The sequence below is a fragment of the Mus caroli genome, unplaced genomic scaffold (genome assembly GCF_978045245.1).
Source record: "Mus caroli unplaced genomic scaffold, Mus_caroli_1 scaffold_6, whole genome shotgun sequence".
Lineage (NCBI taxonomy): Eukaryota > Metazoa > Chordata > Mammalia > Rodentia > Muridae > Mus > Mus caroli.
This window is the reverse complement of record NW_028227261.1, coordinates 30,718,774-30,840,669: the sequence shown is the minus strand read 5'-3', so window position 1 is coordinate 30,840,669 and position 121,896 is coordinate 30,718,774. Positions and strand designations below refer to the sequence as shown.

The window sequence follows — 121,896 nt, the reverse complement described above, 5'->3', positions numbered from 1 at the left end:
TACCCTCCCCCCGCCCTGCTCCCCAACCCACCCACTCCCGTTTCCTGGCCCTGGCGTTCCCCTGTACTGGGGCATATGATCTTCGCAAGACTAAGGGTCTCTCTTCCCAAAGATGGCTGACTAGGCCATCCTCTGCTACATATGCAACTAGAGACACAGCTCTGGGGACCGGGGGGGGGGGGATACGGGGGGTACTGGTTAGTTCATATTATTGTTCCTCCTATAGGGCTGCAACACCCCTTTAGCTCCTTTTGTACTTCACATACATTAATAAAAAATATAAATGAAAGAAAACTTGCACCGGGCGTGGTGGTGCACGCCTTTAATCCCAGCACTCGGGAGGTAGAGGCAGGCGGATTTCTGAGTTCGAGGCCAGCCTGGTCTACAAAGTGAGTTCCAGGACAGCCAGGGCTACACAGAGAAACCCTGTCTCGAAAAACCAAAAAAAAAAAAAAAAAAAAAGAAAACTTGCTACTCCCCCCACCAAAAAAAAGGTAAAAGAAAAAGAAAGGCAAAAAAGTCCCCCAAAGCATAGTATGTGGAAGTTTGAATAAGAAGAATGCTACCCATAGGCTTATGTATTTAAATACTTGGTCCAAAGTTGGAATTATTTTGGATAGATTATAAGTGTATCAGTGGGGACAGACTCTGAGGTCTCAACAGCTCACAGCAGTCTCAGTGTCTCTTTGCCTCCTGCTTGTGGGCCAGATGTGAGCACAGAGCTACTGTGCCAAGTCTTGCCGAACACTTAACTCTGACATGCAGAAATGATCTGCAGATTACAACATTCTGCAAGATTTACAATGTTGAATATAAGGATTCACAGGCATTTGAAACCTTAGTATATATCAAGCAATTTATGTACATTATAAATTTAAAAATTGAGGGCCAGGTAGATGTCATAGTAGGTAAAGGTCCTTGTGGCCAAACCCAAAGACATAAGTTCTATCCTGAAACACACTATGTGGTGGATTGAAGTGACTCCACTCAGTTATCCTGTCCCTCAGATATGCATCAAAATAAAGGCATACATAAATACACACATACCACACCCATACATACATACATACATACATACCACACCCATACATACATACATACATAACTACACCCACCCATCCATACCCTTGGTTGCCTGTGAAAGACTTTGGGGTAAAGGTGCTTGCTGACCACAGAACACACTTGGTAATAGTGGTCCTTTGACTACCACATGCATTGTGGTTGCATGTGTAATGTACATACACAATGTTAATAGAAAGGGCTGATAAAATAAAGGTGCTTGCCACCAAGCCTGACAAGCAGGGTTGTCTCAGAACTCCGTGGTATGGAAGGAGAAGCAATTCAAACCAGATGTCCTCTGACTGCCAAACCACACTGTGGCAAGTGTGTGCACACATGAAATGGGTACAGTTTTTCAAAAGAGATTTCAAAGTTTTATTGGTTCTTTGTGAATGTCACATCATGTACCCCAATCCCACTCACCTCTCCAACCCCTCATACCCGCCCTCCACCCTTACAAGCACCCCTGTAACAAAGGAAAAAGCCATTGCTGGGAGCTGTAGTGTGTCAGTGTGTCCCACAGAATACCCTTTTATCCACACTTTTGCTTGCAAATGTTTTATTGCAATGACCCATGGGTCTGGTACAAGGCCCTGATGGCTTCTGTTACTTTGTCGATGCAGAACCTCACAGGGACTCCTCTCAGATATGGATATCCTGTTGTTGCCCTGTTTCATAGAGCGCCGGTAGTTTTGGATCTATGGAGCTGGCCCCTTCATGGACTCATTGGTGGGGTAGATGATGGGGTGGGACAACAGAAAGCCCTAAATCTGAGATGTATCAGAGATGGGCAGCTCTCCTGCTTTCAAGTCCTTTGGGCTGGCTCTAATCAGGGCCAGCTCTACCCTGCTGCCCAGGTGAGTTACAAGGCCTGCTCTCCTCCTGCGTGCTACAGCTGGTGAGGGATATGGCCAATTTTCCCACTCATAATCCTATCTATCACAGAGGGAGAGGAAGAGAGTCTCTCTCTCATCAGTGCCACTGCCCAGCAGACACCACCCTTGGGTGCAGCTCACCTTTATCCCCCACATCCAGGGACAGCTCTACTACCCTCAGACAAGGTGAAGGGCCTGCGCTCCTGCTCTCACTATCCCAGCACCAGCTCCCACTGGCCCTAGGTGTCAAGGGCTGAGGGCGGAAGACACTGCTGTATGGCAGACAAGAACTGTTCTCCCACACTAAAGCCTTCCAGGCCAGCTCACCCGATTCCCCACATCTAGGGCTAGCTCTACAGTGCTGCCCAGGTGAGGTGCAGGGTCTGCTGTCCTGCGTGCTGCATAACGAGCTCTCCCAGGATGCCTAGGTAGGATCAGTTCTGGACAGCCCTCAGGCATCAATGTCCCTAGGCAGCAGCCGGCACCTGGGAGTCCATTGGCCTTTGGTGAAAACAGATCCCTGCTGCTGCAGGGCCACAGACCCAGACATGACCCCGCACAGGCTAGGACCCCACCATGGTTCCAGGTAGCATCACCAGCTATTCACACATCAGGCTGTTCCCCACTACCCTGAGTCTCCAGCTCTGCCTCTCTTCGTTGTGCCCACATCCTTCTGTCTGTCTGCCCCTCTCTTCCATTTCTACACTACTCACTTGCTCCTCTTACTGGCTCCCAGGGTCTCCATGTGTCTGGGATCCTCTCAGGAGTGGTACCTCCACTCATGCTTTATGCTGCCACGAGGCAGGAGTCATCTCAACCCAGCTCCCTGTCTGGGCTCCATGGCACCAGCCTGGTGGTCATTTCAGGCTTGCTCCTGTACCAGCCCACCCAAGTGGCCATCTGTCTTGAGCTCACTCCTGCCTGGGACCTGTGGTCCTAGGTGGGGTTCTTCTAGTCTTGGGCTTGGGGTTCTTTCTAGTTCTGGGAGTCCATACAGGCCTGCCTGGCACCAGAGTGGTGGTCATCACAGGCTCACCTTTTCTCAGGGAATGTTAGGTACTAATCATTCAGAGATAGTCATGGGTCAGAACTCGGAGCAAAGACAGCCCCTCCCCTGCCACCTACTGACGCACATGTGAGACAGTAGCTCTGCCTACAGTGCTGGTGTCTCTGGGGGCAGGAGAGATGGGTAAGGGTTTAAGAGCCATCTTACATTTGAAAGCTACAATGTGCCATGCCTAACAACCAAGAAATTGTTACTGTTTCATTTCACAGAGGAGACAACTGAGCAGTTTCTCCCATTTACTTAGGGTTACATAGAGAGAGCAATCAGAAAGACCCCAGAGCCTGCAACTCTTCCAATGTCACAGTGCCTCACAATTAAAACATCTCAAGGACAGGACAAAGTATGGTGATGAACACTGGCAGTGCAGAGGAAGGCGGGGCACTGGTACCTCACTATCCCCTCATCTTTCAGACAGACACTAGGAAGGATTTTTGTATTCACGTGGAAACTGGACCTCCTTTACAGAAACATTTTACTTTCCATGTTTTGGGAAAAGAGTTTTATAAATGTAGGAATGTAGGGGAAACACAAATGGTCCATGCAGAGTTTGGTGGAGTACCCAGGACACCTGTACCCACTAAGAAAACGCACTCTTGAGTCCCACACCATCAGCGAGGCCCTCATGCACCCTGCTGAGTCTCTGACCTGGCAAACACTCTCAGTGACAGGACCTTGAAGAGGTCTGCCCAAAGGCTGTGTGCATGCCACCTGGCACGCTAGCTACTGGGACTTTTAATATGGTTAAAAGTTATCTAAAAATGGAAACAAGCCTTGACAGGAAGCAAGCAAGCCACAGGAAGACGGCAGTGAACAAAAGCCAAGGAACTTTTCTGAAAGCTGTTTTCTTTTTTTTTGCAATTTTACATCTCTTGGATCATACCAATAAGATCAAATAAAAAAATATATTTAAAGTTCTTTAAAGCAACAAAGGAAAAGAACTCACCCATCAAATACAAATATACTATTTTATTCTAAGGGAATAGTTCTGTGGTGCCTGCAAAGAGAAAATCCAGAGACAGAGACCAAGGACAGGGACAGGCGGAGCTCAGGCGCTAGTTGTTGGGCTTGTTCCTCACTCCCCCTAGAGGGAGGAAGGGGTAAGTATGGTTTTACACAATTTTAACAAAATAAAAAAAGCAAATGATTTGACACAGCAAACAGCTACACTCAGGAGGAATGACTGAGGATCAACCAGTTTTTAACATTAGTTTAGGGTCTGAAGCCCCTGCACTAACATGCAGCTGAAGCCCGACACAGTCAGTCGTTTATCTGGGTAGTGGTTGTTCTCTTAAATGATACATTTTTTTTTTCTTTTTGGTATTTTATAACAATTTATATACTAAGCTAACAGTATTTGTTTTTCATACAACTCTAGATGGGAAATGTTAGTGTTCACACAAATCAAAACTGATACAGCAGGACTGACACCTGGTGTTTTGGATGGTTTATTGGTGACTTATCAGACAGGCCAACTGCCTTCCCTCCAATCAATCGCGGTCTGGAAGGAAGAAGTTCCCGTCAGATTGACAGCACAGACGGAGTTAATCACACAGACTGGGGCAGGTTTACTTCGTTCACATAATTCTTAGTAACAAAAAGGATATTTGTTACAAGCAGAGGGACAGAACCACTAAGTACACAATGTCAAAGGCCCATTTTAAAGTTCTGTCGTATTTAAATGACCTTTATTTGTTTAAAACAAAACAACCAACTTGCTACTCCCACCTATAACATGGGACACACTGAAGTCTTAGGTGACACGTGGGAGAGGCTTATGACTTCTCTCAGGTCTGCTGTAAGCTCAAGTTAACGTCAATTAAAGAAGCTCAGGAATTATCCAACATTATTAAAAGCTTGATTCAAAATTTGTAGGAAAGAAACTGAGAATGGAGATGAGGGAGACACCTGGTAATGTCACACACACCTGCGCCTTGCGCTTCCCATAGACCTGTGCGAGCTAGAGTCTGGAATACAGCAGCAGAAAGACCTCGTGGGGTCAGTCACCTCGGACTCCAGCCCCACAATTCCTAACTTTCAAGTTCCCTGGGGCAATAAGGTCAACTTCCAAATGCTTTTACACAGGAACCTACTGTGACCTTCCCTACCGTAACTCGGACAGCTACATAATACTGTGTCTTTGTGGGGTCACCCACACATTTGTCAGAATTATGGAGACAGGTTATTCCTTTTGAAATGACAAGGGCCTCTAGAAGCTGGTACAAAGAACAAGCAGCATCATTTGGGACAGGAAAGTAAGACAGGGAAGAAAGGATGCCATGGGGAAAACTGGACACAAAGGGAGGCCCCACTTCTGTGCAACCAGCTGAGGCCAGGAGACAGCAGCACCCAGAGAAGCGGGCATTTTAATGGGCTTTCTATAAATACTTAAAGACACCAGGGTCTAATGAGCTCCACAGATTTTCTGTGTACATAGTTATTTTCTGAAATATCATCCTTTTTACCTTAAATCACCCATAGCTGAGAAGGCAAGACCCTAAATGAAAAGGGGCTCACTAACAGTGATGAAGGGCGTGTCCTCTGATGTGAGGGGCCTTCAGTTAAAAGACTAAAGGCTTCTATCCTTCACATAAGTAGGTTGGCAGTGAAAATCAATCCAGACCACTATCTTTTTTATAAAAACTTGAGTATTTTTATTGGATCTTCCAGGTTGAGTCTCCCTGTCCTCATCTGATGCCACTCTCAGCTGTGCAGTGACCTCTCCTGACTTTCATGGACAGCTTGCTCAAGTAGCCTACTGCAGCCAGGGTCTCACTGCAAAGCTACCCCTTCTAACTAAGGTTACTATGGTAGAATTTTATACAACAGTTTTCCTTAAAAATATTCCACAATTTCTTATTCCCGAAGAAAATAAGATTATGCACCACTCAGGAACTGGTTAGTCTTTCGAAGATGTCTACGAACGCTCCTCTCCCTCCCAATCCACTCACCCTTCTCCCTTCAGGTTACATTTGCAGCCCACTACGGCTCAGAAGCCACCGTTTTTCCCACCAAACAAGCAAGTCAAGAGGACTTGCATTTCAACATCTTTCCAACAGCTGAGTGCATCCCAGCTTGGTGCATACCAGTGCATACCAGTGCATACCAGTGTGCATGAAAACGGGAGCTTTCCTTCATGTTAATCTGATAATTCAGCATCAGAGTCTTCAGATTTGGCTTTGGCAAGTTCTTCATGTACCTCCCTCACCATGAGAATGCGCGTCAACATGGTGTCCAGGGTTCCAGGGTCTATGGGGAATGTGGAGTACCACATGGGACTGTTAGGAACACAGGAGCGCTCCGGCTGAAGGTAGAACACATCACTCCTCTGCTTCACACTTTCAGAACTATCCGCAGGAGGAAACAAGCAAAAGAGAGAAAACAACGTTCAGATGGGAACACGGGAAATACACACCATTCTTTCTTAGGTAACACTTCTGAACTTCTTCCCATCCTGTCTCACGTTGTCAGTAACACCAGAACCACAGGCATAACAGGCATGTTCCTCCCAGGGCAGGCCAGAACCGAGCTGAAAGTGGTAGACTGTGATAAAGATAAAGCCCAGCCGGGTGTGGGGCAGATACCTGTAGTTCTAACCCTTGCAAGGTGGAGGGGTGAGGACTGGGAAGTTCAAGGTCATTCTAGGCTACAAATCAAGTTTGAGACCAGCCTGGGAAACATGAAACCCTGCCTCGAAAGAAAGTAAGAAAGGAAGGGAGGGAGGGAGGGAGGGAGGGAGGGAGGGAGAGAGAAGAGAGAGAGAGAAAGAGAGAGAGAGAGAGAGAGAGAAGAGAAGAGAAGAGAAGAGAAGAGAAGAGAAGAGAAGAGAAGAGAAGAGAAGAGAAGAGAAGAGAAGAGAAAGAAAGGAAGGAAAGCACAAATCATGTACTTCACTTCAAATGGGCCAATCTGCATAGGTCACTTGATGCTATTATTTCTTTGACCAAAAAAAGTGTACTTTTAGTGTGAGTCATACATTTCTTTAATTCAAAACTTTAAACTCTGGACTCAGACTGTTGGTGGCTAAGGGGAGAGTATATACTCCCAGCATAGGGATGGGCCTGTTTGGATGTTGGCTCTTTAACATACAAAACTCAAATTTCTTCAATGCTTTCTCCTCCTAGAAGGTTTTAGCCAAAAACCAGCCTCAGAATTTGTTTTCTACACAAAAAATAAATCACTATAGATAAGACTCCATCTATATAGCACACGCTTTTAATCCCAGCACTTGGGAGGCAGAGGCAGGCGGATTTCTGAGTTCAAGGCCAGCCTGGTCTACAGAGTTCCAGGACAGCCAGGGCTACACAGAGAAACCCTGTCTTGAAAAACCAAAAAAAAAAAAAAAACCAAAAACCAAAAACCAAAAACCAAAAACCAAAACCAAAAAGACTCTACATACAGGATGAACACCAGTGCATCAGAAGGTCAAATAAAATGTGATCCCCCTCCCCCCCTTGGAGAAATTTTAGGAGAAAAACTCTAAGATAACATGGCTGGCTTCTTAGTTCCAAATCCAGGCAGATAGAAGAATGGAGAAAACATGAACAGAGGCAGACTCTGGGTCACAGTCAGCTGTGCTTCCAGTCACTTGAATGAAGTGCCAGCTATGCTGGGTGACAAGCGCTCTGTGTGCAGAGCACAGAAAGGTCCCTTACCATTTTGACAGGTAAAACTCATAAAGCCGAACCGGGCACCTCAGCGGGTTGTCAGTGTTCTCTGCCATCTCCACTCCCACTGGGGCCTCGTCATCTTCATTTCGTTTCCTCTTGCCAATAGTTACCTTATCTTGAGGTAGGAAAAAAAAAAAATCAAAGATTTGTCTAAGTGTCAGCATACCTAATGAGCTTCTGCTTCCCAGCCAGACTCTAACTCTGCTCTTTCAAATATTCAACAATATTTGTTAAGCAACTATGCGCCAGGAGTTTTGTTTATACGCTAAACACTAGGCTCGTCCTGTAACACGTATGTATGTTCCTGTTAAACAAAGAGGAGTCGTGTGACAAAAGTGACCATTTGTCACGGATATGTCCTCATCTGGAGCTTGGCTTTCTCAGCAGAATGGATTAGGTATAGGGCTCATAAATCAAAGCATTTATATGGATGCCTCTCTCCTCTGGGGTACTGGACAGACTGAGTTCTTGCTCAAGTTCCCTGTACTGACGTAGTCTAAGGAACGGCATCAGAGTTATCATTTGATAGGACAGGACTCTATGGGGCTGGGCTATTAGACAGTGCATGGTGCAGGCACAAGAAGGAGGCTGCTGTGTCTCATCTGTCCATTCAGCAAACTAAACAGAACTCTGTATGTGGACATGAGAGCCCAAGCCACTCGTGTTTGTGCGTGCGTGCATGTGTGCACGCATGCACACTCATTCACTCACAACACTGTGTCAGGAAACAACTCTGTAGCAGCAACTCCTTCCTTCCAAGTTTTACACGGGTCCCAGAGATCACACTTAGGTCACCAGGGTTAAGAAGCAGTCACTGTTACCTGCTGAGCCATTGTATTCTTGAGACAGGTCTCTCACTGGCCTGAAGTTTAGTCATACCCTAACACTGGCTGGCCAGGAAGCTTAAGGGATCCACCCGTCTCAGCCCCCTAGGTACTGAGGTAGGAGATTACATCATCACTGCTACAAGGGAGCTGGGGATCTTTTCTTCCCACCACCACCCCCGGTTTTTTGTTTGTTTGTTTTTTGTTTTGGTTTTTTGAGACAGGTGTAGTCCTGGAACTCACTCTGTAGACCAGGCTGGCCTCAAACTCAGAGATCCGCCTGCCTCTGCCTCCCGAGTGCTGGGATTAAAGGCGTGCCCACCCCGCCGGTGGAGCTGGGGATCTTAATCTAGGTTGCAAGCATTTTAAGCACTTTCATCCACTGAGCCATCGCCTCATTCCGTTTTTTAAATGAAGTCTTTGTTTTTATTTGATGCGTGTGGGTGTTTCCCTTTGTAGGTCTGTGCACCACCTTCATGCAGAGCCCAGAGAGGCCAGAAGAAGGCATCAGATCCCTCTGGAAGCAGAGTTCCAAGCAGCTGTTAAGCTGCATGTGGGTGCTGGGAATAGAGGTCCTCTAAACCACAGAGCCTGTCAGGTCCCTGCAAAGCCCATTGTTAAAGTCACTCTTAAACAAATGGTTTAGGACTCTCTCTCCAGCCATTAGTATTATTGCTTTAAAATAACTCCAGTTTCCTATATAGAAATGCCTTACAAGTTACTTAAAAACAAGTTGAACTTTTTATCAACATTGTCAAGTACTCAATCAAATGTGGAAATAACTGACTGCCTCTCACTCCTTTGCTGATATTATCTAAGAGGATGAAGCAGACCTTCAGGAGGAGAACCAGGCCTGCAACCCCAGCCCTCAGAAAGCCAAGGAGGATGTGTGGCTCCATGACTGAGGCTAGTTTGGGAAATACAACTGAATCCTAGGGCAGCCTGGGATACAGAGTGAGATGTCTCAAAAAGCAAGAACCAAAACAAAACTATGAAGTGGCTCGCATAAGCACCACGCTATGGCCAGAGACAGACACCAGGGGAAAGGGCAAGATGACGGTAGTGTTTCTAAAGCTAAAGGAGCAACTGAAAACAAGCTAGTATGTATGGTGCACACATACCAACTATTCAGAGTTTAGATTTAGAAAATTTAACTCCTCACATTTCCACTATGTAACTTATTCTTAAAAGTGATAACGACTGGGAGAACTTACTATCGATGTAAATGAAGAACGTCTTTGTGTCACATGTGCACGATGTCAACAGAGCTGTAACTGCGACTCTCAGAAAGGCTGATTTAAGAGGACTGAGGTCAAGGATAGCCTGAGCTACTATATAGTAAGGCTTTAAAAAAACCAAAACCGCTGGGCGGTGGTGGCGCACGCCTTTAATCCCAGCATTTGGGAAGCAGAGGCAGGAGGATTTCTGAGTTCGAGGCCAGCCTGGTCTACAGAGTGAGTTCCAGGACAGCCAGGGCTACACAGAGAAACCCTGTTTCGAAAAACCAACCAACCAAACAAACAAAAAACCAAAACCAAACATAAACCAAAAGTTTAATTTCTAGTTCTAGAATAGCAGGATTTTTCAGACACTGAAGACCTGGCGTCACTTAGTCTCTTTCTGAAACACATGATCATAATCCACTTATTGAAGCCGCTACTGCTGACCCAGGCCTACAGTACTAATAGCGGCCTACTTTAGGTCGGCTTCTGAGTTATTTCAGAATTTTAGAACTGACTAAAAGATGCTAACCAAATCAAGATGCTCCTGTAAAAAACAAAAAGTCCAATAGATTAAAGCTAAGCATGTTTCTTTTAACTGTTAATTGTTGACTGATAGCTGGAAATAGTGAGCTTATCACCATGGTTACAAATTTAAATACTCTGGTAAGTTTTAAATGTACCTTAATTGGGGGGTGGGGAGGGGGAAACACTACACAATATTTTTTAAAAATTTTATTTATTTATTATATATACAATATTCTGTCTGCATGTATGCCTACACACCAGAAGAGGGTACCAGATCTCATTACGGATGGCTGTGAGCTACCATGTGGTTGTTGGGATTTGAACTCAGGACCTCTGGAAGAGCAGACAGTGCTCTGAACCCCTGAGCCATCTCGTCATCCCGGCACTATACAATTAAGTCAGCATTTCTAACTTAAGTTAATAAAATTACAATGAACCAAAGAGCCTCCTATTTTGAGAGCTTGTAACATACTCAGAAACAGAAAAATATTAAAATGTTACAAGAAGTTTCAGTGTGCCCTCCATGACCTTCAGTGATAACCATCTTTGCACTTCAAACAGAAACCTCATCTAACAACACCACACCTGGCTCTGACTCCGGCTTCTGTAAAGGCGGGAAGAACCTCAGATACGTCATCTTGGTGCTGTACTTCAGAGTCCTGGTCCGGCGCATCACGTGGGCAAAGGACAGCTTCAAGTGCTCAGTAACATTCTTCAGTTGGAAGTATTTGGTATTGAAAAAAAGGAGGGTGTTTAACAGGACGATGGGCGAGTAAGCGCCCAGCTGTTTGCACTCCCACAGATGTTCTTCTTCAATGCGGGAGAACATGTAACCTAGACAGGGTAGAGAGGAACAGAGAGCCATGTAACCCCCACTTCCACAAGGGGAGCACAGCAAGGTGCTGACTGCTCTCCCACCTCTTCTCTATGCAGGCAAACAGAAGCAGCACCAGGAAGAACAGCATTCCAACGAGACAGACCCAGCTCTACACTGTACTGTTTTATCTTTCCCAAAAAGGCCACTTTCTCTCAACAATAAGGCTTATTTATAGATATTTGAATTTCATGCAATTTTCATATCACAAAATATTTTTCTTTCAAGTTTCTAACCATTTAAAAATACGAAGATGGGGAAGTGAAAGGGAGGGAACAGGAGAGGAGGGAGATGTGATTAGGATGTAAATAAATAATTTTTTAAAAATTTTTAAAAATTTTTTTTATTTTTTATTTTTTTAGCTCAGACTACAGAACCAGGACAAAGTCAGCTTTGGTCCATGGGAAATGAAGCAGCTACTGCCCAGACCATCATGTTTACCTTTAGCAAGATGGACTCTCCCGCCCTCCCTCTCATTCTTATGCACCTCGGGACTGACTAGGATCTGTATTGAAAAGGTCAAGGTCTTAACAAACTGCACTGCTCCTTGGAGAGGATTCTTCACGTCCCTCATTCAGATCTAACCCAATGCTCTCTTTTTATCCTCTCTGTTGCTGCTTCTGTATTCTATTCTTGGAGATCATCCCTACATATGACTTTATTACTTCCAAATATATGTTGCCAGCCTCTCTCAAACAGCCTGTGGCTCAGGATGGTCCAAAGGTTCTCCAGAGCTCAAGAGAAAGGGCAGACACAGTCATGGCTATCACCCTCACTTCTCCAGTCGCAGCCCTCCTGAGAGCTGGGGTGAACCACAGACTTTTCTAACACCATTGGTTAAAAATTCAAGGATAAAACAAGCACAGATCACTAGCATTCTGAAAAGATCATCTGTGCGTGGAACGCATCTGAGTTGATCCATAGTGACCAGTATGTAGGTTCCATGATACTACCAGATAAAACATTCCTACAAATGTAACAATAATTGAATATATGTTTTGAGTTGTATATTAGTTTCATACACTGTTGACAGTTGCATTTTAGTAAAATGCTCAACAATAAGTCTAAGATTTTCTCCTTAAAAGCTGAACTGTATTACATCAAAACAGATTATATTGCAATATATGAAATACTTTAAAAAAATCAATTTATACAAGTATATCATAAAATAATTTAAAATAATACCCTTACCATTAGGAAGTATTGTAGGTTCCCATATTTTCAAGAGTTTGGTAAGTTCAATCATAAATCTGGAATAGGGCTCCGTAAAAATGTTATCTATTCTACCATTTTCAAATAGGTACTAAAAAATAAAAGAAAGAACACATACTGGTATAAAGAAAGTTCAAGTTTAGAACACATCTAAGAAATGGTTTTGTCCCTTAATGTCTGCCTTTTCTACTCCTGTCTGTCCTGCACAGCTTCTAAGCACTATACTGTAGGTTAAAATACAAAGGTTCAAGTGCAAGGCTTTTGCATGGATACTTGGCTCGGAATTTGCAAAATAAAGTTCTTTTTTTAAAAAAAGAATATGGGTGGTACAGAATAAATACTAAAACCAAGAACTGGATGCAGATAAGAGCATTTACTGCTCTTGTGATGACCCAGACTCTATCCACAGAGTCCACAACCATCTGTACTCTAGTCCCAGAGGATCCAAACCTCCTCCTCCATGGGCTCATGAACAAATACAGAACACACATACAACAAATAGACAAACGAACTTCCTAAAAAAGAATTCTCCACTCCTTTGCTAACCCTTGATCAATGCATTCTTCAGAACTCTCCTTCCTGATATGCACTATGTGTTTGCAATGTGCTCATAGAGCTTCTGTCTACCACACTACTTACACTAACTTTCTCCTGAAACAATGCAAACTCAGATTTAAGGGCTTGGGGGCACTGGGGTTGGAAGAGGCACTAGAGACTTGGCTTAAGTGGTTAAGGCACTGACTGCTCTCCCAGAAGACCTGTGTTTGATTTCTAGATCCCACATGGTGGTTCACAACTGTTGATAACTCAAGATCCAGGAAACCCAACACATTTTATCTTCCCTGGGTGCTACACATGTACATGGTGTACAGGCATCTATGTAGGCAAAACATCTGGACATATAAAATTAAAATAACAAATAATAATAAAATAAAATGAAAGCATATTAGGGGGTGGGAAGCTAGAGAGTTGACCTTGCAGAGAACCTGTCACCCACACAGTGGCTAGTAGCTATAACTCCAATTCCGGGAATGTGACACTCCTGTCCGGCCCTCACGGGCACTACATGCCTGTGGACCACAGTTACACATGCAAACAAAAAACCCGTATGTGGGGCTGGAGAGATGATGGCTCAGAGGTTAAGAGGGCTGGCTACCCTTCCAGAGGTCCTGAGTCCAATTCCTAGCAACCACATGGTGGCTCACAACAACAACCTATAATGGGATCTGATTGCACTCCTTTGACATGAAGATGTACATGCAGACAGGGCACTCACATACATAAAATAAATCTTCAAAACAAACAAAACTCATATGCATAAAAGTAGATAGATATTAAGAAGGAAAAAGAAACCTTACTTAGGACCTTCCAATCACAGCTCTCAACACCTGGAACAACATCTTGAATGATCCTTTTTTGGGGGTAGAGATGGGGTTTGGGAGAGACAAGGTCCCTCTATATAGCCCTGGCTATCCTAGAACTCAATATGTAGAATATATTGAGAACTCACAGAGCTCTATTCGCTTTTCAGTCCTACGATTAATGATGTGTACCAGTAATCCCAACCTGAAAATGTCAACTATTAGCAATATCACAGAATAAGAGATAGCCAGGTGGTGGTGGTGGAGTTCACATTTAATCCGAGCACTCAGGTGGAAGATGCAAGTGGATCTCTGTGAGTTCGAGGCCAGCCTGGTCCACAGAGTGAGTTCCAGGACAGCCAAATAAAACCATGTCTCAAAAATCCAACCAACCAACTAACCAAAAATCCAAAACCACTACCACAACAAAAAAACAAAACAAAAAAATGTTTGGATAATACACAGTTTAAGCTGTATTGAGGTTTGTAAGATATAAATTTATAAGATATAAATCAATTAACAAATATAATAAATGGTTACAGAACAATACAAGGTAGCATTTAGTTTTGTTTTTAAAGATTTATTTTATGTGTCTGTACACGTGTGCACATGTGAGTACAGATGTCTATGGAAGTCGAAAGGCATTGCTTCACATAGAGCTAGAGTCATCACAGGTGGAGAATGACCTAAGTGCTAGGAACTGAACTCAGGCCCTCTAAAAGAGCAGAAAGCATTTGCTGAGTCTATAGCTTGAGCCTTCAGTATTGTAAAGATATTATCTCACATCTATTACAGTGTCTTTCATCTCTGGCTATGTATAAGCTGGAGAAAATTATTTTCATTTATATTTATCCTAGTCAATAACAATTATCCATCACTATAATATCTATTTGAATGAGGCCTTTTCAGAAGCAACTTATGATCTTACTTGCCTAATTCGCCTTGTTATTAGATAGATAAGCACTGACCACTGGACTCAACCCCTAGCCTCTGTTTTTGTCCTTTTAACAAAGTCACTTTCACAAGTTTAAAAAGCAGAAGACAGACTTTAAAACTCAGCTAACAAAGCCAATTAATTACCAGTGAAATGTAGAAAATTTAGTCTTACCAAACACACATTTTAAAATCCACTGTTACATATGAAATGCATGGGTCTAAGGTCTCCATCCCTGTGAGGAATGAGAGCTGAACATCAGTCCTCGCCACGCCTATTCACCACTGTGTTGAAAGCCCTAACCACAACGATGCTGGCCAGAGAAAACTATAAACCCCTCCCAGAAGAAACCGAGTTGCACATTCCCTCCTCTCCTTTCAGATAACAGGCTCACACACATGCCCTTATGACATATAAATGGTCAGAGCCAACGTGGGAGCTCAGCAGGTTGTGGGAGATAGACAACAAATCCTTTTACAACCCAAGTAGGAAGTTAAAAAACAAACAAACAAAGGTCTGTTTATAAAAACATCATAAAGATTAAAGTACTTGGACTAGAGCCCGGCCCAGCATACACTGCTCTACAAAAGGACTGAGTCTGGTTTTGCCCCTCTACCGTGAGTCTGTGTGTGTGCATGCCACAAGGTATATATTATTTTAATATATTATTTAATATATATATACATATATATATATTTATTATTATTATTATATGTAAGTACACTGTAGCTGTCTTCAGACACTCCAGAAGAGGGAGTCAGATCCCATTACAGATGGTTGTGAGCCACCATGTGGTTGCTGGGATTTGAACTTCGGACATTCGGAAGAGCAGTCAGGTGCTCTTACCCACTGAGCCATCTCACCAGCCCTAAGATATATATTTAAAGCATACTTAATGTAACTTAACTATAGTAGTACAAATGGATCTAATCCTATATACTGCTGGCAAGGCAACAAATCCCTCTAGATCTAATAGGTGATCTCAAATATTACTATAAGGCTGAAGAGAGAGCTCAGCCCTCGCTGCTCTTGCAGAGGACCCAAGGTCAATTCCCAGTACCCACATGGCCATTCACAGCCACCTGAAACTCCATTTTGGGATGCCCTCATCATCCTGAACATCCAGATCAGATGTCAATGTTGGGCGGGTCTCCTCATTCAGTTTCTATCTTTTATTTTGTAAAAAAGAAGAGCTCTTATGGAATCTGAAACTCACTGATTATGTTAGGCAGGCTGGCAATTAGCTCTAGTGCTGGGAGGTACAGGCAGACACCATGCCAGCTTTACATGGGTTCTGAGAATCTAAATTCAGGTTTTCATGCTCATACCGCAGGCACTTTCATGACTCAGTCATCTCTCCAGCCTACTGTTAGTATTCTAAGTTCACTCCAACATTACCCACAACAACTGAAATATGAAGTCAACCAGTGTGTGTTAAATCTGAATGTGAAATTTTCCCGCTTGTGTTTGGAAACATGGTCAGCAGCTGATGGGTACTGCTTTGGGAGGTTGTAGACACTCTGGGACGTGTGTCTACCAAGCAGACCTTTGATGTTAGCAGCCTAGCTCAGCTTCTGGCCAGAGCTGTATAGTGGTCATGGTGAAAAGAAGCCCTACGCTCCCACTACCACAGCTTATCTATTACAGTGACTGCAGACTCTGAATGCCAATATAAACCTTCCTGCAAAGTTACTGCTGTCAGCTATGTTGTCAAAGTGATAAGAAAAGCTAACTAATATAATGCCCATAAACAGATGAAATAAAAGGTGGTACCCATATATAATGCAATACTATCCGCTTTTAAAAGAGTATGCAGTCATTTTAAGTAAAGAACATGGACAGGCTTGGAAAATACTATGCTAACTGAAATATGCTCAGTACAGAAAGACAAATACAAAATGGGTTCATTTTTGTGTCTTTCAAACTGTGGCTAGTCAGTGAGTTAGAAGCAAGACTATCTGGAGTGTTGTGACAGAGAAGGGGGATTTCAGGTGATAGTAATATGCTGTACATTTCAAAAGATGAAGAAACAGACAAACCAGGAAGATGGCTCAGGAGGTAAAGGCACTGGTTGTCAAACTGATGCCCTGAGTTCATCTACCAGGACCAGTACAGTAGGAGGGAACAGATCCCCACAAATAGTTCTCTGGTCTCTACAAAATGCACCATGGCACGCCTGCCCCAAAACAAATGAATAAATGTTCTTTTAAAAAGTGGGAAAAGGCCAGGCGTGGTGGCGCATGTCTTTAATTCCAGCACTCGGGAGGCAAAGGCAGGCAGATTTCTGAGTTCAAGGCCAGCCTGGTCTACAAAGTGAGTTCCAGGATAGCCAGGGCTATACAGAGAAACCCTGTCTAGAAAAACCAAAACCAAAACCAAAACAAAACAAAAAAAAGTGGGAAAAGAAAGAATTTTAACATTTGTACCATAAAAAAAATTATAAAGGCTCAAAGAGATAGATCTGTAATGTGAACTTGTAGATACTGCCATTTAGGTGCTGGGAACTGAATCCAGGTCTATTGCAAGAACATCAATTGCTCTTAACTGCTGAACCACCCCTCCAGCTCCTTGTTAAGTACTTTGGTTTGGTGTGTTTTTGGTGTGTCTATGCCTCTGTCTGTCTATCCAAGAGAAAATGGGAATAGACTGATACTGCATTAATATATAATTTTGATGTTTCCCCATTTAAAAAATAAATGTAGAGGACTGAGATGCTTTGTAAAGCATCTGCTATGCAAGCAATTCCTGAGGTTTGGTCCCTAGCAGCCCAGCAGGCTTCAAGCTAAATTATGTATACCAGGTTGGCCTCAAACTTCCCATGATCCTTTCTGCTTTCAAGAAAAGAAAAGAAAGGAAAGGAAAGGAAAGGAAAGGAAAGGAAAGGAAAGGAAAGGAAAGGAAAGGAAAGGAAAAAAGAAAGAGGTGAGAAAGGGAGGGGGAGAGGGGAAAGAAGGAGAAAGAGAAAGATGATATCCTTCACTGAAAGAAACAAGTTGTACAGACCCTATTGTTCTAAATAAGAACTAAGTGAAGCAGGGCTGGTGGGGGTTGGGGGTAGGAACAGGGTGGAAATAGTTCGGTGATAAAACACTTGCTGAACAAGCATAAGGACCCCAATTTGAATTCCCAGCACATCAGTCCAAGTCAGGCATGGCTAGGTGGGCCTGAAACCCTAGTACTGGAGTGTGGAGACCTGCAGAGCCCTGGAATTTGATGATAAGTCACGTTTCAGATTCTGTGAGATCCCCTGTCTCAGGGAATAAAACAGAGTAATACAGGGCATGTATGTGCACCCTCACACATGTATACACATGTACACACACATATCCCTCCCATTCTCTTTCAGATAGAAAGACAGAGGCATAGGTACACACATAGCAAAGCTGGAGAGATGGTTCAGCAGTTAAGCGCAATTGATATTCTTGCAATAGACCTGGATTCAGTTCCCAGCACCTAATGGCAGCTCACGACTGTCTATAACTCCAGTTCCAGGGGATTTATCAGACCTCTTCTTCTGATCCCTATGGGAAAAAGGCAAGCAACATGTGCCTAGGAAGAAACTGAGGACCTATGGAAGAACAATCAGTACTATTAACTGCTAAGCCATCTCTCCAGTCTGCTAGCTACTTATTTTTGTCATTTGTTTGTTTGTTTGTTTTTTGAGACAGGTCTGTGTAGAACTGACTGTCCTAGGGCTACATAGACAAGGTTGGTCTTGAACTCACAGAGATCCTCTTGCCTCTGCCTCCTGAGAGCTGGGCTAATAGCTGTGTGCTACCCAACTTGGCACTTACTTTTGTAATTAAAAAACAAAACAAATGAAAACACCTACCTTGTTTAAGAACAGTCAGATAAAACCACCCAGAGACAATTACCACTGCATACATTTTTATTTCATGTTATAAATTCATACCAATGTCACTATATAGTAATACATATAACTTATACTTTTGTTTACTGAATGTGTCACTAGACATTACTTTTTTTTAAATGGAGGCCTCACCATGTAGCCTAGGCTGTCCTTCAACTTGCAGTCATTCAGCGTCATCCTCTTAAGAAGGTGAGATTCCAGGCATATGCTACCATATCCACATTCTAATTTGTAAATAAACTTATGGTTTAAATGATATGCTCAATTTTATGATTACCCTCTATTTACTTAACTCTCACACTTGGTGAGCACTAACAATATCGGGTAACTTACAAACGTGTCAGAACTTAGCTGTAATGGGTGATTTTTGATTTATGACTATGTAATTGCTCCCAAACTTGTAATCCGACTGACTCAGCATCTCTAGTAACAGAATTCTATAATTCATCCTATAACTCATCCTATGAGCATGAACCAAACCTGTCCTAGCCATAAACAAATGTTGAAGAGATACTGAATAAAAATTAGGAAAAAGAGGAGAAAACCCTCATAAATCCTATGCTCAAGTTGCTGTAGAAAGCATGCACCGTCTCTAGCTGCTGAAACTCTTGTCGCACTCTTATGAACAATTGACTGTTGCAAATGTTAAGTATTCACATATCTATTATTTTATTTTGTACTTCAAAAGTGCAAATAAAGCATATATTCATGCAGACAGTCAGTCGTGTCTAGGTAGACTATTTACACGTTTTTTGTTTGTTTGGTTGGTTGGTTTGGTTTTTCGAGACAGGGTTTCTCTGTGTAGCCCTGGCTGTCCTGGAACTCAATCTGTAGACCAGGCTGGCCTTGAACTCAGAAATCCACCTGTCTCTGCCTCCCAAGTGCTGGGATTAAAGGCGTGCGCCACCAACGCCCGGCTATTTACACGTTTTTTTGTTTGTTTACCTGTAAAATACATGACCCCCACATCTCTTATTCTACCAACATTCTCAGTTTAATTTAGGAAGGGCTATATGTTAAGACTTTTAAATTGTAGCAGTTCACCCCCCCAAAAAAAAGTTTATAACAAAACTAAATGACAATATACATTCATTTTCAATTTAATTCATTAAGTATCTCAGATGATAAAACCAATCAAATGTGTTATTGAAATTGGTACCTGCTGAATTCCAAGGCACAGGTATAAGATACTGTCTGGGTCATACTTTTCACCATTTGGTCTCCGCACCTCTTGGATAAACTGGCATAAGCCCAAACTCAACTCAGAAAAAGTGCAGGACAGAATATCTTCCTTCAGTTTCACAGAGCGGGCTGTGGAAAGGCAGAAAACACATCTGAAACATTAACTTTAGAAAACACTGTATAACTACTATTTACTAAATCAACACAAGTACCATTGTGCCCTGAACACTGTATTGGATCACAAAGACATTGTAAACAGGAAAGCGCACCTGTAATCTGTGCTCTCAAGATGCTAAAGCAGGAGGATTCTGAGGTCTAGGCTAGCCTGGGCTACAAAGAAAAACCCTGTGCAGAATTAAAAAAACCAATCAAAGAACAGATCTGTTTTACCAGTAGACAAATAAAGATGGTTTACTGCATATGGTATAACAAGTACTATGTATGGCACAAGTTTTATTTAACTAGGACTCTATGAAAGTAAACAAAAAGAAGTTGGGCACAATGGTGTGTGCTTTTAATTCCAGCATGAGAGGAAGAAGCAGGCAGATAAATCTCTTTTGAGTTAGAGTCCAGCCTTGTGTACACAGCAAATTCTGGACAGCCAGGGCTACATAGTGAAGAGAGAGAGAGAGAGAGAGAGAGAGACATAGACAGAGAGAGTCAGACAGAGACAGACATACTGAGCAAATGCTCTCCCTGCTGCAGCACAGTCCTAGGCCTTGAAAATTGTTATTGAATGTTCTCTGGAGATCTTTTGCATCTTCAAATTGGTATTCTTTATCTGCCTGCCTTTTAAATCTTCATTCTTTGTGGTATAGCCCTGTGTTGCTTCCTTCAGACTCTTTTAACTGAACTCTTCCCTATTAGATTTCTCGCTCTCCTCTGCCTCTCTCTCTCTCTCTCTCTCTCTCTCTCTCTCTCTCTCTCTCTCTCTCTCTCTCTCTCTCCTCACCCCCCACCGCCTACCTTGAGGCCAGCTTCAGATATAGGAAATCTGGTTCTATATGGGAATTGGAGAAAACTGGGACTGGGTTTGTACTAAGACCAGGTCAATTTGAAAAACTCAATACTGTATTTACTTCTGAAGAATCAAGGAACTCCTGGGCCTATTGCTGTATTAAAGGCACTGGGAAGATCCACTGAGGAAGTGCTGCCTAACTTTCTCTTTCTCAGAACTTAGTGTAAGATTATTTCAAATAACACAGAATACCATCATGCTCCTAGAAATGTTAGAATGCAGTACTGCTGTTGCTAGGTCATTAAATGAACTGGTTCAGAGAAATTGGGGAAAGGGAAGAAAATATGAACAAATTCAGGCCAAGCACGAGTTTCATGTGTTAGACTAAGACTGTGAAGAAGTGAAAATCTCTGTTTCCAGCAGTAGAGTTACCCCGTGTACAGCTCCCACTGGAACACACTCATCTGGGCTATGCAGTATGAACCCCCATCACTGCTTTCATGCATGCCAACAGGCTTACACTTCCCAAAGATATGCCTGTGATTCTTCTATGTTGGCTCTGCACAAGGTAAGGGAGGATCCTAGGACCGTCCCTGTCCTCGGCGTATCTGGATATCTGGTGAATAACACATTCTACAGATTTTGTGGAAAAATGACAAGTAGAAATGACTGAACAGCTCCTGTGCCTATCAATCTGAAGACTTGGTAATCTAAAACAATATTACTAGTCTGTGTGTCTGTGTTCATTCCCCCGCCCCCTGTATGTCTCATTTTTTTTTTTTTTGAGATAGGGGTTTCTCTTTGTATCCCTGGCAGCTCTGTAGACCAGGCTGTTGTTAAACTCAGAGATCTGCCTGCCTCTCTCTGCCTCCCAAGTGCTGGGATTAAAGGTGTGCAGCACCACTGCCCAGCCACCAGACCACTTTCACTCCTACCATTTTCCACCCACATTTTGTTTTTAAGTTTGAGTCTAAGTTGTCAAGGCTAGTATTGAACTTATAAACTCAAATAATCTTAATTCCTGTGCCTCTAAACAGCTGAATATACAGGAATTACAGATATATTGCACCTGGCTCTCTCTGTTCTCTCAATGAAGAAAGCTACACAACAGGGAAATGGTTGCAGGCACGACTTCCCAATAGGAAAGCATTTACAGACCCTTTAGAGAACAAAGGCTAACACTTGATTTATAGAGACTGTGAGTCATCACAGAACAGAGTAGCAACCGCCTGCTCTGATCAGAACTTGGTGAGCTCCAAGGCCAGCAAACAGACTACTAGCAATAAAAGTCAAAACCTGATAATCACCTACTTGTAAGAGAAAATGTATAGTTGGAAAATCTCAAGCCCAACCCACAAAATATAAACAAACAAACAGCAACAAATGCAAGCTTATGCAAATTTGACTCCAGGGGGTCAAGCGGAATCCCAAGCAAACAACAGGACTTGGCAGTGTTGTTCATGTGGTCCTGGCTTTGGATCATAGAGAATACAGTAGTGAAGGTTGTGGTACCAATCTTCCTCTGCTGCTAAGGAGAGACACTTAGCTCCGGTGTGAGGCAGGGGGAGTCCCTTACTGGCGGACCAGAGAGGCCATTTTGTAAAGCTATGAAAGGAAAGTCAAGATTGCACTGGACAGGTCCCTAAATGTTCAAGATGCCGGAGCCATTAGAGCTACAGATAGGAAATGAAGTCAGCCCAGGAGAGAGAAGTGTGTTGTAGTCAACAAAGCTGGAAGAGTGGAGCCATCTGAACCATTTGACATCAGACATAGAACTATAGGATTTAAAGTTTGCTGTGCTGGGTTTTGGTCCTGCTTTGGTCCAGTATTTCCTCAGTATGCCCCTATTCCTTCCTTTCAAACATTAATACATATTCTGTGTCAATATACATTAGAAGTACACATTTGCTTTGATTTTGCAGGTTACAACTGTTATATTGTCTTGAGTCTCACAAGAGACTTTCAAACAATGTTGAGACTGAAAGACCATGGAGACTTTTCAAGTTGGACTGAATGCATTTTGCATTATGATATGGCTACAAGCCTATAGAGGTCAGGAAGTGGAATATGGTAGTTTGAATGAGAATGGTCCTTACAAGCCGGGCGTGGTGGCGCACGCCTTTAATCCCAGCACTCGGGAGGCAACAGCCAGGGCTATACAGAGAAACCCTGTCTCGAAAAACCAAAAAAAAAAAAAAAAAAAAGAGAGAGAATGGTCCTTACAAGTTATGTATTTGAATGCTTGGTCCCTATTTGGTGGTACTAGCTGGGAAGCATTAGAGGGTGCAGCCTTGTTGGACAAGGTATGTAACTGGGGACAGGCTTTCTAAATACTCATGCCTGCCTGCCACCATATTGTCTGCTGGGATGCTCATGGGCTCTAACCCTCTAAAATGGCAAGTGTCAAATTAAACTCTCTTTTATTAAAAAACAAACAAACCAACCTCACTTCATCCATTCTGACTCTACTGGTATACAACACAAAGTAATAAAAACAAAACACAAAAACAGTCTAGATCAGTAAATCAAATCAACAAAAAGTGGAAACTTATGGAAGTCTAAAAAAAGGTGTCATAGTACATGAGTGCTGTATTTGAATTATTTGAGTCTAAATGGCTAGATACTAAAATGAAACAAACATTAAAAGGCATTATGGATCTCGAGGCTAGAGAGATGGTTCAGAAGATAAGAGCGGGGGCTGGAGAGATGGCTCAGAGGTTAAGAGCACCAACTGTTCTTCCAGAGGTCCTGAGTTCAAATCCCAGCAACCACATGGTGGCTCACGGTAACCTGTAATGAGATCTGATGCCCTCTTCTGGTACGTCTGAAGACAGCTACAGTATGCTCATCATATATATAAAAAATAAAATCTAAAAAAAAAAAAAAAAAGGAAGATAAGAGCAACGAATGGTTGCTCTTGCAGAGGGCCTGGGTTTGCTTTCCAGCACCTCCATGGCAACTCACAGCCTCTGTAACTCTAGTTCCAGGGGAATCTCACCTTCTCTTCTGACCTCTTCAGCCACCAGGCATCTGTGTTATGCATATATGTAAATGCAGGCAAAACACGAATACACATAAAATATATCTTAAACATTTTCTAAAGCCATAGGGATCTCAATAGCGGGGAATATTTATACAGAAGCAGCAAGTCTTTTCTTGATTTTTTTTTAAATCCAAAATATCATAAAATCCTTACAGTTTAATATAGTTTATTATACATACACATTAGATTATTTTGAATTATTTATGTGCTTAAAAAGAAAATTAACTATACATGCTGTATAAACTCGGCACCAGCTGAGTACACAGTAACATCTTTACAACTGAGGATATGAAGTTAATTACTCTTAAGACTCTAAATCTTAACATTTAAAACTCAGCTCAGAGCCCTTCCTCTTTCTGGGAGCCTTGACCTCATTGTGCAGCTGAAAATTACCCTGAACTATTAATTCTCTTTTCTTTGCAGTGCCAAGACTAGCAAACCTAGCCACATCTGGTCAGTTTACAAAATTAAATCAACAATATTACTAGGGGCTGGAGAGATGGTTCAGTGGTTAAGAGCACTGATTGCTCTTCCAGCTGCCTGTAGCTCTATTTCTAGGGGATCCAATGCCCTCTTCTGGCTTCTGCATGCACCAGGCATGCACATATTCCACAGATATACATATAGGCAAAATACTCACTCACACACATAAAAACAATTTAAACTCCAATACTATAAGTAACCTACAGCAGAGAGACATTAGCAACTTTTACCTTTACAGCCTTGCTCTGAGGATTCTTGAGAGAGTGCATGGTCTTGAGCACTTCCTAAGGAGTCAGAACACGGACTAGCAGAGGCAAGATCACCTCCTAATGAGACAGGTAAATAACAATCAAGTGGGACTGTATAAAACCAAGCTCTAATCGTCTTTGAATATATTTATGACTTTGTTTCTAATTCGTAGATCCACACATCAAAATACAATGTCTACTTACCCCCACACTTCAGATCTCCTTGTTCGTCCTTGGCATTTTTCCACTGAACCCAGTTCTTCCAGGCATTTACCCCATACATATACTTCAGTGTCATTCCAGACACTGAGCACCCTTGCAAGGCTCCTTGAATAAGACTTCTGGGTTCCACAGGTACTACAGACTTCTTCCTCCCCTGTGAGAATTCCAAAAATTCAACCTATTAAACTTACTTTGAAATTTTAAAAGTCTAATTTCTCAGAGATGCAAAGAAAATAATCCTATTGAGTAAAAATAAAATTTATTTTTATATCATAAAGATTCAGAATTCAGGGCTGGATTTTTAGGTGTAGCGATGCAAAGCTGGCCCCGTGCTTGGGAAGTGGAGGTGGGAGGATGAGGAAGTACAAGGTCATTCTTAGTTCCATACAAAGTCCAGATGATAGAGGACCCGTTCTCAAAACTCCAAGAAAGTATTTAACCTAATTTATATGAAAAGAAATTGCTACAGTTCCTACCAACATTTAAGAAACTGATATATAACCATTGTCATGTGTTCTATTATCAGTTCACTTGAATAGGTTATATTCCAAGCTATAAAACAGGCCTCCATAAATCATTCACACAAGAAACAGACTTAAAGCCAATACTGGAAGACTGTCAAGAAATCTTCCCAAATCATAAATAGTATACCTATAAATAATGTATAGATCAAGGAAGAAATTACAGCTATAATTAGATGTTATAATTTTAAGTGAAAATCATAAAACCCTGTGAGGATATAATACAGATGCAGGGGCTGGCGAGATGGCTCAGGGTTAAGAGCGCCGACTGCTCTTCCAAAGGTCCAGAGTTCAAATCCCAGCAACCACATGGTGGCTCACAACCATCCATAACGAAATCTGATGCCCTATTCTGGAGTGTCTGAAGACAGCTACAGTGTACTTACATATAATAAATAAATAAATTTTAAAAAAAGATTACTTTCTAAATGCCGGGCGTGGTGGCGCACGCCTTTAATCCCAGCACTCGGGAGGCAGAGGCAGGCGGATTTCTGAGTTCGAGGCCAGCCTGGTCTACAAAGTGAGTTCCAGGACAGCCAGGGCTATACAGAGAAACCCTGTCTCGAAAAACCAAAAAAAAAAAAAAATAAATAAAATAATAATAATACAGATGCAGATGTTCAAAGTACTGACAAACTTTTGAAAAAGTGAAAAAACTCTGTCCTGCAACTCAGGCAGAACATGTGCCTAGCATGAGTGAAACTCAGGGTACTAGCTCCAGTAAAGTAGAAAGGGAGGGAGGGAGGGAGGGAGGGAGGGAGGGAGAGGATGAGAGGAAGGGAACTAAAATAAAAAGCCAAAGTAAGATCCACAATCTAAACATCTTAAAATGCTAAAGACTGGCCATGACACATGCCTGTAATCTCAGCGCTTGGAAGGAAGAGGCAGGTAAATTCTTGCAATTTTGAAGCCATCCTGATCTACTTAGCCAGGTGAAGTCAGCCATGGCTACACAGTGTTACTCTGTCTCCAAAAGGCCAAAGCAAAGGAGTGAGATGAAGAGAAAGGAGCTGAGGTAGGCCCACACCACATCATAAGTCTAAGTGTTGTTAACAATCTGTGAGTGAGGAAAGGTTGCTCCTGTAAGCAATTCTAATGAAACTCATCAGGTCACTAAGAAAACAAACAGGAAAGATATGAAAAGACAGAGGTTAGCTGAAAAGAGGAAGTGAACTATTGGGATGAGGACCAGAAAGGTTACTGGAAGTTGTGTGTGTGTGTGTGTGTGTGTGTGTGTGTGTGGGAATGTCATCTAAATACACCATGTGCTTATATGAAAATATCATAATGAAATTCACTGTTATATATAATTAATTTATACTAACAAAAACATTAAACAAGGAAATAAAAATGGGATAAAACAATGTGGTAAAAAAACCCAGATAAAATAGAAGTTGGCCCTTTTAAAATATGTAATTTTAAACAATGGTAATACCAAAATACCAAGAACACTGTCACTGAAGAGATAAAAAAGAATATCATTTATGACATCATTGCTGATTTTAACTTGTAAATTGATGCTTAAAATCTAAATAGAATCCTGGAAACTGGATTAATGGCTCAGCAGTTAAAAACACTGGATGCTCTTCTAAAGGACATAGCTGCAATTGCCAGTACCTACCCCGCAAATCACAACTACCTGTAACATCAGTTTCAAAGAACCCAATGCCCTTTTCTGGAATTTCTGAGTACCAAGCACACATGCAGTACAAATATAGAACACTTATATCAATAATTTGGTAAGTTATAGAAAAAAGCCTCAATACAGTGATGTACATGACAAGTACATGACTCAAAAGAATCTCAAATAAAAGTTTGGTTAATCGACAGCGTGAACTTAATGGCGGCCTGGGCAACTAATTGACAATCTGCCTCAAAACAAAGACAATTAAAAGGGCTGGGTGTATAGCTCAAGTGATAAAGCACTGGCTTTGTATGCATCCCTGAGTTCAACGTCCAGGGATGCATGTATATATACATTGTTAAAAATCTTATAATAGAGCCGGGCGTGGTGGCGCACGCCTTTAATCCCAGCACTCGGGAGGCAGAGGCAGGCGGATTTCTGAGTTCGAGGCCAGCCTGGTCTACAAAGTGAGTGCCAGGACAGCCAGGGCTACACAGAGAAACCCTGTCTCGAAAAACCAAAAAAAAAAAAAAAAAAAAAAATCTTATAATAGAAAAGATCAGAAGCCGGGCGTGGTGGTGCACGCCTTTAATCCCAGCACTCAGGAGGCAGAGGCAGGCATGGTCTGCCTCTGAGTTCGAGGCCAGCCTGGTCTACAAAGTGAGTTCCAGGACAGCCAGGGCTACACAGAGAAACCCTGTCTCAAAAAACAAAAAGAAAAGAAAAGAAAAGAAAAGAAAAGAAAAGAAAAGAAAAGAAAAGAAAAGAAAAGAAAAGAAAAGAAAAGAAAAAAGATCAGATAACCTATATCCAAAGACACCATCAGGTTTATAATTTAAAACCTTTTCACAAGGCAAGGTGTGGTGGCACATGTCCCAACATTTGAGGAGGCAGAGACAATAAAGAATTTAAAACCCTAACAAACCATTTGTCAAACTTAATCCAGCATTATATGAAAAATATATATATTAGGAAAAAGTAAGTCATTTAAAGAAAAATCAATGTATCTCACCAGTTTATATAGACTACAAAACGAACCAACAACAAAAACCAGATACTGTATCACTAGATACAAAAGTTCACCCAATAAAGTCCATTATCTAACCAGGGTCAAAATTTGAAGAAAACTCAGAAGAAAGCCTACAAGGAACACTAAATATAACGCTGCAGGCCACCCAGGTATATATTATACACTGGCACACAAAGTAAGTAAATAAACTGGGGAGATAGTACCTTAATAGACTAAACAGCACAATTACTAAAGATGTCAATTCTATGATCTATATGGATCTAGGATAACTCTGAGACTCAACTGTAAAGCTACAATTTTAAAAACTGGTATTAGAGGCTAGAGAGATAGCTCAGTGGTTAAGAGCAAGTAGCGCTCTGCAGAGACCTATACCACCCAGCTCACAATCACATGTAATTCCAGCTCCAGAGAGATCTAATATTTCTAGCTTCCTCAGAAAATTGCACACAAATGCATAGACATAGACAAAAATAATTTTAAAAAATAAAAATCTTTTTTAAAAAAGAAACATGTTAATGGTATAAAATATTTTTTAAAAAAAACTCAATATAACAGAATGGAGACTTCAAAACTAGACTTATATGATTAGCATTCTTTTAAAGAAAAGTGAAGCTGGAGTTTGATGAGGTAAAACCAATATTATCTATATGTGATGTGATAGCAACTGGATGGCCATGTGGGAAGAATTCAGCCTTGACATTCACTTGAACTCATGCAGAAAATTTAAGTCAAAATAGACCAGAAAAATCAAAGATAAAGCCATAATATTTGTAAAATAAAACATAAGAGATTATTTTAGACACCACTTGTGAGGTAATGACTTTTGGAAAGAATATTTTAAAGCATGAATTATCAAAGAGTCAAAACTAGAAAAGAAGAATTTCTCAAAATTAAAATGAGGTATTTTTGGGCTGGAGAGATGGCTTAGCAGTTATGAGCACTGACTGCTCTTCCAGAGGTCCTGTGTTCAATTCCCAGCAACCACATGGTGGCTCACAGCCATCTGTAATGAGAGCTGATGCCTTCTTCTGGTGTGTCTGAAGACAGAGATAGTGTGCTCATATAAATAAGTAAATCTTTTTTTTTTTTTAAATGTGTGTGCCTTGGGTTCAACTTCAAACTCTGCAATAAAATCAATGAAGGAATGAGTCACATGAGAAAATTCCTGATTAATAAAGAAATTATTCCCATATTAAAAAATATACTGGTTTATCATTGAGATTACACAAGTAATCTCAACTTTAGAAAGCAGAAGCAGAAATACTGTTGATTTCCAGGGCAACCTCCCAACAAAAGACACAATAAAATAATATCCCATTTTTAAACAACACACAAACAAAACCAACAAATACAAAAAAACAAAAGAGTACCAGTCACTAACAACCACCCCCCAGTCACCATGCATTCCACAAAGGATGTGCTCAAAGACTAAGATATCCTGCCAAACATGGTTCACAAAGATGCCTATAAAAACATGTTCACTAACCTTTTATCACCAGGAGCAGAACAAACAATCTCATAATCTACTAGACAGGCTAGTGTTAGCAAAAATCATGGCACTTATGGACTACATTACACTGCTTGTGGGAATGTAAAACAGAACACGCAAACAGTGTGGTAGCTTTTATAATGTTAAATATACTTAGCATAAAACCTAGTAATTTTATTTCTAAATATTATTCCTCAAGAAAAATGAAAGCATATGTTCATGTGAAAATTTACACTAGAGTAATCCTAACAACTGTCTAGATAGTCCAAAATTTGCATTACTTCTTAGGCAGTAACACAAATTTTGTCTGTTTTTACACTGCATGCTGCTCAGAAACAAAGAGGGTGGATGAACCTCAAAGGCTCTCTGCTGTCAGCAAAGCTAAACTAGGAAGACAATACTGTATGATACTACTAATCTGCAATTTCAGTAAAGGAAAAACAGTACCATTTCCATCAACTTATATAACAGACTGGCTGCTGTCAACATCTGGAGATAAGGCTGATTACAAAAGACTAGGAAATGTTCATAGAACTCAATGGTTCATGGTTAGCAGTGGTTACACAGTAATCATTTGTCAAAGCCCACAAAACTGTATTTAGCACTTATGAGCTCAAATACAACTAAAACTCAATTCTAAAAATGTAAGGCTATTTTTAAAAGGTTATTCTTTTTAAACTTAAGAGGCACAAGTGATGGATGATAAGGAAGCACGGTCTTGCAGACACAAGAGGACTAACATGAGCTCACAGACTATAACGCCCTCCACAATACCTGTATAGGTTCAAGCCAGATGGGGGTCCCAGCCCTGAGATGGACAAGTATACCCAGCGTCCCATCACTAAGAAGGTATTCTGCAATTGAAACCCATTGGCAAAGAAAAAAATCCATTTTCTCCATTGGAGTCTCCCTCGGTGTCAACCACACTTCAGGACAGGCTGTATGCTCAGGGGCATTTGGCCAGCACAGAACAAACTCAATAGTATTTTTGTAGACATTTAAAAATTTTTGCTGTGTTTATTTTTGGTCTTTTGCTTGTTTGTTTTAATTTTCCTTTTGTTGTCTTGTTTGTGAATGTTCATTCTGCTGTATTCTTGGGAGGTGGGGAGGATTCCATAAGCAGTAGGAGGAGAAACTACACCATGTGAAAATGGGGCTCAATAAAAAGGATGAACTAGTCTATTTTCTCTGTGTGTGTTCAGGATTACTGGTAACTGGAGAGGAAGAAGGACTGTCCTTGGGTTAGGGGTTAGGCAGCAAGTGCCTTAACTCACTGAGCCATCTCACTAGCTATTCCTCTTTTATTTTTTGGAAAACCTTTTTAACATGAAAAACTACGTATATGAATATAATTAGTAATCTTATCACATAAAAGTTAACTTTTTATTAGAACTTCCAAATTAGCCAAATCTAGACTTTAAACAGAAAATTTAGATTTTTCTTTAGTTTTTGTCTATTTTATTTTGAGACAGGGTTTCTCTGTGTAACCTTGGGTGTCTTGAAACTGGATTTGCAAACCAGGTTAGCCTTAAACTCAGAGATCCTCTTGCCTCTGCCTCCCAAGTGTTGAGACTAAAAACTTTGGATTACTTTTACTAATATGTATGTGTGGCTAAGTTCAGGTTTGTGATGGTGTTCCTAGAATCCAGACAAGTGTGTTGAATCTCCTGGGGTAGTAGGTTCTCTGCAAGAACAAAAGGAGCTCTTAACTGTTGCGTCATTTCTGTAGTCTCTGGATTATTAACTACCTTGAATTTATTTACTTTTTATTGTGTGTGTGTGCATGCACACATATGCAGGTGGGCAACTATCATCCTGGACATGCTAGGGTCTAATGTGTTTACAGGAGTCCTAGCTCTTCTTTCACTGTGAGTCCTAAGGCTCAAACTCAGTTATGAAGCTTGGGAACAAGCACCTTTACCCTCTAAAACCATCTCATGGGCCCATTAAATATTATAAAAAGTGCCCCCGCAATTTTTTTTTAATGTTTATGGGTATTCTGCCTGCATGTATGTTTATGCAATGCCTGTAGAGAGCGGAAGATGACACCCAGAAGCTCTGGGAGCTGGAGCAGCAGGCAGTTGTGAGCTGTCTGTCTGTCATGTAGGTGCTGGTTATCAAACCTTGGTTTTCTGTAAGAGCAACAAGCGCTCTTTAACCCTGATCTCTCTCTCTCAGGGCCCTATAAAAAGATTTCTAAAGTAATAAGTCAAAATCTGTAAGTTTAAATACCAAAGAAAACATCCTGATAGAAATAAATATGTAGTAAATGGTATTGTTGGTTTTCTTTCTTTCTTTCTTTCTTTATTTTCTTTCTTTCTTTCTTTCTTTTTTTTTTTTTTTTGGTTTTTCGAGACAGGGTTTCTCTGTAGCCCTGGCTGTCGTGGAACTCACTTTGTAGACCAGGCTGGCCTCAAACTCAGAAATCCGCCTGCCTCTGCCTCCCAAGTGCTGGGATTAAAGGCGTGCCCGCTACCACGCCCAGCTGGTTTTCTTTTTTTTTACACTAAGAAACAAAAGCAAAAAACCTTAAAAACTAAAACATTTAAAAAATAGTGAATGAAAATACTTAATTTGGGCTCCTACAAACCTTTTAGTCAGAAAATAAACAAAAGAACACAAACTCTAAACTTAAGATTCTGCTTACTCGCCGTCTGGGCTGGGGGAATCCATCTCTGTGTCTTCGTCTTGTTCGAGAACGTGCCTGGATTCCCTGTCCTTTATTAAGTGGGTCAAAAGATTCTGAAAAAAGCCAGCCGAAAGCACAGTGTGAGGTATGTAACACACAGACTTAAAGAAAACTCATAAAACTAGCATTAGTAATCATCAATCTAGTCTCTGTGATAGAAGAACTTCTCATATATTTAAGATACACAAAGGATTTTAACATATGAATGAAACAGTAGTTAGCAAGGAAACCATCCATAAATAGTCCATAAATACTGTTGAAAAGGTCTTTAAAAATTGCAAACAATAAAATTGCCACTTACAAGAACCTTGCAACAGATATTCACATTTATAAAGGCAGAAGACTCCCTAACCCTTCACACCGTTTAACACTGCAAACTTGGAGCTCTCCCAATCTTCTGAAAAAGATGCCCTTCAGTAGTCTATGAGGTACAAACCTGATGGAAAATCTGCCTCCAGATCCTGTTCTGTTTCCCCTTTTGAGAACTGTTTCAGTTCTGAATCAGCATCTTGCACAGCATTCGACTTTAATGTGTAATGATTCAGCTCTTCTTCCCAGCTGTGTGGAGTTGATACTGCTTCTGACTCAAGATCACCACTATATGTACTTCCTTGGTCTGAAAGTGAAGAAACCAAACATGCTCTCCTGACATATTTATAAACTCTCCTGAACTCCTACATCCTAAAAACCAAAATATGGTTAAAAGATAATTATTAGGACACAACTAATAAAGTAACTATGGTTGGAGAGAGAACCTCATCAGTAGAGTATTTCCTATGGAAGCAAGAGGACCTGAGATTGAGCCCCACAGCCTATTTCTAAAAAGAAAAAAAGAGAGGCATGATGTCAGGATGTAATCCCAGCACCTAAAACAGGTGAATTCCTGAAGCTGGACAGCCAGACTAGCCTACTTGGCCACTTGGCTAGTTCCAGGCCAGTGGAAAAAAAAAGTCTTTTTGTTTTTTTCAAGCAGATGGCACCTGAGGAAAGATACCCAAAGATGCCTTCTAACTTTAATATACATTGATCACATACATGTATAAACTACATTTACCTGTGCAGTTCTCTGATCCAGATGCTTCTGTGAGGAAGCAACACACACACACACACACACACACACACACACACACACGCACGCGCACACACACGCGCACGCAAGCGACAAAGAAGTAACTTCTTTAACAGCTTCACAGAATTAGATTCATATTCTTCGTAAACACTACAATACATTATCTCAAATATTAAAATATTTGAGATTTTATTATTTGCATTACAAATTGGCATGACAGTCAATTCATGTCCCTCACAAACTAGGTAAAATTATAAAATACTAAGCCCAAGGATACTCTTCTAAGTTCCTACTGTTAGCAGAGACTAGTATTTCTAAAAACTAAAATATATTAATAACTACAAACCTTTTTCAAATATCTTGGTGTCTAGAAAGAGTTCTTGTTCAGAAGTTTGAGATTCTAAAGAAAAAAAGCAAACAAAACAAATCTCACATGAAATGACTTCTCTACTCAATAGAGGCGACTAGGCAAACAGACTTCTCTACACAAGGCCTTCTTCATCAATATATTGAAACACTGTAAGAAAAGCAGCTGGCTCATTCACATCGCCAGCAATGCTCACACTTCTGGACATCATGAGAAGCCACAGTAAGAAGGGCTTTACTTTTCATGCTGTGTTTTGTTTTCATCGGAAATCCTTTCATATTGTTACATATTCATGCAAAAATGACAAACTCTCCCACTCAAATACGCCTTTTCTACTTGCCTCCGAAGGCCAACAGACTTAGAATAAATGTAATTGATACATGAGCATGAAGCCCACAGAGCTTCATGAAGTTGATGAAAACACAATTCAATGATAAATGAGATATTTGAAATGAAGTTCAGAAACTCAACATAGAAAAGGATGTTTTCTCAGCTTATTTAAGAAAAGCTTTTGTTCTTAGCTTTTGTTTTTTCATGAAATCAAAGAAAAATTAGTCCCAAATCCTTTTTCTCCTTCCCATCTGTATTAACCATTTCATTTTACCTACACTTATAGTAATTGCAAGTGTTTGTCTTGAAGCTAGCTTATTTTCTAAAGCTTTTCTGACTCAATGATGTACAAAGGCAAAGTTCTCCATCTGTAAGTGAAGAACCCGATGAATGTTAAATAGTAATGTGACAGAAAAGTCACCCCTATCTCCTGTTGGATACTAACTAGTTTTTGGTATTATATTACCAAAATATTACAGCTCAGACTGACTACATGAATCTCTTGCTTCACCCTCCCAAGTGTTAAAATAATGGGTATTTGCTACCACACCTGGCTACAAAAGGCCAATTTAAAATAAGGTTTGTTTTTTTAAAAAAAAATCATGAATTAAATTAAACGTTTAAATTAAATATACTGTTAGAAGTTAAAAATGGTCAAGCATAGAGATAATACTCATAATCTAAGACATTCATTAGCAAATGAGTTAGAACTATAAGATAATACATTCAAGAGAAAGTACATAAGAAATACTGATAATAAGATGACACTACGTACAAACTACAAACCTGTTGGTCAGTTAAGAGCACATTATGTTCTTGCAGATGATCTGAGGCTAGGAATTGATCCTAGCATCCCAACTAGGTAGCTCGCAAATACCTGTAACTCCACTTCCAGGGGATGCTCCTGACCTCCCCAGGCACTGGACTTAAGTGCTGCACAAACTAACACATAAGGCACAAACACACACACTTGCACTTAATTAAAACCAACACAAATCTTAAAACACCCATACATGATGGCAATGGAACAGCAAAGTTCACAATGTTTCTTGATATGCAATAATGGTGAGCGTTTTTTTCTATTACTTATTATGCAAAATCAAACCCTACCAGCAAGTTGGACATGCTGGTCCATGATGATAATCACAGCAATGGGGGGAGCGGGGATTAGAAGGATCAGCAGTTCAAGGCCAGTGTGGGCCACATGAGATACTACTTCTAACAACAAATAAAACCCTTGAAGCCTCACTAATTGTCAAAAATCTACCACTGACGAATAAAAGGGGGAAAAATTGGTATTTGGCTCAAAAACCACAAAGAACATTCTTAGTTCATTCATGATATAAGAAAGAGATTTTGTGCTTCACGTTCCAACAACTATATTTCTTCTACTTCTTCCTGTAATCACAAATTAAGAAGGTACAATCAAGGTTAGAAAGCGTCCTGGAATATAGATCAGTAAAGTTATGTTTAATTATGTGTTTGGGGGCCAAATGTTGCTTTTATCATTTCCTAGCTCTATAACCAGTACAAAACTAACATTTAATTTCAACATGAGAAATATAAGGTAACCGATACCCCTTCACAGGCTGGTTCTGAAGACTCAAAGCAGCAAACACACAATATACTAGGACTTTGTCTAGACTGCGAGACATACACATGAATAAACATCATCCATTACCAACATCCTTATTCCAAACCAACAGGATCAGACTTCTCTATAGGTAACTGAGACAACAGGTCTACTGTCCTATGCTTCTATTTAGCCAACATCAGTATGCAATTGATTATATATTAAGGATTCTTGTGCATGGAACATAGGTTTGAATGTAATGATAAAATACAAAAATAATATGAAACTTAATGTTACTTCTGATACAGATGCAGAATTGTAAGTGAGCTCAAAAAAAAAATTATTTTAAAGATTGCACCAACCTCCCTGGGATAAAGTTTTCTCCTTCTCTTCATCTTCTGCAATCATTTCTGCCATCTCAAGGAGATCTGCTTCAAACGGATGCGTGGCAAGCTTCTCTTTAATGTCTTCAATGCCCTCAGTTGCTTTCTCATCATTATCCATAGAGGATGGAATAAACATGGGAACAGGCATCTGATAGAACAAAGACCGAAGGTTTCTTAGGTTTCCCAAGTGTGTGTGGCCAGAGGTCCACAGCAGGTATCGTCTTCAGTTATTCACTATCTTATTTTTATGAGACAAGGTCTGCCACTGAACACAGAAACAGCACACTGGCTAGACTGGCTGGTCAGCAAGTTCCAGGAACCTTCCTGTCTCTGACTTTCAAACACTGTGAGTGTAGGTGTATGCATAGGGGCTATGCCTGGCTTTTACATCAATGCTGGACACTGAACTCAGCTGGATGTTTGCACAGCAAATACTATGCTGGGTATGCACTCTCCCCAACCTGAAGGTTTCTTATACAATAGATTTCTTGTCAAAATCTGTGTAATGATATAAGCATTAAAATAATGGGGGAGGAAGAAGATATTCTCATTGATAAGAATTATGAGTCTTGGTAGTTCATTTTTATTAGAATAGAATGACTAAAATAAAAATCTAAGTCAGGTGGTGGTGGTACACATCTTTAATACCAGCACATGAAAAGTAGAGACAGGTGGACCTCTCCGAGTTCAAGGCCAACCTGGTCTACAGAGAAAAGTTCTAGGACAGCCAGGGATACACAAAGAAACCCAGTCTCAAAAAACAAACAAACAACCAAGCAAACAATCTAGTAAGCAAGTTATACATGGTAGCACATGCCTTAAAATCAGCAGATGGAAGGAAGAGGCAGGTGGACCTCTGGGAGTTTGAAGCCAGTCTGGTCTACAGAGTACATTTTACATCTGCAACCAGCCAGAGCTACCTAGTAACACTGTCTGAAAACCTAAAATAATTATAAACAAAACAAAAAATATAAAACAACAACTACTAAGGACTTTTCTAGACACTTAACAAAGTGCTTCTAAAAGCCTTAAAAAGAATAATCCTACAACATAAAAATCAGTTTCATTTCAAAACTGTCAATATATTTAAAAGAAAGTAAGATATAACGACAGGAATCGTCTTTTACCTTTGCTACAGTTCAGCCATTATTATTAGTAGAAGTAGTATTACTATTATTAGTAGAGTTGTTATTATATGTTAATATGTAATGGATATATTTGCCATAATCAAAGGACAATGTATGGAGTCATTCTACCTTTATGTAGGTTCTAGGGATTGAATTCAGATTATCAAGCTAGTCATCTTGCTGGACCAGAATTCAGAATTATAACAGACACAGTTTTGATTTTTCTTTTCCATTTGAGTGATCCCAAAACTAACTTTTCCTTTTTTCCTTAGTTGCTTTCAGCCTTACTTTCTGTATATGAATGTTTTCCCTACATGTCTGTCTGTGTACCACACGTACGTCTGTGTACCACACGTGTGTCTGGTGACCACAGAGGTCAGAGGAAGGCATAGATCTCCTGGAAGTGGAGTTACAAATTTACAAATATGGGTGCTGTGACTCAAATCCAGGTCCTCTGACTCTCCAGCCCTTGTTTTTGTTATGTTGAGGCAGAGTCTCACTGCAGCCAAGACTGGCCTGGAGCACACTATATAGCCCAACCTGACCTTCAACTGGCCGAAATCCTCCTTCCTCAGCCTCTCAAGTACTGAGATTACAGGTGTGAGACACCATGCTACATTATAACAGTCTTACAGAAGATAAGGTATGAGTAAAGGACAATGTCTACATTCTCTGAAATAAGTAACAAAGGCAATATAACGGCAGTCAACCAAAATCAGGTATATTTTACCAAGAAGTATGACATTTATTACACAGCTGTAAAATGTTAAGTGAGGAAAACGCAGGCTAAATTAGATCTCGTCTCTCAATGATTACTCACAGGAACTGGAATCCCAAAGGGGACAGGAGTGTACTGGGTGTACAGATGAAGAGGTATGGGAACAAACACTGGCACAGGGACTGGTACCACCATAACCTGGGGCTCACTTGGAGTGTCTAATGAAAAAAGCACACACAGAAAAAAGTGGGTTAGAAACCATGTAGAATAATTCCATCTTAAAAGAGGAGAATCTGTGCCAAGCAGGGGTGATAAGTCTTTAATCCCAGCACTTGGGAAGCAGAGGCAAATGAATCTCCAGGTTTGAGGCAAGTCTAGTCTACAAAGTGATTTCAGGACTGACAGGGCTACACAAAGAAACCCTGTACCAAAACAACAACAACAACAAAAACAACAACAACAACAAAAACAAATTTGGGAGAAAAAAGAAAAAAAAAACAAGAAAAAAAATTTCAAAATGAATCAGAGATTTTAATGCAAGACAAGCAAAATAATTAAAGTAATGTAGATAATAAAAAAAAATTATTCAGTATACTATTCCGAGAAAAGGGTTTTATTTTAAAGGTATGACCCCAACAACAAAAACAACAAAATATAACTGGCCAGAGAAACTAAACCAAATTCAAAATGTTATATACAAAAGCAATCCGGAAAATAAGAGAAAAGTTACAGAATGGCAAAATATATTTGCAATCTATACATTTGACAAGGGATTCAAACAAGTAAACAGCAAAAAACAACCTAATTTATAAGTGGCCAACATGGTGTTGCTCGTGGATGGTAGAACCTTTAAGGGAGCTAAGGTCAAGGCGGTGAGAGACCATACTCTTATAAGAAAGTATAGGAAGTACAGGGTATGAGTTGATCTGTTCTTGGTAAAGAAGGAATCAATTGCTTGTTCCCAAAAATATTCACATCTATGTTACCCACACCACAGGGTAACAAGAGCCAAGAAATTGCATCCCCAAACATTGTGTGATAACTCCAAAATTAGGTGTTAAATAAACCATTTCTGTTTAAATTACCTGCCTTGGGCATTTCATTATAATGACAAACAGTGACTGCGCCAATAAAAAAATATTCAGTGTTAATAATGATCACCAGAGAAATGGTCAAAATTATAATGACAGGGCTAGACAGACAGCTCGGCAGATGAGTACACTGGCTGCTCCTACAACAGACCTGGGTTTAGTTCCCAGCACCTGTATCAGGGGGCTCCTAACTACCTGTAACTTGAGTTCCAGAGAACTCAATGCCTTCTTCTGGGTTCTGTTGGCATTTGCATGTCCCTGGTGCACACACAGGCAAGAAGGCACACAAATACATAAATAAAAATAAATTTTAAAAAATTAAAATAAAGTATCTCATATCTTTGAGAATGATTACTATCAAAAAGGAAGGTAAAAAAAAATCCTAATAAGCACAGAGAAAGGGGGACTCTCTTAACACTCCTGGTGGGCACCATGAATTAGTTTAGCCATTGTGGGAAATAATAAGGTTCTTTATGATGAGAGTTCCCAGGAGCCAACTGAGCTGTCCTCTGACCTCTATATGCTGGCCATGATACATGCATGCCCATACAGGTAAGACAAAAAAAATGAGGTTCTGCCAAAAGGAACCTCCTAAGTAGGTCTCAGTTAATTTGTGTGCATGTTACTCAGGATTAACAGCCTACAGGATGACAACTTTACATCTAGGAGTCTTTTCTAGTTTAAAAATTTTGGAACTTATGGTTGGCAGCAAAAGAAGCTATCTAAACACAAGCAAACAAACAAAGGAGATGAAGACTATAAGGGTAATTCTTAGGCAACTGCCTTGATTGTGAAAAATAAATAGAAATATTTCTTCAAAAACTGTATTAAAATTTCTACCAGCTTTAGCACTTAAGCTCAGCTTAGAACAACTTGAAAAAACTGCTCAATTCTGACTGGCTGGGTCAAACATGAATGGGCTTCTCTCTACTCTCAAGACCCAGTTAAAGCTTTTTAAAACTCACAAGGAGGGACTGGAGAACTGATTTAGTAGTTAAAAATACTTGCTGCTCAGATTCAAATCATAATACCCACATGCAAGATCACAAATGTCTCTAATTCCTTTCAGAGAGGATTCGAAGCCCTTCTGACTTCCATGCGCACCAGGAATAGGCACACAGTACATATATATACATGTAAGCAGGGTACTCATACACATAAAATAGTAAAACAAACATAAATTCCTAATGTATGTGGCCAAGAAGCAGCTTATGCTCCAATGATCCAATCAGCTTTCATTCACAAGATGGAGGTTGTACCCAAAAACAAACAGGCAAAGAACACTGGGACCCTAATCACTCTACCTGAGATAGCTTACAGAGCTGACCTCAGCCTCAAAGCTCTGTGTGCCTCCTCATGAACGCTAGGACTGAAGGTCTATAACACCAGCCTTAGTGCAACTGACTTTGGTTTTTTTTTTTTTTTGAGACAGTTTCTCTGTGTAGCCCAGGCTGTCCTGAATCTCACTCACTCTGTAGACCAGGAGGGCCTCAGACTCAGAGATCCACATGCCTCTGCTCCGAGTGCTGCAATTAAAAGTATGTACCACCACCACCACCACCAATGCAACTGACTTTTACCAATGCAATTGACTTTTTAAGACAGTAGGAGGGAACGGGGATAGGTGTTACATGCAAGAAGCACAAAGAGATTATATATATATATATATATATATATATATATACCGCTAAATGAACACATACACAAATGAGAAAATAAGATAATATTGATTTGTATAAACTTAATAGCACATTAAAAAACTAATGCATCTCTGAATTCAAATCCTGTCTATATTATTCTAAAGCTTACAGTAAACCTACAACATTAGTTATTAATGAAGAAGTTAGCAGTTTTCATAGTAAACTATGAATTGACTTTTATTTGAGCTACCTTAATGAGTCTCAGACAGATAAATACCTTATTCACAGGCAAAGTGTGCAAACTACACTGGGCAATCCATGTAAGCAGGAGACAGTGTACTCAAGGTAATCAGATGCTCCATTCCCTTGCCCTAAATAAAATAATACATGCCAAGAAACTTACCTGTCTGGCATTCTTTGTTTTGAGTATGTGGTTTACATGAGGTGGCTTTAGTCTGTGTAATGGGTTTGCACAATAAAGCTTTGTTCTTCAAAAGCCTTGGAGGTTGAGAAGGTGGAAGTTTCAGGGCATCTGTTTGAGTACTTGCCTAGTTAAAAGAAAAGAAAAAAGAAAATCAGAAACCAAAGGATTTTCAAAATGTTTTGAGTAATTATAAGAATTTCAACTTTAAAAGACGTATCACTGAAAATACAAAGGAGGACCAAAAGATAAATATGCTAATAAATAAACCAGATATATCACATACCTGAAATATTGATAGTAACCAAAGAATATTTTAATAACTATCAACTGACTCAATGTACTTACTATATTTGCTTATCAAGAAAAATACCACTGCTGGGCATGGTGGCACACGCCCAGCACTCGGGAGGCAAAGGCAGGCAGATTTCTGAGTTCGAAGCCAGCCTGGTCTACAGAGTGAGTTCCAAGACTATACAGAGAAACCCTGTCTCGAAAAACCAACCAACCAAACAAACAAACAAAAATACCAATAAGCTTACTGTAAAACACTGATAATCAGTACAATGGGGGAGTTTTAACTAAGAACTGTTATTTCCTGACTGACTTTGAGGATGTAACCAACATTAATGGAATCACTTGTGATCACTCAAAGAAACTTGAAGGGCTGAAACTACAGGTCTAGGGTATAGAGTTTGCCACCACAAAAAAATTAAAAAGTAACTCAAACATAAAACATTATCCCAGAGGCTAGGAACATTTTCAAGAAAGATCACTGTTTCATCATATGTTTTGTTCATTATTTCCTTTCTTTATTCTTCACTTAAGAGACAATGTAGATATTATGGGGTGGAAAAATATTATATACAGTATGACTAGCATGGAATGGGAGTGAGGAGGCCTAAGTGTGGGTATTAACAATACCCAGGGTTAGAGAGATGATGGCTCAGTAGTTAAGAGCACTGACTGCTCTTCCGAAGGTCCTGAGTTCAAATCCCAGCAACCACATGGTGGCTCACAACCATCTGTAATGAGATCTGATGCTCCCTTCGGGGGTGTCTTACAGTGTACTTACATAAAATAAATAAGTCTCTAAAAACAAACAACAAAAAAAAACCAATACCCAGAACAATCTCTAAGATCACACGACCAGCCTCAGTACATTTACTTTAATTATGCATAATTTTAAAAAACCTTCAGTAATTAATTACCTAACAAGCATTCAAAGAAATAAAGATATATAAAGACCTGATTAGATAATAGAAACTGTATTCATAAACAATTCTATACCTTGATAGAATATATTAGCTCAGACCTATATGTAATACATATAAATGAAAATATAATAAGACCAAATTAACTTACATCCCCAATGATTTTCGCTGTAACTGTTGGAACTGCACCTTAATAGAAATTGAAACATAAATTTAGGATCTTTAAATTTAAACATCAGCTCATAAACACTAGTCAGATGACATATATCTTTCCACTTAGTTCAGTAAAAGCACGCAGTAAACTTGAACGTTAAAAAAAAAAAAAAAGAAAAGAAAACAAAAAAAGATGGGGGACCTTGTGAAGATACCACGGTGCATATTAGTGGTGCTGCAAGCTGCCAGGAGCTACATACAGTTTGGTTTAGGACCCTGGGACAAGGAAAGTGTGTATTTTACATCTCAAAGCAGAACTGACCTCCAGGTTCTCTCAGCATCCTTCAGTCCCTACCTGGCGTATACCCTGCCCCAACCCTGAACTTTCCAGCCCAGGGGATGGGCTTTCTTTCCTCTAGAGGCTCTTCCCTATATAATCGAAACATTTTGGATCTCCTCCCCACTGCACGTGTGCCCTTTCTTTTTTCCCAACCCTCACCCCCATGGTGACTTCCTTAGCCTTGGTCCTTGGGAGTCAGTGAATTCACCTGAGAGCAGCTTCCCAATTGACCTGCCTTTCAAATATTCTAATCTGGTTTGAATTGGCTCATTTTACCAGTGGAGAAATAACCTACCATATACAATATTTAATTCAAGTACTAAGAAAGGCAGCCCAAATCAAGCTATACCTTGTAAGACGCTGTTGGTGTTTGCTGTGGGCTGAGCAGCAGGAGCACTTGCTAAAGATACCACATTAGCAATAACTGGAGTTGAATCTTTTCTGAGGGACGGGGGCCCTGCAGAAGCAGCTTGAACCATGGAAATACTTGCTGCTTAAAAGAGAAAGAAAGAAGAAAGTTAATATAATTTATTTGTTTTACATAGAAACAGCTCAAAGGAGACCAATGTTTCCAGGACTGAATAAGTTGCTACGGAGCAGAGAAACTTCAGAAATAATGGGGCTTGTTTTACCACTTCTTGGCCTTTTGGATAAGATCAAGTATAATGTCTTGTCTTTGCCACTTCAATTACTGCATTGTTTGCTAGTTTTTGATCAATGAAACTTCAAAGTCTCTCATGTACTTTACCTTTGTATGGAAATGTACCAATCTCACTTAAAACCAACAAAAATGTCCAAAGGCACAATTCCAATCAATGACAATCACAAAGTAGGTTTAATGAGAACATAAGACAAAGATGTTTCTGAAATCTTACCTTCGTATGTGAAGGACTTTGTAAGAAGCTTCTCAAGTACACCCTTGCTTCTCCTCACAAGGGTACTATGCTTAGACTCTGCTGGGTCTCAGAGCGGCACTAATTTGTGCTCCAAATCATAAACCTTCTAAGACATTTATGCCCTAAATATGAATACAGTTGGTTGTTGACTAACACAGGCCTCACTGTGTAACCCAGGCTGGCCTCAAACTCACTATATGGCTCATGCTCTCCTTGAAGTCTTGATCACCTCCCTTAGATAGGATTGTGTGTACGTATGTATGTAATAATATATAACTATATTATTATCTATATATATAGATGTGTGTGTGTGTTATATTTAAAGGTTCATTTGATTCGGTCTTCATTTCATTTGCTATAAGCAATCTGAAATCTTTCTTTATCAGAAAATGAGCAGGGCTCAGTCAGTATTCTGAGAGAAAGCTAAAATAAAATTTGTCTGCCAGGTGTGGCAGTGCAAGCCTTTAGTCCCAGAATTTAAGAGAGGCAGAGGCAAGTGCATTTCTATGAGTATTAAAGATCAACCTAGTCCAGGACAGCTAGGACCCTCTTACACAGATAAATCCTGTCTAGATAGATAGATAGATAGATAGATAGATAGATAGATAGATAGATAGATAGATAGATAAAATCATTTGCTTTCAGGTATTCAATAAATTATTTAAATCTTAATGGTATTTGTTTAGTTTTGTTGTTGTTGTGGCTGTTGTTGTTTTGAGACAGGGTCTCTCTATGCAATCCTAGCTGTCCTTGAACTAACAGAGATCTGCCTGCTTCTGTTTCCCAAGTACTAGGATTAAAGGCATGTGCTAACATGCCCAGCTTGTTAATATTATTTGAACATAGTAAGATTTGTATTTCATAGAATTACTGACCATTTATATATTCTAATCTGCAGAAGTAAAGGAGTCAGCTCCTAGTACAAGTAAGCGCAGGCCTTTAATCCCAGCACTCGGGAGGCAGAGGCAGGTGGATTTCTGAGTTCGAGGACAGCCTGGTCTACAGAGTAAGTTCCAGGACAGCCAGGGCTACAGAGAAACCCTGTCTCAAAAACAAACAAGCAAACAAACAAACAAACAAACAAAAAACCCCAAGAGTTCACTTACTCTTCACTGCATTTTACCTGCATTGTTTTGTAAAGGTGGGTCACATACAGTTTGCTGATGACAGAACATCAAGATGCAAAGCAGGTTACAAAAGTGTTTTATGTCACCCCGCCATTTCAATGACTCACTGAGTTTACCCTGTCTCTTGCAACCATCACATTTGGCCATCTGAAACAAATTAAAGAGAGCAAAGAAGAAACAAATTATCAGGGGCTACAGAGAGGGCTCAGCTGTCAGGAGCACTTGGCTGCTCTTCCAGATGACCTAGGTTCAATTTCCAGCTCCTACATGGTGGCTCCTAACAGTCTCCAGTTCAGGGGATCTGATACCCTCTTTTCTGGACTCTGAAGGCACCAGGCACAAACATGATGCATAGACATACATGCAGGCAGAAAAACCCATACACCCATAATAAAAATAAATGGTTAAAAAACAAACAAAATATCTCTAGTCTGATGGAATAAAATCAGGATAACAAGTAAAGAAATGAACTTTAGAACTTAACTTACAAATGTTTTAAATTTAAAATTAATATATTTGTTTATATATGTATTTATAAATAGACAAGATAGCATATCTGCTTTTATTTACAAGAACTTAAATCATCAAGTCAAAGGTGACTGTCCTAAAATGGAAAATATTCATACACTAATATTTAAAAAAGTTTGTGTCCCTTTGTGTCTAGTACTGTGCTTGAACATCTAAACAAACAAGGGGCAGCCGACATTGGCACAAGCAGGGGGTTCTTTCCTTAGTCACTCTCTATCTTACTCATTAAAGGAGTGTCTGTCAGTTTAAATCAAGCTTATCAACTGTACTCTAGCTGTCCAGCTTATTCTCTGGAGCATCCAAGCACTGGAATTACATGTGGAACTTTATGTCAGTGCTGAAGATCCAAAATCCAGTCCTCACACATGCACAGCAATCACTCTATCCACTTAGGCATCACACCAATTCTACCAATGACATCATAAAAAAAAAATCTTTTTTTAAAAAACCAACCCATATATGTAGAATACCCTAATAAGCAGCAATTGGGGCTGGGGAGATGGCTCAGCGGGTAAGAGTACCGACTGCTCTTCCAAAGGTCCTGAGTTCAAATCCCAGCAACCATATGGTGGCTCACAACCACCTATAATGAGCTCCAACGCTCTCTTCTGGTAGGTACATCTGAAGTCAGCTACAGTGTACTTATGTATAACAACAAATAAATCTTTGGGCCAGAGAAAGCAGGAACTGAGCAAGCAGAGTTGACTGGAGCGAGCAGGGACGACCGGAGTGAGTGGGGTTGATCAGAGCGAGCAGAGGTCCAAAAATTGAATTCCCAACAAACACATGAAGGCTTACAACCATCTGTACAGATACAGTGCACTCACATACATAAATCTTTAAAAAAAAAAAAAAAGTAGCAATTGAAAAACAAAGTTCTGGGCCTGTAAGAAGGCTCAGTAGTAAAGGCCCTTACGGCCAAGCCTGATAACCTGAGGTCGATCTTCTGACCCACACAGTGGAAAGAGAATCAATACCCACACAAGTTCTCATCTGAACTCTTTCCCACATAAGAGCCACGGCAAACATGCACCTACACTGACATGTATGTGCTACTGTACACAAAAAATAAATAAATTGGGCTGGTGAGATGGCTCAGTGGGTAAGAGCACCCGACTGCTCTTCCGAAGGTCCAGAGTTCAAATCCCAGCAACCACATGGTGGCTCACAACCATCTGTAAAGAGATCTGACTCCCACTTCTGGAGTGTCTGAGGACAGCTACAGTGTACTTACATATAATAAATAAAAAACAAAAATAAATAAATAAATAAATAAATAAATTTAACAAAATAAAAACAAAGATGTTTTTTAAAAATTTAAACAAATTTTTTCAGAATTCAGAAGACAGATTCATGTATTTAAATAAGTGAATAATAATTAAAATATTTTAATACCATAAGTCAACTGTATCTCTACAATAAGTTAAAAACAAAAGGAGTAAATTTAAATCCCCCAAATGTTGCACTAATTGTTAAGAAACAAAACATTTAATATTAAAGGAAATTTAATCATCAAATTATTATTCTTTGTACATAAATTAAGAAAAAGAACCTAATACTAACTCTCTCCAAACCCAGGAATATGAATAATATTTTTTTTACCTGATAAAACAAAACTGTATACTTAGACATGCATTCTTCACAACAGAAGTCTTCCACCTTTCCACCCAAATTATTCTGTATCAGTTTGGGAGATGTCTGTAAACAATAACTGCACATTTTACAATGAGTTCCCCAGCGTTTTCCCAAGTCATGTTTATAAAGCAATTTGCAACCTAAGAAATCAGAAAAGATAAAAATTAATATGGGGCCGGGGCCTAGCAAACACATAAGTATATGCTCACAGTCAGCTATTGGATGGATCACAGGGCCCCCAATGGAGGAGCTAGAGAAAGTATCCAAGGAGCTAAAGAGATATGCAACCCTGTAGGTGCAACAACATTATGAACTAACCAGTACCCTGGAGCTCTTGACTCTAGCTGCATATGTATCAAAAGATGGCCTAGTCGGCCATCACTGGAAAGAGAGGCCCATTGGACATGCAAACTTTATATGCCCCAGTACAGGGGAATACCAGAGCCAAAAAATGGGAATGGGTGGGTAGGGAAGTCGGGGGGGGGGGGGATGGGGGACTTTTGGGATAGCATTGGAAATGTAATTGAGGAAAATACATAATAAAAAAAAAGAAAAAAAATTAATATGGACTGAATAATAATTATGTTTTCACACATGGGACTTAACCAACTGACAGGTCAAGAAGTCAGTTATAGTATCAAAACTAGACAGCTGTGTGTATGCAGACTGAACTATATGTTATATATAGTAAATTTCATTGCATAAAGTTTTTGTTTCATTTAAAGTGTGAACATATCCTAGGTTTATAGTAGGATGTAATGTGAAATGTAATTAATTTGTATAATAGTTAAATAATTGAAAGCCACTGGTCAAGAAGGATAACAGTGCCATGTTAGAGTCAAGTAAAACATTCTTAAACATATATATTATCTAAAAAAGAGAAAATTAGCTTCACTTTGATATACTTATTCAGAAACACAAACCTAGGGTGCTACTAGAACTTAAAACCTTCCATCTAGAAATGAGGACAGGACCTAAAGGTCTTTGAGCTCTCCATCAAGCTAATGGAGTTAAATGTATCCTGTGTGCCACATTATATACTGTACTTTAGAAGATCTTTGACTTCATTTTAATATCTACATAAAATTAAAGACAAGATAGCAAATTATCTGTCAATAAATAAAATGATGTTGAGGGTCTGTACAAAGGATAAAATAGACTGGCATAGTAATCCCTTTAGTCAACAACTACGTTAGAAACCACCACCGCCACACTCAGTAAGATTACTATTTGTCAATTACCTTCACTACAAAATGACTTGTCAGCACCTGAGAACCTCACAGTCTCCTTTATAATTTTCTCAATTTTACAGTATTCACACATTGCCATTACATTATTGATTTTCTTATATTCATCACAACAATTCTTGCCACAGAACTGAAACATTTTACCCTGTAAAGAAACATTTAGTAATTAGATATTTGTGTTATATTATAGAAATTTTCATCCTTCTTACTTCAAAAATACATGGTAAGCAGTTGAGCACATGGAACGTCCTAATCTTAGCGCTCAGAAAGCAGAGACAGAAAAGACCTCTTTAAGTTCAAAACCAACCTGTCTATGGACTAAGTTCAAGGCCAGCCAGATTTACACAGTAAGCCCCTATCTCAAAAATGAAAAACCCAAATGGTGCAATTTTGAGACAGAAAAATCAAAAAGTACATTTACAGAGTGTATTTGAGTTTATATTCAAACTCTTATCATGGACCTATACTTTGCTGTTTTATTTCTTCTGTATTTTATAAAAAGAAGTTCTCACTGAGTAGCCACATTAATCTGAACTCACAATCCTGTGTGCATGCACTTGCACAGCAGCTAGGAGCCCACACTTACCTTGTAGTCAAGAAGCTCTGGCTTTGTGGCAAAAAGACGGTTACAGTGTTGACACCTAAGCTTCACCACACTTCGGGCAAACCCAACATGCTGGGACTGGGCAGCCAACCTCTGGAGCCCAGCAGCAGCGGAGCTGTTGATCGAGGTGGGGGACACAGCGGGTGTACTCCCTCCACCTGCAGATGCTGATGAACCTGTGGGGATGCTCACGATTACCTGGCCCTGAGACAAGGGCACTACTGAAGAATTCATTCCAGTTGGTTTGTTAAACAAATTCTGAAAAAAGTAAAACGATAAGAATAGGTCTATTTAATCACCTGTTCAAAGACTAGGAATTACGCCCCTCTGTATGCCAAGACAGATTCTAGTAATGCAGCAAGCTAGGCGCCTTGTCTTTGAGCCTTAAAACTGAATGAGGCAAGTCTCACTCATGTAGGAAAACCATCCAATAATCTTCAAAACTAGTATTCTCTCAATAGTGTTATTAAATCTCATGGATGACAGTTAAGTGACTGTACAGGCTAATCTAACAAGCTAAGCTGAAAAGCTGTCATAGAAACAATAATCCTGGCACAAGGAAACAGCAAGTTTGTATGACTACAGTAGGTGATTCACTGACTGAGGAAGAGGAAGATTCCCAAGGTCCTACCTGGAAAGCTACCACACAACTGTAGCTGCAGAAGTTGCGTATACTTCCATCTGACATGGCTAGATGATACTGAGGGATTGCTGAGGTTTTACAACTGTTACACTGAACTTGTACACCTTAGCAAATGAAAGTAAAAGCTAATGAGTCACACATAAACCTAGGAGGAATTAAGTATCAGACAAAAATTCAATTTTCAGGTTAAGCTATAGGAACTGAAGCTAAACCTCAATCATGCCACATCTATCATAAACTAACTGAACATTTAAAAAGCTTTAAAATTTTAAATAGGCATAATCTACCCTGAAATTATAAAATAAATGGATCTTGAAATATACTGGATGTGAATAAAGAAAATACATTAAGGAAGATTATTTGTAATCCATTCAGTAAGGGGATGCATAAATAGGCAAACAAGGAAATACGGTAACAGGAATAGTTTACAGCAAAAGTGTGAAATAGGTTTGTACTAAAAATCAATTAAATTTAGACAAAAAATTGGGCCAGCAAAAAAGTAGTAACTAATTTTCCAACGATTACATTTTATAGTTTATGAAAGCAGTATTACCTGCGGAAGTAACCATTTTAACTCTGTAAGCAGATAAGCAATTAACAGAACAGAAAAGTTCTGTCTTCCCCAAGCTATTGGTATTCTCAATCATTTCTGCTGAGGATCTCAATGATTTGCAAAGCGCACATGGTGTTATTTTGGCTGATTTCTATTAACAGAATAAAACAACATTCATTTTTACCAAATTCATAAAGCATAATTCTTTGAACTGTTTAACTTAACTCTGTTGAAATATTACTACTTTTTATGTGTGGTAGCAGGAATCAATCCCAGGGCCCTGCCTGGTACATTTTTCCCCTTACTCATGAAGTATTTTAACACAGATCAGTACAATCCTCAGAAAGATCCTTCGCAAAGGAAACTTGTATGTTATCTGAGATTCTGAGTATGCATATTGCATATGTATGCATACAAAAGTGAAAAGCGTTTCACCATGGAACCATGTGTTATACTTCTGTATTTCTATTGTATCTCATTAGAAAACAGTGTTAGCTATAACCTAGTAGTTAATTTAAGATCTAATAACTGATAAACATTGTTTTTAAAAAGTTGTTTTATACATAACACAACTGTCTCTCTTTTATATATTAGACAAAAGTGTAAAGAGCTTCCTATGAGAGATACTATTTAAAGCAGCGAAGTTCTAATTGAAGGAAATCAGTAAATTTAGAACCTCAGTATTAATCCTCTCCTTAACAAGGCGAATTGTAAGCATCAAGGTGAGAGCAGAAAACAGTGACTCTGACAGAGCAACTGTCACTCAACTAGGAACTCAACAGAAAATGAGGGCAAGGACTATTACCCTGTCACACACTTAAGAAAACACTGCTCAAGCTAGACCCAAAAGATTTTACAATCTTCCCTTTCTGTGATAAATTGTAAATGTGACACTAAAATTTGTGTATATTAGGATGTTCTGATCTGGAACATCTTCTAACTCCTAAGATCAGAACTATAAACCCGAACTTAACTTAAAAGACTTGAGTCAAAACTTATCCTTGTAAACTTGCTGACACATCTATCTAGTCCTACGAGCTATGCTTTGTTTGTGACACATAAAACCCCATAATACTCCTATCATACCATCTTTTCATTTATTTATATATCAGAAGTATGTCTTCCCACAAAACAGAAATTGGATTCAATGTTTGTTTGAATAAATTAAAATTAAAGGAAAGCAGAAGCAATACCATCCACAATGTGCCAGGCTGTGTATTAGTGCTTTTGCTCTTAGTTTACACAGCAGAGTTTTCACAACCATTAATAGGTAAAAAAGACAAAAACAAAAACCTAGAATAAATATATGTAGTGTTTTAACCCATGTAAAACTGTACGTGAACATACAGTACGTGAACATGTAGGTTGGTCTTAACATTCACTACATTAAAAATCTATAGTTTGGTCTTTAGTTGGTTGGGAGAAGGATTGTTTGGGTTTTTGCTTTGAAGCCAGAGTCTCACTATGTAGTTCTAAATGGCTTGACACTAGCTATGTAAACTGAACCAAGCTGGCCTCCAGCTCAGGGACCTGCTTTCCTCTAATTCCCAAATCCTTAGAAATGAAGATGTGCATCATCATGCCAGGCCCTTGTACTTCTGGAAGATGGAGAGTAGGGACCTGAGAAACATGTCCTTAACACAGCATATTTTAATACATGAAAAGTAAACTTTCAAAATTAAAATTAAAAACCCAATTTAAAATTATGTTTTATTTTATTTCTCTTTTTATGAAGCCTCAACTTTTAGTACCTGATAAAATATCAGGAAAAGAATAGCCTTTAAAAAATATTAAATTATTTTTCATTTGTGAGAAAAAACAAGTTATATTATGCGATAAGGCTAAACCCTTTCAAAAATTAGAAATCACCAATAATTTAAAAAATGCTGAATTTCTACAGTGAGTCCCAGGCCATCCAGTGCTACATGGTGATAGCCTAACTCTCAAAACAAAGCAAAAATACCCCTTCCCCAACAGCAAAATAATTGAATACAATAACAGTAAAACCTAAATGGCACTATTCACTGGTTTTAGTGGCCTATATACAAATTCACTATGTATTAAAAGAAAAAAAGTCAAATCAGCAAATGAAATAAAATAGGAAGCCACTGTAAAATATAAAAAGTATTTACCATCCCCTAGGACAGTGGTTCTTAGCCTTCCTAAGGCTGCAGCCCTTTAATACAGTTCCTCATGTTGTGGTGACTCCCAACCATAGCATTGCTTTGTTTGTTGGTCCCGATTTTCTTTTTTTTTATTTTTTATTTATTTTTAATTTTTTGAAAAAAAATTTTTTTTAATTTTTTCGAGACAGGGTTTCTCTGTATAGCCCTGGCTGGCCTGGAACTCACTCTGTAGACCAGGCTGGCCTCAAACTCAGAAACCCGCCTGCCTCTGCCTCCCAAGTGCTGGGATCAAAGGCGTGCCCACCACGCCTGGCAACATTGCTTTCATTCCTATTCAGAACTGTAATTTCATTACTGCTATGGATCATAATGTAAATATCTATGTTTTCCAATGGTATTAAACTACCCCTGTAACAGAGTTATTCGACCTACCAAATGGGTCATGCTACTTAGGCTGAGAACCACTTGTTTAGGGTAACCAATTATGAAACTAATATATAACCAAAATTTACTGGTGAGATGTGGACCAAAAAAACCAAATAGCATAGAAGATTCTTATCATAGAGTTTCTCCAGTTTATTCTCTGCAAATTTCTAATTCACAAAGTAATGAATAGCCCTCATTTCTTCTGGTTAAGGAAGAAAATTCTCTTCACTCTACTAAGATTTTTATTTTCTACAAGTGTAATTATGTGGTTCCATTTGCAAGAAAATATATGTCTGAGCATGTGTATGTATGTGTGTATGTGTGTGTATATATATATATATACACACACACACACACATGCACAGACATACATGAATCTGAACCTTTTTGCTGAAGAACAAATATAAAAACCAAACTATATTTGAAAGATCAGAAGTCTACACACTAAAAAGAATGGATATTCCTAGGAAATATAATTCTGCTGTATGTTTGGGTCACTTAAAAATTACTATTCAAAACCACAAATCACATCTGAAATAAAAGCCATGCCCTAACCAGGCATGACATTAAATGCAGATGACTGCTGCCCGTGGTAAGCAAAGGCAAGAGGGCTAGAAGTTCAAGATTAGCCTGGGTCATATGACAAATTCCAGGAAGACATGACTCCATAGTGAGACCCTGTCTCAACAAAACAAAGCCAAATCCTAAAAAGATGCATTTCTTACTAGTTTTGGGGGAAAGGGTTTCCCTGTGTAACTATGGCTGCCTCAAACAAACTTGCAGAGATCTGCCTCCCTTTGTCTCCTGTGTGCTGGGATAACAGTGTACACCACCACTATTCGGCTAAAAGATGCATTCCGTAATGCATGTACAGAAACTGGGACATATAGAACTCTATTTCAGAACATTTAATATATATGCATTTGACAAATGCCATATGCATATAAAAACTTAACCAAATACTTATCTCATTATTTTAAACTGCTTCAAAAATTATCCTACCCAAGGTTTCAACTCCCCTGAAATGAAGATAAATCAAGATTTAAAAGATCAAATACCTGCTTGTATGAGGTGACACACATTGAACTACAAAACTTCTTAGACTGCCCCTCAATTTGCAGCACATGGCACTGTCCAGAGCCACTATAACAGTAACCCCCACAGTTCTCACAACAGTTCATAGTGAGGTTGTTAGCAGAGCGAAACTTAGAGAAACAGGCATCACTGCAGAGCTTGTGAACCACGTTCTGGTAATTAACTTCATGTCGAATCTAAGAATTACAAAATACAATCAAAACATCAAACAAAGAATTAAGCATTGTTCTTTAAGCATAAGTATGAAACGTACTCATTCGTGTACAGTAAAAAGGTGACTTACAACAGCGTTCTTCTGGCACATGCTGCATTTGGTTGAAATGCTATTTGTGTTTATGGTAACAATGGGCTTTTTTTTCAGTTCATATGTTGACAAGCATGACTGACTGCAAAAATCCTTACTGGTGGTACTATTTTCAAACTGGGCACTGATCACATCCTTTGGATTTAAAATGTCTCTAAAATGGTAACAGAGATGAAATAAGTCACAGGATATTACATTTACCACCCTCTTGGTATATTAAAAGAACCAAATAAAACTAGGCTTATAATAAAGGGCACTGCAACTATTTAAAACATTTTTAATTTTATGTGTATGAGTACTTTGCATACATGAATGCCCGTGCACCACTTGGGTTTCTGGTGCAGAAAAGGAACAGAAGAAGGAGTTGAATCGCCTTGAAGTGGAATTAGATGGCTATAAGCTACTACAAGGGTCCTAGGAATCAAAGCTGGGTCCTCTGAAAGACTAATCAATGCTCTCAACCAGTAAATCTCTCCAGCCCCCAGGAGAGATTGCAACTTAAATTTGTTGGTGTGTGTACAGCTGTTTAAATTTGTGAGTGTACATGTGTACATGTATACATTTGTAGTGAGTATTGCAGTGGGGGGGGGGTGTTGTTCCTTCTGTCTTTTTTTCTATTTCATGTTTATTTATCTTGTATGTCTGTATGTCTGCATGTCAGAGGACAACTTGTGGCTTCCAGGAATGAATTCAGGTACTAAGTCTTTACTCACTGAATCATCTTACAAACCTCCAAGACAGGGTCTCCCTGAACCTGGAATTCAAAGAGTAAACAGTAGGTGCCCCCCTGACCTACAGGGATCTACTACTCTTTGCCTTCCCAGTGCTGAGCATCGAAACTTACGTCCTCAAAAGGCAATCATTTTTATAAATAAGCTAGTTACCTAGTCCTGTGTGATATGTATTTAAGCATCGCTATAAAAAAATCTAGATGTCCACATCTAAAAAATGTAATATGTAAGCATCAGTAATGAAGACAAAGAAGAATGAATCCCAGCCAGGCGGCGGTGGCGCCGCCCTTAATCCCAGCACTCTGGAGGCAGAGACAGGCGGATTTCTGAGTTCGAGGCCAGCCTGGTCTACAGAGTGAGTTCCAGGACAGCCAGGGCTACACAGAGAAAGGCTGTCTCGAAAAAGCCAAAAAAAGGAGGAGGAGGAAGAGAAAGAAGAGAAGGAGGAGGAGACATGCAAGTAAATAAACAGTGCTACCAAGTAACAGAAAGAGGGAAATGAAAAAGTAAAAAGAAAAAATGGACACAAGAATAAATGAATGAGGGGATAAAACAGTGAGAACAGGTGAAACTGGAAATCCTGATGGATGAGGGAAAAACACAAACATTGAATGTTAGGTATCCTTTTAAAGATTTATTTATAGGAACATCTGCTTCTGGGCACATATATGCTCTATATGCATGCCTGGTGCTGAGGAGGCTGATAGAAGGCACTGGATTCCCTGGAACTGAAGTTACAAATGGTTATGATACATGGTGTGGGTCCCTGGAACTACAGGCCTCTGAAAGAGCAAGTTAAGTACTCTTAACTGCCGAGTCACCATTCCAGCCCCTCAAACACTTATTTCTGACATGTATAGAAAAATAATGTGTGTTCAGATAACTCAGTAATAACCACCAAAGGACAAAAAAAATTTAAGAAAAATGCATAAAATTAATATATATGCAAAAATGTAATATATACTAATATATACACATACATACATGTGTGTGTATGTGTGTGTGTGTGTATATATATATATATATATATATATATCCATCCAAAAGGTGTAGCGGGGATAACAGTTCAGCCAATAAAGTATAACCTTGACAGCACAAGGAAGGACCTATGTTCAATCCCTAGAACCCAAATAAAGGCAACCAGGTATGGTGATAAGCACTTGTAATACCAATGCTAGAAAAGACCAGACAGGAGAATCCTTGAAACAGGAGGATACCTAAGAGAGACAGAAGGATCCCTAAGGCAAATCCCAGTCAGTCCAGAGTAAGTGCTAAGCTCTAAAGAAGGCATATAGCATTCCTGAGATTCCTGAGGATAAGGTTATCCCCTGTCTTTCATATTCGTGTGCATGTTATGTACATACACCTATATACATGTGCATACATAGTACTCACATGACCTCCCCTATCAGCATGCTATATATACATGAAATTCATGTATATACAGCATGAGTATATACATGAAAGGTGATACATTTCTGTACAATTATGTGAGCTTATATTGTTAAAAATGAGAAATCTTTATAGATGTATCTATGGTTCTCATGGGGAAAAAAGTATCACTGGTATCTTAGAAGTTCCTGATTCTTAAGATGGTTAAAGATGAACAAGTAGGGCTGGTGAGATGGCTCAGCGGGTAAGAGCACCCAACTGCTCTTCCGAAGGTCCGAAGTTCAAATCCCAGCAACCACATGGTGGTTCACAACCATCCGTAACGAGATCTGACTCCCTCTTCTGGAGTGTCTGAAGACAGCTACAGTGTACTTACATATAATAAAAATAAATAAATCTTTAAAAAAAAAAAGATGAACAAGTAAAGCTATTATATCAACCAACCAAACTATTTCATAATAAAACAGCAAACTAGAAAGCTAAAATAATCATAGTTTTCAATCTAACTCAAATCATAAAATAACCTAATAGTGCATGCACTAAAATATAAAAGCTTAGACAATACAGCTAAGTATTCATTTTTAAAATCACAAAACAGTAGAAATAAAGAACTCTGCTTTAGGTACATTAATTTAGCCAAAAAAGTATGGGAAAATCAATTTAATAGTCACCTTACCTAAGTCATAATACTAACAGCTATAATACTAATAGCTTTTCTCTAAATTTAAGGTCATTAAATAATTCAATAAATAATATTAGGTATCCACTAGACTACTAGTTGTAAACCCAACAAAGTATATACTGCTACGTTATTTTTGTTTAACACTGACAGGTAATACTGTATATTTACTTATATGATGCTTTAAAGTATATCTTCATGGTGAAATGGCTAAAGTTACTCAGTTGTCACTTTCACTATAATACTTTACATAAACTCAGAATTGGGTCGGTGGGTGGGGTTCCTTTGGTTTAGCTCTTTTTGTTTTCCTCAAGAAGGTTTCTCTGTGTAGCCCTGGCAGTCCTGGAACTCACTCTGTAGACCTCTACTCAAAAGATCCACTTGCCTCTGCTTCACAAGTGTTGGAATTAACAAGTGTGCATTTCCACTCCTGGCTTTTTTCTTTTTAAAGATTTATTTATTTATTTTGTGCACATGAGTACACTGTCGCTGTCTTCAGACACTCCAGAAGAGGGCATCAGATCTCATTACAGATGGTTGTGAATCACTATGTGGGTGCTGGGAATTGAACTCAGGACCTCTGGAAGAGCAGGGAGAGCTCTTAACCGCTGAGCCATCTCTCCAGTTCCACACACCTGGCTTTTGAACTTAGAATCTTTAAATATATTAGCTACAGGCACTCCACTTTTTAATAGATTGCTTGAAATCATTCCTCAAATTCTGAGTCACCAAAACACCAATATTATTATTAAATTAATTTTAACTTTGAACTAGATGAAATTTCCTAATCTAGTTCTTAATCAACATGCATGGCTCTATATCACTTTCAGCCACATACAGAAATTAAAAACACATTCACCAAATAAAATTTGAGTATCAGCAAGTTCACACACTAACTGTTCCAAACTGAACACACCCTTTCTTAAATCCATAGTACACCTGCTTCAACTTTCACTTTTTCCAGATTTTGGAATACACACACAGATTTTACTGATTAAGCATTCCTGATTTGAAAATCTTGGAATGCTCAAAATCACAAAATTTTCTGAGTATTATTACTAAAAATTTTTAGATGTTAGATTTTACTGTTTGAGATTCTCAAACTGGATAACCTTAAAAGTAAATCCCCAACAACAACAACAACAACAACAACAAATCTGTGGTGTTTCTCTTCTTTAAAGAAGCAGCAAGGTTACAAATGAAAAGCAGTCCTTCCAAAGGAAACTAAAGTCTAATCTTCACTGGGATCCACGAAATACAGTAACTTAAATTCTAATGGTACTTTATAATACAACCAAATTTAACTCTTTCAGTTATCCCAGAGAAATGAACACAAACAGGTGTGAATAAGGGGCTGGGGAGATAGCATAAAGGTTAAGAGCACTGGCTATTCTTCCTGAAGAACCTAATTTCAATTCCCAGCATCCATATGGCAGCTCACAATGGTCTGTTACTCAGTTATACCCTCTCTTCTGACCCCTGAAGGCACCAAGCTCACACATGGTACATACACACATGCAGAGCAGGATGGCCGTGGTGCACACCTTTAAACCCAGCACTCGGGAGGCAGACCCAGGCTCATCTAGATGAGTTCAAGGCCAGGCTGGTGTACACAGTGAATTCCTGAACAGCCAGTGTGCTACACAGAAAAATTCTTGAAAAAGTGCTTCAGTGCTAGACAAGTAGAATGTAAGAAATCTTAACTAAAAAATATGAAAGAATTGGTTTAAAAATCACTTGTTGAGCTAAAAGAGATTGAGTACTTCCCAGAAAAATGGAAAGCAGCAACATGGGGCACTAAATAATATGTTGTTTTTTTTTTTTTACTGTTGTTTTGTTTTGTTTTATAAGAAAAACCTACAGCAAAGTTGAAATGCAAATAATAATACACAGGTTAAGAAACAAGCAATAAAAGAAATAAAGAAACAAAAGATAATTTAGAACTCTGCTATACTTTGAGCAACTTGAACAAGTCTTCTTGGTGAGGGGAGGTGGTGGGCGGGCAGGTGGCACTGTGTATCCCGTGAGGCACAGGGTAGAGCAGAAAAGCTGAGTAGACCCTTTCCTCTGATAAGCAGTCTGCCCCTTCTGGAGGATTTTTTTACAACCAGAGCAAGAAACTCGAACAGCTGTGGCTGGAACTGAAGGAAGCATTTTATTCATGCCAGGTGATGCCAGAGAAGGCTGAAAGCCAGTAGTCAACTGTGGAGCTTTAAAAAAAAAAGAGAGAAAGAAAAGAACATTCAAAGCAAAAAATTTTACTTTTTAATCTTATATTTTATGCATCGGTACTTTCTCTTCTATAGCTACTTTGGAACCCAGTATTAATTATGGAATATACAACATAAAGGATTCTAAATGAACAGAGGACACCCTATTTTATTTACCCAAGTAGAAATGGCCTCTCATTGATGCTGGCCAGAATGAATACAATTCATTTATTCAGGTCTGATCCTTACCAAGAGGACTGCCACTGACTGAAAACACAGCACTAATTTTCAGTTCCCCCTCTTGAGTTTTTTGCTGTTGGCCATGACTATACTCCTTTAAAAAAGAAAAAATAAATACAGAGAAATTATCAAATTCTTCAAGAAACCAAGACATTTTATTATTGCTATATAGAGGTAGAAAATGTTTACAGTATTAACATTAATAAGAAATAATGAAATATAAAACAGTAAACAAACTAGACTTAACAATAAGGGCAAAATAAACTAGTATATGCTAGGAGGAAAGAAGAATAAAAGAAATGAGTGTTAGCTTCCAAAACAGCCTGGCGTGCTACCAGGTATTTCTAAGTTATTTCTGAAACTCTTCATTACTATTACAATATTTTAAATTTCTGTTTATTATAAAAGTAATACATAATCACAATAGAACATTTAAATAAGGAGAAATAAACAAAAATCTACCACCCCCTCTATCACCTCAAATGGGCCTCTGGGACTCCAGTATATTTCTTTCCAGTCTTTTCCTTTCTCCAGTCAAAGAAAAGTTAGTTTCTTTATAGTTAATTACTATAAACAAATTTTTCTTATGAATTCATGTTCTTCTCATTTCAATTTTTTTGTATTCCTTCATATTACTCCAAATAATATCTAGTGGCTAAATGCCAGCATGTATAAGACTTGAGTGCAAGAACCAGATGTCTGGGTAGTCTGAGAATTCCAAACAAACACTTGAAAAACTGTATTAAATGACTTACGAGGAAAAAAATTTAGATTTATTTATTTATATGAAAAAAATTTAGATTTATTTATTTATATATATGAGTTTTGCCTACTAAATGTGTGTGTGTAGCACATTCATGGCTGGTGCCCATGGAGATCAAAAGAGGATCCTGAATCCCTGGGAATTCAACTATGAATTCAGTAAGGATTACAAGCACCACTATATGTAGGTGCTGAGAAACAACCACAGGTCCTCTCAAGTATGCTCTTAACCACTGAGCCAACTCTCCAGCCTTAAATGAGTTTTAAATCCAAGTAAACATTTTAAGTCAGACACAGCCAACACACATCAGAGTTCCAGTACGTATTTTTCAGGGCTGTTCTTTATCTTTACAATTATATTGCTCAGTTATGAATTCAGTAAGTTTTTTTGTTGTTGTTGAGATATTTATCACAACAAAGCTTGTAAAATACTGGAGACCAATTATTCTTAGAATACTGGGTGTCTCAGACATACTTACTCCCTTTTGGTGGTGGAAATATTAATATACTATACAACCTTGAGCAATATTGATATTTATTATATATACATAGTGGCATATCAAATTAAGCAGCTGAAGCTGACATAACATATGTACCTAGACTTAGGTACAAAAGGAAAACTGCCTAAACCTTCTGCAATTATAAGTATTTTAACACAGTAATTTTCTTTCTTTGGTTTTTTTTTTTTTTTTTTTTTTTCTGTTTTTGAGACAGAGTTTCAATGTACAACCATAAATGGCCTGGTACTTGCCAAATAGATCAGACAAAGCCCAAACTCTGGAATCCTGCTGCCTCCAAAGTACTGGGATCACAGGTGAGTACTACTAATATGACTAATTTGAGTACTTTAAAAAGAAAATGTATGGAAAACTCGATGACTAACATAACACAGCTTCAAATAAAAGCAAAATAGGCATTATTTGTTTTTTTTTTCTACCTTTTGCCTCAGGCACTAACACATTCATGTGTGGCACTGCTGTAACAGTTATTTGCACATATTCAGTATACTCAGTGAAATGCCACCATGAATATCTTTAATTCTTAAAGTAGGATCACTAGATTACCAGATCCATTGTAAAGGTTTTTGAGATATGATGAAATTGGTTTTGTCGAAATAAAGCTGTAATTTATGTTTTGGTTTTCTTTTGGGTTTTCAAGACAGGGTTTCTCTGTGTAGCTCTGGCTGTCCTGGAACTCAATCTGTAGACCAGGCTGGCCTTGAACTCAGAAATCCACCTGGCTCTTCCCCCGAGTGCTGGCAATAACGGTGTATGGTACCATGCCCAGTTCTCAAACAAAACTATTCTCAATTAAAAGTGTTTTCCTAGTTGCTTTAACATGCACATATCTTTAATGTTCACATACAAGTGCAATATGATAACAATATTAACCTCAGTAGCAGTTATTAACATTTCTTTAGAGTTAGAATTTTTATGTACTAAGGTTTCCACTTATGCCAAAATTCTGACAATCTTTACCTTTGTGATTTCTTCTATCTCTTACAAAGTTTTACTTCCATAAAAAAAATAATAAGGAAGTGGTTTCACTGTTTATAATACAGTCCTTTAATCCAGGGATCAGCAAACTTTATCTGCAAAGGGCCAGATAGTAAATATTTTTGACTTGGGAAGCCATATGGTCTGATCTCTCTCACAACTGCCCAACTCTGCCCTGGTAGAGCAAAAGCACTCACAGACAACATGTAAATAAATGAACATGACCAAGTTCTAATAAAACTTTATTTGTAAGAGTAATGGTTGAACAACATAAACATAAGGTGGATGAGATTTGACCAGCCACTGATTAATTTGCTAGTGCTGGGTTAGATCCATTTGGGACTGGGAAACTTTCTTTCACTAAATAGAATTTTTTAAAATTCTTTTATTAGATATTTTTTCATTTACATTTCAAATGCTATCCCAAAAGTCCCCTAGAAATTTTTTTCTTCTTACCATGAATACACCAAATTGTGGGAAAATGTCTATCATGAGTTATATATTCTATATTATGATCATCCTGATTAATCTTGTACCACACTATTCTGATGAAGCTGTACAATGTTTAACCAAACTGTTTTCCACTGAACTTTTCTATATACGTTTAAAAGTATGTACATACAGTATGTGTGTATGTGTATACCTACTCCTCAAAATATCAGAACCAAATTACCATTATGTTCATCAAACCTGTATTTTACTTTAGGAATAGTTGATATTATTTTCACTCCTCACATTAAAAAGAGAGAGAGAGAGAGAGATCTCATCAATTCATTCAAGTTATCTTTTAATTTACAATTACTTTTTAGTTGCTACTGGGAATAGTGGCTCTCAAATGGGAAACTGACACAGCTAGTACTGTCATTTCTATGATTATTATTTTACCTACATTTCCACTCAATTATCACAAGCTTTATAATTCTCTAAAAAAGTGATTAATTTATTTCCCAACTGTATTACCTTATCTTCTTTATTTCCTATAAAATGAATTTGCATGTTTTTGGCCAAAAATCCAACAACAGTTACATACTGATGCTGTATTAGTAATAATGTAGTAATCTGTATTATGTTAGTAACTACATAAGGTTCCCAGAATTTTGTTTTCAAATTCAGAGTTTGGTCTAGCACTGCTATTTCTTTGACACAATGAACAGAGTATATGTAAGAAATGTATTGGGCTGGTGAGATGGCTCAGCAGGTAAGAGCACTGACTGCTCTTCCAGAGGTCCTGAGTTCAAATCCCAGCAACAACATGGTGGCTCACAACCATCCATAATGAGATCTGATGCCCTCTTCTGGGGTGTCTGAAGACAGCTACAGTGTACTTACATATAGTAAATAAATAAATCTTTAAGAAAAAATAAATGTATCATCAACTATGTGACATATCATGTGGAATCTGATAATAAAAGTAGCAGTGTTGGTGATACATACTCTTATTTTAAAGGCAGAATCTCACTGCATAGCCCTGGATGGGGTGGAACTTAATAAGTAAATCAGGCTGCCCTCTAACTCACAGAGATCTGCCTGACTTTATCTAAATGTTGGGATTAAAAGCATGCACTACCACACCTGGCATATCTCTAGTCTGCTTTTCTTATTCTGTGATACAATTCCCAAACTTAAGAGACTTAAGTCATTGGCATGTATTATTCGTGGTAGCAGGGAGAGGAGAGAAGTCTGTAAGTATTCTGCATAAAATGCTTACAACATCTTCAAGGCAGAAATGCTTGGTTTGTCTGTCTCCTACAATGACTCTTAAATCATGATTTATGAAAAATAAATACCTGACAACCCCACAGTTTTCAAAAACAAAACAAAATAAAACTAACCAAACACGAGAGGTCAGAATAAGCAGCACTTCAGATCTTTTCCTTGCTGAACACAAAGGAAGGCCTTATAAATACCACAGGGCAACGACATTGAAAGCAAACATCCTCTATGGCCAAATAAACAATAGAACTAAAGGTAAATCCAACATTTACGTGGCTACATTACTTTCAAAGAGTCTATGAATCATTACTAGACTAATTAGGCAATTTGCTTTCCCATTTTCATTCATTCCAATAGAAGACTACAAATTAGTTCTTTTTTTATTACTATGAGCAGAAAAGAAGAAAAAAAAAAGATTTCAACATTAGTGACATCTAACTTTCAGATTCTATGGAAAAGATAGAAAAAGAGGACTTTGTCTCTCCTAAAGAATTTCAATTTGAAAACCTTACCTAAACATTTAAAAAAAAATTAGTTACAGAAAGATAATCTAATGAAAATAAAACTAGATTATAAAATAGACTGATTCTTTCCTGGCCATATAGCCTTGAATAACTAAATTAATCTATGAAAGTTATATTACTTTAGACCACACACACACACACACCTGGTACGAGGATGAAACAATACAGTACATTAAAAACAGCATCAACTAGTTTTAAACTACAGAAAACACTATAGAAAAATGCAATGGAATTAGAATGAATGAAACTGAAAAACCAGAGAATGGTTTGACAGCTAACAGAAGCAAGGTGACTGACAAGTGACTAAAAGCAATGGATTAGCAGTGAGACACAGATGTAGGCATTTCAGCATCCTAGTGTTTTGGATGAAGACCATCTTAAACTGTAAAAAGCACACTGAAAGCAATACCTCAAAGTTAAGCACTGGGAGAAATCACTATTAACTGATGATCAGAGTCATGAGCTGTCAGTATTTTATGAGTACAGTTTGTTACATCAAGTAACTAAGACTTTGTAACTCTTACTATTGGTCTATGGAGAAAGAGTAAAATTAATAAACTGTTACATAGTACTGAAAAAGCAAGAAATCTAGATTTCTAGTGATCAGGGAGAGGTACAAAGAAGCATGGAGCAAGTAGGGAGTAGAATGTAGGAAGGAAGGGGAAGAAGAGAGGGAAAGGGAAAGAACCAGCCTCCTCCCTAGGAGGATTTCTAGAACTACCAAATGTTTGATTGCAGATAACAGGATCAGTATGACTGACAACAGAAATCTACCTGTAGCCACTCATGTGCTGGGGTTGCTCTCTTGTGTAGACAGAATGAAGACTGCTCTGTGATCCTGAATTTATACCAGGATCTGCCCACAGCACTGTCTACTCAGGAGACCCTGAATTCATACCAGGATCTGCCCACAGCACTGTCTACTCAGGAGATCCTGACACAGCACTGTCTACTCAGGAGACCAAACAAGTAAGTAGTATGCCTGAGGGAATTCTTCAGTAAGTATTATAAACTTGATATTTAGAATTTTATAACATATTTTGTAACTTTCAGTAAGTGTATAAAACACAGGCATTGCTATCCATTCCATCCTATCGATCTTCTCTAAACACTGAAAGTTCTGCTTAGAAAAAAAAAAAAAAAAAAACAATAGTAATAACTTTCCCAATGCTTTCTAAACCCCACTTACTTATTAGCTTTAGGCTTTATCAGGAGAAATATTCAATGGGTCATATAGGAAAGAAAGAGTACTCTACCAGCATAATGATTTCTTAGGAATTTTCTATGTTCATAGGGGGAGTATGGAGAGATAGAGATCTCCCCTGAACAAAGACACACATAATCATCACAGAAACACATGGCCACACGAATTTTCCCTGGAAATCAGGCCATTAAACTGAACTCAGATACCCAAGATTTCCACTTCTCTTCTTTCTACAAACTACACTTAATTTATCACCTCTGACATATTTTCATATTCCTTCTACTGTCTTTGTTGACACCCCACACACATATATGCTATGCTGAACTAAATCATATAGTATAAAACTTCCTGCTGCCCCATTAAAAGATATAAAAACCACAGATTTTCTTTTGTTGGGATATTTCTCTGAAGGTTCTTTTATCTAAATTTCCCCCTTTATCACATCATGGAAGCTATTTCTCTTACTCCTACTTTTAAGCTATCCTTCCTTAATGAAGCTCCTCTCCAGATTTTAAAGGAAGTCTTTCTTTTCCTTTAAGGCCCTATTATGCTGTTTCTGATATACTGTTTTTTTACTTTTGAATGTTTTCCAACCTTACATGGCTCCTGTGGTTACAATGCTCTCTCCCAATAAACACCATTTCTGAAAGGTAATTATGTGTCAGCTCATTTCACAAGCCACCTGCTTTTCTCTCTCTTACACTCTATAGTCACCTACTCTTCTCTCTTTCATCTAAACCAGTGGTTTTCTACAGTAAATGATTTTGGTCCCAGGAATACCTGGCAGTGTCTGAAGATATTTCTGACTGTTACAACTAGAGAAAGAGAGAGCTGCAACCAGAACCAAGTATAGTATAGAACCAAGGATGCTAAAGAGCCTGCGACTAGCAGAACACGGCCTCATAACAAAGAATGGTCTTGCTCTAAATATCAGTGGTACTGATGTTGAGAAACCCTGCTTGAAGATGGCTAAATAAAATTTCTCTTCCATACATGCCTCATTCACAAATTCCCTAGAATTAAAAAAAAAAAACAAGGAAAAGATAGGCTTCCTAAAATTAGATACTATTTCCTAGAAACAGCTAATTTGTGTTATTTTTATTTTTCACTCTCTAAATATGAACAAAATACAGACTACCTTTAAAAAATTACTATTATATATTCATTGTTTAAATCCCTTCCTACATTTCACAGTGACTACAGCGTGCAGCGCAGCTTCTTTCTTCCAATCCAAATACTCCAATGCCATCAACTGCCTGGTAACTTAACTGAGTGTAGGATTTCTGTTGCAGGGTTCCTAACTGACTTCCAGAGCAGCCCTGAAACAGCCCAGCCATACCCTTGATCTTACTACCAAAATATCTCAAACACAGAATCATGGATCACTCACCAAGGCCTCCTTTCTAATAAACTGATCAATTCTAACAAACTAATTCAATCAATTAACCCTTTTAAAGATAGTTATGTCCATTAGCCCTCCTGAAAGAGTTAAATGCACACCTAACCTGTACTTCATTACAAGTAACTGCAAAGGCTTAGTTGCATCTATGAACTAAGTCACCCTACAAGCCCAGGTGCCACCCTCCTAGCTCTTCAACTTCACCTGCTGAAACCTCAGAGGCTCAGCAGCCTCTCAAACCTGTTCTAAAATGCCCACAAAAGCCACACTGTGAAAAAGACAAGGATTATAAGCCTCTACTCCCCTTCAGAAACATTTTCATGTAATTTCTGCTACAGCCTTGCAAGACAATTCAAGTTGCTTCAATCACAGATTCTTCTCATCCTGTCAATAAACTATTTCACTTTAAGCACTTCCTGTCTCAAATAAGTAAACTCATTGTGAAACAGAAGGAGGCAGGAGGGGTGAGGTGTTTACTTGAGCATTGTCAGGTTCGTCTTTAACTCTGTCTAGTAGTCCCTGCTGAGGCGCCACTGCTTTGTCATACTCATCATCCAAAGGTTCTTCTTTAATTCTAATATTTGATGCAAACGAATTCCCCAGTTCCGAACCAATGGATTCTTTATTGGCAAATGGGTAGCTGGAGTCCTAAAACACAATATAAAGGATTAATAAATATTCAAATTTAAAAATTATTCCTCTTCAGGGTTAATACCCAAAGTAAAGCTCACTGGAAATGAACTCTGGATGGACATATGTTAGTGTCCCTGTGCCTAATAGCTCACGGTCTAAGTAATGCAAACAGAGAACCTAAGATCCGAGGGCTTCTTAGAATATCTCCAAGATGTCATTATGCAAATAATAGTTAAAAAAAAAATCAGTGCTCTGTCTAACACAAGCAGAATTTTGAAAAGTGACAGAAAGAAAACTTTTGACACTTGCCATAGTTAACAGCAATCTACATACACACTGAAAACTTACCCTAAAGTTTGTTTCTGGGTTTTGTGGTAAATGAGTATGTAATGTTTCTTCAACTTGATTAGCTATTGAAAGAAAACAAACAAACACATGTATATGAATAACAAGTCTCATAAAGAATGACCTAAAAGGCTAATTTGAAATCATCTCTCTATTCTAACAAAGATGTTCTAACTAGGTTCCAAAGAACCCAAAAAAGTTTCACTCAAAGTTCCTCACAACTTGGTCTCCCTTCCCATTCAGCCTTACTACACACCTTTCCTCACTCATAAAGAGTGCTGACTTGATCTACTATGCTCTGAAAACTGTTCTCATTTGCAGTTTTACTAAGTTCACCAGGTCTCTGCTGTCTATTCCAATATTTATAGTTTATAGACTCTGCTCAGTTCAAAACCCAGCTCTATAGAAAAGTATTCCTTGTTCACTAAGTCTCTCCCAAGAATTTCCTGTGAGGTAGGGGACGTGTCTAGCATGCACAAAGATCCAAAGTCTAATAGTAAGCACTCTGGAGGGTGAGGGGCATGGCAGAGTTAGGCTAGGTATGGTGGCTCACACCTGTTAGTTAAAACACTGAAGAGACAAGGCAGAAGTGCAGAGAACTCCAGGCCAGCTTGTCTCTCTCAAATGTGAAGAAAGCAATCACTTTAACACTTCAGTTACTTAAATATTACAGTGCCCCATGACAAACTCGTCTCACACTATCTGATCTTACACATTCAATCTTGGGCTAGTCAACTCATCAGCAGCACCTCTGCTCTCTGCCTTGTCTTGTCCCTTCTACTACTAGATACTATGTTCCTTTGGAAGACTCCTAACATTTCAATATCCATTAAAAGATATTAATTTATATATATACACATGTGTGTGTATATATATATGCACACACACACATATATAAATGATATATATAATAACATGTTAGAAATAAACTCTGCCCTTGCACAGCCTTGTATATAACACATACTCAACCGTTGCTCTTCTTCACTATACTGGTTCCCTCTTTCTAAAATACATTTTTCCTAGGATTTTCTGAAGAGAAATACATGGATTGACACAGTGCATCTGCTTTCCTAAACATCAATTTAACATTTGGGAGAGGATTACAATCTTATTGTAAAAGCCTAGGTCCCAAGAATACAAAGAAGAGTAAGATACAATCCGGCTGTCAAAAAATAGGAACAAAACAAGGCAACAAATACTATAAATAATAAGGCATAAAATAGAGTTCTGTGAAAATATAAGCAAGGAGAATATCCTTAGGAATAACTATAAAGTAGGAAAGATTTATGAATTATGCTTCATTGAATAAGAAATAATTTTACAAGTGTATATATGCACAGAGAAAAAATTGGCATACCAATGAAACAGCAAGAAAGGAAAGCACACAAGAAATGTGTGATATATTCAAGAACAGATCTGGAGCTAGAGGACAGGGTGTATCGTGTAAAGAGAATCAAAAGGAACTTAATGAACTCCTAAAACAGTGGGGTAATTCATTGCAACTCCCTGGTTTAGACTAACAGGTGGGATAGCAATTTAAACCAGTGCTTCCAGCACAAAGATGCTAATTCCAACTTCAGAGTCTGATGTTCAACCAAAGAAATGGAACAGGTGATGCAAGTATCTTGCCTTCTCATCAAAATACTGCAAGCCAAGAAGGGGGAAAATTATGACTTAGAGATATTTTTCAACCATTTATATAACAATGAAATGTTATGAGGAAAAATTCAATCACTTTGTAGAGTAAGAGAAAGTAAAACAGAGCTTACAAGGAGCTTAAAACTGTTCGTACTTAACTTAAGATCAATAAAAGCTCTATTACTGGTAATTTATTATGTTTTATAATTCTATTCCAACAATTATTACCTGCTTTATCAAAAAAACTGCTTTTCAACCTTGAATCCAAACCTTTATGGGGTTTATCCAACCGTTTTTCACGTTCATGATAAGTTAGGTCTCTATTTTTCTCCTTTCCAGAAAATGTCTCTTTGCTGTTTTCTCTCACTAAACAAAAATCTTTTCGTATTGATTTAAAGACAGAAACCTGATCAAACTGTTTAGGAAAGTCTTTTTTTAACTGATTTTGAATTTGTATTTCATTTTCATTGTCTGATTCCTGATGAGCAGCTCTTCTCTCTACTTCCAAACTACCATCAGTGTGAACTGAAGAAACACGGTTGTCCTGTGAACTACAATCCTGTTCATCCTCATTGTCACTACTAACGACTGGAATTCCTGCAAGATCCCCAGAGTTCAAAAAATAATCATCTTCATCCAGCAATGAATTTTCAGATCCTGTTTGATTCGGCATTCCATAAGACATGCTGGCAAGGGTGGGAGTTAAGTTGTGGTCTGTATCTTCAGACATTTCTGTATCCATGACACCACCTTAAAAAGTAAGAAACTGTTTAGACAAGTAACAGGGCTGAGGATGACCGCAGTTATAAGGTCTGTCTTCCATTTAATCATATGTATTTCCTTTGTCAAACAAAATATAGGCAATATTACAATAGTATTACTCATTTAACACCTCTGATGAGATTATCCCTATCTGACACTTACGGGAACAGGAGCCTAAATTTGAAAGACGACAAGATGATACAGAGAAAAGAGCACCAACTTCAGAATCAGACCTATCTGTGTTAAAACGACAAAGCACAAAACTCTTGGCTCTATATAAAAACAATCTAATACTCACCTTAGAAATTAATCTGTGGTGAGGCTTAGTGACAGTTATGTGTAAAGAGACACTCACAAATTAATAAACGCAAAGATTTATAAAAATTCTAATTATAACCTTCATAGTGTATGTGTTCTGCAGGGTTAAGACCAATACACTCACTATAATGTAATAGGTCTTTAGTCCCAGAATCCCAGTTTCTCTGCACTAACACTAACACAGATTTACTAAAGTTAAGGTTTTCTAGGCTAAATATGTAAACATCAAAATGACTTTAGCTATCCTGCTAGCCTTCATAACTACATGCTCAAATCTGTCCTATTATAAAACAAAGATTCACTTTTCCTTCACAAACTTGTTTTTAAAAAGCCTTGCCTACTTTGTTCTTCTTTAGTTATGCCCAAACCTTAACTTACTCTTTTCTTCCATGATAAGATTTAGTGGGGTTAGAGAGACAGCTCAGGTTAAGACTACTGACTTTTCTGTCACCCACACAGTAGTTAACAACCCTCTATAACTCTAGTTCCAAGGGGATCTGACATTCTCTTCTGAATGCACAGATATATATATGCAGGCAAAATCAAAACAAAACCCATACATATAAAATAAAAATAAATCCCAAGGTAGAGTTAGGTACCCACTTTCAATCCCTCCTTCCCTAAGAAACCCCACCGTAGTGTCTCTAAGCTCAAATTCATTTCCTCACTGCAGTTCCTATGTTTCCATCACTTGATTAAATGATTCACAAACTAACAATTATTAAAAAGAATTATTTCAACTCTCCCATAAGCTCTATCAACTATAATATTATTTCATCTCTCTAAAATCCATTTCTTCTATTCAGCACCTAATTCTAACTGTCCAAATCTCTACCTATACATTTCAGTGCCCAAAATCTACGTAACTACAAAGTAACTATATTCTAACAAATCCTATGCCTACACCACATTTAATTGGTTCAAGAGTAGGCCAATACTCATTAAAAACAAAGTATAGGAAAGACAGGAAATAGTAATAATATATTTGTTTAATCAGCTCAAAAAAGTTTCTGTGACTGGCTGTTTAACCTGGATCTATAATCTAATATTTATTTATTATCAAGACTTAACTATGTTGAGTCCAAATAAAAGTTTCCTTCAAGTTCCCCTCTCCAAAGACATCATTCTAAATTGTAAGTTATTCCATATCCTGTGAGACCTCCCACAGTCCCCAGTCTCTAAAGGAGAGATGCTTCCACAGCACAATCTATGATAAATAAGTATTACCCACTAGTTTATAATCACAAAATGGCGAAAACTCTGAAAATGACTGCTGTGACTTAGAGCTACAAAAGTGGTGGTGGTGGTGGTGGTGGTGGTGGTGGTGGTGGTGGTGGTGGTAGGGAAACAACCTACAAACAGTAAGAATAAAAAAATAATATTGGAGCTAATAATGAAGTCAAAACCAGGAAGGAGAAAAAGAACTTATATTTTTACATTAGTATTATGCTTGCTGATTAATGTGAAAAATAGAAAACTGGAAGGAAAATCCTCCTTGTATGCTTTCCAAAATAGTTCATGCAGGGCTAGAAAGACTGCTCACCAGTTAAGAGCACTCAATGCTCTGGCAGAGAGCATATGTCAGCTACCAGGACATATGTGATGACTCACACTCCACTTCCAGGATCTGATACTTCATTCTGGCCTCTGTAGGCACTAGGCAATCATATGCATGTAATACAAGAACCCATACACATAAAATTTTATAACTAAATCTTAGCGCCAGGAACTCAAGAGGCAGAGGCAGGAAGGATCTGGACGGTCAGCCTGGTACACATACAGTGTTCCAGTTTTGTTTTTTTTAAATAATAAAAAAAGTTTAAAATGAAATGACATAATACAAGGTAAAACATGCTAAAAAAAATCTTTTTTTTTTTTTAAGTTTCTCTTCTGGCTTTTTTTTTGGGGGGGGTTGCTTTATTTTGTTTTTTGAAGATAGGTTTTTTTTCCTGTGTGGACCTGGTTATCCCAGAACTAGTTCTGTAGACCAGGGTAACGTTGAACTCAAAAGATCTGCCTAGTCTCTGCCTCCCAAATGCTGAGGTTAAAGGCAAGCACCTGAATCAGATGCTGAAATCTTAGAGGAAATGCACACTTAAAGAGTGCACATGCCTACTTTCTCACGGTATATAGTAAAGACAGGAAGGGACTGAAAGACTGCACAAGACAAGCAACACTACAGACATTTCCAATTACTTAAAATTCATATTAAGAGATTTGGAAGGTACACAACATAGCATTCTACCAACCCATAAACAGCCTATAAGCCTAAGCATCTTCTCTGTTCAGCATTTAATCATTATTAACAAACCATGTACTGTCTACTTTGTAACTGTTCCATGTGTGAAATGTACATTATGATGTCACCAACTTAAGTTCTATAGTAGATAAGAAAGCAATACTAGCAAGAAATACTGCAAGCAACTTTTGTTATCTATTTACATTAACAGTCAAGGATTATGGTGGAAAGGAGCAGCCACTCAGAAAAACCTGACATACAACTCACATGGAAATAACTTCAGGTTATAATATCTAAGTTCAAACATTAAAAGAAAAGTAAGAGAACTCATGTTACAATTATTAAATCAAAAGGTAAAAACCAGTATTTTTAATGACAAAAAACTCAGTATAAAAATACAAAAAAAAAAAAAATCTAACTACACACACTAATAAAGAAAACCCAAACAAAGGACAAAGGGTCAGCTGGTTAAAATGTCTTCACCGCACTGTATCACAAAGGGCAACAAAGAAACAACCAAGTACATACAAAAGCAAGAATTTAACAAACATTCCACAGACAGGGAGAGACCAACAGTCAATAAAGGAAATATTAATTAGTGACACAATGAGCTACATACAGATTGGCAGTAAAACAAGAATGCTCACGACAAAGTTAGCAAACTATGACCCAAAGCCATGAAATATAGAGGTTTGTGGCAGAGATCATATATGGCTTTGGAAAGCCCAAAATATGTAATGTTTAATTCTCAGAAAGAATATTTTCCAACCATTATAGTTAAATACTGTGATAAGAATGAATGCAAAGCCGGGCGTGGTGGCGCACGCCTTTAATCCCAGCACTCGGGAGGCAGAGGCAGGCGGATTTCCGAGTTCGAGGCCAGCCTGGTCTACAAAGTGAGTTCCAGGACAGCCAGGGCTACACAGAGAAACCCTGTCTCGAAAAACCAAAAAAAAAAAAAAAAAAGAATGAATGCAAACTGAAAGTTAGTTTGAGGACAGAGTGAGGTACTTAATTCTCTGTCAATAAATGGGTGGGTGGATAGACATAATGTAGACAGTGTCTCTTTTCACCAGGGAAGCAAATTACAGTACTTATACCAAAAATAGACTATTACTAGCTATGTTAAAAATAAGGTGGATCTTTAAGCCCTTAGTAGGTGGATGTGTTTGGGTTTTAGGCCAGCCAAGGATATGAAGTGAACCTTTTCTTTTTCTTTCTCTCTCTCTCTTTTTTTCCTCCTCATTTTGGTTTTTCAAGATAGGGTTTCTTTATGTAGCCTAGGCTATCCTAGAACTCACTTTGTAGACCAGGTTAGCCTTGAACAGAGAGATCCGACTGCTTTTGCATTCCAAGTACTGGCATTTAGAAGATTGTGCCTCCACCATCCAGCTGAATAAACCTTTTTTATTTTTTAATAAAATAAATTCCCAACATATTTTTTAAATTCCCAAGTCCTATTGACAAAGGAAAAAAAAAGTTTGAATGCACAATCAGTAAAATTGTGTAATGGGTAAAGCACTTGCCCTACAAGCCTAAGTTTAATCACAGGAATCTACAACACAAGGTGAAAACACACTCCCAAAATTTGTCCTCTGACCTCCACATGCACAAAGAGGACCATGAACATCTATACTCACATACACACTGTCAGGTACAAAGCAAAAGCAGCCCCTGAAAATGGCATTGGTAGAAAAAAAAAAGAAAAAAAAAAAAAAAAGGCCTAAATAGAAGGATTACTGTTAACTTCAATAAGTCTTGGCCTCAGTTCAAACTAAAAGGTTAGTCCCAATGGCCAGAAAATGGCACACTTGATTTCCAAAGTCTCAGAATGTGACAATTTCTGCAACCACACAAGCAAATGATCTGAAAAATCCCTAACCGCTAATCTTTCTTTACTCTCCGCTTTCAAAACAACCTCTTTCTCTCTAAGCTCTCCGATCTCTCTAGTCCCTCCTGATCGCTGGATTCAGTCTTACAGAAATTCAAATGCCTTTTGGGTATGGATAGTATTAGGGAGACTGTCATGTGTTGTTCTACTCTTAAAAAAGCTGACTGTGAAGATGGAATTTGGCCTACCCACCAAATGCATATATAAGATATTCTCCAAAAAATGTCCTGGGTCAGGGTAGCCACCTGATACCATGGCAGGGAAAAAGAGAACAAAGCAGAAAGGCCCAGAAAAAAGACATTACATGCCTGAGAACAATTAAGAGGTAAACTCAGGACCTTCAGAAGAGCAGCCAATGCTCTTAACCACTGAACCATCTATCCAGCCCCCCCCCCTTTATTTCTTTGTCATTTCTTAAGATGGGGGGAGGGATCAAACAAAACGGGATAAATAATATTTCATTTTTATGTCTTTTTTCTATATCTTCAATTGGAGATATCAAGAAGGTAGATGAACACATTAGTCTATAACTAAAGATGAAATACTTGCCAAATAATAAGAAATTTGGGACTAACTACAACTAACTCCAAAAAATTTTGAAGAGATGATACTTTACAATTCAGGATACTAGATAAAGTTATCCAGTAAGTTTATTTATTACTGATTAAAAAGGAGAGATCCTGGGTTACTTCAACATTTACAATTCTGACATCAGAAAGAGCACCAAGATAAAACAGTTACAGGCTGGCTACGCTCAATTCCTAGTGTGGAAGTGTGGAAGATAGAATATATCCAATAAGAAAAGGAGAAAAATGACATAACAAATACCAATATAACTAATCAAATGAAGACTGAAAACTGGTTAACAATATTAGTATTAGAATATGCTTGGCCCAGGGAGTACCACTATTGGAGTTGGTGTGGCCTTATTGGAGGAAGTATGTCATTGTGGGAGTGAGCTTTGAGAGCCTTCTCCTAGCTGTCTGGAAGTCAGTCTCTTCTCTTGGCTGTCACTGGATCAAGATGTAGAGAACTCTCAGTATCTTCTACAGCATCACATCTGCCCAGATGCTCCCTGCCATGATTAATGAACTGAACCCCTGAATCTTTAAGCCAACTCCAATTAAATGTTTATCTTTTTTTTCTTTTCTTTTTTTTTTTTTTTTTTTTTTTTTTTGAGACAGAAACTCTCTGTGTGGCCCTGGCTGTCCTGAAACTCACTTTGTAGACCAGGCTGGCCTCAAACTCAGAAATCTGCCTGCCTCTGCCTCCCAAGTGCTGGGATTAAAGGTGTGCACCACACCGCCCGGCTATGTTTACCTTTATAAGAGTTGCCTTGGTCATGGTGTCTCTTCACACAATAAAGCCCAAACTAAGACAATTGGCAAAACTAAAAGTAACTACCTTAACAAAATATGTTATTACTGCAAAAATGAGTGCTGTAGCTAGTGATCCCCAAACAGACTAAAAGAAAGACCCTGAGAACTCTACAGATAACTCTTCAATGGAACTGTTCTCTAAATTAAGAAAGCCAGGCTCTAGATTCAACACATAAGAGACACTCACTGATTATTTTCATGAAAATTGTTTTTAGGCTTATCTGTATTTTCTATATAAGTGTTTTACCTGCACATGTACGCGCACTCACGCGCGCGCACACACACACATACACACCATGTAAGTGCCTGGTATCCAGAGGTCAAAAGGCATCAATTGATCCTCTGAAATTAAGAGTTATGGATGGCTGTAAGCCACAATGTAGGTGCTTGATGCCAAAGAGGTCAAAAGTGGGCATCAATCAGAACCCCTGGCACTAGAGTTAGATGGCTATGAGCCTTCTACCTTCAAGTCCCTGAAAAAGTACACACCAATTAACAGTAAAAATGTTCAGGATAACTGGGCGTGGTGGTGCACGCCTTTAATCCCAGCACTTGGGAGACAGAGGTAGGCGAATTTCTGAGTTCAAGGCCAGCCTGGTCTACAGAGTGAGTTCCAGGACAGCCAGGGCTACACAGAGAAACCCTGTCTCGAAAAACCAAAACCAAAACAAAACAAAACAAAACAAAAACAAAAAAACAAACAAAAAAAATGTGCAGGATGGGGGATGGAGAATTGGCTCAGTGGTTAACAGCACTGGCTGCTCTTTCAGAGGATCCAGGTTCAATTCCTAGAACCCACATGACAGCTTACAACTGTCAAGTTCAAGGAAATCTGATACCCTCATACACACAAACATCTAGACAAAACACCAATGCATATAAAATCTAAGTAAATAAATATGTAAATTGTTAGAAAAATTTATAAATACACAGGATGAATTCAATCATGTGAGACATGAAAGTAACAGCCCTTGGTGTTCAATCATATGGTGATAAATTCTTTAGTTGGTAGTGGCTCTTTGAAATGTTTCTTGGGTAGTATAACACTAAAGGACTAAGTACAAGCAAAAAGAGAAGTAAAAGATGACTCTCATCTGACTTCATTATAAATTATTATTATCAAATTCCTTAAAATCCTTTATTGGATAAAATTTTCTTCCTGATTTTATTAGTTATTTCCACTTTAGTGGATCATTCCCATAAGAATACTACAGAGCTGTAATCTGTTTAATCAAAAAAATTCTTATGAGATTAAAAGGTGGCTCTGCAGTTAAAAGAACTTATTGTTCTTTCAGAGGACCAGGATTCACTTCCCACCATGTACATGATGGCTTACAACCATCTGCAATTTTAGTTCCAGAGGATCTGGGGATGTCTATGGTCCCCCTGCAGGCATGAGGCACATACCCAGTACACCTACATGATATTTGGAAAACATTCATACATAGAACATAAAAATCAAAATCTTTAAAACAAAGTGTAATTTTCAGAAAAAAAAGTATAGCAATCATAACTTTAGCTTTAGAAGTTATGATTAATTAAGTTAACCTGTGCACATCTAACACCAGCACGAGGCAGACGAGCAGGGAGGCAGAGGCGGAGTCTGAGGGGAGGCAGAGGCATGCAGATCTTTCTGAGTTCAAGAACAGTCTGGTCTATAGAGTGAGTTCCAGAATAGCCAAGGCTACACAAAGAAACCTCACTGGGCAGTGGTGGCGCACACCTTTAATCCCAGCACTTGGGAGGCAGAGGCAGGCAGATTTCTGGTCTACAAAGTGAGTTCCAGGACAGCCAGGGCTACACAGAGAAACCCTGCCTCAAAAAACTCAAGGGGAAAAAAAAAAAAAGAAAGAAAACCTCTACATAGCAATAGAGACAATCCCAGTGAGAAGACAGACAACCGGAATCTGAGATTTCTGCTAATCATGTATATGAAAAGGAATAATATTCAGAATATATAAAGAATTTTTATTAAACCAAAAGACCCTAGATAATCTGACTATAACCCAGAGAAAGGACTTAAAGACTGAGATTTCTTCAAAGACTTGACAGTCAATCAAGGCAGATTAGGACATGTTTACCTAACAAGTAGGTTAGGGGAAGGAAGGAAAGAAGGAAGGAAGGAAGGAAGGAAGGAAGGAAGGAAGGAAGGAAGGCCCATTGGAAGATATTTCCCTGCTGCTACCTGAGATGCTAGCAATTTTTCTGACCTTTTAATTCTTTAACTGGCATAGAAAATGTACCCCAAGCCAGGCGTGGTGGCACACATCTTTAATCCCAGCACTAGGAAGGCAGAGGCAGGCAGATTTCTGAGTTCAAGGCCAGCCTGGTCTACAAAGTGAGTTCCAGGACAGCCAGGGCTATACAGAGAAACCCTGTCTCAAAAAACAAAAAAAAAAAAAAAAAAAAAAAAGGGAAAATAAAGTTGCCATATTATCCAAGAATACCACTTAAAGAATACATTTTTGAGAAGTGTCACATTCATCATCCAATTTATTGAACAGATAATGTGGTTTATGCTTTTTGTTTTGTTTTTGTTTGATTTTTACAGTTATTTCTATGTTTCCTAAATACTAACCTCTGTCTTATGGAGAGTTAGCAAATATCCATTCCCCTTACTTTCAATTTCATGGGAATCCTTGTCAAATCTTGGTATTGTAGCCGGGCTGACCTGGAACCAGACACTGTAGACCAGACTAACCTTGAGCTTGCATCTATCTCTTCTCAGTGCTGAGATCAAAGATGTATGTCACCACAGCCTAGCCTGTCCCTTTATCTTTAAATGTTTTTCCTATGCTTTTCTCTGGCAATTTCAAAGATTCTTAAACTCTTTAATCAATTCTTAATGTTGTGTAACATGGAAGACATGGATATTGCTTTATTCTTCTGTGTGTGGAAATCCAGTTTTCCCAGCACTAAGTTAGTAGGCTCTTTCCCAGTACACTTTTCTACAGCCTTTTCGAAGGGAAAGCAGGTGGTTACAGCACAATGGGTTTGTTTTCAGGGTCCTTAAGTGTGCTGCATGGTCTACATGTTTGTCTTTGTGCCAATACCATTCTGGTTTTCTCACTAGACTCTGGAATATGATTTGAGGACAGATACTATAATACCTCCAGCACTGTTCTTTCTTAGCTATTTATGGTCTTTATGTTTCAATATTAACTTTTTTTCTAATTCTGTGAAGAATACCACTAGGATTTTGATGGAGAGTACACTGAATTTGCAGAACACTTTGCTAATATAGACGTTTTTATATTACTCTTGCCAATTCATGGTATGTGAATCCTTTCCAAATCTAGTGTCTTCTCTGCCTTTTTTCAGTGTTCAAAGTTTTTTTGTTTTTGTTGTTTGTTTGACTTTGGAATTATTTATGTATAGGAGTACACTGTCACTCTCTTCAGACACACCAGAAGAGGGCATCAGATCCCATTACAGACGGTTGAGAGCCACCATTTGGTTGCTGAGAATTGAACTCAGGACCTCTGGAAGAGCAGTCAGTGTTCCTGACTGCTGAGCCATCTCTCCAACCCCACAGACTTTATTATAAAGGTCTTTCACTTCTTGCTTATGTTTATTCCTAGAGTTGGTCTGTTTCTGGTTTTGTTTTGAAATTATTATGGAAGAGATTTTTTTTCCTTTTTCTTTCTTGGCACGTTTATTGCTCATATATAAAAAGTTACTGATTTTTGTAAGTAAAGTTTGTGTTCTACAACACTGTCAAAAATGTTTCTCAAGTATTAGAGTTTTATGCTGGGATCCTTAGGATCTTTTAAGCACAGGATCATACCACCTGAAAATAGAAATTAATTTGATTCCTTTCTTTCCTATTTGTATTTCTTGTATTTGCTTTATCTTAGGCTCTACACTGACTGAGAGTGGCATCTTTGTATCATTCCAGACTTGGAGGAAGTCATCTCAGATTTTCCCAAAATGTTCAGTGTCCATTTGCTGTATGTAGTTTTTACTACATGGAAACTGTTACTTCACGTCCTAGTTACTTCAGGACTTTTTACCATAAAGGGATGCTGAACTTTTTCTGTCCTTTAGTCTATTTTTATGCTGAATTATACTTCCTGTCAGCAAGAAGCAGGGTTTCAGCACCTGAAAAATGAAAAAAAGAGATAAAAAAGGAGGACAAGGACTGCAGCTAGGTATGGTGGAGTCTCAAGAAAATGTATTGAAGATAAAGGGAGAGCACTGCCAGAGGTAGAGGCATCTGGGAGACTAAGCCAGGTGTGAGGAGGCGGGGAGAGGCAGAAGTAAGTCATGGACAAAAGGGCCAAGTGAGCAAACTACTGAACTATATAGGGAGGGGCCGCTGGGGAAGAGCAGCCTATCCTCAGAGCTGGAGAACTGTAGATGGGGGGTGGGGGGGGGCGAGTATGCCAGCCACACCCTGTAACAGTTAAGGACTGAGAGATGCTGAGAGAACCTGGAGGCCATGTCCACTATGGTATGTTAAATAGGCACCTCAGCTATTCATTTTTACGGGGTTTGAGACCCAGTAGTACACCTTTAATAAAATAAGATTGTTCATAACATATGAACTTCTTAATGTGTTCCTGAATCCAGTTTGCAAAAGGGTTTAGAGAATTTTGACTCTAACTAGAATAATTAATATATTATGGGGTGAGGGGTGTGTGTGTGTGTCCTGAACAGAATGAGTTTGTTGGTTTTCCATCTATTTCTATTATACATAACAGAGAAACACTGGTGTAAAGTGTTCGTTTAAGATTTGGTAAGGGCTGGAGAGATGGCTCAGTGGGTAAGAGCGCCCGACTGCTCTTCCAAAGGTCCGGAGTTCAAATCCCAGCAACCACATGGTGGCTCACAACCATTCGTAAAGAGATCTGACTCCCTCTTCTGGAGTGTCTGAAGACAGCTACAGTGTACTTACATATAATAATAAATAAATAAATCTTTAACAAAAAAAAAAAGATTTGGTAAGTTCCAGGACAGCCAGGGCTACACAGAAACCCTGTATGGAAAAACAAAACAAACAAAAAAAGATTTGGTAGAATCCAGAAGTGAGTGTGTCCAGTCTTGGGCTGAGCTTTACTAGGAGACAGTTTATTAACATTTCAATTTTGTTGATTGTTCTGGATCTGTGCCATTTCATTTGATAAGTAATATATGTCTAGGAATTCATCCATTTCCTCTCCAACATTTTCCAGTTTTGTTTTTTTGTTTTTTTTGAAACATAGATTTAAAGAGTACTTTCTAGTGAATCTCTTTTTCACTAGAATCTGTAATAACCCCTCCTTTTTCATCTTATTTTATTAATTTGGTACTTCTCACTCTTTTTACATTAGCACGGCTGGGGATTTCTCAATACCCATCTTTTTCTCTCAGAGAATCAATTCTGCTTATATGTAACATTCTTTTAATTTCTGTATCATTATGTTTTTGCTTTGATCTTTATTATTTAATGTTTACTACTTTAAGGTTTGGATTTCTCTCAAACCTTGAAGTGTATCATTAGGTTATTTGAGGTATTTCTGGGTTTTAGCTTTTAAGATTTTTTTATTTTATGTATATGAGTACACTGTAGCTGTCTTCAGACACACCAGAAGAGGGCATCAGATCCCATTACAGATGGTTGTGAGCCACCATGTGGTTGCCAGGAATTGAACTCAGGACCTCTGGAAGAACAGTCAGTGCTTTTAACCACTGAGCCATCTCTCCAGTCCCCTAAAAATAAATTTATTTATTTATTTATTCTTTTTTTTTTCAAGACAGGGTTTCTCTGTGTAGCTCTGGCTGTCCTGGAACTCACTCTGTAGACCAGGCTGGCCTCGAACTCAGAAATCCGCCTGTCTCTGTCTCCCAAGTGCTGGGATTAAAGGCGTGCACCACCACCTCATGGCTAAAAATTTATTTTTAATTATGTATTTTTCTATGTCTGTATAGTGTATAGATACATAAATACAATTGTCCTGAGGGGGGTCAGAAAAGGGCACTGGACTCCCCTGAAGCTGAAGTTACAGTGACTGTGAACTGTGCATGTAGATGTTAGGAATTGAACTATGAAAAAACAGTGCTCTGCAAGAACAATGTGTACTTTTAACTGTTGAGCCATCTCTCTAGCTCTCTATTTTTCTTTTAATGTATGCTATTTTACTAATGTATTGATGTGGTTTCTAGCATTTATCTTCTAGCTTTATTGTACTTTAATCTGAAAGGAAAGTTAGATTCTTTCATATAAGCAAACATTTATTTTGTATCTGAAAATGCATATTTAAAGAAAGTCCCATAGGCTAAGAATACATATAATACATATTCTGCTTCTATTGGATGAAATATTCTACAGATATCTACCAAGTCCTCTTGAACTGTAATATAGAATATACTGTTAATATAGAATATACTGTAATATAATAATATAACTGTTTAATATATTAAAACAACATTGAGAAATGTGTTGTCTTTCAAATAATAACATCTCAGTTTTCTACCAATATTATATCCCTAAATAAATTTAAAGCTTTAGTTTTACCATTTCCTTACACATACATACATATACACACACACACACTCTCACACACTACTATATGTTTTGTTTATTATTTTTTTGTGGCTTTTAAAAACATTTCAGGTCTGGTGAGATGGCTCAGTGGATGTCCTGTCATTTTTAGAATTTTCTAAATGAAAAAAAAATAGCTTATTAATTGAATTGGCTTGTTTGCTTGTTTTTAAGTACATATATATATATATATATATATATATGAAACTTTGTTTAGGGTCCCTTAATGTGTATTCTTTGTATTCTTCCAATGCTGTAATTGGAAGAATTTCATTCATAAAATGCTAAAACTAAGCAAGGTGTGGTAGTTCATGCTACTAAATATGGGAGGTAAAGACAGGGTGAACAATGTTTCAGGAATAGCCTCAGCTACATAGAGAATTTGGAAGTTGGTCTGGGCTACAAATGACCATGTCTCAAAAGAGCCAAGCACAAAAGGTATAATATGCCTGTAATTCTAGCACGAGAGAGATCAGAAGCCCAATGTCATAATGACCCAACACAAGGAAGAATAAAATTCAGGAAATAAATGATGAAGGGTTTAATAGGGATTGAAGCTTTAGATAAACACGCATTCAGACTGTCACTTAAAAGCTATACTGTAGGCAACAGAGAGACGGTCCATTGATTAAGAGAATGGGCTGTTCTTCCAGAGTGTTCTTTTCTAAGGACCTACATGGGAGCTCATATCATATGTAACTCTAGTAACAGGGAATCCGACGCCCTCTTCTGACCTCCAGGCACCAGGTACTGATATGGTACACATACGTACATGCAGGCAAATCACTCATATACATAAACTAATAAAATTTAAAAATAAAAAATAAATAAACCATATATCAAGCCTTAGCTTATTTTTTCTTGTAAGTAAAAATATAATCAGAGTATATTATCTTCAGGCAGGTGACCATTATAGGAAATAGCACACACCTAATGACAATTTCCTTCTGATCCTTACTAAAGAATCTTCACTTTCATTCGAAAGCAAAAACAGACTCAAGACTCAACAACGGAACTAGGATTTCCAGGTTTCTTTGAAGCTAGTTTGGCAAATAAGAGATAAGTAAGCATTCAGGGTGCACTTCCAGACTGATTAAATTGGGTGTGGTGGCACACACTTGTAATCCCTACACTAGGAGGCTATGTTGACTAACTTGACACAAAACATCAGAGAAGAGGGAGTTAAACTCTGGTTGCTATATTGTAGTATCTGACTGCTTTCCCGACCACCAATGATGAGTTCAAAGACAAGCAGAGAAATCAAGTTGGCCCCCAATCATCTTTCTATATTAACTTGCAATTTTAAATGAATACACACATATAAGAAAGCAAAAAGAAAACAGAACTATCTACTCTAGTATGTATAAATATTCTTTTATTGAAACTGACAATAGTATCAAATTAGTTTACAAAATGGTTTTCTGTTTGCTGACTGAACTATTCAAATTGAAAGGACTGTTCAATGTTTTGACGTAAGCTTCTTTTTCAATATATGATTTTTATCATACTGTCAAATAAAGCCAAGACAGAAACTTTTAAACACAATTATATAAAAAGGACAAACTTCGCCAGGCGTGGTGGCGTACGCCTTTAATTCCAACACTCAGGAGGCAGAGGCAGGAGGATTTCTGAGTTCAAGGCCGGCCTGGTCTACAGAGTAAGTTCCAGGACAGCCAGGGCTACACAGAGAAACCCTGTTTCGGAAAAAAAAAAAAAAGACAAACTTCCAGAGGATAGAATGCTCAGTGGTTAAAGCACTGGCTGCTCTTTGGACCTGTTTTGATTACACACACATGACACCTTACGACCATCTATAACTCTAGGGGATCCAACACATACCAGACATGGATGTAGTACACAGACATACATGCAGGCCAAATACCCATATACATAAAATAAAATCAAAAGAAATGAAGTCAATCAAGACTTTAGATAGCTTAGCAGTTAAGAGCATATACTGTTCCTGCAGAGAACATGATTTCACTTCCAGCACCCATGTTAGCCCATTTGTAAACACCAGCATCGTGAGGCTCTGATGCTTATAACCTCCTCCAAGACCTGTACTCACACACATAGACAAAGTCACACACAGACACAAGACCTGTACTCACACACATAGACAAAGTCACACACAGACACAAGACCTGTACTCACACACATAGACAAAGTCACACACAGACACAAGACCTGTACTCACACACATAGACAAAGTCACACACAGACACAAGACCTGTACTCACACACATAGACAGAGTCACACACAGACACAAGACCTGTACTCACACACATAGACAAAGTCACACACAGACACAAGACCTGTACTCACACACATAGACAAAGTCACACACAGACACAAGACCTGTACTCACACACATAGACAAAGTCACACACAGACACAAGACCTGTACTCACACACATAGACAAAGTCACACACAGACACAAGACCTGTACTCACACACATAGACAAAGTCACACACAGACACAAGACCTGTACTCACACACATAGACAAAGTCACACACAGACACAAGACCTGTACTCACACACATAGACAAAGTCACACACAGACACAAGACCTGTACTCACACACATAGACAAAGTCACACACAGACACAAGACCTGTACTCACACACATAGACAAAGTCACACACAGACACAAGACCTGTACTCACACACATAGACAAAGTCACACACAGACACAAGACCTGTACTCACACACATAGACAAAGTCACACACAGACACAAGACCTGTACTCACACACATAGACAAAGTCACACACAGACACAAAATTTAAAAAAAGGTTTTTTAAAGGTCAACCAAGGTAGGCATAGTGGTAAATATCTTTATTTCCAACACTCAGAAGGTAAAGACAAACAACTCTCTGAGTTCAAGGCCAGCCTTATCTACCTATACTGAGTTCCAAACAAGCTTGGACTACATAGTGAGGGCCCATCCATCTGAAAGTCCAAACAAAACTGCTTTCTGGAAGCACTACAAAGTCAAAAGACCTGTGATCTTTTGCTGAAGACTCTGAAATTTTGTTCTTTACTTCATCACTATTACTATGAAATACTTTGTTGTACATCTAAAATGTTTCTTCTGAGGATGGAGTCATTTGTTCAGGGACAGAACACTTGTTTAGTTTATACGAAGCCCTGAACTTAAACCACAGGACCAAAAATCAATCAATCAATGTATGTTTCTTCTAGCTAGACTCTACTGTTTGAAACAAGGACATAAAATTGCTAAATCCACTGAAGAATAGAAGAATTATTTATATTGTTATCATTCCAAAAAATGGGCCAGGCGGTGGTGGCGCACGCCTTTAATCCCAGCACTCGGGAGGCAGAGGCAGATGGATTTCTGAGTTCGAGGCCAGCCTGGTCTACAAAGTGAGTTCCAGGACAGCCAAGGCTATACAGAGAAACCCTGTCTCGAAGAAAAAAAAAGTTACCAAATTAATTACAAAGAGAAGAAGGGAAGAGACATACTTATAGATCTGTAAATGGAGAATGAATATAAAGTCAAAGAAACACATTTTAGATTGACAGCCAGGCAGTAGTGGCACACTCGCCTTTAATCCCATCGCTCAGGAGGCAGAGGCAGGCAGATCTCTCTGAGTTCAAGGCCACCCTGGTCTACAGAGCAAATTCCAGGAGAGCCAGGGATACACAGAGAAACCCTGTCTAGGAAAAAAAAAAATGAAAAAAAAAAAAAAAAAGATTTCTAGATGACAAAACTTACCATACTTATACAAGTATAGAAACATCCTGTAAAATTCATCAATTCTATTCTTAGTATTTATTTTACAAAAATATTTGAACAAGTAAACAATATATTTAGCAAAATATATTCACTGTTGTTTATAATGAAAAATTAAGATTCTTTCTATGTTTATAAAAGGGAAGCTGGTTACAGTATAGCCCTGTAATAAAATACCCAGTAGCAATAAAAAAAAAGACATACACTAGATCTTTTTTCACTGATGCAAAAAGATGTCTGCATATGTGACTTAAAAAGAATAGGAATAATATTCATGTGGTTCCTGAACATAAATCTCATATACTATATGTATGTATACATTTATAGAAAAAGTCTGGAAAGATATATTAAACTCTTAAAGCTCATTCAATCTTTTGAAAATTATAATAAAAATATTGACTTTCTACTTTATTCATTCTGTACTATAATTGAATGTATTACTTTTATAATCTATCTTACAGCATCTAAAAAGATGGAAAACTTAAAAAAAAAAAAAAGCCTGTAAAGGATGTTAAGTACAATCTCTACCATTCAGACTAATACAAAGTACTGCTATACTTTAATATAATAAAAACTGAAAGAATATTAAAAAAAAAAGGAATCTAAACCCCTCAACTTAATGACATTAAAGCTAAATCAAAGCAGAGCATCACAGAGTTCAATACTAAACAAACACTCTAATGGTCAGTAAGTGCTGCATCCAGACTTAACCTATCTGAAGACGTTTTTTCTCAAATAGTACTTACAGTTTTCTACAATTTCATCAAAAACTGCATCACTTTTCTGTTCAAACTGAAAAAGAGAGAGGGAAAAAAATAATATTACTCTCAAATATTTCAATCTTATTTTTGGGATCCCCTTCTACTCCTTCAGAAAAATTCGCACTGATCTTAAAATCAAAAGTCCATTGTGTTACAGTGATGACTCCTGTTGAATGTACAGGGCCTAAGACAGAAACAGAGCTAAGTCTGAGTAAATTCCAGACCTTTAAAACAGCAAGCAGAAATAAAGCAGAGGCTACTCCTGGAATTCATTATACTCTTCTTTGTTTCAGCCTTCCAAGTGTTAGAATTCCAAAAGCCACAACAGCTGGCAAGGATTTCCCAAAGACAGTTAGTGATAGAAGATTTTTAAAGATAACACTAACACAACGTAATTGTGTTAAAATCACATTAGGAAATGATACTAACTGATGTCCAGAGGCTCATCTTAGGGATTTCAATAAAGCCACTTTTTAATGCTAAATATATGTGCTACTTGACTATTCCTGGTTTTCACAAGTATTTTTCTATAAGTTTAACAAGTACATACAATACAACATATTTCATATGCTAGGATCTTCAAATTTAGTAAAAAATATTAAAGACAGGAAACATTTGGCTCTACCTGTCTCTTACTACTCAACTTTTCTTCCCATCATTAATCAGACACAGCACACCTACAATATACAGATGTTATCAAAACTCCAGAAACCCATTAACAACTGAAGTTGGCAAGTAACATCAATTATTTATCATCTAATTATTATTACCATGGTAATATTAATTATTATAAATGATTACCAAATTTGTCTTGTTTTTTTTGTTGTTGTTTTGGTTTTGGTTTTTTTTTTTTTTTTTTGATTTTTCAAGACAGGGTTTCTCTGTATAGCCCTGACTGTCCTGGAACTCACTCTGTAGACCAGGCTGGCCTTGAACTCAGAAATCTGCCTGCCTCTGCCTCCCGAGTGCTGGGATTAAAGGCTTGTGCCACCACCGCCCCAAAAATTTGTCTTGTTTTAAAACTACTAGTGGATACAATAAAACTAAAGAAGTATAAGGTGTAAGACAGGGAAAAGGAATCAAAGCATCCACATGTGCAGGTCAAAACTGTTGTCTTAACCAGAGTGAGGAAGGTATCAAGTTGTTGACAAGAGTTTAGGAAGAATAGGGAAGACAGAAACACATAGCATGTTTCTCTCACACAGAATCTAGATTTAACAATCTATAAATAGGAACATATGTGTGACATGAAAACAAAAACAAGACTAATGGGGGAAGGAAGGGCACAGCAAGGAGGGAAAAAACAAACAAAATTTTTTTAAAAATTAAAAAAATAACAATGATAATAACTTTTTTAAAACATGGGATTTCTGGTATGGGAGCTGTAGCTTAATGGCAGACCACTTGCCTAGGATATGTAAAGTCTTGAGTGCAAACCAAAGCACTGTGAAAAACAAAAACAGTAACAGATACAAAACTTTTCATTTCTTATCTTATTTTTGGTTAAGTTGGGTCTACTAAAGCATTTGTTTTATTTCTTCAAGACAGAGTTTCTGTCACTCTGACTATCCTGGAACTTACTCTGCAGACCAGGCTGGACTTGAACTCACAGAGCTCCATGCACCACCACTGCCCTGTTCCCTATTTTCATTTCTAATAAAGCAACTGTGCCTTTATTTTCCTTTTCTTTAATCCTTCAATAAGTCTAGTTAGAACTTTTTTCATGTTTACCTTAATTTTGCACAAGTCTTTTATCCAATGATTTAGCTGCTTTTTGTTGCTGTTTGAAACAGTCTCAGTCTGTAACCAGGGTGGTCTGCGCTCATGTAATGCTGCTGCCTTGGTCTTACAAGTGCTGGAACTACAGGGGTAAGCTACCACATGACTGTCTTGCAGGTTTATTTTTTCCTTCACTTCCTTTGGTTTACTAGACTTTATTTGCCTGGATTCCTTCGTTTCCTTTTAATTTATTAGGACAGGGTCCCATGAAGCCCAGTCTGGCCTGGGACCCTCCATGGCACAAGATCCACAACATCTTCACGATAGGTCTACATATTAATGTCAGATAAAGTAGACAAAAAGAGAAAGCTTTTGGCAGGCATACAACTATTTAGTATAATCATCGGTAAGACATAATTCTATAACATGAAGTTTTTAACACAACTTTAAAATTCATAAAAACATTAAAATGAAAATAAGCAAAATCTGCAACTATATTTACTAAATATATGGTATTTGCCAGCTGTTTGTTAGTACAAGACAAAAAAAATGAAGTCATATTTTTAAACAATTCTTTCAACAAACTTACCCTAGCTGATATTTGTAGAAACATTTCAAACAACTATAGATACATATTAAATCTATATAGAAAGAGCACCATGCTATATCACAAACTGGACCACATGTACAACATCAAATAATTAAGTTTAAACAGAATGTTTTATCTCATCTCAGAGGTATTAGGAATCACTAACAAGATAATCTTAATGCCAAACTTTGTTAAAAAATCCACAGGCCTTTAATCCCAGCACTCAGGAGGCAGAGGCAGGAGGATTTCTGAGTTCAGGGCCAGCCTGGTCTACAAAGTGAGTTCCAGAACAGCCAGGGCTACACAGAGTAACCCTGTCTCGAAAAAACAAAACAAAACAAAAAACAACAACAAAAAAAACCTACTAGAGCGACGAACCACATGGTGGCTCACAACCATCTGTAATGGGATCTGATGCCCTCTTCTGGTGTGTCTGAAGACAGCGACAGTGTACCCATATAAATAGTAAATCTTTAAAACAACAACAACATCAAAAACTTCTAAATAATCTTATTTCAAAAAAAAAAAAAAAAAGGAAGGAAGGGAGGGAGGGAGGGAGCTAGAGAGGGAGGGAGGGAGATACCTTGGAGAGTGGGGAGAAGCAAAATATTTTGAAGTAAACAAAACTTTCTACAAGTTTTGGTTATATTCAAAGCAGACCATAGAGAATGTTATATTCACACATGTACCTCCCCACTCACCCCACACACTAACACACACATACAATAAGTAGGGTTGAAAAGATTTGTCAGCTGTTAAAAAACACTTGCTGTTCTTGCAGAATATCTATGTTTAGTTCCCAGCACTCATGTGGCAGCTGACAACCGTCTGTAACTTCAGTTCTAGAAGATTCCATTACTTCTACTGGCCCCCAATTCCCTTTACTAATTTCTGTGGGTGGTAAACAGACTACACACATATATACATACATACATACATACATACATACATGGAAAATACTCAAGCACATAAAAAGTAAACATAAATAATATATGTAATTTAAAAAATTTAGGAGCCAGCAAGGTACTCAGTGGGTAAAAGGGCCTGCTGCCAAACCTGAGGATCTGAGTTCAATTTCCAAAACACACATAGGAGATAACACAAGTTAGTCTCTAAAGCCGGGCGTGGTGGCGTATGCCTTTAATCCCAGCACTCGGGAGGCAGAGGCAGGCGGATTTCTGAGTTCGAGGCCAGCCTGGTCTACAAAGTGAGTTCCAGGACAGCCATATAGAGAAACCCTATCTCGAAAAAAAACAAAAACAAAAACAAAAACAAGTTAGTCTCTAATCACATGTGGGACACGGTGCACACATAAGCACATGCACACTCACACAAATAAATTTTTATCTAAGTTCGAGGCCAGCCTGGTCTACAGGGTGAGTTAGAGGACAGCCAGGGCTACCCTGTCTCAAAATAAATAAATAAATAAATAAATAAATAAAACATTTATTAAAATACCAGAAGCCCCCCCTTCCAAAAAAAACTTTCAATGCAAAGGCAAAATAATTGTTATTCAGATATAAGAGTTAACACTTCCATACCTTCTCCCCTTTGCCACTGGGCACAGTGCTGTGTAAGTAAGTAAACAGCACTTAGAGGAATACTCCGAAGGGTCTTCTCTTCCCACTTCACTGTTTACCTGCTTACTCCAGCAATGGCCTCCCTAGAAACCAACTCTCCAGCAAGTACACATTTCTCTATCAGACACACACGTTGTCTCCTCACAAACTGTTAGGCCCTCCAGAGAGCAGCCATTCATCAGTTTCAGTCTCTGATATTGGGGAGTGGCCCAGAAATTCTGCCAATGCCCCAACAGATGACTTAGCCAAATTTAGTAAGTAACTTTTTAGAAACTCTTCTAACACTCTGGTGGGAGATCTCATGCTTGCAACAAAAGTGTGCAAAATCTCAAATCTCTCCAGCCAGCATCCATTGGACCTCACACTCTCCAACAAGACCTGAATCCTCAGACTTAAGGTTGGGGAGTAAGACACTGTCCAAATGCACTCCAGCTTTCCTATTCTACCTCAGTCCAAGCCAGAGCTGTAGCTGTTCCCTCTAACCTACCATTATTTAGAGTTTGATTTATATCTTCAAGTTACTTGCCCATTGCTGTTTCCTAATTATACAACTTTGTTGGGGTGGGACATTAAGACCGTCGTACACAGTCCATGCTAACTTTGTACTCATGTAGCTCAGATAGGCCTTCACCTCCCAAGTGCTGAGACTACAGGTGCGTATCACCTTGACCAACTTTTCTAACTATAAATATCAAGCTTTCCATACTCAAATACTGTGTTTTATCCTCTAACTGTAATTCCAAAAGACAAGACACAATGTAACTATAAACTGATTGGGTTGTATCCTTGGGCTGTAGTATAGAACTCAACCAGAAAGGCAATAATGTCCAGCAAGCAGTGGCATTAAAGTTGGCCCCACTATCACCTGTAATCGGGTATGATTACATGTCAAGGCAAGCAAGCACTCAGAACTACACTTCATTGTTAAAGCAGTAAAGATGGCTACAAAGTCTATTACTTGAGAAGGGTTCTCTATGTATTCTTGAACAGTTGCAGAAGAAAATAAATGTAGGGCCGGGCGTGGTGGCGCATGCCTTTAATCCCAGCACTTGGGAGGCAGAGGCAGGTGGATTACTGAGTTCAAGACCAGCCTGGTCTACAGAGTGAGTTCTAGGACAGCCAGGGCTACACAGAGAAACCCTGTCTCGAAAAATCAAAATAAATAAATAAATAAATGTCAATACATTAGCTTAATTCAAATAACATTCAAGAATAGAGGAATTCTTGCCATAAACTTAAAAACAAACTAACTTATGCAAACCTTTATTCCCAGCACTTGGGAAGCAGTGAGATCTCTAAATCTGAAGCCAACTTGGTCTACATAGTCAGTCCCAGGACAGCTACAGCTCACTACATGAACTATTAAATTACAAATCAGGATAATTTAGTCACTGGTTTGTTTTGGTTTAATTTGGTTTTACCCAAATAACAGCAATTACTGATAAAGAATGTGAATCAGGAACAGAACAAGTGATTGGACCAGAATGAAACTAACAATTTCAACCCTTCAGTGAAAATGATGTATCCTTACCACAAAAACATCCTTTTCTTGAAAACCCTGTGGTGTTTATCTTTATGTGAAATAAATGCCTTGCAGTAAGATTTTCATTTACCTCAAAACTGATACCAATCGTTTTGATATTGCCACTAGATCACTAGTTCTCACCCTTCCTAATGCTGTGACCCTTTAATATACTTCCTCATGCTGTGATGACCCCCAACCATAAAATTATTTTCATTGCTACTTCATAACTGTAATTTTGTTGTTATGAATCACAATATAAATATCTGATATTCAGGATTTCTAATATTCAACCCCTGTAAAAGGGGCTCAACCTCCAAAAGGGGCCATGACCCACTGGCTGAGAACTGCGGCACTAGGTCTACAACTACAACAAGACCAGCTATGGCTACAAGGTGAATTCAAGGCCAACCTTAAATAGATAGAGAAATGCTATCTTTAAAGAGAGCAGGTAGCTGGGCCTGGTGGTGTACGCCTTTAATCCCAGCACTCGGGAGGCAGAGGCAGGTGGATTTCTGAGTTTGAGGCCAGCCTGGTCTATCGAGTGAGTTCCAGGACAGCCAGGGCTATACAGAGAAACCCTGTCTCGAAAAAATAAATAAATAAATAAATTTTTAAAAATTAAAAATAAATAAAAAATAAAAAATAAATAAAATCGGGACTGGTGAAATGGCTCAGTGGGTAAGAGCACACGACTGCTCTTCCAAAGGTCCGAAGTTCAAATCCCAGCAACCACATGGTGGCTCACAACCACCCATAATGAGATCTGATGCCCTCTTTTGGTGTGTCTGAAGACAGCTACAGTGTACTTACATATAATGAATAAATAAATAAATAAATCTTTAAAAAAGTAAAATCAAATCAAATAAAAAGAGAGCAGGCAGCTGGGCGTGGTGGCGCACGCCTTTAATCCCAGCACTCGGGAGGCAGAGGCAGGCGGATTTCTGAGTTCGAGGCCAGCCTGGTCTACAAAGTGAGTTCCAGGACAGCCAGGGCTATACAGAGAAACCCTGTCTCGAAAAACCAAAAAAAAAAAAAAAAAAAAAAAAAGAGAGCAGGCGCTCAGGAGGCAGAGGCAGGCAGATCTCTGTGAAGAGGCCAGCCTGGTCTATAGAGCAAGTTCTAGAACAGCCAAGGCTACACACACACACACACACAAACCCTGCCTCAAAAGAGAGAGAGAGAGAGAGAAAGAGGGGAGATAGAAACCTGAGAGCTACATGTAAAAATATTCAATGATAGAAGTGCTGAAGAAATGGCTCAGTGATTAAGAACACTGACTGCTCTTCTGAAGATCCTGAGTTCAAATCCCACAACCACATGGTGGCTCACAACCATCTGTAAAGATATCTGACTCCCTCTTCTGGTGTGTGGAAGACACCTACAGTGTACTTACATATAATAATAAACAAATCTTTAAAAATAAAAAAACATTTAAAAAAAACCACAAAACACATTTTTAAAAAGTGCTGTTAACATCTCTAACAGCTTACTTGGTTGTTGGTAGAAACTTAAAGACAATTACAGTCATAGTTAATAAAGTTGAATTACTAGAGTCTCACTAGGATTATACAGAAAATGAAAAAAATCACAGGCTTAAGGAGACAAAAGCAATGGAATGGACTTATCCTCTATATGTGCATACCTATTATGGAACAATATTTTCCCTGCAAATGCCTAAATGGACCATTGCTGTAGAAAGTGGGCTTCTGAGGAAAACAGCCATCTTCAGATCAGCTGTGCCTGCTTGTATACGTCCATCACAATCCAGCTTAAATGGACTGTCCACATTACTTCATAGGAGGAGAGGGTAGAGTGAGTCACTGCACCTTCACCTGAGATTCTAGACACTCCTCCTGGCCATTTGTACTCATCCCTCATTGCAAAATGGCCTCAAGGTCTCCAGAGGAGCTCAAGTGTATAGACTAGGGTTACCTGAAAGGTCTCCATTTACACTTCTGTGGAGAAAGCCATTATCCTATGTATGCTAGGTAAAGACTTTCCAGTATGGCTGCTTTGGGGTCCATGTTCCAGAAAGAAACTTCTTCATCCATGCTCCTTAAGTAAGCAAGCCTAATAATACTCATTGGTTCCCCGGCAAAATAGTACTTTTGAGTTTTAGAAACAAAACAGAGGCAAAGAAAGGGTAAGGAAATCACGTAATTTAATTTTTAAATACATAGGAAAGATGACTAAGTCAGTAAAATGCTTGCTTTGCAAGCTAGACAACCTGAATTGGAGCCAGAGGACCTACAAATAAAAAATTAAAAATTAAAAATTAAAAAAGAGCCAAGTATGATGGCATGCACCAGTGATAGGAAGGCAGATCAGGTGCCTAGGTTGCTAGGGCTCACCAGCCACTTGGCTCACCAGACAGATACATGCTAATCAGCAAAGGTCCAGGCCAATTAAAAACCCCGTCTCAAAAAACAAGGTGAGTCTCACATTTCTTGAAAAAAACAAAACAAAACAAAAACACAAACAAACAAAAAAACAAAAACACGGTGAGCCAGGCAGTGGTGGCACACACCTTTAATCCCAGCACTTGGGAGGCAGAGGCAGGTGGATTTCTGAGTTCGAGGCCAGACTGGTCTACATAGTGAGTTCCAGGACAGCCAGGGCTACACAGAGAAACCCTGTCTCAGAAAAAAAAAAGGGTGAACAGCCTCTGAAGAGCAACATTCAATTATTAAATGCAACACTCACACACAATACTACAGAAGAAACCGTGCAAGAAAACAACAGGCTAAGGAAACAATCTCCACTGGAAAACAAGGATGACTACAAAGCAGCAAGGCTCTCAGCTAAGTCATTATTATGCCACCATATAAAATAGCAGGACCATATAAAATAGCATGGAGAGAAAAGCAATAGAGTCAAGTGTCAAACAGGAATCTATTTGCCTGAAGGTAGTAACACATGCCTTTAATCCCAGCACTTAGGAGGCAGAGGTAAGCAGATCTTTGAGTTAGAGGTCAGCATGCTCTACAGAGCATGTTCCAGGACAGCCAGAGATACACAAAGAAACCATGCCTCAAAAAAAAAAACAAAACAAAACAAAACAAACAAAAAAACCTCTGCAAATCTAACATAGGTTTGGTCTTTTTCTTTTTCTTTTTTTAATTTTATGTAACATGGTTGTTTTGCCTTCACATATATAATAAGCATCATGTGTGCCAGGTGCACTCAAGAGGCCAAAGCGGATGTCAGATCCCCTGGAACTGGATTTACAGGCAGATGTAAGTCATCATGTGGGTTCTGGGAATTGAATATGGTCTTCCTGAAAAAACAGTGTTCTTAGCCATTGAGCCATCTCTCCAGTCCCATTTTTAAATTATCTTAGAGAGGAAATTTTCAGTCAGGCATCCTGGCACAAAAACAAAAACTACTCCCTTGAAGTAAGGAAGGGAAAAATAACAACCAACATACAGACACAAAGTGAATAGGAAATAAGCAACTGGGACAATCTCAGACTGTAACTTACGGCTTCTCTGGGAACCAGTGAGTAAATAAAAGCACTTGATGGAAGGCCTGAATTCAGTCCTGGAATCCTACCACAGAACAAAGCCAACCTCTGACCTTCACATGTACCCTATACACATATGCTCACTCAAAACACTTGACTTTCTCTCTCTTTCTCTCTCTCTCTCTCTCTTTTACACACACACATACGTAAATTATAAAAATGAGGGAAAAGTTTCTCTTGAACTTAGTACAAAACCAAAACAAAAATTCTATCTTCTGTGCATCAAAAAGATATGTTCACAAGTATAAAACTATAGCCCAGACATGGGAGAAAATATCTGCAAATCACCTGTGGAGTTCAACAACCAGAGATCAGGTGTAATGGGAGCAGCACATACCTGTAATCCTAGCACTTGGGAGGTTAAAAAACTCACAAATCCCAGACTAGCTCAAGCAACACAAGTTCCAAGCCAGCCCATGCTATACAGCATGGTCCTATCTCAAGGAAGAATTCAGTATGAAGAATACAAATAAAATTTCCACAATCAGCAAAAAAGAGACAAAGTCAGTTAAGAACCAGACAAAGGACAAAGACTTTAAATATACATTTTAGCAAAGTGGTATCAATGGCCAACATGCACATACAAAGATCCTCATCATCATCATTCTCTTCCTCCTCCTCCTCCTCATAAAAATGCCCTGAGGTCATCAAAGCAGGAGAGATGGCCCTGACCTTGACCTGCTGCAGCACTCAAGCATCTGTCCCTCACCCTGGGCAGCAGAGTAGAGCTGACTGTGGATGTGGGGTTATCAAGTGAGCCCGCCCCCAAGAACATGAGTGTTGGAGAGTCAGCCCTGCCTCTTGTCAGCTGTATAGTGGTGTCAGCAAGGGAGAAACCCCCTCCCCTCCCTTTTGCCCTTGCTACCAGCAGTGGGTGGAAGAGATGGCCCTCATAAGGTTATGAGAGCAGGAAAGCTGGCCCTGCCCCTCATTTGGACAGCACAGTAGAGATGACCCTGATAGTAGGGGTGTGGGTCCCGCAACTTGTCTGCTGTGCAGCAACATGAGCAAGGAAGGATCGCCCTTCCCTACTCTTGCCCCTTGCCACCTATGACAGGCAGGAGAGCCGTCTCTGCCCCTCACCTTCTGAAGCACTCAAGAGAGTGGGCCTATACCTCACCTGAGCAGAACAACTGAGCTGGCCCTGCACGTGGGCTTGCAGGTGAGCTGCCCTGTTTCTCTCTGTTGGGACACACACACCAAGAAGGGATGCCCTACTCCCCTCGCTCATCCCTTGCTATCTACGGCAGGCAGGAGAGCTGGCCTCAGTGTCATGAGAGTGGGAGAACTGGCCATGTCTTTCACCAGCCTCAACACTTGGAAGAGCGGGTCCTACACCTCACCTAGGCAGTAGGTTAGAGCTTGCCCTGGTACAGCAGGCAGGAGAGCTCACCACCTCTCAGGCCCAGTTTTAGGGCTCTAAATTGGCCCATCCCACCATCTAACCCATCAATAAACTGCTGTAGTGCATGAAGGGGCCTGTCCTACAGATGCAAAACTACAGGCTCTCCATGACACAGGGCAACAACAAAATATCCAAGGAGTACCAGTGAGGTTCCAGTATCGACAGAGTAGCAGAAGCCAGAGGCCTTGTACCAGACCAATGAGTCATGCAATGAACATATGCAAGCAAGGAAATGTGGACAAAGGGTATAATGTGGGACACACTATGACACACTACAGCTTCCACAACGAGATTTTTTTTTCCTCTGTTGGAGGAGCAGCAGGGGTTGCAAAGTGGAGGCCAGGTACAAGTGGAGGAGGAGATGAGTGAATCGTGGTGCATGATGTGAAATTCATAAACCAATAAAGTTAAAGGAAGAAAACAAAAAAGAAAAATGCAAATCCAGGCCAGAAAACTAATTTCATGTCATATAAGCTTTACGTCCTTAATTAAATCACCACAACCCAAATCCAAGCACACCCTCCAGGTAATATAGGAGTCACAAGCTCATGTGTCAGATGACCTGAAATATACATACCAGCTGGCCCAGACACCATACCTAAAAACAAAGGAGAAAACTGATTCCTGAAAGTTGTCCTCTAATCTCCACTCTGTACTAGACACACATGCATACAGTCAATTAGTCATGCCACCACCACCCCTCACACACACACACACACACACACAAAGTAAAGTAAAGTAAGTGAGAACTGTAAGAAGAGCCAGCAAAATGGCTCAGTGAGTAAAGGAACATGTCTCCAAGCAGTATGAGCTGAGTTCAATTCCTAAGAACTACAAAGTGGGAGCAGAGAACCCACTGCTGAAAAGTTGTCCTCTTACCTTCACATGTGCAACAAGGGTATGTCTGAGCAAACACACAAGATAAATGCAATAAAAACAAACTAAAGGGAGGCAAGGTTCAGATCCCAACACCCACACTGAGGCAACTCACAACCACCTGCTTCCAGAGGATCTAAAGCCTCTGGGCTCTTTAGGCACCTGCATTCACATGCATATACCCACACACATACGGTCTCAAGGTTACTATTCCTGAGATGAAACACCATTATCAAAGCACCTTTGAGAAGAAAGGGTTTACTTAGCTTACGTGTCATGTCATCATTACTGTATATCAAGAAGTTCAGGAACTCAAACAGGGCAGGAACTGTGTGGTGGCTTGAATAGGTATGGACCCATAGACTCATGTTTTTGAATGCTTGGCCCATAGGGAATGGCACTATTAGGAGATATGGCCCTGTTGGAATAGGTATGGCCTTGTTGGAGAAGAGTGTTATAACTTTAACTTTTTCAAGGTCTACTTTTAATGATGGCTCTTAAACCTTTTAACTTCCCTTGTAGCCCACCACTCACCAGAGGTAGTATAAAAGAAAGGATATGGGAGCCAGGCGTGGTGGCGCACGCCTTTGATCCCAGCACTCGGGAGGCAGAGGCAGGCGGATTTCTGAGTTCGAGGCCAGCCTGGTCTACAAAGTGAGTTCCAGGACAGCCAGGGCTATACAGAGAAACCCTGTCTCAAAAAACCAAAAACCAAAAAAAAAAAAAAAAAAAAAAAAGAAAGGATATGGGGAAAGTGGGCCTGTTTAGAAAGAGTTCTTTGTAGCAAATCCTATCTAAATTGTCAGGAAATCAGCAATTCAGTTCACAGGAGTCAGCAGTGGCAGTTCGATCCACTCACAAACACTTCACAATATACCTGCAGTATACCAGCAGTCCAGTTCGGCAGAGTTGGGTTAGCCACAGTGGTAACAGGAGGGACCAGGCAAAGATGAGAGACCCAGAAGCGTTGCACAGCTAGCTCTATAAGCAAGCCTAGCTCTGCCTCACACTGTCCATTGAGTTCTATGCATACTCCCTCCAAATATCATGCATCGATCCTCCATCGGTCTTGCCTCAGCTGACATCACACAGTCAATCAGTCTGAATCCTCGGAAGTGGCAAGAAACTGCAGTAAGCTGCAACACACCACAAGAACTTTTATGGTGTGTCTCTCTCTACAGAGTCTCAACAAATGCAACTCAACTACACAATGTAAGACAGACCAATACATTATTATTGTTAGTAAAGAATCCCTCATCACATGTTGTTTCACATGCTTGCTTTAGCAGAACATCCTTTCTCCTGTGTCTGCCTCAGTGAAACATTCCCTCGAAAGTCTACCTTAGCCTTTCACCTATATCCATTTCAGGAAAACATTCTTTCATGTGTTTCCCCCAGCAAAACACCATCCAACACAACTGACTTTCTGAAGAGCCCTTAAATTTCCACTTCAATGTGCCATTGTGGGGGTGGGCTTTTAGGTGTCCTATGCTCAGTCTACACCCAATGTAATAGTCCTCTTCTGCTGCCTGCAGAGCAAGATGTAGAACTCACAGCTCCTCCAGCATCACGTCTGCCTGCAATCCACCATGTTTCCCACCTGATGGTAACAGACTACAACTCTGAAACTGTAAGCAAGCCCCAATTAAATGTTGTCCTTTATAAGAAGAGTTGGCCTGGTCAGTGTCTCTTCCAAGCAATAAAACCCTAACTAAAACAAACTCTAACAGGTCCCAAGACCTTAGGACAACTGATGCTACCAAGGCACTAATCATTCTGAGAAAGAGCCCAGCACACAGACTCCAGACTCCAACACTTGCCAAAACAGTAACAAAGACTTCATCTATCACAGTCTATAATTCTGGTAAAGTCCCTACATGTACTAACCTTGCTTTCTGGCTTCTGTAGCTCTGCTTATTCCTAACTGTTCTTGCTAAATGAAGTGTGTCAATGGGAATATGGGTTTTGTGCACAAAAAGCCAAGATCAGTAAGGCTTGTGGCTACACAATTTGTGCAACCTAGAGGCAAAAGCTGATGCACAAGCTACAGAGAAATGCATACTCTCATGGTTTGCTCAGTCTGCTTTCTCAAGCCAGGACCACTGGCCCAGGGTGGCCCCACCCTTAATGAGCTGGGCCCTTCCCCATTGATCACTAATTAAGGAAATGCCCAACCAGCTTACCTACAGCCCAATCTCATGGAGTTATTTTCTCAACTGAGACTCCCTCCTCTCTTGAGGACTATTAGCTTGTGTCAAGTTGACATGAAACTAACCAGCATACATACAGATAATAAAAGTAAACCTTTAAAAATAAACTAGAACGGCCGGGCGTGGTGGCGCACGCCTTTAATCCCAGCATTCGGGAGGCAGAGGCAGGCGGATTTCTGAGTTCGAGGCCAGCGTGGTCTACAAAGTGAGCTCCAGGACAGCCAGAGCTATAAAGAGAAACCCTGTCTCGAAAAACCAAAAATAAATAAATAAATAAATAAATAAACTAGAAAAAAAGATGCCTTTTCAAAATTAAAACAGCAAGTAAACAAATCTGAATCACAGAAAGATGTTACACCATACTCACTAGTGTGATTATTGCCAAAAAATAAAATTAAGAGGTGCTCATGTAGACATGGAGAAACTGCAGTTTCATGCATCCCTTATGGGTGCAAAACAGTAAAGCAAGTAGGTACAATGGTCCTATGGTATCTCCAAACAAAACATCCCCCATGTCATCTAGCAAGTCCATTGTCAAGTATGTAACCAAGTCATGTAACAGTGATAGGACTCAAACTTTACAACAACATTTACAGATGAAATTGCAACAGACAAACCTAAATGGCCAACTGATGAACAAAAAAATAAAATCTGGTACAAATGATGGGATTACTTCTTCAGGTATATGAGAGAATGGGCAATTCTGATACATATGACGTCTGGTCAAGCCTTGAAAATGTGCTGAGTAATCTATCAGACTCCACAGAAAAAATACATAGGAAACATCCATCTCAGGCAACCTCACAGAAGCAGATTAGAATTTACCAGGGAGAAGGAGAGAACTGTGTGGAACAACTCAGTGTGTAAGTTTTTTATTTGGGCTAAAATAATTGGTGATAGTTGCATTACACCATGAATATATTTATAAAGCCATCTTAAATTCTTAAAATGAGGCTAGGCATGCTGGTAAATGCCTTAAATTCTTAGCACTCAGGAGGTAGAAGCAGATGAATCTATGAGTCGCAGGACAGCCTGATCTACATAGTGAGTTCCATGACATCCAGAGGTACAAAGACAATCCTTGTCTCAAAAGAAAAAGAAAAAAGGAAGAAAGAGAAAAGAAAAAGTTAAAATGGTTAAGATTTGGGGCTAGAGAGATGGTTCAGGGGTTAAGAGCACTGACTGCTCTTCCAGAGGTCCTGAGTTCCCAGCAACCACATGGTGGCTCACAACCATCAGTAATGGGATCCCATGCCCTCCTCTGGTGTGTCTGAAGACAGCTACAGTGTACTCATATACATAAAATAAATAAATCTTTATAAAAAGATTAAGATTTATGTATATTTTTCTCTTTGCTTTCTGTCAACTGGGTAACAGGATAGAAGACTCATTTGAAACAAGATTGGGGGTTGGGGGGAGTACAGGCCATCCTAAATAGATGTTGTTAAAGGCCATTTTAAGGAGAGTTCTAGAGGTTAGGAGGAGAAAAAAAAAAATACTCCAGCTGAACTTGGTGGTTCATTCCTGTAATCCCAGTGCTAGACAGACAGGCTGAAGAGTCATTTATGAGTTTGAGCCAATCAATGTAGCTGTATGTAGAGCAAGACCCTTGTCTAAAAAACCAAATGAAAACTTATTTTTATTATAAAATATTAAAGCAAAACAGAAGTCTGTAACCCAATCAAAAATCATCTACCTATTTCTGTGATTTCTTATTCCTGTCTACATGCAGTTCAATGTTTACATTATTATAATACTATAGACCATACTTTGTAATATACTTTGAATTTCATTTTTAAAAAAGATTTATTTATTTTTATGTATGTGAGTACACTGTAGCTGTACAGATGGTTGTGAGCCTTCGTGTGGTTGTTGGGAATTGTATTAGGACCTCTGCTCACTCCAGTCAACCCCACTCACTCCGGTTGGCCGCTCCCTTCCATCAACTCCACTCGCTCAGTTCCCTGCTTGCTCCAGCCCAAAGATTTATTTATTATTATACATAAATACACTGTAGCTGTCTTCAGACGTACCAGAAGAGGGTATCAGATCTCATTACAGGTGGTTGTGAGCCACCATGTGGTTGCTGGGATTTGAACTCAGGACCTTCTGAAGAGCAGTCAGTGCTCTTACCCACTGAGCCATCTCACCAGCCCTTAAGTTTCATTTTTATTTATGTGTGTGTGGCTATATGAGTTTATGTGTACTACATGCCCAAAAAGAAAAGAGGACACTGGGTACCCTGGAACCAGAAAGTTATAACTGGCTGTGAACTCTACCTGATATAGATAGTAAGAATTGAACCCAGGTCCTGTAGAAGAGCAGTAAACTCTCTTTTAACAGCTGAGCCATCCATCTAGCCAGATCTATTTATTTTTATGTAGAGAGGTGTTCTGCATGTATTGTCTAGGAACCTAATGTCCCTACCACCTACTGAGGATAGAAATGGGCACTGGATCTCCTGGAACTGAAGATACAGATGTTTGTGAGGCCATGTGGGTACTAGGTCAAACTCCTGTCTTCTGTAAGAGTAGCCAGTGTTCTCTACTGTGGAAGCACCTCTCAAGCCTAATAGACTACTGAACTCTCTCATCTCTTTCTATCTCTATCTCCTAAAGCCTGATAAGTGCTATCCACAACCTTCTCTAAGTTCAGATATATACAAGTATCCTGACACATACATAGAGATAAGTGTATTTTACAAATACATAAGCATACTGTTCATACATATGCTTTCTATATTTAAGCACACTGAGTATCTCAAATTTAATATATAAGGGTTAAGCATTAAATACTACAAAAGTTATTTTGTAATATAAACCATAAAATAGCAATTTTACAATGAAATATGGCAATCAGATTTAGACTTGTTATTTCATAACACAATTAAAAGTCATGTGTAAACTACTTATAAGCCTGATCAATCTAAAACACCTATCTTAGAAGACAAAAAATTATAATTTTAAAATAATTCATAAATAATATTCCCAAAATATCCTGGTACTAAAGTGTAAGACAAAGAGAGGATATGCTGATCTTTACCCATATATAGAAAGGTACGAACTTGGTTCTCTATGTAACACAGAAGGATAATGGTAGTACCAATCCATACCCTAGTTCACAAACTGAGAAAATGGAATTCATATACAATCTGATTAAATATCAAATCAATATAGTCCAACTGCTATCATTTGTTCTAACTCCACACACACAGGAAAATGAGACACCTATACACAATTTAAGGTTGTCAACACAACTATTTTAAAACAATCAGTATTGGGATTAAAGGGGTGTGGCTCCCATGGTAAGTTATGTATCTCATCATACAGCATAGCTCATCTTTCTTATAATTTAAGATGATAAAAGTCAAAAGTCAGTAAGAATCTTATATCCCACTTCATCCATGAAATTTCACACATTTACCTTATAGTATCATATAGGTCTATGCAGATAACTGCAACAAAGTGCAATTACATTTAAAATGTATTAAAATAATCTCAGGCCTGCAGGCACATGCCTGTAATCCCAGCTCTTAGAAAGTGGAAGCAGGGGCTGGTGAGCTGGCTCAGTGGTTAAGAGTGCCAGTGCCAACAACTCTTCCAAAGGTCCTGAGTTCAAATCCCAGCAACCACATGGTGGCTCACAACCATCCATAATGAGGTCTGATGCTCTCTTCTGGAGTGTCTGAAGATACACTACAGTGTAGTTACATATAATAAATAAATAAATAAATAAATAAATATTTTTTTAAAAAAGTGGAAGCAGGAGTCAGGAGCTCAAGGTAAACCGTGGATACAAAGCTATTTCAAGGCCAGCCTGGGCTACATGAGACAGTTTCAAAAAAAAATTTAAGAAAAAAGAAAAAGAAAACTGTACTAGCCGAGCAGTGGTGGCACACGCCTTTAATCCCAGCACTTGGGAGGCAGAGGCAGGCGGATATCTGAGTTTGAGGCCAGCGTGGTCTACAGAGTGAGTTCTAGGACAGCCAGGACTACACAGAGAAACCCTGTCTCGAAAACCCAAAAAAGAAAAGAAAAGCAAAGAAAAGAAAAGAGTACTAAATAAATCCCATCAATCTGCCTATAATGGATTTGACATTCTGGATGGGAGAAAAGGCATTTGTATCATAGAAATGAACTCTCGTGAACATTTTAATGAACTACCAACGATAAAGTGGATTATGGATGCAAAAGCTATTGAAAATATTGGATGGGGAGCTGGAGAAGTGGCTCAGCAGTTAAGAGCACTGGGTCTTCTTCCAGAGGACTCAAGTTCAAAACCCAGCACCCACTTGGCACCTTCTGTCTGGAACTCAAGTCTCGGGGGACCCAACATACCCCTTCTGGACACCACAGGCACTGTAAATGTAGTACAGACAACACATTAAAATTTTAACTTAAATACATTTCATATATATATAGATAATATACATTATATATAACATATATATAATATATATATATTGAATGAAAAGTAGATAAGAACACTTGCTGCTCTTACACAGGACCTGGATTCAGTTACCAATACCCACATGGTAGTTCATATCCATCTATACTTCCAATTCTAGGTTATTTAATGCCTTCTTCTGGCCTCCAAAAGCACCAGGCATGCACATGGCACACACATACATGTAGGCAAACACTCATACATACAAAATAATAAATGAATACTGGCTGCTGTTCCAAAGGACCTGGGTCTGGTTCTCAGCACCCACGGTGGCTCACAACCATCTAGAATTCCAGTCCCAGAGTTTCTAGCAACTTCTTCTGACAGTGCATGTGGACAATGCATGTATGTAATACACAGACACACAGATAAGCTGAAGACTCACGCACATTAAAAATAAATCTTTAAAGCTATAGATACTGAATGTAAACATTCTCCACAATTTATGATGTAAAACCTGTGCAAGTGTTCCACATGTTTCATGGTGTCATATATAATGTTTGACAGCTGGGCTGTGGCTCACTGGTAAAGCATGCATGAAGCCCTGAGTTCAATCCCCAGCACTGAGAAGAAAAAGAGGGGTCACCTTTAGAAAGGGTCTCACTATGCAGCCCTAATTACCATGAAACTTGCTGTATAGAGCAAGATGGCCTTACACTGACCCACCTGTCTTTGCTCCTGAGTGCTAAGATTAAAACTATGACCATTTGCTGCTTTAAAAAAAAAAATTTCCACGCCACTCGTGGTGTTGAACGCCTTTAATCCCAGCACTCTGAAGGCAGAGGCAGGCGGATTTCTGAGTTCGAGGCCAGCCTGGTCTACAAAGTGAGTTCCAGGACAGCCAGGCGTACATAGAGAAACCCTGTCTCAAAAAAACCAAAAAAAAAAAAAAATTCCCTGCAATTCCTTTTCCACCTGCTAAATGTAATATTTACATACATGAGAAAGGATATCCTTAAGCAGTCTAATTTTCCTAAGACTCTCTATAAAGCAAATATCATATAGTGATATCACTAGTGACTGAGTATCTCTGAATTCACACTATGATCGACCCTTTACATTTAAATTAGTAGGCCACACATATCATATGCACTCACTCAAGATAATGAAGATAGTTTACTACTAATCAGAAATTAGAAAACAATTCAGAATTTCAAAACATATGCATTCAATATCAGTAAATGACCTGTCTGAACAGACATTACATCAATACAGCCTAACCTGTTCAATGATAAATATATGAAGAGGACCTAACATTTGCAAACCTAAGACTGCCAACATTACATTTTAATTACTAAAAATGCTAAAATGCAGTGTACTTAAAAGACTAATGAATGACTGGGTAAAGAGATGGTGTGATGAAGTAACTAGCTTTGGTAAACAAGAATCTGGGAAAACTGTCAATAGTAGAATCTAGGGGTTTGGGAATGCAGTAGCACCCTGAATCTAAACTGTATTTTTACTTTTATTGACAGTTATAAAGTTTTCTAATGACCTGTTAGAGAGAAATATCGTTTACATTTTTAAAAAGAGGAACTCCTCAGGCTAGGAGTCTACCTCAGTGGTATAGGCTTGTCTATCAGATGTTAAGGCCCAGGATCCAATAACAGGACTAGAAGAATTAAAAAAACAAAAAAACCCTTAAATGCAACCAACACAAGCATTTGCAAACCTGTTTTCAAATCTCTGGACTTTGCAGATTTAATTATGTAAGATAGGAAATAAGTCTACATTTCAGCCACAAATGGGCTGCATAGTTACTGTGAGGTTGAACTCTTCACAAAGCACTTCAGGCAATGTCAGGCACACAGTCAGCACTCAGGATGTTAACAGTATGCATCTTTGAATAGACATTCATGCTGAATGAAAAAGCATTTTTGGTTAAGATTCATGTTTTAAACAGCTTGGTTTAACAACTAACTCATCATTTGGAGACCCTTTCCAAAAGGAAGACTCCTGATAGGAAACTTAACAAACTTGATGCTTAACATGCTGGGTGAGGGGAAGTTTAAAAAAAAAAAAAAAAAGCCTTGAAAAACATTACTCAGTGGATAGTACTGTTCTCCATCTGAAGAAAATGAATCACAACTAAATTTAAAATAAAAAAAAGTTTCAAGACAAACTTTTAAACGGCTTACAACTCCTGTGTAGACAAGGCTTTACCTAGGGCAGGCAAGGCTGGCTGGGTACATCCTAAGGACAAAACTTGTCACTCTTCCACGTTCCTAACTGCAGGTAAAGAATGCTAGCCTGTAACACATCCGTGGCTATCAGAACACATTCCCCCAACTTCAAGACAACCACCCCACTTCTAAGGTGAAGAGCACCACGTCCACTTTGGGGCTTGATAACGGTCAAGGGGGAGGGGAGTGGAGGCAGGAAGATGAATTGGCTCCGGGGTACCCGCAGCACCCTCCCGGTTACTCCTCGGGAGACGACCAATCCTCCACGACTTCTTCCCGCCACCGCTACCCCCACCTGACCTCTCCCCAGAGAAACTTCCATACACTCCCTTTTCCTCGAGGATGCAGAAGCAGAGTCTGACACCTTGCGTCTCCCTGGCTCCCCCCGAATACGCACCACCACCCACACGCCGGCAAAGGGAGGGGAGCCAAGCGGACCACGGCCCCCGCCCCTCCCCCTCCCCGCCGGCCACCGAGCTTTGTCCCACCTGCCGAGGGGACCCCGGTGCCGCCTCGGGCCGCCCCTCCCTCGGGCAGTCGACCACCGCGCCACCCGTGAGCTCCGGGCTGCTCCGGGCCGGCCGCGCCCCGCCCCCCGCCCGCCAGCCCGCCCGCAGCCCGCAGCCCGCAGCCCGCCCGCGGCCTCACCTCACCTACCCTCTTTCGGGGGCCGGTCTCCACCTCCCGCTCCGCCATGTTGGGCCCCGCTCGGAACCGCGGCGGCTCCCGGCGCGGCGGCCGCGGCCCCTCTCGGCCCCCGCCCACACTGCAGACACGGGCGCTTCACCCGCTGCGGTTCGGTCCCCGTCGGCCCCCGCCGGGCCTGGCGCGGGAGTGACGAGGGGGGCGGAGGCCCGCGCGCTTAGCCGCAGCTCCTGGGGTCCCACGGGCGGGCGCGTGGGCGCGAGGGCCTGCCGGGGCAGGGGGGCCGGGACTCGGGGGGTTAATGGCCTCCAAGGGGCCCCGTGAGGAGGATTATTTTCTCTCAGAGAAATTCCTCCGCCAGTGGTTTTCTTAAAGGGATCTCCAAACCAGCCCCTTGCGCGCGCCCCTGATGCGCAGGCGCACCACAAGCCCCTCCTCCCTTTCCCACCAAGCCCCCGGTCCTGAGCGTGCGCGGTGAGTGGCCCAGGCTAGGCCTAATCCTGTTAGTCTCTTTGCTGCCAGCAGCTGCTCCCACCACTCAACTATGGCGGCTCCCTTAAAGGGACCATGACGAAGGGATGATGTCAGAATGAAAGATCTTAATGGAAGGACTATCTGGAGGACTGGGTGAAATGTCAGTGAGGGGTTCACATCACCACCCTACACCTGACTACAGAGATATTGCCAAAAGAAGAGAACTCTGATGAGCTGAAGTTCTCAGTGACCCTTTGAACATGAAGAATTCCAACCAAGAAGAAAACAAGACTGTTATGTGAAGGAGAAACGAACAGCTTGTCAAGTAAAGGGCGTCGACTCTCAAGGAGCAACTTCCAACCTTAAAATCAGATCCACTGGTAGTGTTGAAGACAGAACCAATAACTGAAGACAATTTCCTCAATACTTGCTTGCCATTAGAATACTAAAATGAGAAAGGATCTTAGAAACCATCTACTCCATTGCTTTCAAAGTTAACATTGCCAGTATGGTCATTTGAAGTAAATTAATTTACCTCAAGATATCGAGCGGCTGGTGAGGAGCTAGAACACAGTCTGGAATTGCATTCCTCCAGGATTCTGAACACACAAAACTGTCGTCAAGGCAAAAGAACATAAAATGTCAAGAGCCTTGATAGTTCAAGAACATGGCTGCTCTCCTGGGAAGTTGCATGGTGATGACCTGCAACTGCTGTGTGCCATCATTTGCTTCCACTGAAGGAACTCGAGGGTCTGACTTAAAGAATAGGAGCTTGAACGTCAAAGCAGGAAATCCAAGGGTAGGCACTATCTTCCCTGAAGCACAACGAAGCTAAAGACAATGAGAGCTGAAGTCCTCTCTTGGATTCTTAATGAAGACTTAGGCACAACAGACAGACATATAGTAAAAAATACAAGGAAATTAGGTTGGTTGGAGTTGGGTTGGCTGGAGTTGGATTGGCTGGAGTTGGATTGGCTGGAGTTGGATTGGCTGGAGTTGGATTGGCTGGAGTTGGGTTGGTTGGAGTTGGGTTGGTTGGAGTTGGGTTGGCTGGAGTTGGATTGGTTGGAGTTGGATTGGTTGGAGTTGGGTTGGTTGGAGTTGGGTTGGTTGGAGTTGGATTGGTTGGAGTTGGATTGGTTGGAGTTGGGTTGGTTGGAGTTGGGTTGGCTGGAGTTGGATTGGCTGGAGTTGGATTGGTTGGAGTTGGGTTGGTTGGAGTTGGATTGGTTGGAGTTGGGTTGGTTGGAGTTGGATTGGTTGGAGTTGGATTGGTTGGAGTTGGGTTGGTTGGAGTTGGATTGATTGGAGTTGGGTTGGCTGGAGTTGGATTGGCTGGAGTTGGATTGGTTGGAGTTGGGTTGGTTGGAGCTAGGTTGCTATGTAACCCAGAGTGGCCTGGAACTGCTGGTCTTCCTGCCTTGACCAAGTGCTTGGACTGCTGGGATACTAGGAATCCCCAAAGAACTAATTAAAAGAAAAAAAAAATGTTTAAGTCTCTGATTGAAGAGTTGTTATTCTCCATGGCAATACAAGGGGACCCAGAGCTCCTCTGCTCACAGGGTGAGAGTCGCTCTACAGCTGTACTTCTGTGTATAAGTAGCTCTTTGAACCCAGGAACATTGTCTGAACACTGAAATGGCTGAAAGTTTCCATGCTGGTCCTTGATTCTCCCTTGGGCCTGTTATCTTTTGTTTCACTTAAAGAAACATGTTCACTTCTGCCAGATAATGTTTTTTTCATATCCTAGACTCTTTCGCTACATGTCCAAGGCAAAAAACAAATAGAAAGGTTAAGAAAAGATGTTTTCAGGGATTGAAGTTAAATACAAGACTGGATGATTTCCACCTTTTTATGGGCTGTAGACTACTCCCTTCTAATAAAATACAACAGCTTAAAAGTGGAACTTCTGAAGGGAACACTTGAAAAAACAGATACCAGCCTGGTCTGCATGGATTGTCTAAAGTAAGAAAAGAGGAAAAAAAAAAAATCAGGGGCTGGAGAGACGGCTCAGCAGCTAAGAGCACTGACTGCGTTTCCAAAGGTCCTGAGTTCGATTCCCAGCAACCACATGGTGGCTCACAACCATCTGTAACAAGACCTGATTCCTTCTTCTGGTGTCTGAAGACAGCTACAGTGTACTTACTTACATATAATAAATATAATAAATCTTTTTTTAAAAATCAGTAAAAGTGAAACTTCTGATATTCAACTGAAAGTGAGGACCCCAGCTTCAGCCTTGTCCTCTCTTCCTCTACTCATGCGTCCTCCTATCATTAGAAAAATGCCAGGCTTTTTTTTTTAAATAGTTTAAGTGCATTGGTTTAGTTCGACTACACTATATTTTCTTCTGCAATGCTGGGGACCTCCCTCACACATGCTAAGAAAGCATTTTCCCAATGACACACACCCCAAGGCCCGTTTCCATAGTTTAAGTTGAAACCAAAGCCCAGATAAAATGTGAATAGCAGGAGATCACACAAAGGATTAGTAACAGCATTCAGGGCTGACAAGCATCTTGACTCTCAGCCTAAGGCTCTCCAATACAACAGGAAGTTTCTAGAGGTCTGATAAGTTGGGTCTTGAATAATAGGCACGATTTGCACATTCCAGAAAACGTAGGAGTGTGCCAGGGACATTCCATGCAATTATTTATATAGAAGGAGAAACGAGAAAGCATATAGGGAGTACCACAGAGCTAACCAAAATTTACAAAGAAGTTCATAGAGATCAAGAAACTAGTCCAAGGTCATTAAAAGCAAGACCAAGACGAAATGCAAACATATGTACTCCCTGGGATACTTGAAATTTCATAAAGGCTACAAATTGATGACCCTGTGGCCAAATCTGTCTGACATACAGATACATATCTGATTTGTCTCAATACAGTTATGTGGTGTTAATAGCGTTTATTTTGTGACTTGATTTTCTCATTTGGAAATGGGTAACTGGAAGGATTAAATTAGTAAACACTTTGGCTCCTACTATGACATCTTAATAACTGTTCTATTGCTAGACAAGACAACACGACCAAGGCAAGTGTTACAAAAGAAAGCATTTAATTGAGGGCTTGGAGCTGGGTGTGGGTGAATCCCAGCACTCAGGAGGCAGAGGCAGACATCTCTGTGAGTTCGAAACCAGCCTGGCCTATAGAACAAGTTCCAGGACAGCCAGAGATACATGGAGAAACTAATAATAATTATTATTATTGTTACTATTACTGTTTTAATATTAATATGTATTATTAATAATAAAATTTATTATCATCATTATTTATTGGGGGCTTGCTTATAGTTTCAGAAGCTTTGTCCTTTATCAACATAGCAGGAATATGGTGTGGGGCTGTAGCAGAGAGCTATATTCTGATCCACGGGCTGAAATTGAGACTGGGACACACTTCCTAATCACTAAACATTCAAATTATGAGCGCCTATGGGGCCATTTTTATTTGAACCACCACAAACCATATCAACATTCTTATTTTTTTAATTATTTTATTTATGTGAGTACACTGTACCTGCTTCAGACACACCAGAAGAGGGCGTTGGATACCATTACAGATGTTTGTGAGCCACCATGTGGTTGCTGGGAATAGAACTCAGGACTCCTAGAAGAGCAGTCAGTGCTCTTAGCAACTGAGCCATCTCTCCAGCCCAACATTATTATTTTTAATGTGTTTTTTTGGTTGGTTGGTTGGTTGGTTGGTTGGTTTGGTTTTTTCAAGACATGGTTTCTCTATGTAGCCCTGGCTGTCCTGGAACTTGTTTTGTAAACCAGGCTGGCCTTGAACTCAGAGATCCTTCTACCTCTACCTCCAGAGTACTAGGATTAAAGGTGTGTGTATTAGTCAGGGTTCTCTAGAGTCAAAGAACTTATGGGTAGTCTCTATATAGTAAGGGAATTTGTTGATGACTTACAGTCTATAGTCCAACTCCCCAACAATGGTCAGCAGCAGCCGTGTCCAAGGATCTAGCAGTTGCTCAGTCCCACAAGGCAAGCAGGCAAAGGAGAGACTTCCTTCTTCCGATGTCCTTACGTAGGTTTCCAGCAGAAGGTTTGGCCCAGATTAAAGTTGTGTACTGCCATGCCTGCATCTGAGACTTGCCTTGTCCCAGATGACCTCAAACTCAGAGATCTCCTTGCCTTAATCTTTTGGGATTCATAGCCACTATGGTTCAAGATCTCCATGCCAAGATCCAGGTCAGATTTTCTGTCTCCCAGCCTCAAGATCAGGATCACAGGTGAGCCTTCCAATTCTGGATTGTAGTTCATCCCAGATATAGTCAAGTAGACAACCAGGAATAGCCACTACAATCCACCCCTTGTCAACTTGACACAAATAATATCACATGAAACAATAACAAGGTCATGAATATGCCTAACATGATTTAACCATTCTTCGTACAATCACAAACATATTTGTAAACTTACAATGAGGCAATGTCCCTTGGGAACATTCTTTTAGTGTCTCAACTTAAATACCAATTGATGTTAAAGAAATCGGCGGGCAGTGGTGGCGCACGCCTTTAATCCTAGCACTTGGGAAGCAGAGGCAGGATTTCTGAGTTCGAGGCCAGCCTGGTCTACAGAGTGAGTTCCAGGACAGCCAGGGCTATACAGAGAAACCCTGTCTCGAAAAACAAAAAAACAAAAAAAAAAAAAGAAAAGAAATCGGAAGACAAATGTGTCCTTAAAATAAAACAGAAGCATTTGTATTACTTTATTTATTTATTTATTTATTTATTTATTTATTTATTTATTTATTTATTCTTAGATTTATTTATGTCCAAGTCCACTGTAGTTGTCTTCAGACACACCAGAAGAGGTCATCCGATCCCATTTACAGATGGTTGTGAGCCACCATGTGGTTGCTGGGAACTGAACTCAGGACCTCTGGAAGAGCAGTCAGTGCTCTTAACCGCTGAGCCACCCCTCCAGCCCCCTCATATTACTTTATAATCCTTGTTTCTGCAACTGGTTATGTGGACTTAGCTGGTATTTATAACTACCTTCCTATAACTACACAGTCTGTATTTCCTCTACCCTCGGCAAGCACCTCAGCAGGTCTTGGCTCTTTTCCTGGAGGAGTGACCCATAGCTTCATTCCTGATGGGTCTGCATCCCTTGCCATCCTGCTTGGATTAGGCTGCTGTAGTTTCCCATTGACTTTAATCACAGGACATGGTAGTACTAAGAAATGCCCTAAGGGATCTCCTGCACTCCATACATAATCCTTTTTACCTTCACTGTGGAAAGGCAATCCAATTTCCCCATGGTAATCTGGATCTATCACCCCTCCTAACACTGTTATTCCTTTTTTAACCTGTTGGTTTAAGGGCATTAGAAGCCCAAAATGACCAGGGGGAAGTCTGAGCTTCCAGTTCTGCACTGCCCAAATAGAAGAGTTAAAGGGAGATGTGGTGGGACTTGCATCTTTCAAGTCCTTGATAATGGTAGTAATTTCTGCAATTCCTCCAGGAATGTGATACTGTCTTTGATTCACTATTTTCTTTGGCAGAGGCAACTCTAAAGGCTTCCATTTAGCCTTGCCAACCACAATAACCCTCACTCCACAATGTCATGGTTTGAATGTGCTTGGTCCAGGGAGTGGCACTACTTGGAGATATGGCCTTGTTGGAGGTGTGTCACTGTGGATGTGGGCTTTTAGACCCTCATCCTAGCTGCCTGGAATTCAGTCTTCTACCAGCAGATGAAGTTGTAGAACGCTCAGCTCCTCCTGTACCATGCCTGCCTGGATGCTGCCATGTTCCTACCTTGATGATACTGGACTGAACCTCTGAACCTGTAAGCCAGCCCCAATTAAATGTTGCCCTTTATAAGAGTTGCCTTGGTCATAGTGTCTGTTCACAGCAGTATAACCCTAACTAAGACAGTGTGCACTCAGCTAAAGTATATTTATATTATTTGTTTGTGTGTGTGTGTGTGTGTGTGTTTGTGTGTGTGATGGGTTGGGGAATGGTTAATGCAGCCATGTGTGTAGAGATCAGAGGCCATCTTTAAGGAACTAGTTCTTCCCTTCCACTGTGGTATCCAAAGACCCAACTCAGGTCATCACTTGGTTTCTACACCCAATGCTTTTTACCCAAGGAGCGATCTCAGAAGGCCAATAATTTCTTGTCTTTTTTTTTTTTTCTGGTTTCTCGAGACAGGGTTTCTCTGAATAGCCCTGGCTGTCCTGGAACTCACTCTGTAGACCAGCCTCGAACTCAGAAATCTGCCTGTCTCTGCCTCCCAAGTGCTGGGACTAAAGGCATACGCCACCACTGCCCAGCCCAAATCTACTTTTCTGACATCTAAAGTAAAGAAATAAATCTTGAATATAATGGGGGCTTGTGGTAGTTTGCAAATATCAAGCTGATTCAATTTCAATATCTTAAGTCAGGCTCTTGTCTGAAGGATAACCCTGAGGAGAATTTCTCCAATCAGAAAAGAGTTAAATAGGCTTTAATAGAGTAAAATAATAATAATAATAATAATAATAACTTGCAGGATTCCCTTTGTTGCATTTAATCTAGTAGTTTTGCAACTTGTAGCAGAGTTCTCTCATGCTCCAGAGAATGCACCTCTTCCATATAGAACAGCTAAACCATGAGGCTGTGACACAGAGCCTGGCATTTAACAACAGGGTATCAGAAAGAAGAAGAAAGGGTCATCCATCAGGAGGCCTGGGCAGTCTCTCCTTTCCAACCCTTCACTATAGAAAGGCTTCCTTCTTGCTCTGAGAAACAGACAACTTGCAGACTCAGGCTGCACGACCAACACAGGCCACACATGTGAAAGTGACATCAACGTGTAGGCAGGAAAAGAGAAGGCTTGCATCCAGCTCAGAGATGCGCTCAAGCCAGGTAAACCAGGTTTTATACACAAGAATCATATAGGCGTCATTACTAGAGGAACCCTGCAAAAAGTGGTCCTTTAAGCTTGGGTCATACAGAATATATCCAGAAGTTCCTACAGATCCTAGAGAAGACGAAAGGGAGCCAAGAATGATGGCTGGCAAGCTGATGAGCACACAGTAGATTACATAGGTCTGAACAAAGTCACAGACCTCAGAAAGGGTTGTTGTTTGCCTACAGGCTCTGCAAAGGCTCATTAGGGCCAGGCCAGGAGATGGGCCACTCACTACTGACCAGCAGGTTGCTGAACATCAGGGGAAGAAAGGAAATGGAACCCAAGATCTCAGGGTCTTCCAGCTGCAATGCCTCCCTCCAAACGGAGACACCATTTTAAAAATGGGGCATTTACATGAAACTCTAAAACAGACTTCTAACCATTTCACTGAAATGTGATGAGATACACCTCATAAGATACACAATACTAGGATACAAAGAGGAGGGAAGTTTCTTTAGATAAGCAAGTCAGACACTGTGTTTCTGGGGTGAATTTGTCACCTAAAACTTAAATAATGAGCAAAAGCCTATTGTACCAAGTATCTAATACAAAGCATCCCAAGCAAAGGGAACAGCAAGAATAAAACCTGATAAACCTAACTGATGTCAGTACTCCTGAGGCTGAGGTATGTGGATCTCTGTGTGCTCGAGGCCAGCCTGGTCTCCATACAGGCTGGTCTTCAGCCAGGTCTACAAAGTTAAACGCTCTCTCAGAAAAGAAGAGAAAAACAAAAGAAGCCATTCCATAGAAACGAACCTGAAGTGCTCAGGAACAGCCAGTGTTCCTAGAACTCAGTACACAGTTACAGGAAAGGAAGATGAAGTCCGAAGTAAGAAAAGACAATTGATGAAAGACTTTTTTTTTTTTTTTTTTTTGAGACAGAGTTTTTTGTATATACCAAACTGGTCCCTACTTTTGCTGTGTGGCTAAGGGGTGACCTTGGGTTTCTGATCCTCCCTGTCTTCACCATTCTAAGCACAGAAATCACAGGCAGCCACCTCTGCTTCAAGCGTAGAGTTTTTTGTTTATTTTATGTGCAGGATTTTAGTTTTATTTTGCATATGAGAGGAAGCCATTGTAGACTTTGTGGAAAAGTCATGTGATCTCTGGAAACTGTCTGGGAACAAGGGTGGATATAAATGAAGAAAGAAACTCTCTGGCAGTCCAGGGAGACAATACCAGTCTTGGCAATGGAGACAATGGAAACTAATTGAACTCAGATGACTTGGGCTTTTTTTTTTTTTTTTTGAGGTTTAACCAATAAGATTGCTAAATGAATGGGGGTCGAGGAGAGACAGGACTGGCTTAATTGATTACTTGTTAACCCTTTTTAAAAAAGATTTATTTATTTATTATATGTAAGTACACTGTAGCTGTCTTCAGACACTCCAGAAGAGAGCAGATAGTTATGAGCCACCATGTGGTTGCTAGGATTTGAACTCAAGACCTCCAGAAGAGCAGTCAGTGCTCTTAACTGCTGAGCCATCTCTCCAGCCCCTACTTGTTAACCTTAACATCTATATTGGTGTAGGGCTATTATGCGAAATGAAGTAGAGTGGATTTGAGGGGCTGGAGAGAAAAAGAAGAATGTCTCTGGCATGTTGACTTTGAGGTGTCTTACACATCGCAGTAAAAGTGTCCAATAGGCACCTGGATATTGGAGCCTTGGCTTCCAGAGAGACAACAGAGCTAGAAGTGGAAGACAGGAAGTCATCAGTACAAGCTATAGACTAGAGAGTCTTTCCCAGGAATTATAAAACGCACTGTGCCCTGAGGCAAGGCTGACATTTATAGCTCAGGAAGAGAAAGAGGCTGCTTAACAGATGAGGAAAGACAGAAGAATGTGAAGTTAGCAGGCCAATAGAAGTCTTTCAGTGGGCTGCTGAGATGGCCCAATGGGAAAAGCCACTTGAAATCAACCTGGAAAACCTCATGGTGGAAGGAAAGAACTGACTCTTGCAAGTTGTCCTGGCTAGAGCACAACACAGTAAACATTAAAAAAAAAAAAAAAAAAAAAAAAAAAAAACAGAAATACAATCCATGAGTATAGACCATTGTTTCAAGAAGTTCCACCGTGCCGGGCGTGGTGGCGCACGCCTTTAATCCCAGCACTCGGGAGGCAGAGGCAGGCGGATTTCTGAGTTCGAGGCCAGCCTGGTCTACAAACTGAGTGCCAGGACAGCCAGGGCTATACAGAGAAACCCTGTCTCGAAAAACCAAAAAAAAAAAAAGAAAAAAAAGAAAAAAAAGAAGTTCCACCGTAAGAGCAGAGGATGACCACTGGTGCTGCACACCTTTAATCCCAGCACTCAGGACACAGGGGCAGGCCAGCCTTGTCTACAGAATAAGTTGCAAGTCAGCCTGGGCTATATAGGGAGACCTTGAGTGATGGCTATTCTTGGTCATCAACTTGACTACATCTGGAATTAACTAAACGCCAAGCGACTGGGCATACCTGTGAGGAAATTTTTTCTAGACTAAAGTATATAAAGTATACAATTTCCCATCTGAAATTGTAAGACCCGGAAAGCCTTAACATCCGGGATGTCCCACTCACAGAGACGCAGAGACGGAGATCGATGCAAAAAACAAGAGGTTGATTAATCCAGCATGCTGGGATGGTCCTGAGATCGGGATAGAAGCAACCCCGAGTAGCTAAAGCACACACCTTTTATACATTTTTTTAGAGCAGTTCTCAGTCACAGTTTAGGGCTGGCAGTTTATCATTGGTTAACCTTTAACTGCATTAAGGGGGCAGACTTAAGGACTGGAGACATTATATGGTTTTTTTTTTAAGCAATCAGAGGACTGTCTCTTAGTGGGTAAACTTAAGGACGGGAGACATTGTGTGGGCTTTTCTATACAATCAGAGAACTATCTCTTAGCACACCTTACAGTGAGGCAAATTCTGGGAAAAGAATACATTTACTTAAATGTTTACAACTGTGGTCATTTTGAGCTACCACAAATCTTACAAAATCTGGGCCATACTTTCTCATGGCCACCTACATGAAGGACAGGGAAGGAGGAAGTGCTTGTCTTTGCCTGCTTGCCCTCCCTGTGGCTAACAAGCCCATTCCTTCAATGACATTGGAGCCTACTTCTTCAGGATTCTGACATACTGAAGACCAGCTAAGACACCCAGCTTTCTGGACTGAACAACTACTAGATTCTTGAGCTTTTGGTTGGTAGCCAACCATCATTGGATTAGCTAGACCACACCCAGACTGCATCTTTAAATTTAAGGCCTTACGGAGTGAGTGAATTCCAGGACAGCCAGAACAGAGAGGTTCCAGAAAAAACTATCATTATGCTTCTAAGAGCCTTGTTCTTCGAGTTCTAGTAGATAAGACAAAAACTTAGTACTTATATGTTAAAGATACAAACATTTAGTTCCTGTAAATTAAGATAGTTTGGAATGTCAGAATATAGCCTGGTCAAGTGACAGTAAATGTTACAAGCCAGTTAAATAATCTTGAGATATTTTTTACTTCCTAAAATAGTGACAATAACCACACCAACCCTAATTTCATTGGATCAGAAATTCTTTTTCAAAAGGTTTTCATAGGGCTAGAGAGAAGGTTCAATGTGTACGAAGAGCACTAGCTGCTTTTCCAGAGGACAGGGACTTAATCCTAGCACCTGCAGGATGTCTTACAACTCCAGTTTCATAGGCTCTGATGCCCCTTCTGGCCTCCTTGGTTACTACATGAACCTGATGCACACAGGTCTACATGAAACCACTGGATAAAAGCATACACATAAAATAAAGCCAAGCTTAGTGGCGCATCCCTTTTATAATTTTTTATTTAATTTTTTTTTCTCTTTTGAGACAGGGTTTTGTTTTTTGTTTTTTTTTGTTTTTTTTTGGTTTTTGTTTTGTTTTGTTTTTTTTCAAGACAGGGTTTCTCTGTACAGTCCTGGCTGTCCTGGAACTCACTCTGTAGACCAGGCTGGCCTCGAACTCAGAAATCTGCCTGCCTCTGCCTCCCAAGTGCTGGGATTAAAGACGTGCGCCACCACTGCCTGGGTTGACGCACCCCTTTAGTCACAGCATTCAGGAGGCAGGAGGTGGAAGACTTCTGTATTCAAAGCCAGCCTGGTCTAAATCAAGATACTCTAACTGAAAGGAAAAAGGATACTCGTGGCCACTGGGCAAACACTAATTAGTGATTCAATTACTAGAAAAAGGCTCCATTTTTGAAAATGTAGAAACAAGAATCAGAATTTCACCTTTTTGACATTTATTTCTGGTTTTCCCTCAGATGTCTACATTTCTTATTTTTCCCATGGGAACAAACTGTTCCACTACACATTGCCTAGACTTACGCTGTTAAGAAAAGTGTTTTAAAGTTTCGAGTTGTTTTTTGTTTTTTGTTTTTGTTTTTGTGTCTTGAGACAGGGTCTTATTATTTAGTTCTAGCTGGCCTGGAACTCAGCACACTGGCGGTCCCCTCCTGCCTCCGCCTCCTCTTCCGCCTCCGCCTCCGCCTCCGCCTCCGCCTCCGCCTCCACCTCCGCCTCTGCCTCCAGAGGGCTAGAACTTGGTGCACACCCACGTGGAGTTTTGCTTTTAAGAGCGGGAGAGATGGCCCAGCGGTTAAGAACACTGGCTGCTCTCAAAGAGGGCTTGAGTTCAGTTTCCAGCTCCACGGTGGCTCTCAGCTACCAGTAACTCCTGTTCCGGAGGATCTGATGGCTTTATCTGTTCTCCGTGCGTGCACATTGTGAACAAACATACATGCATGCAAAGATTCATGCGCATAAAAATAAACAAATCAAGGCTGGAGAAATGGGCTCAGTGGTTAAGAGGGCTGACTGCTCTTCCAGAGGTCCAGTGTTCGATTTCCAAGAACCACATTGTGCCTCACAACCATCTGTAATAGGATCCAATTCCCTCTTTTGGTGAGTCTGAAAACAGCTACAATGTATTTCTCTACATAAAATAAATAAATATTTAAAAAAAAAAAACTGAACGAATCTGAAAAATCCACAGACGTTGTCACGAGGATTTCAAAACAGCATGTCTCAGCAGCAGTGGTCTACCCTCACATCCTCACACCCTCACACAGCTGGATCCTTGGAGATCCAGGAGCAGTCTGTGGATCCTCACAGAAAAACCCTGTCTCAGAAAAACCAAAAACAAAAAAAACAAAAACAAAAAACAAAACAAACAAAGGCATCAAAGCCAGGGGCTTGCATATACGAGGTAAGCACCCTACCACCATATATACACACCCAGCCCAAACTTTTTCCCTTAATAGGAGAAACAAAACAAACACGCCTGTTTTCACACATCATAACAATGGAACTATGAAACTGAGCCACCAAGCAAGCAAAATAAAGAAATGCCATCCAAACTGGAGCGGAAGATGTAAAATGATCTCAGCATTCAACATAATTACATAGATGGAAATCTAAACGGACCAGAAGCTACACAAAGAAACTGTGTCTCAAAAAAAAAAAAAAAGAATTAAATTAACTTAGTAATACTAAATACCAAAATAAAAAAAAATCTATATTTTTATTTCTTAATGGTAAATAATCCAAAACAAGGATTATAAAAGGAAACCAACAAAACAAGATTGTTTATAGTATCATCTATAAAGCCAATCATGGTGGTACATGCGTGCAATGCCAGAACTCAGGAGGTAGAAGCTGGAGGATTGGAGTTTAGGGCTGACCTCACCCATATAGCAAGTTTGAAGCTAGCTTGAGCTACATGATATCTTGTCTCAACCTAATAATAAAAAAGAGGCCTGTGGCTGGAGAAGTGGCTCGGCAGTTAGAACACTTAGTGCTCTTGTATAAGACCTAAATTCAATTCCCATGGTGGGTCACAAGCCCCTATAACTCCAGCTCTGGCAGATCTGACGCCCTCTTCTTCCCTCTGTAGGCATGCACACACATGGGATGCACAGAAACTCACACAGGCACGCACATACACAAATAAATAGCTGTATTTTAAAGGGGAGTGAAGTGAGGAAGTGTAAAGGAGAAATTTCAAAGTTTACTATACCATGGTATTACCTGAGGTTTTCAAAAGACAAATACTACCGTGATGAAATGGAAGACGCCCAGCTGGTGATCTTATATGGGTTTTTTTTGTTGTTTTTTTGGTTTGGTTTTGGTTTTTTTCGAGACAGGGTTTCTCTGTATAGCCCTAGCTGTCCTGGAACTCACTTTGTAGACCAGGCTGGCCTCGAACTCAGAAATCTGCCTGCCTCTGCCTCCTGAATGCTGGGATTAAAGACGTGCGCCACCACGCCCGGCGATCTTATATGTTTAAAGACCAGGTCTCATAGGGCCCAGGCTGGCTTTGAACTCCTGATCCTCAAGCCTTTACCTAACAGGTGCTGGGATTGCAAGCTTGCATCATTGTGCCCAGCTGCTCAAAGTCAGAAGACTTTCAACCAAGGTGCAAAGAGCACTTGGAGAGAAAAGAGCAGTCCTCAACTCTGTGACTAGAAAACAGGACACCCGGGGGCTAACAAGAGAAGCCGGACCCTTACTTTATTCCATGTACAAAGATGAAGGCAAGGAAAAGACCTTAATATAAAAGGTTACACTATGGGGCTAGAGAGACGGCACAGCAGTCACGAGCACTTGCTGCTCTTGCAAAGGCCTAGCATCCACATGGTGGTTTACTGCATGTAAGTCCGGTTTCAGGGGGTCTTTGTGTGTGTGGGTGGTACACACAGCACACAGGCAGACAATACTCTCATGCACATTAAATAAAGTAAATCTTATTTTTTCTTTCTTTTTTTTTTTAATTAAGAGCTGGAGGGGTGGCTCAGTTGTTAAGAGTACTTACTGGCTGCTTTTTTCAGAGAAACAAGGTTTGGTTCCCAGCATGAACCTGTTAGCTTATCAGTATCTCTAACTTCAGTCCCGAAGGATCCAACACCTTCTTCTGCCCTCTGTGAATCCCAGGCTTCCATGCAGTGCACAGACATAAAGCAAACAAGGCACCCCATACACATACAAGAAAAAGCATTTAAGGAAAACCTCTAAAATGCTTAGAAGAAAAACTAAGGGTAAAAACCTCACAGTGTTTGGTTTCTCAGTGATTGACTGAATATGTTGCCTGCAGCACAAAAAATGGTCGGGGGGCTGGAGAGATGGCTCAGTGGGTAAGAGCACTGACTGCTCTTCTGAAGGTCCTGAGTTCAAATCCCAGCAACCACATGGTGGCTCACAACCCATAATGAGATCTGATGCCCTCTTCTGGTGTGTATGAGGTCAGCTACAGTGTACTCACATATCATAATAAATAAATCTTTAAAAAAAAATGGTCGGGATTGGAGAGATGGCTCAGCGGCCAAGTGCACTCACCAGTTGTTCTTCCAGAGGACATGGGCTAAATCTCAGCACCCACAGGGCAAGTCACAGTTGTCGGTTACTCCAAGATCTGACACCCTCACACAGCCACCCACGGAGGCAAAACATTAATATATTTAAAATAGAAAAATAAAGTAATACAAAACCACTGTCAAGAAGCCACCAGCATGCTGTGTGAAGGTAGAAGATAACTGGATGCATATGGGGTTGATGTCTAGACTATGGGGGATCCACACAAAGCCAGTTGCAGTGTTTGCAGTATAATCACAGCATGA

At 39.5% G+C, this 121,896-nt stretch overlaps 1 protein-coding gene and 1 non-coding gene across 5 annotated transcripts; both read right to left on the bottom strand.

Moving 5' to 3' along the window:
• Window positions 1–2,982: 2,982 nt before the first annotated feature.
• On the bottom strand, window positions 2,983–3,115 carry LOC115031032 (small nucleolar RNA SNORA17). The gene has a single exon (XR_003836615.1). It is a non-coding gene; the product is annotated as a small nucleolar RNA SNORA17 (small nucleolar RNA).
• An 853-nt stretch (window positions 3,116–3,968) lies between these two features.
• Zmym4 (zinc finger MYM-type containing 4) lies at window positions 3,969–107,320 on the bottom strand. 4 transcript variants are annotated; one of them, XM_085838945.1, is made up of 30 exons: window positions 106,907–107,320; window positions 86,179–86,224; window positions 68,788–69,309; window positions 66,925–66,986; window positions 66,421–66,591; window positions 58,855–58,939; window positions 58,350–58,605; window positions 53,573–53,747; window positions 53,253–53,465; window positions 49,643–49,793; window positions 49,078–49,193; window positions 48,429–48,704; window positions 47,837–47,987; window positions 46,563–46,735; window positions 44,429–44,579; window positions 42,759–42,902; window positions 42,068–42,105; window positions 40,685–40,829; window positions 37,653–37,768; window positions 35,682–35,853; window positions 33,396–33,449; window positions 32,417–32,596; window positions 31,939–32,033; window positions 24,610–24,781; window positions 24,388–24,483; window positions 19,651–19,802; window positions 12,305–12,416; window positions 10,825–11,073; window positions 7,653–7,782; window positions 3,969–6,344 (listed from the first exon to the last, which is right to left on the bottom strand). In XM_085838945.1, exons 1-30 carry the CDS (start codon window positions 106,943–106,945, stop codon window positions 6,137–6,139), a joined length of 4,650 nt encoding a protein of 1,549 aa, XP_085695071.1. In that variant the 5' UTR covers window positions 106,946–107,320; the 3' UTR covers window positions 3,969–6,136. The 4 variants fall into 4 exon arrangements, with proteins under 4 accessions (XP_085695071.1, XP_085695072.1, XP_085695073.1 ...); XM_085838946.1 differs by having other exon boundaries at window positions 42,759–42,899; XM_085838947.1 differs by lacking the exons at window positions 49,078–49,193; window positions 49,643–49,793.
• Between the last annotated feature and the right edge of the window lie 14,576 nt (window positions 107,321–121,896).

Bases quoted from the DNA above. Each gene is read 5' to 3' on its own strand.
- Zmym4 (XM_085838945.1), bottom strand. From the start codon at position 106,945: ATGGCGGAGCGGGAGGTGGAGACCGGCCCCCGAAAGAGG. The intron at 58,940-66,420 runs GTAAACACCTCA...TCTTTTTTAAAG, and splicing joins ACGAACCTGACAATGCTCAA to GAGTATAGTCATGGCCAACA. The intron at 42,903-44,428 runs GTAAAATGCAGT...TTCTCTTTTAAG, and splicing joins ACCTTTACAAAACAATGCAG to CAGCAAGTATTTCCATGGTT.